The 144,179-nt window shown below is 38.4% G+C and overlaps 2 protein-coding genes across 6 annotated transcripts; one reads left to right on the top strand and one right to left on the bottom strand.

Moving 5' to 3' along the window:
• The first annotated feature begins 8,617 nt into the window (after nt 1-8,617).
• Nucleotides 8,618-114,573, top strand: HEATR4 (HEAT repeat containing 4). Of its 5 annotated transcripts, XM_056810696.1 has the most exons (19): nt 8,637-8,744; nt 10,643-10,677; nt 12,183-12,246; nt 16,999-17,978; nt 37,789-37,979; nt 38,838-38,975; nt 42,397-42,600; nt 46,084-46,230; nt 53,529-53,711; nt 55,322-55,482; nt 64,385-64,492; nt 68,903-69,021; nt 79,618-79,798; nt 83,755-83,824; nt 94,383-94,572; nt 96,163-96,241; nt 101,046-101,208; nt 102,868-102,929; nt 110,990-114,573. In XM_056810696.1, exons 4-19 carry the CDS (start codon nt 17,098-17,100, stop codon nt 111,149-111,151), a joined length of 3,039 nt encoding a protein of 1,012 aa, XP_056666674.1. In that variant the 5' UTR covers nt 8,637-8,744; nt 10,643-10,677; nt 12,183-12,246; nt 16,999-17,097; the 3' UTR covers nt 111,152-114,573. The 5 variants fall into 5 exon arrangements, with proteins under 5 accessions (XP_007472925.1, XP_056666674.1, XP_007472930.1 ...); XM_007472863.3 differs by lacking the exon at nt 12,183-12,246 and having other exon boundaries at nt 8,618-8,744; nt 10,643-10,883; XM_007472868.3 differs by lacking the exon at nt 12,183-12,246.
• On the bottom strand, nt 102,978-105,658 carry RIOX1 (ribosomal oxygenase 1). The gene has a single exon (XM_001375727.4). The coding sequence runs from the start codon at nt 105,558-105,560 to the stop codon at nt 103,035-103,037; it is 2,526 nt and encodes an 841-aa protein (XP_001375764.1). The 5' UTR covers nt 105,561-105,658; the 3' UTR covers nt 102,978-103,034.
• Nucleotides 114,574-144,179: the final 29,606 nt, after the last annotated feature.

The raw sequence follows: 144,179 nt of genomic DNA on the forward strand, positions 1-144,179 counted from the left end.
AAATTGTCTCCCTCCCTCCCTTCCCACCCTGGGAGAAGACAAGCAATTTGCTCTGGGTTATACATATCATGCAAAACATTTCCATATTGTTCATTGTTGTAAGATAAGTCTCATATAAAATTTTAAAAAAACCACTGAAGTGAAATATCATGTTTTGATCTGCATTCCAACTCCACCAGTTTTTTCTTTAGATATGGATAGCATTCTTTGTCATAAGTCCCTCAGAATTGTCCTGGATTATTGTTGTGCTGAGAGTAGCTAAGTCCCACAATATTGCAGTTACTGTGTGCAGTGTTCTCCTGGTTCTTCTTATTTCACTCTGCATCAGTTCACATAGGTCTTTCTAGCTCTTTCTGAAATCATCCTGTTCATCATTCCTTACAGCACAATAGTATTCCATCACCATTATATACCACAGTTTGTTCAGCCATTCCCCAATTGATGGACAGCCCCTCAATTAAGAAAAGGGTTCTTAATGGCCAAGTACTGATGACAGTCATTTACTTGGGAATCTCCTGCTCACCTTGAAGGTTTAGAAATGCTTTAATGGGGTGGAAGTGCTATAACAAGGACCATCTTCTTTATGGCTACTAGAGAATCATTGATCAATGTCAGTGTCACTATCCCTTTAGAGAAAGAATAGTTCTTACATAGCACTGGTCCCACCAAGTTCAAGGCCAGTGATGGCATCATTAAAATGGAAAAGTATAAAACAGAGGCCAAGAACTGAGACTCATTTCTTGGGGCCACATGGCCTCAGAGAGGAGAAGGCCCCAAGGCTCCCCCTTTTACAGCATGGGTGTTGAATCATTCCACCAGAAACAGAGCAGTTAAAATAATGGAGGCAAAAGAGATATTTTAAATACCCCAAAAGCCAATTAGAGAGCATCCCATTCACCATGCATTGAATCTCTCTTTCACTATGGTTGACTGACGAGACACAGTTATAGAATGTCTAGAATTGCTCCACAGTTTACTTTGCTTTGATTCCAGACTGAAACCAGTTATGAAATATCTGGTCATATTTGTCTCAGTTCCACAGGTTTTTAAAGGTAGTTCTTTTACATGTCATCATGATTCTGCAAGAAACAAGTCCCTCAGCTTCTCCGCATCAAATAGTTGAATCATCCTACTACTTTCTGTTCATGTGCCAGTCTGAAAAATTTAGGCTTCAGGAAATCCACAGGGGTTCTTTGAACACACTGTCCATATTCTCATTCTGAAACAGTTTTCTGGAGTCTATGGGGTCTTTAAACAAGTTGTTCTCCTTTCAGAACAGTCTTCTGGGATTGATGGGGAGGAGAGAAGGGAATAAACATTTATATAGTGCCTACTAGGTGCCAGGCATTGTGCTAAACTCCACAAATACTATTGTTGTGGGAGAAACACACCCAAGTTTGTAGTGGGGTCTCACCCAAGAATGGGACACTTAAATACTGTTCAATCCAGAAATAAGAAAAGAATTTTATTTAAAGAAGAACTTTATGGTGGTATATTAGCCCAATAGGTAGTAGAATAATCTGGGGGCTAATCAGGTTGTCCTAGGGCTGATCGAGGAGCCTCTCTGGAGCTGATAGAATAACAGCTCTCCATGTGGGGAGTAGCAGCTCTAAGTATGGAGTAGCAGTTCCATCTGTAGAGTGGCAGCTTCCACACTCTGTGGATCAGGATTGGCATATTTGTCAGGGTCTGGGGGCTAGTCATCTCCCATTCTTCACCTCTCCCCCAAACCCTGGGAAATGGGCATGGCCAAATTCAGGTGAAGATTATTGGGGGTTTGACATGTACATTGTAGTGAACAAAGAGAATGCACAAGTTTGGGCGATTCTTCTGAAATGTCGGAGTCTCCAGTGTACAAGCCCTTTGTTCCCTATTGTCCACCTTGTCATCATTTATCAGTGTGGGAGAAGTCTCACTGCCCTTCTGGAATGAGAATATGAGGAGTGGGTGCAGTATGAGAATATGGGGAAGGACCGTGATAGGTAATTATGTCTTATAGTTATGAACTAAAATAAAGAATAATATGAGTAATTAATAAAACAGCCATTAAAAAATGGGCACAAAGCTAATGCCCATTATAGAATATCACAGAATCAGTACACAGAATGGGTAACTGATCAATCTGCAAATCAAGCTTAACTAATACTAAAACTACAGGTTTTTCAGTTGATGTTTAACCAGTGCTAACTAGTGAGAAATACAGGATTTTAGAGTATGAAGGTCTTGTTCCTAATGCTACCCCTCACTACCTGCTGTCTGTCCCCATCATTATCTTGTTTGATTCTCACAACAATCTTTGTGAGTAATTGTTATTACTTCTCATTTTACAGATTAGGAAACCAAGGTAGGCAGAAGTTAAGGGATTTGTCCAGTGTCACATAGATAGTAAATATCTGAGGTAGGATTTGAATTCAGTTCTTCCTCCTTTTAAGCTGCCTTTTAAGGATAGTGATAGAAGTGTGAGCATCATACTTTTACTTGCTTCCCAGTGGCATAAGGAGAGAGTATCAATATGATCAGAGTGGTGCTCTTATACAAACTTCTTTTAAACTACATCAGTTCTGCATTTTTTTTTTACCAAATGAGTTTGAGTTATTTGGGGTATTTGCTAGGAAATAATTGAGATTGATCAGATTTCCCCATTCATATTACTTTCTGTGTTAGCAATATTTGCTCTCTAAATTAATGCTTTTGTGATTTTTAAAAATGGTCAGAGTCCAAATATGGAAATATATTTTGCATGATATATATAACCTATATTAAATTGCTTACTATCTCAGGGAGGAAGGAAAGGAGAGAATTTGAAACTCAAAATATTAGAAAAGAAATGTTTTGGGTTGTTTTTTTTTCCCTTGCTGAAAGGGAATGGTAGATCTAGGATGGTGGAGAAGGTACATGGACCCTCCATTTTGGGGTATTTGACATAATACCCCAAAATGAACTCTGGAGTGGCAGAATCCACAAAAATATATGGAATAAAACAGTTTTTGAGCCCCCCAAAAGTTAGAAGTTCTGCTCAAAAGATCTATCATACTGGGGTGGCACACTAACTAGCTGCCAAGGCAGGTTCCACCACAGCAAACCAGCTCAGACTTTTAGGTAGCTCAATCAATGGCACAGGACTCCAGAGTTCTTGACCATAGACAGTAAAAGGATCAGACAACCAGTCATAATAAGATTTAAGGGTCCCTTTGCTGGCTCTGGGATAGGACTCTGTCATAGAGTCCGTACTCAAATCCGGGTTGAAAAGGGCATAGTGCCAAGGCAAAGAAGAAAGCACAAGTACACATTAGAGTTTGTGACCACAGTGGAGCAGGAAACCTTGGTCACAGCTCCAGGGCAGAAAAGAGAGCTTGTTGTTGCTCAAAGATCAGAGCATAGGCAGAGAGAGTATTAAACACATTTCTCCTTAGATCATACCACCTTGAAGGGACTGAAAACTTATAGAAATGTTCAGAGCTAGCTCTAAAGGCAGCTGTACAAAGAACCTGAAACTCAGAACAGTGCCCCCATCACCACAGGAAAGGAGCCTACCTGTAACAGGTTTTTTAAAAAATAAAATTTTTTTAAGACAGGGGAAAAAACTGGAAAATGAGCAAATAACAAAACAAACAAAAAAAGAAACTCAATATATAAAGTTATTTTAGTAAAGGGAAATATCAAAACACAAATGCTAAAGAAGACAACAAAGTCAATATTGCTGCATCCACAGCCTTCAAGAAAAATATGAATTGCTTTCAAGCCCAAAAAGAATTATTAGAGGGGCTCAAAAATTTAATAATCAAATGAGAGAAGTAGAAGAAAAATTCAGAAAAGAAAGAAGAGCGATAGAGGAAAATCATGAAAAAAGGGTTGACAGGTTGTTAAAGGAGGTACAAAAAACACTAAAGAAGATAATACATTAAAAACCCAGAATAGAACAATTAGTAAAAGAAGCACAAAAATCTACTGAAGAGAAGAACTTTTTAAAAAGCAGAACTGGCCAAATGGAAAAAGATATGCAAAATTTACTGAAAAAGAACTTAAAGAGTTCTTCAAGGCTTTATAGGCAGAATTAGTTAAGAATTGATGGAGTTTTCATTGAAACCAAAGCATACTTTGCATCACTTTATTCATTTTTTGTGAGTTTTCTTTCACAAAAGAATTAATATGGGAAAATTTTTCACATGATTGCACATGTAACATCTATATCAGATTATGTACCATCTCAGTGAAGAGAGTGAAGAGGGAGATATGGGAGAAGAGAATTTGGGATTCAAATTTTTAAAAAATGTTTAAAATTGTTGTTATATGTAATTGGGGCGGGTGAACTATTAGCAGAAAAGGGAAAACATGTCAAAAATTATTTTACATGTAATTAAAAAATAAAATGTTACTGAATGAAAAAAAGATAGCTATAGTCAGAGAAGCTGCACACAATTTATATATCCTAATAAGGTTTATTAAGATATATTCTTTTCATCCATAAGAGGTCTCAGAAGGACTAGAGTCAAGATACAATCTCTGTGGTCCCTCTAGATCTTGAGTTGAGTATCTATTAGCATCTGGGCAGTACAGAGGCTGGAATCTCAGATTAGTTTATGGGGGTGAGGAAGTGGTAGGTAATCCTCAGATAATGCATGGGAGTTGCAGCACCAAAGAAGCAATAGCAGCACCCCATTTAGGGTATTAAAACTGAGGACAGGCCATCTGCTTTTCCTCTTTGTACAAAGATGTTTTGGAGGCCTAAATTTCACATTATAGCTATGTATAACTGTTTATATATATATTCTCTAGGAAACAAAATCATTTCATTCCAAAGGAAAGCATTTGCAATTTTGAAAATCCTAAATACTGATATAGTTTTATAGACATTACATAAATATAGGAACTGTGAACTAAACATCATGGAATCCCTTACAACAACCTTTGTTTAGCCAGGAAGGCAGTTAGGTGACTCAGTGGATACGGTGCTAGTTCTGAATTCAAATTTGGCCTCAGACATCTGCTTTGGGACTCTGGGCAAGTCACTTAACCTCTGCCTTAATCCACTGGAGAAGGAAATAGCAAATCACTCCAGGACTTTTTTCCATCTTTCCCATAGCCAGAATTGGCAAGCTATTGTCTACCAAATTGTGAAACATCTGGCCTGACTGAACAACAAACACATAGCTACAGTCTCCAGTTTGGCTTCCCATGGACTGCTTTTCTGATGACCTGTATCAATAGGGTGAGTGCTTTCCCTGGTATCCATTGTCTGGTTACTGACTTCTTTTTTAAAAAAATTAATTAATTTGTTAAAAGTTCATTTATTTAATTATTTACTTTGTAATATTTTTCCATGGTTACATGAATCATGTTCTTTCCCTCCCCTCCTTCCACCCCCTTCCCATAGCCAATAAGCAATTTCACTGGGTTTTACATGTGTCATTGATCAAGACCTATTTCTAGAGGGCATCTGGGTAGCTTAGTGGATTGAGAACCAAGCTTAGAAATGGGATGTCTTGGGTTCAAATCTGATCTCGGACACTTCCAAACTGCGTGTCCCTGGGCAAGTCACTTAACCCCCATTACCTAGCCCTTACCGCTCTTCTGCCTTGGAATCAATACACAATATTGATTTCAAGACAGAAGGTAAGGGTTTAAAAAAAAAAGAAAGACCTATTTCTATATTGTTAGTATTTACACTAGGGTGATTGTTCAGAGTCTACATCCCCAATCATGTCCCCATTGAACCATGTGATCAAACAGTTGTTTTTCTTCTGTATTTCTACTCCCACAGTTCTTCGCTGGATGTGGTGGTCACTGACTTATGATGATTTCTAACTTCACAGAGAAGGGTAAAATAGACTCTGCTGCAGCCTCCTTAAAGAGCAATTCTGTCATACTTTCCCCTCTTTCTTCTCCGAACTTGGCAACTCCCTTCTGCCCATGGTAAGAATGGTACCCTCACTTCCTAGAGACCCCTCAGCAATATTCCTTTATGTTCAAACAATAGGACAGGGGAGGAGCAGATAAGGAAAAATGGGTTACAAGGTCATGAGCACCCAGTCTAGAGTTGACTGTATACATGGGGAGGCAAGAACAGAATGAGGTGAGCATTCTGGAATATGGACATCCCAAAAGGCCATTGGAGGCATCTGATGATCTTTTCTCAGTCATCCTCTTTCTCAGCCTCTCTGTAGCATTTGACTTTACTTTAAGCTTCTCCTCGTTGCTCTCTCCTCTCTTGGTTCTCTTACCTAGGAGGCAAACTGTTAACTTAAATCACTTCACCTTTATCTACCTCACTTTCCTCAACTGAAAAATGCAGATAATAATAGCATCTGCCTTACAGAGTTGTTGCAAGGATCAAATGAGATATTATGTGAAAAAACAAACAAAAAGCATTTCACACATTGCCTGGCACATAGTAAGTGTTATCATTTAATAAATCATATTAGTATACATACATTCTATATGCATATTCTTTGATTGTGACCATTTTTCAAAAATCACAAAAGCCCTTATTTAGAGGGCAATTACTGCTAAACCCAGAAAGTTATATGGACAGGAGAATCCAATCAATTCCCTTTTTCAATTATTTCCTACAGAATACTCCAAATAATCCAAACTCATTTGGTAAAGAAATGTAGTGCAGACCCAGTGTAAAGGAAGGTTTTCATAAGATGGGGTCACACTGATGTTTTGATATCTTCTTCTGCCTGGAACTGCAAAGCACCTTTTCTTGCTCTGATGTAATGAACTCAGTCATTCTTGTATATTTTCTACTACACTCTAATCAATGTATCTTCTTCAATTTTTCCTTGTTTTCTGCTAGGATGAATGAGTTTAACCACTATTTGCCAATTTTGATGGTCTTCTGGGAAACTCACTACTTATATGAACCCAGCAAGTCATTCCCTTTATTATGAGTCTTTTTACTCATCAGTAAAATAAAGCATTTGGATTAGATGATCTCTCGGGTCCTTTACAATATTAAATATAAGATCTTAATATGTTAGAAGAAAGAATCAGTAAGGTAAAATAATCATAATAACAATAACTAGCATTTATATATCTCTTTAAAGTTTGCAAAACACTTAACTATTGTCTCATCTAATCTGCACAACAACCTGGAGATATTACCATCATTTCCATTTTACAGATGAGGAAACTGAGACAGACAAAGGTTAAGTTAAGTGACTTTGCCAGAGTCATACTAGTGTTTGAAGAAGGTTTTGAACTCAGGTCCAGCAAGCTGACTCTAGAATGGAGCAGAACTAACAATTTCAAATTGAAAGTAATAAATCTAAAGTCCCACATTTGGGGTAAAAACAAAAATGAAAATCTACAAGTACAGCGTGCAGAAGACTCCACTGTCAGAAAACTGAAATATTCCAGGACTGGGCACAAGTTCTATCTGGAAAGTTTCTTTCCAGAGCTATCATTCTTGTGGAGGTGAATAAAGAGAGAAAGATTCCTTAGGAACACTTAGGGGCATAGGGAGATAGGCAAGCTACTATTATTGGAGGTGGTAGAAGATAGGCTCATAGCTTTAGAGTTAGAAGGGATTCTTAAGGTCCGTTGGCTTTTCTCAGGGGCACATAGATAGAGAAGGGAAGAGGAAATGAGCATTTCATTAAGTGTATACTACATGCCAGGCTCTGTGCTAAGCTCTTTACAAATATCTCACTCAATCCTAGCTAGTCAGCACCTGAAGTAGGTTTTGAACCTGGTTTTCCTGGATCAGAGTGCAGCCTTCTGTCCACACTCCATGCTAGAATAAATCAAGCTCAAGGTGAGAGTCATTGGTTGTGGTGATTTATCATTGAAGTGATGAATGCATTAACCTAGTGCAAAAAGAGCCAAGAAAGTGGGAGGTGTTCTAACCTCTGCTTGGGTACATGTTGAGTGCTTAAGTTTGCTCACAGGCATTTTTTTTCTGTCAGGGTTTGTGACTTGGTTGGCAACATATAGTGGGGAGAACAATGGAGAGAGTTACAAGATCTAACCAAATTTGCCTCAGCTTTGTGGAAAGAGTTCCTTCTCAACTTTTGCTTCCAAACCCATTTACCTCTGTTTCTTTGCTTTCCCTGGAATGAATGCACTTCTTTTTCTCCCCAAACCCTTTGCAATACCAACTGTTCTATTCCTACTTCAACCCTTTAAGGCCTGGCCCAAATGGCACCTCCTCTGTGAAACCTACCCTATCCTCCCAGCTGGAAGGGTCCTCTTTCTATTTTTGCCAAGATAACTGGCTCATCTACATTCCTGTCCAGAGTAAACTACCCATTTCTTGGCTTCCTGGGTCTGCCAACCTCTAGAAATTGATTACTGAAACAATTCTAAGGAGAGTGAAAGGGGCCAGGAGCTTCCTTTCCCCTTCTATCCCATGGTAAATTAGAGCCTTAATCCCCTCTTGAACCAATGAACCAAATGAATCTTATCCATCCATGACAAAAGTGAAATCCATTTTATAGCAGAAGGCCTGGAAATAAATCAGTCCATGGCAAACAAGACACAAGTGCTTAGAGAAAGATAGAGGGGTTTTTTGTTTGTTGCTTGGTTTTTGTTTTGTTTTGAAAGAAGTTTTGCTTATAAAGCCAGATTTGTCCTTGGATTTAGTTCTTAGGCTCTGAGAATGATGATGGAACACAAAAGAACTTTCTGGTTGCTTAGTAACAACTCTAAACAGCTTTAGAACCAAGGAAGTTAAAAACGACCTTAAAATACAAACTCTTATTCATTCTTCCAGGACAGTGGGAGAAAGAGCCATTCAAAAGGTAAATCTAAAATGCTATGCTACTTCTCATTCCCATAAGATAAAGTAAAATTTTTCTTTTCCTTGTTAATTAAAACACACACACACCACACACTTTTTTCCCTCAGAAAAAGGGTTCTTAACATCAACTGATAGCAGTCAGTATTTCCTGTATATTACTTCTCTCAGGGTTGCAGACAATGGCAAAGTCTAGGAAGTACTCAGAATAAGGAACAGAAATTAAATAGTAAAAGAGAAAGAGGGAGAACTTGGAATCATATAGGTTTTTGAGCCTAAAGGAATCTTTTAGAAATTAGCTTGTCTAGAGGTGTACAACTCAGGGCTGTAAAACCCCTTAAGTGAAGAACCTGATTAAAATGTATTTTGGGAATGTTTTACAAATTAAATACAAATATTGTACAATACAGATAATGTTAATCTGTGGTATTCAAAGTCAATATGTGATCCATAAGGAGCTGTTTTCACTTGAGTTGGATGCCACTTATCTAGTCCAATATCTTCATTTTACAAATTAGTTCACTGTGTTTCTGAGAAGTAAAGTTTATACAGTTAATAAGAAAACCAAATAGACTATTTTATATCATTTCCCACATTTTGTATGACTGCTGGAGTTGTCTCATTTTCATAAGTTTAGTTTAGTTTTCCTATAAATCACATATTTGGGGGCAAGTAACTTATTATATTATCACAAACTGTTGTGCAAAATGCAGGTGGTTGAAACCAGAGTCCTCAAACTCTGGAAAGCCCCTAAATTTACAAATAGTAAACTGTACCTTATTATAAAAACTCTTGTAATTCTGTCTTCAGGGTCCTTGTGCCTACTGGACCTGATTTGTTTTCCAACTTCCTTCCTTGCTAATAAATTGAGTTGCTTGGACTTCATTTCCTCTGTTTACCTCAATTCAATCCATCTGATGATTGGCAATCATGAAAGGCTCTAGAAGAGCCCCTGGCTCCTGGGGCAGTCTCTTTGTGGAACTCCTTAGAACTTTCCAATTGATTTTCTCCCCTAAGGAATTCTTAGGACTTCCCCAAGATCTGACTCCCTCCCAGTCTCAACTCCTGAGCTAAGGTAAATTCCCATAATGTTGGAGGATATTTCCAGAAATATTCCTCTCAGAGAATGAGAGGACTTCAGTAATAGCAAATTGAAGGGCCAAGGCATTCCTCCATATTGCTGGGGAAGATTCCACATTTGAGAATAAAGGGTGCTGGTAATAGTATAACAAAGGATTTCCTAGAGAAACTTCTATTAGCTTAGGACCAGAAGAAGCTCCTTGTGGTACCAGGAATGACTAAGAATAAGTACCATTAGATTATGTGAGATTTGGTCTGAAACTGAAAGTTTTTGCTGATTATTTGTTTGACCTCAATTCAGTACCTTTGAAGTATTGTAAATTAAAGATGAAGAGAGACTGCCAACCTCAGCCAGTTAGCACTAATATGTGTCTGTCTTGTCATATCATCTGATTTTGTGTCTTTGTATATATAGTAGACTACTCTTTATCTGTGGCCTAATCAGTCAAAGGAAAAAGGGTGTAAAGAGTAAAAACTCTGTAGAACTTTCAAAACCTTCAAAAAGAAAGTCTCTCCTCTGCATTTCTCTTTCTTTCTTGAGGAGACAGAAAGAAAAAAAAAACAACCACTGATAAAAGGAAGGGAATCTTCTTTCCTGATCCGCAGAAATTTATGGCATGGTAAATTAGAGACTAAATTTGTGACTGAAATATAAGCTCTATGCTGTGAATTTCCAAATTGTGGTTTGAATGTTCACATGAATGCTAAAAAAAGCTTAGTGAGTTTTGGAGTACCACTTTATAATTTTATTTTAAGAAAAAATAAGAATAAAACTTTGTGAAATTGACATGAAAACAGCACTTTTTATCTCTCTTTTCCCAGGAAAGTGACAAAATTAATGTTTTTGAGCAAGGAAGGTAGGTTATTTCACTGACAAAATTAAAAAAGAGGGCTGGGGGAGCAGAAGCTAATTTTAAAATAGTCATTGAAATTCCAAAATGAAGAAAGAAGTGGGTTTGCATTTTGCAAGTTTGAATTTATCTGGCACTTAAGAACTTAAAACTCTTCTTTTGACCATGCAAAGAAAAAAAGCTTGTTTAAACCAGAGCAAGCAACTTGAGAAGTAAGTAAAATTTAACTTAAGAGCATGTTTTACATTATCATTGTATTTTCTTCTGTAAATGATTTAGTCATTATATGAGGAATACAACATTTTTCTAGACCCTTAAAAAAGGGAGTGGATAATACAAGACTTCCATTTAAAAATCATTAGGAGTTGACTAACTGAAAATAGTTGGCACTATAATTTGAAGTGCTACCAGTAAATGACCCTTAGGAAAAAGTTGAGGTTCAAAATATTTACTATTTAAAATTGTAAAATCAAATTTGATTTGGTTGAAATTTTGTTCTGAAACAAAATTATGTGATTTCATTTTAAAATTTTATTTATTTATTTATTAGAATATTTTTCCATGGTTACATGATTCATGTTCTCTCCCTCCCCTCTTCCCTCTAAGCTGACAAGCAATTCCACTGGTTTATACATGTCTTACTGCTCAAAACCTATTTCATATTATTCATATTTGTAATAGAGTACTCTTTTTAACACTACAACCTCAAATTATATATCCTATATATAACAAGTGATAAAGTATAAATTTTTCTTTTGTGTTTCTACTCCCATAGTTCATTCTCTAGATATGGATAGCATTCTTTTTCATAAATTCCACAATATTGTTCTTGTATGTGATTTCATTTAGAGAATGTGTTTTCCTATTAGGATAATTGAGAGGGGAAAGGGACACATGCCATAATTTTGCCAACATGGCACTATTAACATTCTCAGAGTGAGGAAAATTAAAAGTTTGCTTATAGTAAAGAGTGAGTTTTATCCAAGATTACTTGGCTACCATTTATGAAAATCATAAAATTGCATCTGTGAATAATTAATATGTAATGAAATTATATCTTTGAACCAATTTAGTAACATTGATTTGGATTCAGAGATCTTATTTTGGGGCTGACACCCATCACAATATGAATATCCAACAATAACCACACTTCTTTGTCCCACCCCATTCTCAAAAGTGGGGATTAAAATATAATCTGGTTACTCTCCAGAGTTATTCTCAATAATAGGGAGAACGTATATAATCTGGTAATCTGGTCACTCTGCTATTCTCAATAATAGGGAGTATGTATATAATCTGTCCCACACTAGAGGTCAAACTATAATATAATCCCACCCCACTCTGGAGTCTAAAATATAAAACAGAAAATATTAGTATGGGAGAATGGGCTCTCTCCCTCCTTACTTTACAAAAACCAGTCCAATCCATAAGCGAATATCCATGAGTTTGGAGTTTTTGGTGGCCTCTTCAGGCTATCAGTCTTTTAAAAGTAACAATTCAGTTTGTTGCAGTCAACTTCAAGGGCTGGTCAGTGGAAGTCTCAGCTGTCCCAGTAGTCAAGGGTTTGAGACCAAGGTAAGTGGATCTCCAGCATCAATTTGGTGAATATGGTCCCACCCCCAAAATATATCTGTTTCTCTCCACTATTCTTAATCTTTAAACATCCACTCTTTCCCCGCTCAAGACTTTTGCTTCAGGCAGGATTATATTCGTTATTCTCCTTCTAACACCTTCACATACCTACTTAAAATATTCCTACAGCATGGCTGCCTTCTGGCTCTCATAAAGAGACCCCATATTCTCTCATGCCTCCTACACATTATGTCTTTCATGTGCTTATTCTACACCTCTCTCACCTTCTACTACTTGCTTTTGCCATCACTCAACTTAACTTCCACCAGATACTCTGTCACCTGCTATTAATGGCTTAAAGAGCCCTGATAATCATTCTTCTTATCAGTTGCATCATCATTCACATACATAATTTACATATCATACATATCTTTACATTTTGTCTAACCAATTCACCTCAGACGTATTTTGGTGACAATTCATATATCCCAATTGCTTACAACAAATGTTTACAAATTCAGCAAATTTCCAGATTTAAAAATCTTCCCCAATGTTCATTACATTTTCACTTGTTGCTTAATTCAATAGCACATGTACTAGAATAACCTTTTTGCATTCTCATTTGTCTATCCAAAATTTAGGTCAGACAGAATCTTTTCCATATTACATCGCAACTTCTTCTAAGCTGGTACTAAATTCTTAAACACTTTACACTTATTTAATAAACCTTTATATTTATTAAGCATCCAGCACAACACTTGTCAGAAGTTTGCTTCTTTTCTACTTTTTTAAAGCAAAACTCCTTTCTGCATCAGGCTAGCTATTAATTACATTCAGTCAATTCTCAAATTCTGTTGAATCAAATAACAAACATTTTAGGTATGTCCAAACATTCAAAATCTCTAACCATTGTTCATTTCTCTTCTAATCTGACCTCTTTCTTCCTCAGTAAATAATTGCTTCAGAATTGTCATCATCTCTGGCCACTAATATAATTTTGGCCACAAAATGAATGATCTCCATGTTAGAAGTGTTGGCTCTAGTCTTTTCTCTTGCATCTGTCTGCTCTCTTGCTTGCAAGGATTTTTTAGAAGCATACAGGACTCAGATTTGCCAAAATGGGTGAACTGAGGCACTTCTATCATTCTAGAATCCCGAATGAGCCCCTATGTGTGTGGAGTGAAATTCGGAGGGGCTCGTACCCCCAAAATCACTTCAATGAGTAGACAGGAGACTTGATGTTGGCAGAGTTCACGTGGCTTTATTCAGGGGTGTTGGGGGAGGCATAGAGTAAGTTATATTGCCTGGGTTTAGACAGTGTCCTTAGAAGTGGGTTGGGGGCTAAGGGTGAGGGAATACTTAACTGGGCATAGCCAGTATTCCTCACAAGCAGTGGGGGTGGGGCCGAGAGAGAGACAGAGACAGACAGAGACAGAGACAGAGAGACAGAGAGACAGAGAGATATGGCTCAACAGTCTTAGGTCCCAGAAACAGTAGGCATCGATGCCTAGGTTTTCTAAGATTTTATAGGGATACAACCCAATGTTATTTCTACCTTCCCATCATCTGTATCTTATTTTGTCCTCCTTCTTCTATCCTCCTCAATCCTTTCTCAGCATTTCTGACCATTTTGAGCAGATGGGAATATTCCTTAGGTTTGCAGTTCTTAGTTGAGTCAGGGTTTTAGGCCTGTCCAAGGATTTTTCAGATTGCAACTGAAGAACTAAAAGAAAACTATCTAACTTTGATTTTTTTTTAACTTTATTTAAAGAAAAAACTACAGGAGTTCCCTAGGCTGAAAATAACTACCCCCAGCTAAACCCTGAATCTTCACAGATTCAAAGTTCCCTCCTTGGTACAGGAAGTAGGGTATGTGTGTGTGTGTGTGTGTGGTCCCTCCCTAGCACAGGAATGGTCCAATTCAAGACCAATCCAGACATGTAGTCAAGATTTATAATTTGAAAATTTTGAAATTTCTCTCATAGGAATTAGGCCACCTCTATAAACTTCTACCCACAGGAATAGAAGAAAAGGGGGGCAGTCTCTTAACCAATTTGAAAAAGAGCCTATATTTAAAAAATATATATGTATAAAGCTGCTTGGGGAGGGGATTTCTTCTACTCTTCAAAAGGAGAGATTGATATCTGCTAGTAGAGGGAACCTAATTTCACTATTTTTCTTATAGAAGTTGCTAATCTATAATTACTAATACTAATCAATGTATATTGGGTAATAATGCACAAATTTCATCCCACACATCATTGTGAACACAAAATGAATAATATCCTATCCATAAACTGTGATTAGTGATTTTTTTTAATTTGAGGTGAAATTTCATGGCATTGTAATTTGATGCTATTCTAAGTTTTGATTTCAGCTATGATTGTCTGACTTGTCATGAGACCAATAGAATATCATTTAAGGAAGATGCCATGTGTTGCCCAAAGGGGAGTGCAGTTTGAGGACTGCTATAAATGGTTGTTTGTCCCTGGGAAAAATTGACATACTCCAAGGTAGGACTCTTCTGACTCAGTTTCCAAATTGCGATATCTCCTTTTTGAAAAGGAAATGCTCCTACCTGGTTAATTCTGAGCCTGAGTTTTGATATCTTCTGAATAAATGTGGAACTATACTGCATCATTGACTGTTATGGCTTTTCCTAGAAAAACAGGGCTAAGGGAATTTTCCCCCATTGGAGGAAAGACTGGGGTCAAGGAGACTTTATTGACATGAGAAGGGCAGCAGCAGCTATGGGCATGACTATGGAAAGGGGGAAAAGGGTAAAACACAAAATTATCATCAATATTGCATGCTTTCTCTTGCTTAGCATTTTGTACCCTATTGTTTGCATAGTTCCTTTAATCCTCCATAAACTTATTCTCTTCCTACTCCAAAGTCATGACAAAAAGAACGGTGTAAACCTCCATCAATTTTTAAAAATTTAATATTTATTGATTGTGCTTTTTAATAATAGATTTTATTGATCATTTTTATTTTTATGTTGTTTCTGTATCCCTTCCCCTCCTTATTCCCAGAGAGCTAGCTCTTATAACAACAAATTTTTTTTTTTTAATTTTGACTGTTGTTTCTTAGGCTTAATGCACATTAGGAACAAACCATAGTTAAAGGGAGGAAGGCCATGAGACCAGAACTACCCCACCACCTTGTCACAGAGCACTGGAGCCCAGTGGTGACGCAGCTCTGAGAGCTGCAGGGAGAAGGGAGAAGGTGGGAAAAACAGAGCCTCTTACTCAGTCCTGCAGGTTTCCTGACCAACGTTGGTACCTCCCCTCCAATAGTCTCACCCTTTCCCAGGCATTTGCCCTTCCCCGAATCCCAACATCTTCCTTTTCCACCAGGATTTGAAGCTCACTGATGCAGGAGAAAGATAATAATTTGGGCCTTCAGAAACTGCCCCTAAAGTTGGTTGTGGAATGTTTATTTTTTTAAACCCTTACCTTCTGTCTTAGAATCCATACTTAGTATCAATTCCAAGGCAGAAGAGTGGTAAAGGCTAGGCAATTGGAGTTAAATGATGTGTCCCAGGTCCCACAGCTAGGAAGTGTCTGAGGCCATATTTGAACCCAAGACCTCCCAACTCCAGGCTTGGCTCTGTATCCATTATGCTACCTAGCTGCCCTTAACAAAGCATTTTTTTTTAAAGAGGAAAAAGAGAAAAACAATTCGGCCAAACAAAATCATATTAAAAAAACAACCACCACCCTGGTGTTACATGCAATGTTCCACACCTATGAATCCCTGGCTCTACAAAGGAGCTTATCAACAATAATATTAATAACTGCTAGCATTTACATAGCACCTAGTGTGTGCTAGGCACTGGGTGTGGAGTCAGGAAGATCTGAGTTTAAATCTGACCTCAGACTTATTAGCTGTGTAATGCTGGGCAAGTCATTAACCTCTATTTGCCTTAATCCACTGGAGAAGGAAATGGCAAACTACTCCAATATCTTTGCCAAGAAAACTCCTTGGACAATGTGGTTTACAGGGTTGTGAAGAGTCAGACATGATTGACTGACTGAACAAAAACAATACAATAAATCTACATATTGACCAAATCTGACAACTTATTCTCAGTTCTGTACCCGTTGTTTCCCATTTTTCTGCTGAGAGATATGTAAGTTTCCTGATATCATGATTATTTAATTAATTTAATTATTTTTTAAATTTAAATTTTATTAAGAAAACTTTTCCATGGTTACATGATTCATGTTCCCCCCCTCCCCCAACCCCTCTCAAAGCAATTCCACTGGGTTTTACATGTGTCATTGATCAAGACTTATTTCCATATTATTGATATTTGCACTAGGGTGATGGTTTAGAGTCTACATCCCCAATCATATCCCCATCAACCCATGTGATCCAGCAGTTGTTTTTCTTCTGTGTTTCTGCTCCCTTATTTTATTGTTTTAATTTTCTGTCTTTGAATCAATTAAGACAGAAAAGTGGTAAGGAATAGGCAATTGGGAATCCAATACATCCAGCAAGTGTCTAAGGCCAGATCCTCCAAATCCCAGGTGTGGCACTCTATCCATCGTGCTACCTTGGCTATACACATCCTCTTCCCCCCCTTTCTTTCCCCATTGGAAAGAAGGACATTGATTGGAGTTCTGGAGTCTTTCTATGTTGTTTTCTTTTGAGTTATAGTATAAATTGTTCTAGTTGTGTTCTTTGCTCTATCAGTGCCTACAAATATCCCCAAGGTGACCCGAGTTCTTCTCCTTACTTCCTAAATAGGTTCATTGGTGTCTCTGATCCAGCCTTGAACATTCACTCCTGAGCCAGTGCTTTATCCAGAAGCATTTGCCCTGGAATAGCATTCACAGGTTTTTGAGCATGGATCCTGCTGCCTCCCGATCGCTGCCAAAGCACTCCTTGACTCCACTAAGATGGAGTATGGCATTATGTTGTTTAAAGAAAGGGAGCAAGCTAAGGGGTGACTTCTCCTCAGCCATGCCACCAATTTCTCTCACCAGTCCCCAGAACCGTGCCCGCCTACAAAATCAATTCATCAAACAGACATCTGAGGAGCTATCATTCTCTCAAGAAGTGTTGCAGCAATGGGGGTTCCCTGGGGTGCCCTTTACCCAGTATAGCTTTGACCATATCTACAACACAAAAGAATTTACCACTGTAAAAGAATTCAAGGCTCAGAAAGCCCCCAAATACAAGACCTGGTTACCTTCCTCTATAATGGAGCTGCCATCTTTACCAGTCTTTCAACCAATATCATCCAAAAGTGCTAAGACCCCAAAGAAACGCAAGCCGAGAAGGCCTCCCAAGAAACCAGCCTCGACAAGCGATACCTTGGCTTTCTCTTCCTCCAGGATTGCTTCTGAGATTTTAGATTCCCAGTCCACGGTTCTGTCAAATGCTACTGAGCGGGGCCTGGAGCCAAGGGAAACATGGCTTCAACCATCCGAGAAGGAGGCCAGAGGCTGGGAGAATCTCATGCTCAAAAATTTGAACAAGCGCACAGCTCGATGGATCTTAAGCAAACGACCCCCACGGCCTGGGGTCCCCACCAGTAAGTGGCAGAGTTTCTTGAAGCATCAGTATGATTGGAGCCACATCAGAGATGAGCTTTCTTCTGCCAGTGACTTGGAACTGTTGGCCCAGCTCGAGGCTGAAGAGATGGCAGAGTATGAGGGTATCGATATCACCTCTATGGCTCAAGAAGAAAAGAAACCAGAGTTACTGCTCCCTGTTTACTTCAGGTAGTCTGGCTTGAACCAGAGACTATATTTGGTAGTTTTGAATCTCTCCTCTGTAAGGGTTGAGATGAAATCACTCTTGTCCTGACACCTTCACAAGTTGCTTTTTGCAACTTTTGAATAATGGGGCATAAGGTAGGAAATATATGTTCGATGTTCGGTTGTGTCTGACTCTTCTTCACTCTATTTGGAGCTTTCTTGGCAAAGATGCTGGAGTGGTTTGTAATTTTCTCCTATGGGCCATTTTCCAGTTGAGTTAAACAGGAGTAAGTGATTTGCCTAGGGTCACGTAGCAAGTAAGCAAGTATCTGAAGCTAAATTTGAATTCAGGTCTTCCAGATTCCAGGTTTGGTGCTCTATCCACTGTTCTAACTGCCCTTAGGAAAAATATACTAGGACAAAATTATGGATGGCTTTGAATGACAGGCTTTGATTAAATCAACAATCAGACCTGAGTGTAAACAGGAACTGTACAACTCCTTGAATCAGTCAGTCCCCTTGAGTAGAATGATTTTTATTCCAAAGCTTTCTCTGTAAGGTTGATACAGTGCTTTCCCCAAGGCTCATGCAATGGGTATATGATATTTATCAGCAAAAGAAACCAGTTTCTCTTGGGGATTATAAAGGTCTAATGCCAACAGTCTGTATTTACTGGCATGAGTCCTTGGCATTAGCATTAGGCCACAAGATCATCAGCGTAGAGCTAGATGATCTTAAAGATCATTAAGTCCAAGACTCTCATTTTATGCATGTGGAAACTAAAGCCCAGAGAGGTTAAATTACCTTTTTTTGGTATTCTATTTAAATTTTTTAAAATATTTTTCATTATTTTTCAATTTCCATGTAAGTTTTCAAAAGATATGTGATCCATATTGTCTCCATCCCTTCTTCCTTCCCCAATCCCAGAACTAATAAGCAATTCAATCTGGATTATTCATGTATTGTCATGCAAAACATTTCCATATTACTCATTTTTGTAAATGAATAATCTTATAGAAACAAACCCCCAAAATATATACCCAAATAAACAAGTGATAAATATGTTTTCATCTGCATTCCTACTCCAACATTTCTTTCTCTGGAGATGGATAGCATTCTTTGTCCCAAGTCCCTAAGAATTGTCCTGGATCATTGTATTGCTATTAGTAGCAAAGTCTATCACATTTGATCATTCCACATTATTTCAGTTACTGTGCATAATGTTCTCCTGGTTCTGCTTACTTCACTCTGAAGTAAGTCCATGAAGATCTTTCCAGCTCTTTCTAAAATCATCCTTTTCTTCATTCCTTATAGCAAAATAGTATTTTATCACACTATATACCATAATTTGTTCAGCCATTCCCCAATTCAGGGATATCTCTTTAGTTTCAGTTCTTTGCCAACATAAAGAGAGCAGCTATAAATACTTTTGTACAAACAGGTCCCATTAAAATCTCTTTAGGATATAGGTCTAGTAGTGATATTACTAGATCAAAGGGCAAGTATTGTTTTTATAGCCCTTTAGGCATTGTTCTAAAATGCTTTCAAGAATGGTTGGATCAATTCACAACTCCACCAGCAACACATTAATGTCCCAATTTTTCCACATTCCCTCCAATATTTATCACTTTTCTTTACTTTCATATTGGTCAAACTGATATGTATGAGGTAGCACCTCCGAATTGTTTTAATTTGCATTTCTTTAATCAAAAGTGATTTAGAACATTTTTTCATATGATTATTGATAGATTTGATTTCTTCATCTAAAAACTGCCTATTCATATCCTTTGAGCATTTATCAATTGGGGAATGACTTGGATTCTTATAAATTTGACTTAGTACTTTATATATTTGAGAAAAGAGACCTTTATCAGAGTGTAAAAAAAAACCCATGGAGGGGCAGGACTGGGACCAGGGTTCCCCAGGTAAGGGTGAGGGGAAAATGAGAGAATACAAAAGATTGGAGTCAGAAGGGTTTTGCCTAGCTGTTGGCAAGCAATACACTTTATTGCATGCTGCTAACAACTTTTAAAGGTACAGATCACAAAAAATGAAAGCATTCCTTTGAGAAGGGTCCTTGGGAAAGTTCTGAGACTCTGAGACAGTCCTTGGGACAGGGCAACAAGGATGATAGTTATGACACCTGGTACAGGATTAGGATTCCAGGAATTATGGTGAGATGATAGTTCCAAGAATTAGGGCAGGAGAATAGTTCCAAGAAATATAGATAGGCACCTGGGGGTAAGATTATGATTCAAGCATCATCCAAGGTTCATGGAACGGTCAGCAACAGCATGAAAGACATGTATTACTATGAGAGGCTTAAAGAAGGGGTTTAACTTGGACTCAGACTCTGAGTTTTCAACCTCTTGACAGAGAGAACTCAGATCTTTATCTTAGATCTTAGATGGGCTCCAAGTTATCAACCTCCGACATCAGAGAAACTGGTTATAAATGTTTTTCCCTTCTAATCTTAGTTACATTGGTTTTTTTCACAAAATCTTTTTAATTAATTATTTTTTATTTTTGCAATTTTCTTTTTTTTCTTTTTAAATATTTCCATGGTTACATGACTCATGTTTTCTCTCCTCATCTCTCCCCACTCCTAGGAGTGGAAATATTTAAATTTGATTGCCCCACAATGCTACAATTTCTGTGTATAATGTTCTCCTGGTTCTGATTATTTCATTGCACCTCAGTTCATGGAGGTCTTTCCAATTCTTAAGAAATCCATCAATTCAATATTACTTATAGCATGATAGTATTCCATCACCATCAGATACCAACTATAATTTGTTCAGCCCTTTCTCAATTGAGGGACACCCTCTCATTTTCTAATCTTTTGTCACCACAAAAAGTGCAGTTATAAATAATTTTGGACAAACATATTCTTGCCCATTTTTTTGTATCTCTTTGGGATACCCAGTAGTGGTATTGCTGGATCAAAGGGCATGCATTCTTTTAAAGCCCTTTGGGCATGATTCCAAAGTGCCCTCCAGAATGGTCAGATCAATTCACAATTCCACCAGCAATGTATTAGTGTCCTAACTTTGCCACATCCCCTCCAACATTTATCATTTTCCTCTACTGTCATATTGGCCAAATTTAGAGGTGTGAGGTGGTACTTTAGCACTGTTTTAATTTGCATTTTTAAAATCAAGAGTGATTTAGAAATTTTTTCATATGATTGATAGCTTTGATTTCTTCATCTGAAAACTGCCTATTTATATCCTTTGACCATTTATCAATTGGGGAATGACTTGAATTCTTATAAATTTTACTTAGTTCTTTATATATTTGCTAAATGAGACCTTTATCAGAGAAATTAATTATATTTTTCCCAGTTTGTTGGGAAACCTTCTAATCTTGGTTACATTGGTTTTGTTTGTACAAAACCTTTTAAATTTAATATAATTAAAACTATTCATTTTGTATTTTATAATGTTCTCTATCTCTTGTTTGGTCATAAATTCTTTCCTTCTCCATAGATCTGACAAATAAACTATTCTATGTTCCCTAATTTACTTATAATATCACTCTTTATGTTTAAATCATATGCCCATTTTTACTTTATCTTGTTGTCTTTTTGTTTCATGTGTGCCTCTTGTAAATAATATATTTGTTAAATTTTATTATGGTTGGACCTGAATATTTAGTCTCCAGGGATTTAATTTCTAAATCCCAAAATGAATTACTAATGTAAATGGAATTTATGTTAGTTTATTTTTATAATAGAGGGAAGATATTAAGGAAAAGAGAAAAGGGGAGAGAGAGCAGAACTCTGGCTTCCTCTGAGCCAAGTAGAAATTCTAAGCCTCAGCCAGGGGAAAGGAATCTTAAGACCATGGACCTTTCTCAGAGGTTCACACCTCCAGAAAGGGCAAGGAAACTAAGTCAGCCTTCACACTCACCATGGTGAATGTCTAAAAGGAAAACAGTCTGAGGTCTCCAGCACAAGCTCCTCCAGGGTGTCTTCACTCCAAGTATGAGCTTCTGTCTTCCAGTCTCTCCTCAAGTGTCTGTCTTCTAGTCCAATTCCAAGAGACTGATTGAAGTCTCTCCTTTGAGTGATGCTTCTTAACTCTTGATTCCCCTTGTGTGTCTCTGTTTCCTCTATTTAAAGGCCTTTTTCTCTTGTGTAACCTCCCCTAAATTTTTATGTCTACCAATCACAGCAGATGCTCCTCTCCAGGACTATCCACTCTTTCACACCTGGGTCACAGACCTCCCACTCAATGCATGAAATGGGTGTTCACACCTTTTTGTAGTTGGTTCACACCTTCTTGTGGTTAAAATGGGTAGATTTACTTTAAATATTGAGTTAACACTTTTGGGGATTAAAATCTAAAAATAGACCAGGGATTACAATTTAATCTTCCCAATAAAGGAAGAGCTAAGTATCTTCATTGTTACAATCAGGGGAGAGCTAAATCCAATATTCACATATTGTTGGATACTGATTTCTAATACATTTTACTGTCTGCTTCCATTTTATGGGTGAGCTTGTCCCAGTCACATTCACAGTTATGATTTACTGTATGTTTCCCTCTATCTCATTTTCTTTTGTTTCTGCCTCTCTCAAAAGCTATTTTTGCTTCTAACGATTGGTTCCTTTAATTCACCTTCCCTTTTATTATCTCCCTTTTCTCATCATGGGTTTTAGTTCTTCATTAACCATTTTTTGTTCTATTTGTTCCAGGCCAAAGATAATTTCCTTAACAGAAATAAGCCAAAACAAAATAAAAGTAGAAGAGTTCTATTTTTCTTGCAATTATACATTATAACCAGGAGTAGATCAGGTCTACTTAAACCATTCTAATCCTTAAATACTGTCTCCTAATTATGCATTTCCTGGAATTGCCCAAAGTGTGCCTAGCAGTCATCAGCAATCAACAAGAGATCAGTGGGGTTCAATGGAACAGCACTCCCAGTGGAAATGCCACCCTTCTTTGAGTATGGCCTAGACAGAATTGGTCAATTTAGATATCCACCAGTTTCTCTTGATTGACCAGTATTCCAAGGGGATGGTTATTGCCCATATGTTGGAGCTAAAGTGGCTAACAGGCAATCTGAAGAAATGAGCATAGAAGATGGTTTGTTGTTCTTTAGTCATTTTTCAGTGATATCCAACTCTTCATGACCCCACTTAGGGTTTTCTTTTTTTCTTTTAATTTTTAAATATTTTCCCATGTTTACATGATTCATTTTCTTTCCCTCCCCTATTCCTTCCCCCCTCCCAGAGCCAACAGCAATTCCACCACTTAGGGTTTTCTTGACAAAGATACTAAAATGGTCTTTCATTTCCTTCTCCAGCTCATTTTGCATATGAAGAAACTGAGGCAAACAGGGTTGAGTGATTTGTCAGATATCACACAGCTAGAGGGTATCTGAGGTCAGATTTGAATCCAGGAAGATGAATCTTACTGTCTCCTCATTCTATCTACAGTGCCACTTAGCTTCCAAAAAGGATAGCTTCCAAAAATGCTCCAAAAATGATAGGAGGTAATAAAAATTCATAACTCTAAATTCTAATTGTTTTATTTGTAGTGAGAAGCCTATGTGATACTAATCTAAAAGGTGTAAAAATTAAATTAATATACAATAATTTCAAATATTATATTTTTAAGATTTATTAATAATCACTAGAAACAAAGGAATAAAAAGTTAACAAAATAAAACCATATGCCCATGGCTAATATACCTGCTCAAACAACCTGCTCCACCCAGGAAGGAAAGAGATCTAGAAATGGAACTCCCCCCAATTTATCTTCTATCTATGTCAGTATGTAATGACAAGAAGACAGTGATGTAAACTTTTTTTTAATGGTTGCAAGTTACACAAAATATAGATAGAAAAACTTAAGTATTTAACTCACAAATCAGGTTCAAACTATTCAAAACTGTTTGGATACTTTTTAGATACTATTAAAAGTATCCTCAGTGATGAATGTGAACTTCCTCAATGTGAGGAAGTGTGAACTTCCCTTCAGGGTCAGGCACAAGGACACTATAAAGAGACCTTATTATAAAAATAATTTATTGAAGTATATAAGAATAAATAAAGGATTTCTAATTCTAGGGGATTCTAAATCCACCCAAATAAACTCCCTGGTTCTGCAAGGAACCACTTCTCCTGTGTTTCACAGGCTACACTAATCCTCCCTGATCTGACTAACCCAAATTTATACTATCTAAATAAAAACTAACACCATTATCCTTATAATTCTTAAATTAACTTTCAAATTATAAATTATCAAAGGCTAGCTGGTTGAGTCTCAACAAGAATCAAGTTAGGACTCTGATCCTTAACAGACTCAAGAGTCCAAACCAAAGACCAGGTTTTTCTTTGGTCTTCTCAGAGTTAAACAATCTATAAAACCACAATAGATATTCAATAGTGTTTCCCAAGTTGGGAAAGGAAAACACTGAGCTCCTTCAAATCTTTCACTCACACAGAGGCAAAGATGTTACCTCCTCCAGCAGAACCCAACTCCCAACTGCCAGAGAGAGTAATTGACATAGAAAAATGGTTATAACTGTCAGCAGTTGAAATTAACATGCTCTCTCAGCTCTGCTTCAAACTCCAGTTCTTTTCTCAAGCCAGCCACTTTACTTCTTATCCCTAAAATAATAAAACAATTCTTATTTTCTAATATCATCCTTGCAATTTCCTCCACTTTGAGCATAAGGTGAAATGAAAAATCTCTCCCGTATACTTGCTATTCTATGTAATTCTAAAGCTATATCTAACATTATTATTATATTTCCTAAAATAGTCTTAATCATATGCTTATCCTATTCTTATTGCTAAACTTTATGCTAACCTGTACTAGGGATATAAATGAAAGGAAATAAAATTTCAATGAAAACAAATAATTTGTACAAATGCAAGTGAAAAACATACAATTATAGAAATTCAAAATGGAAAATACAAAATGCAAACTTTTGAAACAATAAAATATAATTACAAACTAACTTATGTTTTACAAAAAACTAAAGTCTATCTAAAATAGTAACTCTGCAAAACTAATGCAAACTTCATTTTATAAATCCTATTTGAACAATTCAAACAAAACTTTTTACTATGCTAAGACCTTATCCTATCATTATTACAGAAAACCAAAACTAACTACATTAAAACTGAAAATCAACTTACTATACTAATAAAATCAACACTTTGTAACAATTTAACTATGTACACATCTATATATATGTACAGATTTGTATAATTTCTACATCTATATATATATGTATATATATATATATGTCATGTATAAACAATTTACATGTTACAGGAAGAAAATAAACTTCCCCCTTAAGATCGTCTAAGAAAAAACCTTAAAGATTTTCTTTAGAAAGTTATGTATGTTTTCTTGGTTTTATCTCCTAGGAACACATAAAGTCTTCCTGTGAGATAAGATCTTATTATTTTAGTGTGTACAATTATTATTTTCCCAAGGTGATTTATCTGTATTTATTTATTTCTGTGGATACTCATTACCTGGTTATGATGTTGCAGAGTTTGTGAGAAATGTGTCCTATATGTGTATGTTATTTTGTAGTGAATACTTACTAAATTTTTTAAGTCTCTTCCTCTTACTGTTTTCTGTCTTTGTGTTGTTACTATGTAGTGTTTGTTTGCAACTATAATAAAAGTGTGTAGTGTTAGAATGGCACAAAAATCTTACAGTTCATGTTCATAATCAGTCTGTGTTCCTATTCTCTGTGTTGATTTTTTCTGCAATGTCTTTGTTACAGTTCAATTGTCCTTTTTGCTGTCATCTATGTTTCTTCTATGTTGTCTTCTCCTTTGTCTTGATCTTGATCTCTGTCTTCATTTCATTCTTCTTCTTCTGATATCTTTTTGACTGCACTCCTGTTGTCTGATGTATCTGCTGCTGTTGCTTTATTTCACATGCGAGCAATGCAGCCACATTTCTTTAATACACTTATTACTTAAAGGGTTTTTTTTTTAACTGAATGCCCAGGTTTTATCATATAGAGGGCATAATCTAATAGACACCCATCATACCCACAACTCCTATGGGGATTTTTGCAAAACAGATTTGGCAGCACCTGTGTCTAAGAGACAATCATACATATGTGTTCCTATTTTTAGGGTTACAAGGGGTTCTGTGCTATTTTCTGGAGAATGGACAATATCACAAGAGCCAACACACTAGGATCAGGAAAACTTAACACTTGTTCCTGTTCCTCATTTTTTAATTCTTCATTGATTTCTCCTGCACTAATTTGCCATGTTTTTAAATTTTTCTTTATCATCTTCATTGATTTTTATTTCATTGCCCATACTTCCAAGTCCATTTTCTCCATATATTAGATTTTTAACTGAACAAGCCTAGGCACACCTTCATAATGAAGTTGCACCTTTTTGCATATCAAGTTTTTGGGAATTCTCACCAGCTATTTGGGAATATTTTGGATGAGCACCTGCTTTCATATATTCTTGCATGGTATTCAGGTCTGTGGCTTGTTGTGAATTATGGTAGCATCCAGTATCAAAATAATTTGGGTAGTTTGGTCTCCCATACTGGAATGCATTATTAAATATATTATTAAACCCATAATTTCTATATCCATTTTGTCTGAATCCATTAAAGCGATTCAATCTATTGCCTTGGTTTCCCCTGAAGCTTTGTCAAAAGAATTGTCTTCTAAATCTGCATTCTCTCAGGAGGTGACCAGGTCTGTTACAAAGAAAACATCTTGGGGTTTGTCTGTATTGTCTAGGGTTGTAATTATTTCTGGGTTGTCTATAAGTTCTTAGTGCAACTACTGTTTTTTCCTGCACTTCATTGGATTTCAGTTTTTGTTTAAGCTCTCTGATTTCTTTGGTTAAGTTACCAATTATCAATTAAGTTATCAATTATCAATTATATTGTTCTTCTCTTCTGATTGCCTATCTTTCTCTTCTTGGAAAACGTAGTTAGAAATTCACCGAATTTCATCAAGACCCATGTTAAGCCAATTGGGACAGTTACTCCGAAAATAATTTTGGATCAAAGGGCATGCATTTTTTACAAACTGCCTGAGAATATGATTTATGTTCTCATCTGTTAAGTATCCAATCCAATCCATTTTTTTTGCACAGTTAATAATCCTATTAAGGAAAGTGGAGGAGTCTCTCCCACTTCCTGCTTTAGGCATTCAAATTTAGACCAGGTTTCTGGGCATCTGGAATTTTGCCTTGTAGTTTCAATTATTGCCTCCCTGACTGTAGTTAAGTCTCTGTACCCCACAAAAGAGTTATATTCCCAACTAGGATCTGAGTTGGCCTATCGGCAATTTGGGGGTTATTATTAGTGTCCTGCATAATCTGCTGTTTCTCCCTTTTTGTTAATAATTCATACATAAGGATGTCAAAGTCCAAATAAGAAGGATTGTAAAGCTTAACTACATTCTTAAACTGCTTTACAACTGCCATGAGTTCTTCTTCATATGATGGAGTATTTTTCTTAAAACTGTCTATATCAGCTTGTGTAAACTTTTTGTGACCCATGAGATTTACTATACCATGCTCTGGGGACACTATAGGTACCTCTCTTAGAGGGAACATATGAGCTGGTTTGCTTTCTAATACTTCAGTTTCCATTTCTAATTTAGCTAGTTTATCTGAATCAGTTGCACCCTCTAGTTTAGTTGCGCCATGTCCTTTAGTTTCTGCCATTGTCCCTTTAGCCTTGAGCAATTGACTTTTTTTAAGTGACAATCATATTGACTTTTCATTCTATCTAATTCAGTCTCTTTTTTAAAACATTATTTTTATTTGGTCATTTTCAAACATTATTCATTGGATAGAAAAATCATTTTCTTTTCTTCCCACCCCTCCCGCCACTCATCCCATAGCTAACGCGCGATTCTACGGGGTATAACATGTGTCCTTGATCCTAATCATTTCCTTGTTGTTGGTATTTGTATTAGGATGTTCATTTAGAGTCTACATCCCCAATCATATCCCCTTGACCCCTGTAGTCAAGTAGTTGCCTTTCTTCGGTGTTTTTACTTCCACAGTTTGTCCCCTGAATGTGGATAGTGTTTTTTTCTCATAGATCCCTGCAGATTGTTCAGGGACATTGCATTGACACTAATGGAGAAGTCCATTATGCTCGATTGTTCCACAGTGTATCAGTCTCTGTGTACAATGTTCTCCTGGCTCTGCTCCTTTTGCTCTGCGTAACTTCCTGGAGGTTGTTCCAGTCTCCATGGAATTCCTCCACTTTATTATTCCTTTGAGCACAATAGTATTCCATCACCAACATATACCACAATTTGTTCAGCCATTCCCCAATTGAAGGGCATCCCCTCATTTTCCAATTTTTTTGCCACCACAAAGAGCACAGCTATGAATATTCTTGTACATGTCTTTTTCCTTATTATCTCTTTTGGGTACAAACCCAGCAGTGCTATGGCTGGGTCAAAAGGTAGGCAGTCTTTTAGTGCCCTTTGAGCATAGTTCCAAATTGCCCTCCAGAATGGTTGCATCAATTCACAACTTTACCAGCAATGCATTAATGTACCGACTTTGCTACATCCCTTCCATCATTCATTACTTTCCTCTACTGTCATGTTAGCCAATCTGCTGGGTGTGAAGTGATACCTCAGAGTTGTTTTGATTTGCATCTCTCTGATTGTCAGAGATTTAGAACACTTTTTCATGTGCTTATTAATAATTTTGATTTCTTTAACTGAAAACTGCCTATTCATGTCCCTTGCCTATTTATCAATTGGAAAATGGCTTGGTTTTTTGTACAATTGATTTAGCTCTTTGTAAATTTGAGTAATTAAACCTTTGTCAGAGGTTTTGGTTATGAAGATTGTTTCCCAGTTTGTTATTTCCCTTCTGATTTTACATTGGTTTTGTTTGTACAAAACCTTTTTAATTTGATGTAGTCAAAATTATTTATTTTACATTTTGTGACTCTTTCTAAGTCTTGCTTGGTTTTAAAATCTTTCTCTTCCCAAAGGTCTGACATGTATAATACTCTGTGTTCACCTAATTTACTTATAGTTTCCTTCTTTATATTCAGGTCATTCACCCTCTGAGTTTATCTTGGTATAGGGTGTGAGGTGTTGATCCAAACCTAATCTCTTCCACACTGTCTTCCAGTTTTTCCAGCAGTTTTTACCAAATAGTGGATTTTTGTTCCAAAAGCTGGGGTCTTTGGGTTTGTCATAGACTGTCTTGCTGAGGTCACTTACCCCAAGTCTATTCCACTGATCCTCCTTTCTGTCTCTTAGCCAGTAGCAAATTGTTTTGATGACCACTGCTTTATAATATAGTTTGAGATCTGGGACTGCTAGGACACCTTCCTTTGTATTTTTGTTTTGTTTTGTTTTGTTATTTCCCTGGATATCCTTGATCTTTTGTTCTTCCAAATGAACTTTGTTATGGTTTTTTCTAATTCAGCAAAAAAGTTTTTTGGAAGTTCAATGGGTATGGCATGAAATAGATAGATAAGTTTGGGTAGGATGGTCATTTTTGTTATATTAGCTCGTCCTGACCCATGAGCAGTTAATGTTTTTCCAATTGCTCAAGTCTAGTTTTAGTTGTGTGGAAAGTGTTTTGTAGTTGTGTTCATATAGTTCCTGTGTTTGTCTCTGGGGAGAGATTCCTAAGTATTTTATATTGTCTAAGTTGATTTTGAATGGAATTTCTCTTTTTAATTCCTGCTGCTGCGCTGTGTTGGAGATATATAGAAATTTTGATGACTTATGTGGGTTTATTTTATATCTTGCAACTTTGCTAAAGTTGTTGATTATTTCGACTAGCTTTTTAGTTGATTCTCTAGGATTCTTTAGGTAGACCATCATATCATCCGCAAAGAGTGATAGCTTGGTCTCCTCATTGTCAATTTTAATACCTTCAGTTTCTTTTTCTTCTCTAATTGCTACTGCTAGTGTTTCTAGTACAATGTTAAATAATAGAGGTGATAATGGGCATCCTTGTTTCACTTCTGATCTTATTGGGAATGCATCTAGTTTATCCCCATTGCAGATGATGTTTGCTGATAGTTTTAGATAGATACTGTTTATTATTTTTAGGAAAGACCCTTCTATTCCTATGCTTTCTAGTGTTTTCAATAGGAATGGATGTTGTATTTTATCAAAGGCTTTTTCTGCATCTATTGAGATAATCATGTGATTTTTGTTGATTTGCATGTTGATATGGTCAATTACGTGGATGGTTTTCCTAATATTGAACCATCCTTGCATTCCTGGTGTAAATCCTACCTGATCATAGTGAATAATCCTCCTGATCAGTTGCTGGAGTCTTTTTGCTAGTATCCTATTTAAGATTTTTGCATCTATGTTCATTAGGAAGATTGGTCTGTAGTTTTCTTTCTCCGTTTTTGACCTGCCTGGCTTTGGAACCAGTACCATATTTGTGTCATAAATGGAATTTGGTAGAACTCCCTCTTTGCTTATTATGTCAAATAGTTTGTATAATATTGGGATTAGCTATTCTTTGAAACTTTGAAAGAATTCACTAGTGAATCCATCAGGCCCTGGGGATTTTTTTCTTGGGGAGTTCTTTGATGGCCTGTTGGATTTCATTTTCTGATATGGGATTATTTAAGAATTCTATTTCTTCTGTTAGTCTAGGCAATTTATATTTTTGTAAATATTCATCCATATCACCTAGATTGGCATATTTATTGCCATATAATTGGTCAAAATAGTTTTTAATGATTGCCTTAATTTTCTCTTCATTGGAGGTGAGGTCCCCCTTTTCATCTATGATACTGTTGATTTAGTTTTCTTTCCTTTTTTTAATTAGACTTACTAGTACTTTGTCTATTTTGTTTGTTTTTTCAAAATACCAGCTTCTAGTCTTATTTATTAGTTCAATAGTCTTATCACTTTAGATTTTATTAATTTCTCCCTTAATTTTTAGGATCTCTAATTTGGTTTTCTTCTGGTGGTTTTTAATTTGTTCGCTTTCAAGTTTTTTGATTTGCATGTCCAATTCATTGATCTCTGCCCTCCCTAATTTGTTAATATATGCACTCAAGGATATAATTTTTTCTCTGAGTACTGCTTTGGCTGCATCCCATAAGGTTTGAAAGGATGTCTCACCTGTCATTTTCTTCAATGAAATTATTAATTGTTTCTATGATTTGTTCTCTAACCGATTTTGGAGAATCATATTTAATTTCCAATTGATTTTTGATTTAGCTCTCCATGGACCCTTACTGATCATTATTTTTATTGCTTTATGATCTGAAAAGGTTGCATTTATTATTTCTGCTTTTCTGCATTTGTATGCCATGTTTTTATGACCTAGTATATGGTCAATCTTTGTGAATGTGCCATGTGCTGCTGAAAAGAAGGTATATTCCTTTTTGTCCCTATTTATTTTTCTCCATATATGTAATTATCTCTAATTTTTCTAAGATTTCATGCACCTCTTTTACCTCTTATTTGTTTTTTGATTTGATTTATCTAAATTTGATAGTGGTATGTTCAGGTCTCCCACTAGTATAATTTTACTGTCTATTTCCTTCTTCAATTCTCCTAGTTTCTCCATTAGAAATTTGGGTGCTATATCATTTGGTGCATACATGTTGATTAGTGATATTTCCTTATTATCTATACTCCCTTTTATCAGGATGTATTTACCTTTCCTATCCCTTTTAATCAGGTCTATTTTTACTTTGGCTTTGTTGGATAGCATGATTGCAACTCCTGCTTTCTTTCTGTTAGTTGAGGCTGAATAGGTCTTGCTCCAACCTTTAATTCTGACTTTGTGAGTATCTACCTGCCTCATGTGTGTTTCTTGGAGACAACATATGGTAGGATTTTGGATTCTAATCCATTCTTCTATTCGTCTACACTTTATGGGTAAGTTCATCCTATTCACGTTCAAAGTTATGATTGTTACTTGTGAATTCCCTGGTATTTTGATATCCTCTCCTAGTTCTGACCTTTCTTCTTTTGATATATCCCCTTTACCAGTGGTTTACTTTTAATCAATCCCCCTAATCCCCCCCTTAATATGCTTCCCTTTTTGGCCCCTCTCTTTTTATTCCCTTCTTGTTTTTTAAGGGTCTGTTAGGTTCCGTTCCCCCTCTCCTTCCCTCCCTTTTTGTATTCCCTCCCCCCTACCTCCCTTAGTTTACCCTTGTCCCTTACTCTTTGGGTAAGATAGACTTCAAGATCCCAATGGATCTGAATGCTCTTCCTTCTCAGAGTTGATTTCACTGAGAGTAAGGTTTAAGTATTATTTATTAGCACTCTCTTCCTCTCCCTCTTATAACAGAATTCTTCCCCTCCCCTCCCGATGTGTATCTTTGTGTGATAAAGATTATTGTATTAGTTTTATTTTTTCCAAGTATCTCTTGGTGCCATCATCGATTCCCCCCTACCATCTTTCTTTTCTTTTCTTTTTTTGCATATTATCTCATAGCCCTTAATGCCCTAATCTTTTCCTATGAGTGATTCTTCTAATTATTATAATAGTGAATATAATTTTTGAGAGTTACAGATAACATTTCTCCATATATTAATACATATAATTTTATCTAATTGTAGCCCTTTAAGAGAGTTTGAATAAAATTAAGAAAAACATTTTTCTCCTTTTCCCTCTCTTTCATATTTACCTTTTCATGTTTCTCTTGATCTTTGTGTTTGGATATCAAACTTTCCACTTAGTTCTGGTCTTTTCCTTGCAAATAATTGGAAATCTTCTATTTTGTTTAATGCCCATACTTTCCTCTGGAAGTATATAGTCAGTTTTGATGGGTAGGTAATCCTTGGTTGAAGACCCAGTTCTCTTGCCTTTCTGAATACTGTGTTCCAGGCCTTGTGGTCCTTTAGTGTGGAAGCTGCCAGGTCCTGTGTCATCCTGATTGGTTCTCCTTGGTATCTAACTTGGCTCTTCTTGTAGAATTTTCTCCTTAGCTTAAGAGCTCTAGAATTTGTAATTACATTTCTGGGAGTTGTTTTGGGGGGGTTTAGTGTAGAGGGTGTTCTATGAACTCTTTCAATGTTTACTTTCCCTCCTTGTTCAAGGACTTCAGGGCAGTTTTCTTGGATGATCTCTTGTAGTATGGTGTCAAGATTTCTGTTTATTTCTGGATTTTCAGGTAGATCAATGATTCTCAAATTGTCTCTCCTTCCTCTGTTTTCCTGATCTGTCATCTTTTCAGTGAGATATTTTATGTCTTCTAATTTGTCAGTCTTTTGACTTTGCTTCATTAATTCTTGTTGTTTTGCAAGATCATTGGTTCCCAGTTGGTCAATTCTGGTCCTTAAGGCCTGGTTTTCTGTTATAATCTTTTGGTTTTCTGGTTTAACCTTTTGATATTCAGCTGTAATTTTTTGTTCTCTGATATAACTTGTTGATTTTCTTTTTGGACCACTTCCCACTTTTCTTTCCAGAAGGCTTCCATCTTTTGGATAAGCTCCAATTTAAATTCTTCCAGAGCTTGTGGGGAATTTCCATTTTTTTTGGAAGGTTTTGGCATTGTTTTAATTTCCTCCTCTTTTTCTTCTGTAGCCTGGGTTTTTCCTCCATAAAAATTTTTGAGGGTCAATGCCTTCTTTTTCATTTTTTTTTTGTGGTGGATGGAGGTTGTGGCTCCTGGGTGCAATTTTCCATCACTGTGGGGGTTTTCCTTCCATTTTTTGTCAGAGATCTGAGTGAGATGGACATGCTCTCTGTGTTTGGAGTCAAGGAGCACAGATTTTGCCTGAGGCAAGCTCTCGAATCTCAGTGACTTTTGATATTAGCTGCTCTTCTCTATGGTTCCTTGCTGAGAGCACTCACACTCAGCTCTCCCCGGCCGGCAGGGGTTTCCAGTGCAGCTTCTACAGCTTCCTGCTGAGAGTGCTCATGCTCTGTGCTCTCTAGCCAGTAGGGGTTTCTAGCATAGCTTCTGCAGCTTCTTGCTGAGAGCGGCCATGCACTGCACTCCCCAGCTGGAGTGGGTTTCCAGTGCAGCTTCTGCAGCTCCCTGTCAAGAGTGCTCATGCTCTGTGCTCCCTAGCCAGTAGGGATTTTCCATGCCACTTCTACTGTGCACTGCCCCTCTCTGTGCCTCCCCGCCTAGAGCCCCGGGGTTTCCTCTGTGGCTGCTCTCCGGGGTAGGTCCCTGGTATTTCCAGTCAGTTCCCAAGGATCTAGAGGTGCCCCTTGCTCTCTCGCTGGCTCCACAGGTGAGGTGGGGGAGGGTAGGTCAGCTTTCGTTTGGGTGGAAGCTTTTTCACTCCTTTATTGTGTGCAAATGCCCAAATCCCACGCACCTTCAGAGCTGTGCCCTACTGTAGAGTTCTTTCATTCTCATGAAGATGGTTCTTTGGTTCTTTTGAGATAGTCTATATCGATGGGTCTGAGTAGATGAAGCACACCATGTCTAGTTTGCGGCCATGCTTACCCAGAAGCCTCTAGTTCAGTCTCTAGATAGTTCACTTTTAACATTAGATCATTCTTTGCAGTAACTTGCTTGATGGTTGCTTTTAAATGTTTAAACACAACTACCAAAGATTTGATCATCATGTAAAAGCACATGATAAACAATAGTAGCACAGGGACATAAGAGATTAGTTGTAGGAGTGTTAATGAGAATACTGGTATTCGAAAGTCATAGGCAAGAACATTTTGTACATATTCTGGTACAACAGTGAAAATGAGAGAAGTCATATCTAATAGAGAAAATCCCATGGTGATTTTATGTAGCTAATTCACCAGGTTTTCTGAGAGTACAGATTCTTTGTATCAAGTTGACTGGGAGATGGATTTTGTATCCCCCTAGAGTTTAGTTCACTGTTACCACAGCTCACATTGAAAGCTCTAGATGCTTCCACAGACCCCTGCTGAGATAACAGTTCCAATTGCCCAAGTTGACAGTTAGACCCTTAAAATCAGATTGTTAGTTTCTTTGTCCTATTTAGCTCACCAAACTGTAAATAATAATGATAACAATAATAATAATAATAATAATAATAATGGCGAGCTACACAAAATGAATAGAAAAACTTCAATATAGACTCAAACCTGTTAAAAACTGGATATTTTTTGGATACTTTTGATAGACATAATCAAAAGTATCCTCAGTGATAAAGTGAAGCTCAAATGTGACCTTCCCTTCAGGGCCAGGCACAAGGACGCTATAAAGAGACTCTTCTTATAAAAATAAAGTATTTATTGAAATATATAAGGATAAATAAAGGATTTCTAATTCTAAGGGATTCTAAACCCTCCCAGATAAACTCCCTGGTTCTACAAGGAACCACTTCTCCTGTGTTTCACAGGCTACACTAATCCTCCCTGATCTGACTAACCCAAATTTATACTATCTAAATAAAAACTACCACTAATATCCTTATACTTCTTACCTTCACCTTCCAATTATAAAATAGCAAAGGCTAGCTGGTTGAGTCTCAACAAGAATCCAGTTAAGACTCTGAGTCTTAATAGACTCAGAGTCCAAACCAAACACCAGGTTTTTCTTAAACAATCTATAAAACCACAATAGATATTCAATAGTGTTTCCCAAGTTGGGAAAGGAAAGCACTGAACTCCTTCAGATCTTTCACTCAGTCAGAGAGAGAGGCAAAGATGTTACCTCCTCCAGTCCTGAGAGAGAGTCTCTGAGAGTGTGTCTCTGCCAACTACCAGAACCCAACTCCCAACTGCCAGAGAGAGTAATTGACATATAAAAATGGTTATAACTGTCAGCAGTTGAAATTAACATGCCCTCTCAGCTCTGCTTCAAACTCCAGTTCTTTTCTCAAGCAGCCACTTTACTTCTTATCCCTAAAATAATAAAACAATTCTTATTTTCTAGTATCATCCTTACACTGGACTCTTGGGAAATATAGTTCAAAGGCATAAGATTTCCAAATACACAATTACTAACTAATAAAAGGATATAAAACTAAAAAAAACAATCTGTCCATTAATGAAATTTGGAGAGCACTATGAGGAAAATATAGTACTAATATATTTTAGGCAATTCCCAAATATTAGTCACCTATTGTGATTAGAAGAGATGGCCTCTCTCAAATAATACAGGGAAAATCAAGAAAGTAAGTAAGATCAATCTATTAAATAAACATTTTTAAGTACCTACTAGGTGTCTGGTATTATGCTAAGTTCTGGAGACACACAAAAAAGGAGAAAAGATAGATCCTACCTTCAAGAAGCTTACAATCTTTTCCTTTAAAGAAAAAAAAATCCTTGGCAACTGTCTTAGAATGGATAGGAAGTATTGGTTCCAAGGCAGAAGAGCAGTAAGGGCTAGGTAGTAGGGGTTAAATAACTTGCCCAGGGTCACACAGCTAGGAATTGTTTGAGATCAGATTTGAACCCAGAATGTTCTATTTCTAAGCCTGACTATCTATTGAGCTACCAGGGCAACTAGGTGACCCAGTGGATAGAGGACTAGGCCTAGAGGTTTAATGATCTTTGAAAGGGAGAAATTGTTTGAGGTGAATTATTGGTAGACTTTGAACTAAAAGTTAGGATTTGGAATTTCCTTGCCTTGTGTTACTCTAGAAAGAACACTAGCTCTGGAATCAGAGGGTTACATTTTAAAATCTTCTTCCTTTATCAGAGGTGTTTTGGAATCAACTCAAAATGGAGTCATGCTGATTCAACAAACACCATGAATCAGGGCCTGATCTGTTGTTTTTTATTTTCTAGACTTAACAGCATGGGGAGGAGGGGAAGGAAACAAGGATTTATTAAGTACTATGTACCAGGCCTATGTACCATCTAAGTGGCCTAATGCGTAGAGCCTCGGGAGTCAGTTATGTGACCCTAGGTATTCACTTAACCTTCTTTGCCTCAGTTTCCTCATCTCTCAAACGAACTGGAGAAGGGAATTGCAAACCACTCCAGTATCTTTGCCAAGAAAACCCTAGATAGTCTCATGAAGAGTTGGACATGACTGAGACAACTGAACAACAACAAACATATCAGGTATTGTGCTAAGTGACAAATATAATAATGCAGATTAAATTTGAAAATGTTTTAGGTAATCAAAAAAATTTTCTTTTTGGAGAGTCAGTTTTCAGTTTTTAAACACATACCTGAAAGCCCACTGTCCTTATGCTTGGGTATCCTGTGTGACCTTGGAAAAGGCACTTGTCCTCTTTGGCATTAGATTCCTCAACTATAAAATTGAGGGTTTGGACTAGAGGTTGTTTAAGTTCCCTTCTAGCTCTAGGTCTACTATCTTATCTTTCCAAATGATCCTTTCTAGAAATATTGATACACCAGCCATTAAACAAGTGCAATCTTACTGGTGGTAAGACTTCCTAATGGTAAATGGTATAGGATTTACTTAGTAGGGAAAGTATAGGATTTACTTAGTAGGAAAAATGAAACACTATAATAATAATAATAATAATAATAATATCTGGAATTTATTTAGTACTTTAATTTTGTAAACTGTGTCCTTTATAAACATTGTTTTGTCTTTGCCCTGAGAGATGAATGCTATTTTTATCCCCATTTTACAGATGAGGGAACTGAAGCAGACAGAAGTTAGGTGAATTGCTCAGGGTCATAACAGTAAGTGTCTGAGGCTAGATTTGACTTTTAGGTCTACCACTCTATCTACTGAGCTATCTAACGAATTGGATGGAAAGGTCAACAGTACAACCCACTCCCTTCTAAGTGTCCACAGTTCTCATTTCATGTTTGCAAAGGGGGATGATCTTTTGTTATCCTGGGGAGATAAGAATTCCTATTTGTGTTCAATGGTGGCCTTCCTCTCCCTGTCCCATGCAGACAGGAAGCTTCTTTCTCTGTCCATTCTGTCCCTTTAACATCCCTCTTCCTCCTCCATTCCTTCCCTCTGCCAAGAATTCCTGCTTACTTACCACCTAAGAAGAGACCCGAGATCATGGCTGGCTACAATAAGACAGTTGACGATATAATGTCTGAGTGCAATTTGTTCCGGAGCCGACTTTCAGAACCGCCTCGACAGATGACACCCAGAGCTGGACAATATGCTTACTCCACAGACAATGCCTTTGAACAGGATATTTATTTTGGTAATAGAGCCAGGGCTCTTAGTGCTGGGATGAGGGAGACAATGGATAGAGGGATTTGGGGACCATGATCCAAGTAAAGGGTTCCTAGTTTGTCTCTGATATGACCCTGAGAATGATTCAGAGGCTGAGGAAGAATCATGGAAGGTTCTATCTTATATAGATGGAAATAGAAGTGATTGGATAGTAATTTTTTTGTTTATTATTTCTTCTTGCTCATTCTACTTTGTCTTATGGGGGATAACCCTGGATAAAACTACAGAACCAAAATATTTTGTCTTTGGTACTCCCCTTCTCTTTCTAGAGTTCTTGAGATACATCTGACTCCCACCTATCCAAAGTCTTCCTACTACTCTTTAATTGCCCTGGGACTACACTATGGTACCCTATTGAGATCTTTTTTCTCTTTGGCCATGCTATGAACTTCTCTTTTGCTCTCTGATATTCCTCCCCAACCCCCATCAAAATTTGCTTAGTTGTTCTTGAAAAGATACATCTTTAAAATATCTGGCAATCATGAGTCAGAAAGACTATCCATTAATCTTTCAATATAGATTTAGATATTAACCCAAAACTGTGCCCACTGGTAAAATAGGCCCTGTCCTTATATACTGATTCTCACTGGGAACTAGATCATCACATCCTTATGATTCTCATCGCCATTTCAGCCCCAATTTTCCCTATAGCTATATTACCCCCAACTATAGATGTCCTTAAGGGGTTTCCTCAAGTTCTTAGGGAAGGCAGAAATTAGGCATGATCACTGAGCCTAGAAAATTGGAGGAATAGAGAGAAGGTGGACTTGGGTGGGGGGAAATGAAAGTAGGTCCTACGATGACATTCATTTTTATACCCATTCAGACCTAGTTCGGATTGTCCATCAGAATGATGTGGAGAATGAGATCCTTTTGGAAAACCGCAATCGGTACTACAAACATTTTCCAAAGATCTTTCCAAAAGGTCCAGAAGAATGGAGTCAAGAGCATCAACCTCTAAAATGTAAGGAGGAAACCAATTAAGGGTGGTGATAATAAAAGCAATTTTTCTAGTGATGTGGGTGGTTCAATTTAAATTATTGGTTCATAAGCCAGGGCAAATAAGGGCAATTAACCTGATCTCTTCCCACAAATACTAAAGCATCATCTTCTTTAATATTCTACCTGTGGAAATTTTAAATCTCAGTAGTTATCATGTACCTAGTTAATATAAACCTGACATAATATCTATAAACTAGATAGCTCAAGACTAACCATAGAAGAAGACATAGGTCTCATCTTAGTAAAGATCTGGAAAATCTTAACTGCATGTTCTGATCTTCTCTTTTGGGCTAGTCCCCTTTCAGTCTTCCTTTTTGGGCCATACTACCCTTTGCTCTCAGTGATTGCCTCTGCTCCAAACCTGAAAGCATGCCTTCATTCTACAAGTTATATAAAGCTATCTAGGGAGCTTGCTAAGCGAGAAGTCAGGATAAGTGCTCGGTTCAAAAGAATTGCAACCAATTTGATAACAATGGTCTAGCTCTCAAAAGGACATTGTCCCTGACATACTTTATTTTGTAACCTAGTGCTCTAACCTCTAGGTTTACATCAACTCAGTCTAATACTGGGAATGGTATCACCTCTTTCTTCCCTAATCACTCTTTTTGGCTAGTTTTGATACTGCCCAGAGATCTCTTTGAAAAGTCTCTGAATATAGTAGTAACATCCTTTATGTCTAGATCTCCACAGATGTTTTACATCAAAGAATAATAACATGTTAGATAGAGTAAAGGAAGGCAAAGATCCAAAGTCAATAATATAGATGCTGACTACAACTTTGGAGTTAAAAGGCAAAAATAACATCATATCTATGTTATGGATTTAGAAACAAAAGGATCATGAAAACAAGGATGGAGTTAAGTTGAAGTTAATGGATGAAGTTAAATTGAAGATAAAATGCATATCTTATTTTTTTTTGGTATGTCTCTTGATGCAGCATCTCCTATTGGTCAAATAGTTCCCTTTCAAAACTGTTCTTGTTTGTCCTTGTTTAGAAAGAGGATCAAAAACTTGAGGAGGCAATGTCTTCATTTGCAAATGAGTTGAATCTAAATGAGGCAGAGTTGTATAAAGCCATTAGCCTCAGTCTCTCTTCCAGAGTCATCAGAGTCCAGAGGCGAGACAAAAGACAGAAAAGCTGGCCATGTCTTGGGATGCAGTACAAGGCTTTGGTGTCTTCAATGTCTGACCAAGCTCTAAGCGTCCTCAGAGCCTGTTTCAGTTGCCTTCATGGCCATTAGAATAAATTGTTCTCATCCACCCATTGTCTTCACATGCTTGGAGTAGATATCCCTCTAACTCACTGATGGATTTGAGTATGTCAGAGATTCTCAAGTCTCCTTTCAAAGCTTTGTGATTGATGGGAAGAGAATTCTTGCAGTGCTCATCTCCATAGGCAATTCCCAGCTCACAATCTTTTCTATTTTGGGACTCTAAATGAGAAAATGAGAGACTCTATCTCTCATTTTCCTGATTTATTGAAGTTGGGGGTGGGAGTGGGGGGTGGGGAGGAAAAAACAGACACACACGGACAGAAAGACGACACAGACAGACAGAGGGCTAAAGAGAGAGACATCCCCCAATCTTCTCTCTATGAATTTTATTCCACAATTATACTGAACATCCGAGAGTGTAATTAGTTTGCTTCCTCAGAGAATTGAATTGTTCCCTTTTTTGATTTAAGGAATGAACTGAAGTTGCGGGAAGGGGAAGAAGCTCCCCCGCTTAAAATGAGATCACAGATCCATCTAAAATAAAAGATTTTAAAAGTTTTCTTTCCATTCTTTCTCTTTCTTCCTTCCCTCCTTCCTTTTCCCTTCTCTCCTTTCTTTTTTCTTTCTTTCCTCCTTCCTTCCTTCCTTCCTTCCTTCCTTCCTCCCTTCCTTCCTTCCTTCCTTCCTTCCTTCCTTCCTTCCTTCCTTCCCCCACTTCTCTCTCTCTCTCTCTCTCTCTCTCTCTCTCTCTCTCTCTCTCTCTCTCTCTCTCTCTCTCTCTCTCTCTCTCTCTCTCTCCCCCTTCTTCCTTTACAAAAATATTTATAGCAGCTCTTTTGTGGTGGCAAAGAACTGGAAATCCAGGTCATAATTTGGGAATGGCTATACAAGTTGTGGTATATGATTGATAGAGTACTACTGTGCTATGAGAAATGACAAGGGGGGTGGTTTCAGAAGAAACATGGCAAGACTTTATGAACCAATGCAGAATGAAGTGAGAAGAACAGGAGATCGTTGTACACTGTAACAACAATATTGTAATAATGATCACCTGTGAAAGACTTGGCTGCTCTGATCAATACAATGCTCCAAGACAATTCCAAAGAATTCATGGTGAAATATGCTATCCACCTTCAGAGAGAGAGAACTGATGAACTTTGAATGCAAATTGAAGTACAATTTTATTGCTTTCTTAATTAAAAAAACTTTTTTGGCAGTATGGCTAATGTGGAAATATGTTTTGTATAATTGATATCATATTGCTTGTCTTCTCAGTGGATGGGGAAATGGAGGGAGGGAGGGAGAGAATTTAGAACTCATGATTTAAAAAGAAGAAAACATTAAAAATAAATTTCTTTTAAAATATATAACACACATTTGTATTAAAAAAGTAGAAAGAAAAAAACTTCCACCTTAATGTGAGGCAGAAAGCAGGGAAGGGCCTGAATAATGGTTCTCCCCAGAAAATTATAAGTCTAGTAATTTTACTTTTGACAGCTTCAAGTGAAATAGGATAAATGAAAGGAAATAGAGATTATAAACTGGAATTATCATTCACCTAGTGTTGTTAGCAAGGCAGAAACCTAGGACAAAATGGGAGAGGAATTTCCTCTATCTTTCTCTCCCTACTGATTGCTACTCATTGTGTTATTCTACCATAGTATTGCCATTATAGGTAAGTTGTCTATTTATTACATAGGGATACTTGTCATATAAAAGATTAAGTCTCATTGCTCTCTCTCTCTCTCTCACAAACACACAGACACACAGACACACACAGACACAGACACACACACAGACATAGACACACACACCCACACACCCACACACACAAAACAATTTAAAAAAAGAAAAATAACTCTCCAGCTCCTACACCCTAGCTCCTACAACCTAGAGGTTTCAAAATTCCTGTAATTTTTATATCTCTATTCAGGACTCTTGGTTTCTCCCACTGAGATCCATTATTAATATATATATTGTTCCTCATTCCTTGGGTGCCATGTAATCAAAAGAATATAATTTGTCTTGAGGTTTTGCCAGGGGGGTCTCTTGGCTGCCTCTAATCAGTATTGGTAACTGCCAGGTGGTATGATTGTATCTAAGGGGCAGGAAGGACAAAAATGTGGGGCCAGTTAGAATAAATAGTCACATTCTCTCTTATCGGGACAGTTCCCAGGCCCAAGAAGGGAGCCTTCCGTTGGACTTCCTTGCCCACCCCAGCCAAGGACCTCACGCTCATGTCCCAAGACATTATTTCTACCAAGACCAGAAGAGGAAAGAAAGATTTTATAACAAAAATGGAAGAGGATGTGCCCTGGGAGATGAAGGTCCTCAGGAACATTTTACAGGATTGGAAGAATGCCTGGATTATATGTGAGTGCCCCTAGGAGAATTCCATTCTGTATAAGATCTCCTCCATAGAGCAGTGCTGTGCCTGGAGAAGTTCCCATGAGGCAAAGGCCCAGGAGTTGAATACTGCGTCTACTTTCTCCTCTATCTTATAAAAATGTACAAAATTTCCCTAGGCCTTCAGGACAGGGATTGTATCAGAAAATAACTTGCTGATATCAAAGATATTTTTGGGAGGTGGGGAAGAGGGGGTAGGAGAAAAGGTAAGGGAGAGGTCCAAACTTCTGATTTCTCCAGATGTAGAAATTCCTTCTAAGGCAAACTAGCAACTTATCTCTAATTTATAGGCTTAGAAATTTACCTGGGGGAATCTAGATGATTCATTGGATAGAGAAACAGGCCTGGAGATGGGAAGTCCTGGGTTCAAATCCAGTCTCAGACATTTCTTAGCTATCTGACCCTGGGCAAGTCACAACCACAATTGCCTAGTCCTCATCACTCTTCTGCCTTAGAACCAATACTTATTGTTGATTTTAACACAGAATTTTAATTTTATTATTTTTATTTTTAATTTAATAATACTAATAATTTTAATGATTTTTATTTTTCTGTCTTTTTTCTTACCACTTGACTTTGATGACTTTGGAAGAGGCACTGAGGCTGATGGTTTTATACAACTCTGCCTCATATAAATCCAACTCATTTAATTTAAAATCAAAATTTATTTTTATTATTAATATTAATAAATATTAAATGTAATTTAAAGACAGAAAGTAGGAGTTCTAAAAAAGAAAGTTACCTGATATGTATACAGTGTATTCCAAAAGTCTTAGAATAGTTCAGATCACACTATGACTTTTGGTACAAGTTTGCAGAATGTTTTGCATATATTATCTCATGTGATCTCTGCAACAACCCAAGTAAGATAGATACTACAAGTGCTATAGAATTATTATTTCATTTTACAGATGGGAAAGGTGATTGAGATTGGGAAGCCAGGACACAAAAGAGACTTCCTTGTGACTCAATGGCTAAGTCACTCAGGTCTTTGAACTCAGATCTTCCCAATATTAATCCTAGCTAACAGTCCTAGCTACACCTAGCTACAAATTCTAAATAATAAGGTTCACAATAAATGATCACTAAGTGAATAAGAATCCTTAGTTGCCTTCCAAGAGAATGCCACGAGTGATTTATTTACTTTAAATTTAGATTTTAAATTTAAACTACTTTAAATTTAAATTTAGAAATTGGTAACAAAACACAAATCCTTTTCTTCAGGCTCTTTAAGAAATGAATCATGTGTAAGTACTCTCATTCCAACCTGCCTGGTCCCTGTTTTCCTACAGTTCCAGAAGCAATTTTTGCCCCGGTTCATCCCCTCCTTTATCCTCCTCTTCATCTTCCTCTGACCCCTACTTCTGATTCCCTTAGCAACAGGCCTGAGCCTTTTATCCAGCTGGTCAGAGGGTTTGGATAAATTCCAAGAGAAGGTAAAGGATCTCTCTGACATTCTAGCTGACAAAGCTAAGGCCAACAGTCACCCAACTAAAAGGGAAGTGAATTCTCTACCAAGACTAAGAACTGGTTCACAGAGAATTTCCAGAAACTGAGGGACAAAGTAGAGATGAGCTTATCCAAAGGATACTCAAGGTCTCTTCTTAGCTGGCCTCCACATATGTCAATGTCCTGCCATAGGAAGAAGCCTTAGGAAATGATTCCATTCCCTTCATCCTGCTATTCTGCCTGCTTGGGAACTCTCTGCTACCTTCAAGCTCCCTGATGTTCTTTTCCATCTTGTTTCTGGTAAGAGCACTCGCTCTAGAGTCAGAGGACCTCAGTGATCTAGGGCAAGTTATTTAAACTTCCTGGGCCTCAAATTTCTCTCTTATAAAAGAAGATTTGGATTTTTCCCCCCTTAGTGAAGTTTTAAGCTTTAAAAGGAGAGGCTCATTCCAAGGCCAGTCCTTTATCTATTATACCTTACTGCTTCTTCTAATGAGGAGTCTGCTCTACTAACAGTTTCTGAGAAAAGACACTGGCCCTGCAACTGTCAAAAGGACCAGGAGAACCATGAGAGAGGCTGAAAGCCTTGTTGGTGTTGGCAGAGGGCTGTCTACTTAGGAGGTTGGATGATATAGTGAAAAGCCCCTGGACTAGAGAATCAGGAAACCTAGGTTCAAGTCCTACCTCTAATCAGTTGATAATTGGATGACTTGGGACAAATCAATTCATCTTTGGCTCTCAAGTTATTCATGTGTACAGTTGGGGTGGGAGTGGACTGGATCATTTATAAGGTCTCTTTGAGTTTAGACATTTTGTGATTCTACTATTTTTATAACAGGGAGAATCAAGAACCAATGGAAGATTGTTTACAGCAGGGCTCAAAAAGTATGACAGAAGATGAATTGAGCCATTCAGCTCAAAGAAATCTTAAAAGGAAAACCTGTTTATTTTTTTAAAATTGTGGGGGTATGTGTGGTGAAATTCAGGAAGTAGATTAAGTATAAGGCTCCCTTAGCACTAAAGGATGACATGAAATTGAAGAATGAAAAGAGGAGTCAAACCAAAAGGATCTTACATCTTAGGATCAATGGGATGCCAGAGCAAAAGTGGGCCTATACTGGAATGAGGTTAGGAAAAATGGTTAAAAAAAAGTAATCCAAAGTGTCCTCAGTGGAAATCAAAGATGATTTCTTGGTAACCCGAGTATGGCACAGTGCCCAATCTTTTAATTTTCTCCAAGTTCTCCCCCTTTCTGAATTTTTTATTTTTTAAAAACCCATACCTTCCACCTTAGAGTCATTATTATATATTGGTTCCAAAGCAAAAGAGCAGTAAGGACTTGACAACTGGGGTTAAGGGACTTGCCCAAGGTTACATACCTAGAAGGTGTCTGAGGTCAGATTTGAACCCAAGTTCTGTTAACTCCAGGCCTGGCACTCTACCCACTATGCTACCCTAGCTTCCCATGAGAATTTTTTTTTTCATACATTGTACTAATTCTTATATCAGGACCCTGGAGTAGAAAGACCCCAGTTACTGTATGTTAGAGAGAATTACTTTTATCTGGGATCTGGATCAGAGATCCTATCCAGCCTACTGCTTTTTAGATTTTCTTTGTTCTTAGGAATCCTCAGGAATGTTTTCCCTTTTAAACAGAATTTGGTTAATAAATGAAGAGTACAAGAGTCCTTTTCCTGTGCATGATGTGGGGATGGGGAAGGATGGATAGGTTGATGGACCAACTATTAATGAACTGTTTACCAATTAGAGAAGTCTCAGTTTGGGAATGTTCAAGGGAAGGGCTGAATAATGAAACTAAAACTCTTTTTATGGAGCTGCCTGACCAAGAGTCAGGGTCTCTAGGCGTTGAGAGAGGGCCATTGACCTATGTCATTTCATTGGCTATGATGCTAGCCTAAGAAATGAAGTGATATAATAAAAAAAAAGCTAATATTTCTCAGGCTCTTAAAATCTATTTAATTGTAACATGCCTCATTTCAGCTCCCCAGTGGAAAGATGCTACAGTGGAGGGACTGGCACGGAACTTAAAGAGTGTACAGGTTGGGATCCGAACTGAAGCCATCATCACTTGTGCCACGGCAGCCTTGGAGCGACCCCGATTCCAGGAAGTTCTGGTGGATGATAACGGTGGGACCTGGAATTAGATGTTTCAGATAGTATCCAAGCATTTGCCAGGGACCTACAAGGAAAGTCTACATTTTCCCCAGTGAGAAAAAGGGTGGGAGGGAACAAAATAATAAGAGATAAGTAACTCCTAATGGCCAAACTACCTTTGCTCCTTAGTCTTAATTGTTTTTAGCTCTTAATTTTAATTCTATTATTGCTTCTTGCCTCTCTTCACTGAATTTTAATTTTAATTCTCTATTTAAAATTTATGATCTGTGCCTCCAAGAATAAAAATCTTTCTCTTCAGTAAAGGAAACAGAAGTGTATGATCATAGATTTTGAACTTGAAGGAAGCCTAAACACCACACAATCCAACCCCATTACCTGGCAACCGAGAGAAGGTGAACCTAGAGAATTTAAGTGATTTGCCTAAGGTTACATGGATAGTAAGTAACAGAGCTAGGATCCAAATACAGGTGCTCTGAATGGGTCTGAATTCTAGAACTCTTCCTACTCCGACGTCTGAGGGTTTCTGAAACCATGAAAATTTGCTCAGTCATTTGAGTGAAGGTTCAAATTCTTAGTCCATAGATTTCCAGGGGATTTCTTCAGTGAATGGTATGGGGCCACTCCTGATGACAAGAGTCAAGATCTCCAGACTCCTTTCTATGTGCTACTTGCTTGGTGAGAACTGACAAGATTTTTTTTTAAACCCTTACCTTCTGTTTTAGAATCAATACTAAGCATCAGTTCCAAGACAGAAGAGTGATAAAGGCTAGGCAGTTAGGGATAAGTGACTTGCCCAGGGTCACATAGCTAAGAAGTATCTGAAGTCACTTTTGAACGCAGGACACCCTTTCTCCAGGATTGGATCTCTCTTCAGTGAATCACCTAGCTGCCCCTTGACAAGGCTTTCAGAAACCGTAATGCATGCAGACCACTAGCACTGGGGAGATTTGTAATGTACCCTGGCACTGCCACTCTACCAGCTGGGCAGAGTGGACAGACTCATTATGTCAAGTACACTGCCCATGTGAGTCATAAGGGAGAAAGTAGGTGCTTAATTTCAGGATTTAGGATATTAAGGTTATATGCTATGTGTGTTGGTATCAAACCTATGTTTAAAAAAGAAAAATCCCAGGCGTCTAGAGATGTTGGCCCTTGGCATCAGCGCTGGTCCTATTCCATTTATTGAAGGAATCCTCAGAGGAAGGCCCTCACTGCATCAGGCCCAGACCTTTACATGTAATGAAACTAAGCTCACCTCCTTTTTGTTTTCCTAGAGGAAAATGGAGACTTCGTTTGACTTTGATAGTCCCTCCATTAACCAAAGTGTATACAGATTTCCAAACAAGTGTTGAGAGCAATGGATTCATTCATCTTACAAAGTACTCTTTAGAGAACAGCTAAAAGTGGCTCAGTGATGGAGAACCAGGCTTGGAATTGAGAGGTCTTGGATTCAGTTCTGGCCTCAGACACTTCTTAACTATGTGACCGTAGACAGGTCACTTAACTCCCATTGCCTAGCCCTTACCACTCTTGGGCCTTGGAGCCAATACTTAGTATCAATTCTAAGAAGATAAGGGTTTAAAAAATAAAGAATTCATGAGGTTGTTTTTTTTCTTTTTCACTCCCCAGAAATAAATTTAGCTCAGTATAAGCTGCGCGTCACTTGGGAGGACATGGTCTTCTACATCTTTATGTCCTGAAGACTAGAATTCAACCCAGGGACAATCTACAAATATTTGAAAATTGCCATTTTAGGTGGGATATTGACAAGTATGTGAGTACCCAGAGGTAGTTTGCCAGGGCTAGAGATAGGACTTGAAATCATCAGATGTATGATGACTGAAAGAACTATAGATGTTTAATATGTAGGTCTCGTCTAATGGCAGTTTCCTAGGTATGGCCTCACTAGAGCAGAATATAGGCTGACTGCAAATTCCCTAGTTCTGGATATTATAGTTCTATTTTTAAAATTTTTTATTTAATTAATTAATTTTGAATATTTTCCCATGGTTATAAGATTCATATCTTTCCCTCCCCTTCCTCCAACCCCCTCCCTTAGCCAACAAGCAATTCTACTGGGTTTTACATGTGTCATTGATCAAGATCTATTTCCATATTATTAATATTTGCACTAGGGTGATCATTTAGAGTCTACATCCCCAATCATATCCCCATTGACACATGTGATCAAGCAGTTGTTTTTCTTCTGTGTTTCTACTCCCACAGTTCTTTCTAGGGATGTGGATAGTGTTCTTTCTCATAAGTTCCTCAGAATTGCCCTGGATCTACTAGCATTACTGCTAGTAGAGAAGTCCATTACATTCGATTGTACCACAGTGTATCCATCTCTGGGTACAATGTTCTCCTGGTTCTGCTCCTCTCACTCTGCATCCATTCCTGGAGGTTGTTCCAGTTCACATGGAATTCCTCCAGTTCATTATTCCTTTTAGCACAATAGTATTCCATCACCAACATACACAGTTTGTTCAGCTATTCTCCAATTGAAGGGCATCCCCTCATTTTCCAATTTTTGGCCACCACAAAGAGGGCAGCTATGAATATTCTTGTACAAATATTTTTCCTTATTATCTCTTTGGGGTATAAACCCAGCAGTGGTATGGCTGGATCAAAAGGCAGACAGTTCCTCAAAGCCCTTTGGGCATAATTCCAGATTGCCCTCCAGAATGTTTGGATCAATTCAAAACTCCACCAGCAATGCATTAATGTCCCAACTTTGTCACATCCCCTCCAACATTTATTACTTCCCCTTGCTGTCATTCTAGCCAGTCTGCTAGGTGTGAGGTGGTACTTCAGAGTTGTTAGGATACATTCTTCATAGCTGTTGGAAACTCAGGAAATGGAAGAGGCTACAAATCTCCAAGTCTTCATTCAAGGCAATTGTGGGCATGAGCAGTATCTCTAAATCTAGATTCCCAGCTTTCTCTTTCTGTACAGGAAAGGCCCATGACATGTTAGTCAATTTTCCTTACTTCCTAGAGGTCTTAGGACAATGATTGTATAGTTAGCAAGTTGCTCTCTATTGCCCATTTCCTCAGATCTGTGTTTTTGGGATATTTGAGCATCATAATGAGTTAGGCAGCAAGATGGTGCAGTGGATAGAGCACTGAGGCTTGGTGTCAGGAAGATCTGAGTTCAAATACGGTCTCAGACACTCACTAGCTGTGTGACCCTGGGCAAATCACTTAACCCCCATTTGTTTCAGTTTTTCATTTGTAAAATGGGACATACTGAAGAAGGAAATGGCAAACCACTCCAGGATCTTTCCTGAGAAAATCTGATGGACAAATCCATGGAGTCATGAAGAGTTGGACAAAACCGAATAATTAAATATCAACAATGGGGTTAAATGAGATGAAAAGTATAGAAATGGAATGTTCATTTCCTCTATCTCTTAATAAAGGGAAATGGAAGTTTGTTATCTGTGATTCCAGATGTTGTGAGGCTATTCAGATCAATACAGACAGTTATTTATGGATAATTTTGAAGACAGGGAGAGACCTTTTCAGCTTGTTTAGGGAAATGAGGCTAGATATAACAGAAAACAAAACTACATAATTGTAACAGGGATCAGGGAACCCCCTAAGTTTTTGTGCTAGAGGCATTTAACAGCAAGACTCACCTTCAAACTGTGAGGTACCCTAGTCCAACAAATCAGGGAATTCTCCTGGCCATCTTTGTTACAAAGGTAATCAGAATAATAAATAACCTGTGCAGGAATTATCTCTATCTCTAAACTTCTTGGCCATGTGTTACCTTATTACAGACACATGGCACAACAAGGAACTAAGGTGCCATAAATTGTTTATGCTGAGATTTTTTCTTTAAATCAATTCTCTAGAGCCAATCTCCAGAGTCTATAAATATGCTGTTGGCCCTTCAAATTGGTTAATAGGTAGTCAAAGAGTTCCTTATGCAACCCCATTTTTGTCCTTAAATAGCACTTCTGTTGCCTGAGCTTTCTATCTCTTTTGAGCTGTCTTCCCTCACAGAATTTTAGGACTTGAGATCCTGGCTATTCTTTCTTTGAATTTTGTGAAATCTATTCTCCCAAAAGTCTAGAGAATATGTGAGGCTATGTTTGTTATTCTCTGCCAGACTCTAAGATAATGTTCCCCTTTATTCCCAAGGTTTCTAGTCATTTTGATTGTAGGTACCAATTTTTCCTTATTTACCAGAACAACAATCTCTGCATCTACAACATTTTGGAGGGTGAAAGATCTTCAGCAGATATATAGATAGTTGCATACAATGTTCTCTGCCTAATACCTATAATCTCCCAGTGGCATTCCTTATCTATTTTCCTTCTGACCTCTGTAGGTTTATAATAAGCATTTACCAAAATATCACTCTTGTTTATCCCTTCTTTGATAGTCACCCATGTATTTCACTATGCTTCCTCTTTTCATTCCTGGGTTTCCACACAGAAATACATACTTTTGAAATACAGCACTACTTCACCAATCCTTCTATCTAAGTTGTTCCTTTTGAGGCAGGGCATATACCTTTCCACTGTTGTATTCTACTTATGAGTTGTGTCTTATCAAATTTCAATTATATTAATTTGAGGTTGAATTGACTTCCTAATGTTAACTACTAATATTCTACGCACTCATGTATGGACATCTGAGATCAAAAATATTTTGACTGCCCTTCTTCCTGAATACTGTCTTCTGAGGATTCCTGAGTAACCCCACCCCTTATTATTTTTCTTTTTGTTGTTCTCTGGCATCTGTTTCTTCCTGTGATAGATGGCTTAGTAGTCATAAGGGAGATGCTTTCCCCTTCTACCTCAATTTTCAGTATAAATCCCTCTTGATCAGATTTTGAACTCTTTAGAATTAATGTATTCTTCCAGGTTCTTGTTAGGTGTACTCCATACCTATACTCTCTAGCCAGAAACCAAAATTATTGTCTCTTAAATCCTGCTTTAGATATTAAAATCATCTTTTGTGAAACAACTTCTTCAGCCAGTTATTTCTTTCCCATATTCTCTTTTCTCTTCTAAGTTCATGCCTTCAATTGGTAGCAGTGATAAAAATACCACATATGTCCTTTAAGATTTTACTTCTGCTCAGTTCTTCATAATTCCTAGAGAATTGTTGAGGTTATAATTTGTCTCCATGGTTGGTCTTGGTGGTCATATTTGACAGGTCTCAGTGGGTTTTCCATCAAACCATTTTAAAATCAAATATTGAAAACTGAACTCATCATCTTTTCCCCAAAACCTTTCCTTCTTCCTAACATCTCTACTATTGTTGACAGCAGCACAATTCTAGTCTCTCAGATTATAACCTATGTGTTATCCTTGACTCCCTACTCTCTCTCACCCCACCTCCCTCTCATATCTAATCTGTTTGTAAGACCTGTTGATACTAACTTCCCAACGTCTCTGGTCTACACCTCCTTCTCTCTTCTGATATTGTCATAACCTTGATGCAAGCCCATATCTCCTCAAAACTGGATTATTGCAATGGTCTTGTCTGTTCCCCTCCCCACACCAGACCATCCTCAACTCTGAAATTGATCTTCCTAAAGGATAGGTCTGACCATGTCACCTCTTCCCTATTCATCAACTCCAGTTTACTTAAAAAACTCTTTCCCCCAGGATCAAATATAACATTCTCTTTTTGGCTTTAAAATCCTTCAAAACCTTTTTCTTTACTAATTTTCTAGACTTCTTACACCTTACTCTCCTCCATGTACTCTGCAATGCAGTGAAATAATAATACTAACCTGACCCCCATCAGGGTTATTGTAAGAATAAAATGAGATGATACTTATGAAGTACTCTGCAAACTGTGAAGCATTCTATAAATGCTCATTATGATGCTGCATGGTTTTTCTTCCCCTCATTCTGAATTTCCCTCTGTACCTTCAGCATTTTTTTCTCCTCCCTTTGTTTTTATCTTAAAACATTAATTCATTTTGTGCAGCTGGGTTATTCCCCCCCCAAAAAACAACAACAACAACCACAGCCCCAAACCACATATTAATTGAACAAGCCTGTGATGGACACAAAGACAAAAAAGGAGCAGTATCTGCTCTCAAGGAGCTTATATTCTACTGAGGAGGAGGAGGAGAATACAATATGCACATAAGTAAATACAAAGTGCATAAAATAACTTCTAGAGGGAGAAAAATGCTCATTTTTCCTGAGACCTTCAAATTCCTCTAGTCCTCCTTCCTCCTCCTAAAGCATTTTTAACATAGGTACATAGCTGTCAATTGTCTTGGGAAACAACACATAGTACAATCTATGAAATCCCTAATTATATTTTCCCATCTTCACAGCCTGACCAAAACTGAAATTCTCAGTTCCTTGTAGCATTTCCTATTAACTTTTTCTATAAAATGCAGCCTGGGGGTTCTGTTCCCATAGCTCTTGATGCTGACCTTTTGATAGAAGACTTTCCCATCTTTTCTTGTATTTTCCTGCCTTTTCTTGTGTCGGAAATAACTTAGGTAATTGATCAACAAGAGTACTAACAATAGTTCTATAGCAACACATTAAACAATTTTCCACTAGAGGGTCTTTGACTTGGAGCCCTTTCTCATTTGGTCCTTTCTCTAGTCTCATGACTATCTAGAGATATCTTCACTATTCACACTATGTAAACAGGTGCCTAAAATATTTGTTGAATAAGTGAACATAAAATACCTGCCCTGGACCACAGGAAAAGATGGAAGTGACTTGGAGGTCATCATGCTCTAAGCTTTTATTTTACAGATAAGAAATCAAAGCCCCAGAAAGATAAAGGTGACTTGCCCAAAGTCCAGGGTGTGTGCTAGAGCCAGGTTAAACCAACTTTTAAAAGCTGATTGCTAAATTTTCAGAGTGAACATTCATACTTTGTCAATATGCAAGCTACCAGTCAAGGCTTGACTTACTGTTTTGTTGATTGTTTAGACTTATAGTTATGGAATAAATGTTAATAATGCAGTTTAAATTTAAAACTGTGCTTTACTGCTTTCAGAGAACTAGTTGTTAAGTATTTTTTGACCCACAACTGCCCCAATCATACTTCAGAATCAACATATTCTTTAAAGTGGTGTCAAACTCAAATAGAAATATTCCCTATGAAAATATTCCCTATGGGGTGTATGTTGACTTAGAAAATCACAAATGAACACATTATCAATGTGGTATTATCTTTTTTATGTATTTTGTTAGATTTTCCCAATTACATTTTAATTTGGTCCACCCTAGGAGGAAACTTTTCAATTTACCTCTAATATGGGATGAGGGTGTGAGAAGGAAGGATTCTGACTTTCCTCTGTTGTGTTGGCAGAGGATGAAAATTTTGTAGAAGAGCCACCTGTTGAGGAGCTACCAAAGGAACTACAGCCTCTCCTCAAGAAAGCATTAACGGATAAGAAATTCAGTGTACGCGTAGCAGCCGCTCTGTTTTACTACTCCATCCAAGCACATGACCAGCAAGCCCAAGAAATCATGCAGGATGCCCTGAAGCAGGGTGAGGGACTTACAAGCTATCCCTGTTCTTCCTAACCTGGGGATATTGAAGGGCGATTATTTTCCAACAGCCTTCTCTAATATTTTATTCTCCATCATTCCCCTCCGGAAAATTCACTATCACTCTAGAGGTTTGGGTTTATAAAGAGCACACCAGGAGTCATCGTTTCTTCCTACCTATCATGCCTACAATTCTGGTACACTGGGACAATTATCTCATGGTCCAAATAGTCAGGCTTCTTGCTGGCAAGAATGATTAAATAGGGATCCATTTTCATTCTTTTTTTTTTTAATTTATTTTTTAAATTTTTTTAAAACCCTTACCTTCCGTCTTGGAGTCAGTACTATGTATTGGCACCAAGGCAGAAGAGTGGTAAGGGCTAGGCAATGGGGGTTAAGTGACTTGCCCAGGGTCACACAGCTAGGAAGTGTCCAAGGCCAGATTTGAACCTAGGACCTCCCATCTCTAGGCCTTGCTCTCAATCCACTGAGCTACCCAGCTGCCCCCCATTTTCATTCTTAAAAGAAAAAAAATTATAATTAAGCAGATGGTGACAAGGTTATTAAGCAGAGATGTAAGGCACTTTCTTCATCCCCCTAAAAGTCAAGCAACATTATCTGTCAGAAGGTAGGGCTCAGTTGAGTAAGAGAGGTTAAGTATCTTCAGACCATCAGGAAATGAAGCTATTCTAGGTCCTGGCATAGGAGGAGAAGTCTGAAAATCAGACCTCTTCAAGGAACTTTGTCAAAGCAGGTACCCTCACTCGTAGGGCGTCATCAGAGAGCTTTTCTCTGTTCTGGAGGATCATGATTGCAGAAAGACTGATGGGCAATCACCAAAGTAGACAAGTGGGCTGTAGCTGGGATTGTCTCAGGAAACCATTTTTTCCCTTTTTTTTTTTTTTTGCAGATATCTATCCTACCATCAATATCTCCTATACTCTTTCCCCCAATAACTTTTGGCCTTTAGGGAAAATTCCTATCAAATCAATCACTCACTAAGACCTTTATTGAGGCCTTCTATATGACAGACATTAAGTACTATCCTAGGGTTTGCTGGATTTTGCTCAAAATATTTGGGGTGGGAGGAAGGCAGCGAGTAAGAGTGTGAACTCTCTTTGAAAACCCTCGATTATTGCGGCTTATTTAAGCTGCACAAATGCTTTAAGGAGAACTTATTCCTTCTTATCCTCACCTAAGTCACCTGGGTCTCCTGTCTAAAATGAGACCCCACAAAGGCATGGTTTGTGGGGTTCAGAGAGTTGAAGGGCAAGGCTTAGGCTGTCACTATCCAAGAGGGATCACTCTCAGGCTGTTGTCCCTAGAGGCAATCTAGAAATTAGTTCTAATTACTTTTTTTTTTTTAAAACTCTTACCTCCATCTTAGAACCAATGCTATGTATTGGTTCCAAGACAGAAGAGTAGTAAGGGTTAGGTAATGGGAGTTAAGTGACTTGCTTAGGGTCACATAGTTAGGAAGTATCTGAGACCAGATTTGAACCCAGGACCTCCCATCTCTAGGCCTGGCTCTCAACCACTGAGCTACCCAGCTGTTTCTGGTTCTAATTACTTTTTACTGCTTCTACTTTCCCTGCAACTCCATCCTGATAGGTAATGATGCTGACAGCTGGGCAGCAGCCCAATGCCTGGCTCTGGATGGAATTGCTTCTTTTCCTGTAGTGAAGAGGATTCTCCGCCAACTATTCCACAAAAAGGATAAAGAAACTCAAGAACAAGCCTGTATCCTACTAAGCCATCTCTGTGATAAGACGGTAGGTGCTTATTCTATTAAAAATCTTTTTTCTTTATTTTATTCCAGTAATAAATTTACACATAAGTTTTCCATGGTTACATGATTCACTTCCACCCTCCCAAAGTTGACAAGCAATTATTACATGTACTATCACTCACAACCTATTTACATCTTATTCATTTTTGTAAATGAATAATTTTATAAAACTAAAACCCCAAAACATATACCCAAATAAACAAGCGATAAATACTATATTTTCACCTGCATTTCTACAACAGCAGTTTTTGTGGATATGTGGATAGCATTCTTTTTGTAAGTCCCTCAGAATTGTCCTGGATCATTGTTTTGCAGCTTGTAGCAAAGTCTATTTGACATTTGATTATCCCACAGTATTTCAGTTGCTGTGTACAATGTTCTCCTGGTTCTGCTTATTTTGCTCTGCATCAGTTCATGGAGGTCTTTCCAGCTCTTTCTGAAATCATCCAGTTCATTATTCCTTTCAGCACAATAGTATTCCATCACCAACAGATACCACAATTTATTCAGCCATTCCCCAATCGAGGGACACCCCCTCATTTTCCAATTTTTTGCTACCACAAAAAGCGCAGCTATAAATATTTTTATACAAACATCCATTCCAATTTTTAGGTGCTTATTCTAAAGGGATACAGAGTCATGCCAAAACAGAAACTGAATCTACTCATAACCAAATTATCATTGAGCTTGCTCCTTTTCCTATTGAGCTACCTTCTTGGGGCGAAATCCACAGTCTATCTATATCAATACTTCACCACTGAAAAAGGCTATTCATAGCCTTCCAAAAACATCAGGATTTATCCCATGCCTAATTGTTCATGGCACCTTTATGAGCTGATACTATCACACCAAAGTTTGGACAGTAGCTAGGTTGGAATTTGGGAAAGTTAATGGTGATTACACTCAAGGCAGGGAAGCTGAGAATGATGGAGCCTTCAGTTTCCAGAAGTCAAGACAAATCAGAATTTGGGGACACTAGAAATTCAAGCAAAAGATCAAAGAGTCTGTAGGTAACCATAGTCGGATTCTGAAGAGTTCACAGAAATCATGGAATCTCAGCATTAGAAGGCTCAAAGTTCTATCTAGTCCAAAGCAATTCCTGAATGAGGATCTCTTCAACACCATGTTCAGAGAGTAGTCATCGAATCTTTACTTGAAGAGCTCTAAGGAGGGGGAACCCAGTTGCTGCAGAGACAGCCCATTGTACTTTTGAATGGCTCTAATTGTTAGGAAGTTTTTCTTTTTTTTTTAAACCCTAAACTTCCATCTTAGATTCAATAATGTGTTTTGATTATAAGGCAGAAAAATGAATGGGAAGAGCTAGGCAATGGGGGTTAAGTGCCTTGGCCAGGGTCACACAGCTAGGAAGTGTCTGTGGTCAGATTTGAGTCCAGGACCTTCTATCTCTAGGGCTGGCTCTCTATCCACTGAGTCATCCGGCTGCCGTCCCCACCCCCATCATGTTTTTCTTTAAATGTGGTGTTCTCAAGTGAACATGATACTCCAGAACAGACTATAGCAGGATTGTCATTGCTTTGTCCCTTATTATTATGCCTCTCTTAAGGCTGATTAATATTGTATTTGCTTTCTTCACTGCTATAACACATTGACTCATACTTACTTTATAGATACTAACACCCCCAGGTCTTTATTTCAGATGAATCTAGTTACGCTTCCCTTATCATCAATGAAGTTGATTTTTTTAACCTAAGTATAAAGTTTTGTTCTTATAATTTCTATATTCACTCCTATTAAATTTCATCTTATATGCATTTAGGCTATTTCTTTTGAGATCCGTCCAGCGGTCTCTCTGAGGATTTGGGCTTACTCTGTCTAGGTATGACGATTTCAGTTTAATAATGGAATGAAAAGCACTATGTGTTCAGCCCCACATGCGTAGGTGTCACATAGTGTTTTGCCATGGCATGGAGGTTCATTTATTATATAGGTTAGTAAGTACATAGTTCTTTGGCACACAATCAATTTTTTACATACATGATCTACATTTAATTGGATATGTCACACATTAACAAATCATTTAATCAACAATCTTATGGTGTTACTACAACAAAGGATTCTGTGAGCATTTACCATGTTGCTACAACAGAAACTTTGTGATGGAAATGAATGACATGGATAGGGTAGTTTGGAAGTTAGTACCCCTGATCTTCTGGAGGGATCATTATGCTTTTGATCAGCTTTCACAATAAATCACAATTACTTAGGAGATGAATAACAAAACATTTCATATCTAAGTACAGGGTTAAAAGGTAACATAAAGCAGACCAGATTTGGGGTTTTCTTCAATTTACAAGTTCTGTTTTTCTTGTGTTATTTTAAAGTGTCTGGCAATGTTGCCTGGTTTCTGTCCACCAACAAATTCATTGGAGTATGTTAACTGTAGAGAAAGACTTATTATAGTGCTCAAGCATTTGTCCAGTGTTGATTGTGGGGCCCTGAAGTATATCTCTGCTTGAGAGAGAAAGGAGGGGTAATGGGTAATGATCTTTAGGCTTTAATTCTGTGAACATAATCTTTTTAGGGTAATAATCTAGAGGGATTAAAGTGGGATATATATGTGTTAATCCTCTGAGTATTTGCTCTCATATTATTTCTCCTGTATTGGGGAAGAAACAATAAGCGTAACAAGTCCATTAGTAAGGGAAGTTGGAGAGAGAGAAAAGTCACAGCGGGAGATCAGTGGGGGCCTCATTTTCAGGGGGCTGCCTTGCAGCCTCCATCTCCCACACTGTGACTTTGTCAGCCAGTGGGTATTTGTTGACTTCCTGTATATTTCCTGTCAAGATCTTAAAGTATCCTTCCTAACTTTGTACCATCTGGAAGTTTGATAAATATCCTGTCTATGCATTTATTCAAAGTATCAATTTTTTTAAATCATTAATTTGGGGGCAGGTAGGTAGCTCAGTAGATAGAGAGCCAGGCCCAGAGATGGGAGCTCCTGGGTTCAAATTAAGCCTCAGACACTTCCTAGCTGTGTGACCTTGGGCAAATCACTTAACCCCCATTGCCTAGCTCTTACCACTCTTCTGCCTTAGAATAAATACACAATATTGATTCTAGGGCAGATGGTAAGGGTTTTTTTTTTATCATTAAATTGTTATAGCCAGAAAATATTTACTTTGAGTTCTAGCCTAGGCTTGGGGAGCTGCTTTACAGAGATGGAAGGAGCCTGGTAGAGCAATACCTTATCAATCAGATATGAGAAGGAAATTGCCCCTCTCTCACTCCCCTGGTGGGTCTTGGTGAACTCTCATTTGTCATGGAGAAGAAATAATATGATAGGATAAAAGGATGCTATCTATACATTGTTACTTTCTCTTTTCACTCTCTTTCTTCTTCACTCTGACCTTGCCAATCTTGTAGTCAAGTTTGAGATAGGTAGTACACACCTTCCTTCCTACAATATCTTTTCAGAATCTTCACATATGTGTGGTTGGGATCCAATCCTTTTGCACCAAAAGATCAGGAGGCATCCAGAAAGAAAGCTAGGAGTGGCTGGAGATAAATATCTCTCTAGAGGAACATTTGGTCTAGTAGTTATCTTTTTACTTTTTTTCTTCATACAATCAACTATTGTATCACAAAATGTTGTCTCGATCAAGTAGGATTTATATCAGGGATGCAGGGCTGGTTCAACATTAGGAAAACTATCCACATAATTGACCACATCAACAAGCAAACCAACAAGAACTACATGATTATCTCAATAGATGCAGAAAAAGCCTTTGATAAAATACAACACCCATTCCTACTAAAAACACTAGAAAGCATAGGAATAGAAGGGTCGTTCCTAAAAATAATAAACAGTATATATCTAAAACCATCAACTAATATCATCTGCAATGGGGATAAACTAAATCCATTCCCATTAAGATCAGGAGTGAAACAAGGATGCCCATTATCACCTCTATTATTTGACATTGTATTAGAAACACTAGCAGTAGCAATTAGAGAAGAAAAAGAAATTGAAGGCATTAAAATAGGCAAGGAGGAGACCAAATTATCGCTCTTTGCAGATGACATGATGGTCTACTTAAAGAATCCTAGAGATTCAACCAAAAAGCTAATTGAAATAATCAACAACGTTAGCAAAGTTGCAGTATACAAAATAAACCCACATAAGTCATCAGCATTTCTATATAATTCCAACACAGCTCAGCAGCAAGAACTAGAAAGAGAAATCCCATTCAAAATTACCTTAGACAAAATAAAATACTTAGGAATCTATCTCCCGAGACAAACACAGGATCTATATGAACCCAACTACAAAACACTTTCCACACAACTAAAACTAGACTTGAACAATTGGAAGAACATTAACTGCTCATGGGTAGGACGAGCCAATATAATAAAAATGACCATCCTACCCAAACTCATCTATCTATTTAGTGCCATACCCATGGAACTTCCAAAAAATTTTTTTACTGATTTAGAAAAAACCATAACAAAGTTCATTTGGAAGAACAAAAGATCAAGGATATCCAGGGAAATAATGAAAAAAATACAAAGGAAGGAGGTGGCTTGCAGTCCCAGATCTCAGACTATATTATAAAGCAGCGGTCATCAAAACAAGTTGGTACTGGCTAAGAGACAGAAAAGAGGATCAGTGGAATAGACTGGGGGCAAGCCACCTCAGCAAGACAGTATATGACAAACCCAAAGATCCCAACTTTGGGGACAAAAATCCACTATTTCATAAAAACTGCTGGGAAAATTGGAGGACAGTGTGGGAAAGATTAGGTTTAGATCAACACCTCACACCTTACACCAAGATAAATTCAAAATGGGTGAATGACTTGTACATAAAGAAGGAAACTATAAGAAAATTAGGCGAACACAGAATAGTATACATGTCAGACCTTTGGGAAGGGAAAAGACTTCAAAACCAAGCAAGAATTAGAAAGAGTTACAAAATACAAAATAAATAATCTGGATTACATCAAATTAAAAAGTTTTTGTACAAACAAAACCAATGTAACCAAAATCAGAAGGGTAGCAACAAATTGGGAAACAATCTTCATAAAAACCTCTGACAAAGGTTTAATTACTCAAATTTATAAAGATCTAAATCAATTGTACAAAAAATCAAGCCATTCTCCAATTGACAAATGGGCAAGGGACATGAACAGGCAGTTCGCAGCCAAAGAAATCAAAACTATTAATAAGCACATGAAAAAGTGCTCTACATCTCTTATAATCAGAGAGATGCAAATCAAAACAACTCTGAGGTATCACCTCACACCTAGCAGATTGGCTAACATAACAGCTATGGAAAGTAATGAATGCTGGAGGGGATGTGGCAAAGTGGGGACATTAATTCATTGCTGGTGGAGTTGTGAATTGATCCAACCATTCTGGAAGGCAATTTGGAACTATGCCCAAAGGGCGATAAAAGACTGTCTGCCCTTTGATCCAGCTATAGCACTGCTGGGTTTGTACCCCAAAGAGATAATAAGGAAAAAGACTTGTACAAGAATATTCATAGCTGTACTCTTTGTAGTGGCCAAAAATTGGAAAACGAGGGGATGTCCGTCAATTGGGGAATGGCTGAACAAATTGTGGTATATGTTGGTGATGGAATACTATTGTGCTAAAAGGAATAATAAAGTGGAGGAATTCCATGGAGACTGGAACAACCTCCAGGAAGTGATGCAGAGCGAAAGGAGCAGAACCAAAAAAACATTGTACACAGAGACTGATACATTGTGGTACAATCGTAGGTGATGGACTTCTCCATTAGTGTCAATGCAATGTCCCTGAACAATCTGCAGGGATCTAAAAAATACTACCCACAAGCAGAGGATAAACTGTGGGAGTAAAAACACCGATGAAAAGCAACTGCTTGACTACAGGGTTGGAGGGGATAAGACTGAGGAGAGACTCTAAATGAACACTATAATGCAAATTCCAACAACAGGGAAATGCGTTCGAGTCAAGAACACATGTGATAACCAGTGGAATCATGCGTCGGCTATGGGAGAGGGAAAGGCGGGGGGGGGGGGGGGGGGGGAGGAAAAGAAAATGATCTATGTTTCCAGTGAATAATGTATGGAAACGACGAAATAAAATAATGTTTAAAAATTTAAAAAAAATGTTGTCTCGAAGTCTATTAATGCAGTTAGAAGTGAATTGAAAGAGTAGAATCTACAGATGGAATGGGGGTTCCAAACTAGGTATATAGATTGCAAGTTTCATACTTGGAACATTTTAAGCAATATTCTATTTCATTTCTTAAATGAAATTCAGACCAAGCCATGAAGCAGCTAATCAAAACTGCTTTAGTTTACTGCTGCCTCATAGGTTAGGCAATAGGCAACCTGATTAGAAAGCTGAGTTCCCACAGGTTACCAACAGGGATACAACAGTCTTAGAAAAGGAGTAACTAGTAAAGTTTGAGTTGGTTGGCAGTCCAGATATTGCACCCATTTTATGAAATTCTCTTCCTGGATAACAAACTCAGTGATAAGCTGCATTTCTATAGGCTTAAAGAAGACGATAGTAAAGCCACATATCCCAAGGGGCTCAGTTGGGTGCTAAAATCACATGGCAGAAAGTCAATTATTGATCCCTAAGGCACTCTATGGGTGATATTCTTCTAAGCTGAATTGAACCATTAATAATATATTTAGAGATCAAAAATTCAAACCACTCTGAAGCCACATAACTGTGCTGCCATTCATCCTACTGATCCCCATATTTTCCATAAAAATAATTAGCCAAAGGCCATGTACTGTGATGGAAAGGATATTGAACTAGAATTTGGGAAACCTTGGATACAATTCTGGTTTTTGTGGACTTTGTGCTGTTAGTATTTTCATTAAATAAACTCAGCAAAGGTAAATGATACCATAAACAACTGCCACTCAAAGGAAGCAGGAAATAGGATCAAAGTTAATGTATGCCCTGGAGAATAGACTTCATATTCCATGAGATGCAGGGAGTTGTGTGTGAGAATATAGCAAAGCAAGAGCCAAGTGAGGTTTATGTGGTTGCATATCTGGCAATCAAGGTCTCTGGATATGACTCTCCTCTGTGTTTATGGGCTTCTCTGATTGCTCACTCACAGAGAACAGACCAGACAGTGACTTTGATGGTATCCCTAAAATTGTTTTCTATTCAGAGGTGAATTTTTACACTTCAGAAAACTCAAATTTGATTTTGTTGATTGTACAACCTCAAGGAAATGTTGATAATACAGATTAACATATTGCTTGCCTTCTCAATGGGTCAGGGAGAGACTGCAGGGAGAGAATATGGAACTTAAAAATGTTTTTAAATGCTAAAAATCAGTAACAAAAATTTAAAAGTATATAAATTAAATAAAACATTATTAAATATATTTTAATTATTAAATAAAATAATACAGTTTATTAAAAGAATGGGTCTGTGTGTATATGTGTGGGTTAGCCTGGGAGCTCTGTTGTTAAACATTTGCCAGCACACTTCTGTATTGCTCTGTAAATGTTGTTTGAACTCCATAGGAGTACATTAAGAGGTTCAAGGAATAAGGTCATCATTATACTTGAAATCTGGTGACTGTAGGCTAATAATAATAATTGGCACTTACATAATGCATTAAAGTTTGCAAACCTTCCTATCTATTATCTTATTTGAGCCTCACAACACTCTGGTGTATTTACTTCTGTACTTTTGCTACCTATGCCTAGAGAGAAAGACCACCATGAAAAGATCCTCTGCCCTTAGCAATACTTTTTCTAGGGGCAACTAAATAGCACAGTGGACAGAGTGCCAGGCATATAATTGAGAGCATATGGGTCCAAAGTTGGCCTCAGATACTTCCTAACTATATGGCTATGGGCAAGTTGTTACTCTCCATTACCTAGCCCTTGCTGCTCATCTGTCTTAGAATTGATACTAAGACAGAAGGTAAGAGTTTAAAAAAAAAAAGGAAGATATTTTCTCTAAGTAATTTCTCCACCATAATATCACTTGGGGCTCTGGACTTTTTGTAGTTTGTATAGACAAGGAATTTACATCTGACTTAGAATATATATCACTGACTTGGGCATATAAGCAATGGTGACTTAGAAAATATGAATAACCCTAAAATAGCAAAAGAAAGAGAGAGAGAGAAAACCTGGTGCTAGGAAAATATCTCAACAAGAGATAATTAAAATACAAGCTTAGAAGAATATTGCAATTCAAAAAATGAAAATGTATGAAGCCTCAAAGAAAAATATGAAAGAATTGAGTTCCCCCAAAGGATAGAAAAATAAATAATAAGAAACTTAGATGAAAAATTAAAAAAAGGAAAAATAGGAAAAATCAACAGTGTAGAACAAAAGCTTACTAAAGAAAACAGTTCTCTAAAAGAAGGAAAAACAATGCCTCAAATAGGAAAAGAACTCCCTAAGAAAGGGAAGACAAAGCCTCAAAGAAAATAACTCCTTAAAAATTAGAACCAGACAAATGGAAGTTAATGAATTCATAAGACATCAGGAAATTATAAAATATTCAAAAGAATGAAAATATAGAAGAAAATTTCAAATCTCTCATTGTAAAATATGAAAGACATCACAATGTGATTGAAACATATGTAATATGTATTAATCAATATAGAAAGAAAAAGAAGGGGAAAATGAGTTCATGTTTAAGGTCAAAAAGCAGCCTAGGAGTTTTCTGTTAAAATTGGATAGAACTAGGCTCCTCTCCAGATTTAATGGAACCCAAGTTGGCTAATTATGATGGAGAAGTAGAAATCTTACCTTTCCCCTGCTGGGAGAAAGACACCCTACATTTTGTGATCCAGATGCTGAATGCACATTATGGTGGATCTTCTAAGGTTCTATTCCATTGCACAAAGGTGCAAAGAAACCACTAAACTATGTCTTACATCTCCTCAGAGCCTGATACATACCCTCCTTGCTGTTGAGCTGAACAGCTGCCAGTGGGAAGTCCGAATTGTGGCCTGCAAAGCTCTCTCCCGGATCACTGGGAGGAGGGTCAACCAGGTAAATTCTTTCTGCTGCTGTTAAATTCCCCACTCCTACTCTATCATACTTTCCAAATAGACCTCTCTCTCCTAGTACCACTGATTCCTGCTTAAGGTTGCCAAAATCAAAACCAAAAGAGAAATGGTCATCTCTCAAGGAAAGAGAAGCAGTTAGTTTCTAGGACAAATTCCCTGCCAAACTGATCAGAAAACAACCAAATGCCATTCCCTAGTCACAACTCATGGATGTACATCAGGCATAAGCCAGGTATAGAGAGACTCAAAGCACAATTATGTCCAACCCCCAATCAAAATTGTGTTCAAATGCCTCTATGGGCTTCTATGACTTTGACTACTGATTCTGCTACCTGATTTTGAATTCCTTTAAATATATATATATATGTATATATATATATATATGTATGTATGTATTGCATGCCTAATCAATTAACTGGACAGTGATTAATTTTAGAAGGGTTTGGCATGGTCCTTCTAGTATAAAGAAGTATAGGAGATGCTTCCTTGGGTTGAGAAAGGTGATTCCTATGCTTCATATCAAAGCTTTATTTTAGCAAAAAATATACCCCCCTTTTTTAAATTTAAATTTAATTCATTAATTAATTTAGAATATTTTCCCATGATTCCATGATTCATACTCTTTCCCTCCCCTTCTCCCTCTCCTCTATTATAACCAATGAGCAATTCCACTGGGTTTTACATGTATCATTGATCAAGACCTATTTCCATATTATTAATATTTGCAATCGAGCATCATTAATATTTGCGATAGAGTACACCCCTTTCTGAGACAAGAAAGAATGCCCTTTTGCTATAGCCCCTAGAAATCAACCATGATTAATGTGGATATTTGTTTTCCAGGATGATACATATTGGCAATTAGTTTTATTTTTCTTGCCTTCTCAATGAGTGGGGAAGAGGGAGAGGAAGAAGGGAAGAAGCTAATGTAGAACTAAATTAAAAAACAAAAGAACAGGGGCAACTAGGTGGCTAAGTGGACAGAGAGCCAGGCCCAGAAGTCTTGGGTTCATATTTGGCCTCAGATATTTCCTAGTTGTCTGACTTTGGGGAAGTCACTTAACCCCCCTTTCCTAGTCCTTACTGCTCTTCTGCCTTAGAATCAATTAATTCTAAGACAAAAGATAAGGGTTTGAAGCAACAACAACCAAAAGGATGCTATGGTTGAAATAAAGAAATTCCTGAGCCATAATTTTGAACTGAAGATCCAAACTTTAATTGTGCTATCATACCCAATTTGTGATAAGTATGTTTTGTAGGGTTTTTTTTTTTACTACTAATTAGCTTAAGTCATTAACACAGCAGAACATACAGAGGATGTTAAGAAACATGCAATGGTGTTTGATTACAAGGGTTTGGAACATTTGCTGTGAAGTCCTAAAAGTTCAGTATAAGGTTAACCTTCATAATGTTTAGGGTCATAGTTACCTTTCTTGGCCACAATACTCTGGGGAGCCTATAGTAGCATAAATCTTTAAAGGATGAAGCAATACCTGGGAAAAAACAAGATTGTTTTCATATCATGTTATCATGCCAGCCGTACACTCTCTACTCCCAATGAACCCAGTTCCTTCTGCATGGATTTCAGCTTCTATAAGATAACTACACAGATCAAAAGTTTTTATTCCTCCAAAAGAAGCTCTTAATATATTTGGTTGCTATAATATTCTAATATGCCAAACTGTATCCTTTCTAATACTATGGTTACTATTCTATTATTATAATTGATATCTTATATACAGTGTAATAACTAGGTCTTTCTAAAAATTATAATTGTAGTTACTTATTTAGAGGATTATATGTGATCCTTGGTTCATAATCAAAATAATAAAACATTGAGTAAAAAAATACAATAAAAAATAAAACATTTTTCCTTTCAGCTCTAATTCCTCCACTCCTGAAGAGCATAGTCTAATTAATGAGATGACACTTAGTAAACAGAAGCTAAGCTACATAGTACTTAATTTAAGTATAATTGGAATTTAGAAAAGAGAGATTTCTTAGGACCCAACATGGTCCTATGGAACATTGGAGTCCAGTTACTTTCCTGCTTGAAAAAACTTCCATTGGCTCAGTTTGCAGTATTTACAGGGAAGGCCTCATGGAAGAGTTGGGTCTTAAACCATGCTAAATCTGTCTGTGTTACTTCAGCTGTGTCTGACTCTTTGTGACTCCATTTGGGTCATAGATACTGGAGTGTTTTCTCATTTCCTTGATGAAGAACTGAAGCAAATACACAGCTAATCAGTGTCTGAGGCCAGATTTGGACTTAGGAAGATGAGTCTTCTTGACTCTAGATCCAACATTCCATCCACTGTACCACCTAGCTCCCCTAGATAGATTCTAGCTGAATCGAGATAATATATAAAGGGCATGCCAAACATGGCAGGCAGCAAGACTGATCTCTAACCACCATTCCTATCTGTCCTAGATAAATCTTCCTAGTATCATGAAATGGCCCTTTCTTTCTTAGGTTTCCTTTTCCCCCAAGTGTATTTCATCCACATGTCATTACCTATGGAATATCTTCAGCTTTCTAAATAGATTTGCCATAATATGCCCAATCAAATCAGTTTATTCTCACCTATTTTGAATACCAAGATGATCCTGAAATTATACCTGTCATTTCCATGGCCCTGAACACCTGACTATTCCTTCAGCCTGTTTTCAAACTCCACTGTCTAGAGGTGTGGGCACAAATATAGTTGAATAACCAGGATGCAGAAGTTCAGGAACTGACCAGAGCATCATGGAATCTAAGAGTTGCAAGAGATCATAGAGGTCTTCTGTTCCAACCCATAGCCAAGCAAGAACACCTTCTATCATATCCTCATTAAGTGGTCCACCAGTGTCTGCTTGAAGATCTCCAGGGAGAAAAGACCTTCTACTTCTCAAGACAACCCTTTCTGCTTGTCTATAGCTCTTTGACCTAAAGATTGTAGTAGGTGTGTGACACCAGGACCAGGTAGGATTTAGATGAATTAAGAGCCTTCTCTGTAACTCTGAGGTATGGGAACTAGAAAAGAAAATTGAGGCATCTCTTCATTCACATTTTCACCTATTGTATACTTCTTACTGGTATGTAAATGAATATGATTGATTATCTACAAATATGTCATTGCTTGAGTGTGAAATAAAATAGTAAACTGACTGAAACTACTACTGATTGAAATAGAAAAAGGTAAACTGAGGGGAACCAGTTTCTTCAGCAATGACTGTTGTTCTCTGGCTGGCTGTGACTAGAGAGAACTGCTGAGGGAACCTGAACCTGCTTATTTGTGATGGAGGGATGCCATACACAGGGATGCTGGTACACTGAGGACTGCTTTAGGGTTTATTCTGGGGTTTGCCCTGGGGTTTGCTCTGGGGTTTGCCTATTGATTCCTGCTGATTGCTGATGGATCAATCTATTTCCTAATCCCCTTCTTCCCTCACTCCCTCCTTTAACCAACCTCTCCCTTTTGCCTCCCTCACCTCCCAGATCTTCTTGAAGCCTTTGGCTCCTTCCCTCCCTCCAGAGTTGAACTATAATGATACTCTAGTTGCTTTCTCAGTCAAGGGGTTTATTAGGATAACAGGATGGGAAACTGAGGTAAGGGGGATGAGGAATTTCCCTAATCTAAATGAGGGTTTGGGGAGTCATGAGTGTGACTCTTAGACAGTTAGAAAGATGGAGGACAATAGCAGTTCAAAATCTTCTTTCTTCTTCTTCACAAATCAGCCACGTCTCTCAACTTAACCCCAGAAAGAAACAAAGTTCAAAGTCTCTCCTTTTCTCCTGGCCAGCTCAACTCTCTTATAGATCACCAACTCAAAAGCTTCTCCCCTGATCAGCTTCCACTGCTCAGAGCCAGACACAGAGATCAAGTCGCCAAAAGCTAAGTTTCTCTTCTCAGTGTCAACTTCAACTGCTCAGAGTCAGAGAAAACAAACAAAAAAAATCAAGTCAGCCTCACAAAAGTCTTTCAGCCAGCTTCAAACCTCCAGGGAGAGAGTGTGTGTCTCCCAGTCAGAGACAAAGTTCAAAAGCCCTTCTCTCCCCCACCCCCACCCCCCGCCAGCTCAAACTGCCAACAACTGGGGACATTCCTTTGGAATCTTCTCTTGACAGACACCTAGAGATAGATCTCCAGATCTGCATCTTGGTCCACAAGTCCTGCAAAATCTCTCTCTCTCATGTCTCTATCACAAGTGGCAAGGATTGAAAAACAGATGCGAAAAAGAAAAGTACTCATTGTTGTAGAATTGGGAAGAAGACAAGTGATAGTTTGCCATAATAATATCCCTTCCCTTATTTAGAATAAAATCTAATCACCTGTCACTCCCCATTAGCACTGTGTCTTGGGTACCCAAGGAGGTTGCATTGATTCTGGGAGATATTTTGCCTTTGCAGGATTTGAAACATAAGTTGGTCCAACTGATGTGGAATGATTGGAACTTGGAAGTACGCCAGGCAGCGGCCCAAGCCCTAGGGCAGATGAAGCTGGGGAAGGAGGTGCATGACAAGATCTGGTAGGACATGTCTTTATGATGATCAGAGAGAAGTTGTGGGATAAACAGGGGTAAAATTTTTAATAACTGGCTACATGGGTGGGAACCCAGAATGTATATGGACACACTTTTAAGTTCAATTTGCATTATTAATATTTTCTCTTTCACTTAAGTCTAGACAACCAAAAAAATCCCAATAAATTAAATCCTGTTTTATAGCCTTTGCTAATTTTCAAGGTGTAAATTCTCACACTGAAAAATGTAACCCTTGCTTTCCCAGGCACCACTGAGTATAAAACTTCTTCAGTATTGACAGTACTTGAATAATCAGTAATAAATTTATTCATAAAGCTTTATTAAACAACTATAGTATGTTTAACAATGTTATAGGTCTTATGAAGAAAGGAAGGAGGGGCAGCTAGGTGGCTCAATGGACAGGGAGCCAGACCTAGAGAAGGGAGGTCTTGGGTTCAAATCTTCCTAGCTATGTGACTCTGGGGCAAGTCACTTGACTTCAATTGCCTAACCCTTACCATTCTTCCACCTTGGAACCAATACTTAGTGTTTATTTTAAGACAGAAAGTATGAGTTTTAAAAAAGAAAAAGAAAGGAAAGAAAAGAAAAAGAAATATGTATTTATTAAGAAGCTACTATGTTCTAGGCACTGTGCTGAACACCTTGCAAATATTATCTCATTTGATCTTCATAATGTCCCACTGGAGATAGGTGTTTTTATTATCTTCATTTTACAGATGAGGATATTGAGGTTTCCAGCAATAGAGTGGCTTGTCCAGGATCATACAGTAAGTTTTGAAGGCCAGATTTTAACTCAAGTCTTCCTAATTCCAAGTCCAGGGCTTTATCTATCTATTGACCATACCATTTGGCTGGCTGCATCTTATGAATGATATGGGGAGGGGGGGGGCGGATACCACAGTTCCTGATCTTAAAAAGCTTAAAATACAGTTAGGAGAGAGAGGTATTTATAAATATTTACTACCCACTGTGTTGTGTAACAATTAAAATTGATATCCAATAGACTTGAGGTGGTACACTTCACAAATGGGTTCAAACACCTAGAATTTCAATTATTGGAACCATAAATTATTAATAAAAGAGAGAAATAAAGAATATACCAGCTGGGACAGAATTCCATAATGGAAGACTGCATCAGACTGACATTACAGGATAGCTTATATATGTTACAGAGTTATACAGGTTCTTATCTGACAATAAAACAAACTTTAACACAGAAATGTGGGGTCGGAAATGAGGAGACAATCCTTAGATTTACTGAGGTTGTTATCTAAGGGATGTTTATCTTCACTTAGCCAAATGTTAGTTCACAGACATGATATTGTGGAGCCACAGACATGATAGCACAAGATTTAACTTCAACATTAAAGACTAGAGGACCTGGAATATGATATTCCAGAGGACCAAGAGTTTGGATTATGTACAAGAATCATCTACCCATCAAAATGGAGTATAATCAATCCTTCAGGGGTAAAAAATGGATAGTCAATGAAACAGAAGACTTTCAAGCATTTCTGATGAAAAGACTAGAGTTGAATAGAAAAATCTAACTTTCAAACCCAAGACTTGAGAGGCACAAAAAGGTAAACAAAAAGAAAAGTCATAAGTGATTCAACATGTTATACTGTTTACATTCCTACATTGGAAAATGATATTTTTTAAACATTATTTTATTTGGTCATTTTCATACATTATTCATTGGAAACACAGATCATTTTCTTTTCCTCCTCCCCCCTCCTCCTGCCACCCTTCCCCTAGCCAACACGCGATTCCACTGGGTATCACATGTGTCCTTGCTCCGAACCCATTTCCTTGTTGTTGGTATTTGCATTAGGGTGCTCATTTAGCTTCTCTCCTCAATAATATCCCCTCCATCCCTGTAGTTAAACAGTTGCTTTTCCTCGGTGTTTTTACTCCCATAGTTTGTCCTCCACTTGAGGATAGTTTTTTTTTTTTTCCCTCATAGATCCCTGCAGATTGTTCAGGGACATTGTAAAGCCTTTAATGGAGAAATCCTTTACATTCGATTGAACCACAGTGTATCAGTCTCTGTGTACAGTGTTCTCCTGGTTCTGCTCCTTTCACTCTGCATCACTTCCTGGAGATTGTTCCAGTCTCCATGGAATTCCTCTACTTTATTATTCCTTTTAGCACAATAGTATTCCATCACCAACATATACCATAGTTTGTTCAGCCATTTCCCAATTGAGGGGCATCCCTTCATTTTCCAATTTTTTGCCACCACAAAGAGCACAGCTATGAATATTCTTGTACAAGACTTTTTCCTTATTATCTCTTTGAGGTACAAGCCCAGCAGTGCTATGGCTGGATCAAAGGGCAGACAGTCTTTTAGTGCCCTTTGGGCATAGTTCCAAATTGCCCTCCAGAATGGTTGGATCAATTCACAGCTCCAACAGCAATGAATTAATGTCCCAACTTTGCCACATCTCCTCCAGCATTCATTACTTTCTTTTGCTGTCATGTTGGCCAATCTGCTAGGTGTGAGGTGATACCTCAGAGTTGTTTTGATTTCCATCTCTCTGATTATAAGAGATTTAGAACATATTTTCATGTGCTTATTAATAGTTTTGATTTCTTTAAATGAAAACTGCCTATTCATGTCCCTTACCCATTTTTCAATTGGAGAATGGCTTGATGTTTTGTACAATTGGTTTAACTCTTTATAAGTTTGAGTAATTAGAACTTTGTCAGAGGTTTTTGTTATGAAGATTATTTCCCAATTTGTTGCTTCCCCTCTAATTTTAGATACATTGGTTTTGTTTGTACAAAAACTTTTTAATTTGATGTAGGCAAAATTATTTATTTTACATTTTGTGACTCTAAGTCTTGCTTGGTTTTAAAATCTTTCCCTTCCCAAAGGTCTGACATGTATACTATTCTGTGTTCACCTAATTTACTTATAGTTTGCTTCTTTATGTTCAGGTCATTCACCCATTTTGAATTTATCTTGGTGTAGGGTGTGAGGTGTTGATCTAAACCTAATCTTTCCCACACTGTCCTCCAATTTTCCCAGCAGTTTTTTTTATCAAATACTGGATTTTTGTCCCAAAAGCTGGGGTCTTTGGGTTTGTCATAGACTGTTTTGCTGAGGTCATTTACACCAAGTCTATTCCACTGATCCTCCTTTCTGTCTCTTAGCCAGTACCAAATTGTTTTGATAACCACTGCTTTATAGTATAGTTTGAGATCTGGGTCTGCAAGGCCACCATCCTTTGCATTGTTTTTCATTGTTTCCCTGGATATCCTTGATCCTTTGTTCTTCCAAATGAACTTTGTTATGGTTTTCTCTAATTCAGTAAAGAAGTTTTTTGGAAGTTCAATGGGTATAGCACTAAATAAGTAAATTAATTTGGGCAGGATTGTAATTTTTATTATGTTAGCTCGTCCTACCCATGAACAATCAATGTTTTTAGAATTGTTTAGATCTAGTTTTAATTTTGTGGAGAGTGTTTTGTAGTTGTGTTCATATAGTTCCTGTGTTTGTCTTGGCAGATAAATTTCTAAGTATTTTATATTGTCTCGGGTGACTTTAAATAGAATTTCTCTTTCTAATGCTTGCTGCTGAACTGGGTTGGAGATACATAGAAATGCTGATGACTTATGCGGGTTTATTTTGTATCCTGCAACTTTGCTAAAGTTGTTGATTATTTCAACTAGCTTTTTGGTTGAATCTCTAGGATTCTTTAGGTATATTATCATATCATCCACAAAGAGTGATAGCTTGGTCTCCTCATTGCCAATTTTAATACCTTCAATTTCCTTTTCTTCTCTAATTCCTACTGCTAGTGTTTCTAGTACAATATTAAATAGTAAAGGTGCTAACGGGCATCCTTGTTTTACTCCTGATCTTATTGGGAAGGCTTTGGGTTTATCCCCATTGCAGATGATGTTTGCTGATGGTTTTAGATAGATACTGTTTATTATTTTTAGGAAAGGCCCTTCTATTCCTATACTTTCTGGTGTTTTCAATAGGAATGGGTGTTTTATTTTATCAAAGGCTTTTTCTGCATCTATTGAGATAATCATGTGATTTTTGTCAGTTTGCTTATTAATATGGTCAATTATGTGGATGGTTTTCCTAATATTGAACCATCCTTGCATTCCTGGTATGAACCCTACCTGATCATAGTGGATGACCCTTGTGATGACTTGCTGGAGTCTTTTTGCTAGTATCCTATTTAAGATTTTTGCATCTATATTCATTAGGTAGATTGGCCTATAGTTTTCTTTCTCTGTTTTTAATCTGCCTGGCTTTGGGATCAGTACCATGTTTCTGTCATAAAAAGAATTTGTTAGAACCCCTTCTTGGCTTATTCTGTCGAATAGTTTGTATAATATTGGGATTAGTTGTTTTTTCAGTGTTTGATAGAATTCATTTATGAATCCATCTGGACCTGGGGATTTTTTCTTAGGGAGTTCTTTGATGGCTTGTTCAATTTCTTTTTCTGATATGGAGTTGTTTAGGTAATTTATTTCTTCCTCTTTTAGTCTAGGCAATTTATATTTTTGTAAGCATTCATCCATATCATCTAGATTGCCATATTTGTTGCCATATAATTGGGCATAGTAATTTTTAATGATTGCCTTAATTTCCTCTTCATTAGAGGTGAGGTCTCCCTTTTCATCTTGGATACTGTCAATTTGGTTTTTTTCTTTCCTTTTTTTAATTAGACTGACTAGTATTTTGTCTATTTTATTTGTTTTTTTTTTGAAAGTACCAGCTTCTAGTCTTATTTATTAAATCAATAGTTCTTTGACTTTCAATTTTATTGATTTCTCCTTTGATTTTTAGGATCTCTAATTTATTCTTCATCTGAGGATTTTTAATTTGTTCACTTTCTAGTTTTTTAATTTGCATGCCCAATTCATTGACCTCTGCCCTTCTTAATTTGTTTATATATGAACTCAAGGATATAAATTTCCCCCTGAGTACTGCTTTGGCTGCATCCCATAGGTTTTGAAAGGATGTCTCACCATTGTCATTTTCTTCAATGAAGTTATTGATTGTTTCTAAGATTTGAACTAACTGGTTTTGGAGAGTCATGTTGTTTAATTTCCAATTAATTTTTGATTTATCTCTCCATGTGCCCTTAATAATTATATTATTTTCATTGCATTGTGGTCTGAGAAGGTTGCATTTATTATTTCTGCCCTTTTGCACTTGTTTGCAATGTTTTTGTGCCCTAACACATGGTCAATTTTTGTGAATGTACCATGTGCTGCTGAAAAGAAGGTGTATTCCTTTTTGTCCCTATTTATTTTTCTATGCATGTCTACTAACTCTAATTTTTCTAAGACTTCATTCACTTCTCTCACCTCTTATTTATTTTTTGGTTTGATTTATCTAGTTCAGATAGAGGAAGGTTCAGGTCTCCTATTAGTATAGTTTTTCTATCTATTTCATCCTTGAGCTCCTGTAGTTTCTCCTTTAGAAATTTGGATGGTATGCCATTTGATGCATACATATTGAATACATATAGTTCCTCATTGTCTATACTGCCTTTCATCAGGATATAATTACCTTCCCTATCTCTTTTAACTAGATTTATTTTTACTTTGGCTTTGTCAGATATCATGATTGCGACTCCTGCCTTCTTTTTATCAGTTGATGCCCAGTAGATTTGGCTCCATCCTCTTACTTTCACCCTATGCGTATCTACCTTCCTCATGTGTGTTTCCTGCAGATAGCATACGGTAGGGTTTTGGATTCTAATCCACTCTGCTATTCGCTTGCATTTTATGGGTGAGTTCATTCCATTCACATTCAGAGTTATGATTACTAGCTGTGTATTTTCCAGCATTTTGATTTCTACTCCTGGTCCTGCCTTTTCTTCTTCCACTATTTCCTTCTACACCAGTGTTTGTTTATAATCAGTCCCCCTAGTTCCCCCCCTTATTTTACTTCCCTTTCTACCCCCCTCCCTTCTTATTCCCCCCCTTATTTTCCCCTGTAGTCTTTTTAAAATTCTACCCCCCTCTCCCTCCCTTGTACTGCTTCCCTCCCCACCAGTCCATTTTTTACCCTTCTACTCCCCTATAGGGCGCAAATATATTCTCTGCCCCAATGGATTGGATTGTTCTTCCCTCTTTGGGTTGGTTTCAAAGCACGTAAGGGTTGAGTATTTCCTTTCTCCAACCTCTTTACCCTTCCAATGTATCAATGTTCTCCCCCCTCCCATCATGAGCTACTTTGTGACATATGAATTTACCCCCATTTGTTTCTTTTCCCATTTCTTTTAGTATTAGCCTCTTTTCTTTACACATACACACACACATGTATAAGTATTTATGCATGCATGTATCTATATACCTATTTATGTCTTGTCCTTTCATCCTATACAGTTTGTCACTGTTCCCTCTAAGTTTAATTTTTCTAGCTGCCCAGGTGATAGCAACAGTTTTTAAGCATTACCAATGACCTATTTTCTTACAGGGATACATATTTTAACTTATTGAGTCTCTTAAAAAAATTTTTTGTTGTTGTTTTGATTTGTTTTTCTTTTCCCCCTCTTTTTTAATTACCTTTTGATGATTCTCTTGGGTTCTGTGCTTAGACATCAAATTTTCTGTTCAGGTCTGGTCTTTTCTTTATGAATGCTTGGAATTCTTCTATCGTGTTGAATGACCATACATTCCCCTGTAAGAATATAGTCAGTTTTGATGGGTATTTTATTCTTGGTTGTAGACCTACAGACTTGTGGGATAGAAATTACTGTAAATTGGACCTTTACAAGGGACCATTATGAAGTTATTCTTGTTTACTCTTGCAAGATTTTAGTATTTTGATTCTGATTTTGAATTTTTTTCTTCCTTTTCTCCCAAGTTTAACTTTCTTCCATATTTTTCCCTTTATATATTTTTGTTTTGTTTTTATTGTTTTTGAATTCTTTTAATAACTGACTCATATACCCCCATAACTCAACAATGCATCCTGAGCTGAACTGGATTTTTAAATACCCACTTCAGGGTGGATTGTATTTTAATAAAAATCCAAGATTTTGAAAAGCTTTTTTCTGTTTTTTTGAGAAAGATCTTCAAGGAAGAAACTTGCTAACTCCTAAATCCAGAGAATGAACTGTTGCAAAAAGATGCCAGAAAACCTACATTCCATCAAGATCAAGAATGAACCTTGGGGTGTGGTTGCTTGAACTGAAGGTTGATTGAATTTATTTTGAATGTACACTCTTCTGCCAAAGGGGACTGCCCTCTAATTGGCTTTTGTCAATGTGCCCAGCAAAACAATTGTTTTGCTGTCTCTCTCTATCTCTCCTATTTTTCCCTTATCTCTAACCATTGTAATTTCATAGCTGGTATGTTTACAAGACCCATTGGAGAGACTAGTCTTCCTTGGTTTCCTTTGCTTTCCAGAATAGCATATTCCATGCCTTTCGGTCCTTCAGTGTGGATGCAGCCAGATCCTGAGTTATCCTCACTGTGGTTCCTTGGTATCTGAATGGCTTCTTCTTGGCAGCTTGTAATATCTTTTCTTTGGTTTGATAGTTCTTGAATTTGGCTATAACATTCCTGGGTGTTGTCAGTTGGGGATTAAATACAGGAGGTGATCTGTGGAGTCTTTCAATCTCCACTTTCCCCTCTTGTTCTAGGATATTGGAGCAGTTTTCCTGAATAATTTCCTGTAGTATTGTGTCCAGGCTTTTTCTTTTGTCATGGTCTTCTGGTAGACCTATGATGCTTAAATTGTCTCTTCTCGAATGATTTTCTAAATCGTCTGTTTTATGAATGAGATGCTTCATATTTTCCTCAATTTTTTCATTCTTTTCATTTTATTTTATAGTGTTCTGCTGCCTTGTGAGGTCACTTAATTCCAGTTGTTGTATTCTGGTTCTTAAAGACTGGATTTCATCCCTGACATTTTGGTCATCCCTCTCCTTCTGGTCTGATTTTCTTTGGAGGTCATCTTTCGTCTTCTTCACCTCATCTTTCATCTCCTTTGCCTCATTTTCCAGCTGGTTGATTTTGGCTTTCAAGACTCTATTTCCTCATTTTAGTTCAAGTGCCTCTGTTTCCAGATGACTTATCTTAATTTTTAAGTTCTTTTCCCAATTGTCTTCAGCCTCCCTTAATTGTGTTTTGAGTTCTTACAAGCCTGTATCCAATTCGCTGGGATTTCTGATTTATCGTTTGCTGATCTCTCCCCCTCAGTTCCATTTGCTGAGTAGAAGCTGTCTATTGTAGTTTCTTTCTTCTTTTTCTGTTGTTTGCTCAAATTCACCCCTTCTTTACTCCCCGTATTTGTCTGTGCTCTTGCTCCTCTCATTTTTTTTTTGGTTTGGAGGCTTCTGTCAGTCTCCCCTCTTGGAGCCTTAACAGGAGATCTCTTGGTATAGTCTCTGGTGGAGGGTTGTTGGGGTTTGAGCTTCCCTGTCCTCTGGAGGATTTTGATTGGAGTAAATTCTAGCAGTCAATGAGGATGGGTGTGGAGCCTGGACTTCCCTGAGTTCTAAAGACTTTTGATGGGATTAAGTTCAGCTGGGTTGGGCTGGGTATGCTCTGAGTTCAAAACCTCCTAGAAGACTGGAGCAAATATGGAGGATCTCCACAGCTCTGGCCAGGCTGCCAGCTCTATGCTCCCTCTCTAGCTCCTTCCCGGCCATCTGTGTTGGAGACTCTAAACTTATCAGAACCCTGGTTGCAATGTATTCCCTCCAGAACAGCACCTTTGCCCGCCCAGAAGTTCCCACTGCAGCTGGGGCCTGGGAGTCTCAGCGCTCTGGATGGGAGGGGGAATGAGTCCTGGGACCTTCCTTCTGTCTTCTCCTTAAACCCAAGTGTTCTCGGATTCTGGCTTTTTGGGGGGCATACCTTTTAAATTAAGTCTAGCAGGAGGGTTCCTTGGCTCTGTCTTGTTGTTAAGCTTGTTTTTCAGTTCTCTGGGAGCATTCAGTTTATGATTGGTTAGGAAGGGTATTCAGAGGTCTGAGCTTCTGCTCCTTCTAGGCTGCCATCTTGACTCTGTCTCAGAAGATGATATTTCTGACTCCTAAGAACTTCATCATTATTAGTACAGTTAAAAGGAATATGCATAGACAAAGGGTAAGGGTGTGAGTTGAATAGGATGGTAAAATAACTAAAAAAATAAAACTAAAGAGTGAGAAAAAAAATGCCCTGGGAAAAGGGTTAAGGAAGAGATAGAATTGGGTAAATTATCTTACACAAAAGAGGTGCAAAAGAGCTTTTACAATAGAGGGAGAGATGAGATGAGAGAAGTGGGGAGGAAAGTGTTTGAACTTTACTCTCATTAGAATTGGCTCAAAGAAAGAATATACACACTCAGCTGGTTATAGAAATCTATCTTACACTACAGGACAATAAGGGGTGAAGGAGAGAAGAGAAGGGTGTAGGAGGATATGATAGAAGGAAGGGCAAATTGGAGGAGGAAGTGGTCAGAAAAAAAATTTTTTGAGGATGAACAGAGTGAAAGGGGAGAGAAAAATAAATGGAGAAAATAGGATGGAAAATAATACATAATAATAACAGTGAAAAATGTATGTTTCACTAATAAAAGCTTAATTTTTCAAATAGAGAAATGAGTCAAATGTATAAGTATACAAGTCATTCCTCAATTGATAAATGATCAAATTATATTATCAAAATTATCTTTAGTTACATGAAAAAATGTTCTAAATCATGATTAATTAGAAAAATGCAAATTGAAACAACTCTGAGGTCCCACTTCACACCTATCAGATTGGCCATTATGACAGAAAAGAAAAATAACAAAAGTTGGAGAGCATATTGGAAAATTAGGACACTAATGCACTGTTGGGGGGACTGGTGAACTGATTTAACAATTATGGAGAACAATTTTGAACTATATCCAAAATCCTCTAAAACCATGCTTACTCTTTGACCTAGCAATACCAAAAAAACAAAAGGGAAAAGGACCTATATATACAAAAATATAGCAGTCCCTTTTGTGGTGGCAAGGAAATGGAAAGTGAGGGGATGTCCTTCAGTTGAGGACTAGCTAAGTGAATTGCCACATGATTGGAATACTATTGTATTCTAAGAAATGATAAGCAGGATGATCCCAGAAAAGCCTAGAAGTAAGTGAACTGATGCTGCCTCCATGGGATTGCACTGGCCATCCTCTCCTTCCTCCTCACTTCACCTGGAATCCCCAGTTTCCTTCAAAACTCAATTCAAGTACCACCTTTGGCAGGTTGCCTCTCTTGATCCCTTCCAGTAGCTCATTTAGAGGTTCTTTAACTGCGATCTGTGAACTTTTTTCTGAAGAATAGGAAAAATCTTGAATGAAACGTGAATAGAATTGTGGGTTCCATTAAGCATTTGCAGAGCTTCTCTGTCTGATTCTAGCTTATCATATCTAATAACTCTTTTGGAGGATGATAAAATCCCTGACTGCTTCCATTTGGTCAGCGGAAGGGCACTTTGGGAATGATGAAATAATCAACATATTGGCCATTAAAGGGCAAATATTTAAATTAGAATTAGCCAGGGAAGCCCTGACAGTGTTGCAAATAGATCCACTGGAAGTTTTTTCAAGCAGGGGAGTAACCAGACTCTTATGTTCCACAGGGCTATGCTGGGTCAAGGAAATTCCCAAGATCGGGTCGAAGCCCTCTCCTTAATTGGCTGTTTGAAGCTTATGACTCCCAAGTTGCTTCCTGGCTTCCTTAACTGCTTCTCTGATGATTTCATGGCTGTGAGGAGGGCAGCCTGCCTTGCAGCTGCTTCACTCAAGATAAAAGATCGCATGGTAAGTTGGACTTCAAGGGGCTTCTGGACAATTCACTACACAATTAAAGGTTTATTTGTTTATAATTTACCTATATTTATATGTTCTTATATGTTATGTATTTCATTAACAAATTTTAATAATATTATTTTTATATTGTTTATAAATTTTTTTCTTTCTTTAAAAATTTTTAGGTGGGGGAGCACTGTGTAAAAGGTCAATGGAGGGGTGTCAGTTAGGTGGATCAGCTGATATGCCAGCCAGCCCTGGAGTCAGAAGGCCCTGTGTTCAAATTTGAGTTTAGACACTTCCTAGCTAACTAACCCTGGACAGATCACTTAACCTGTTTGCTTGGCCTTTGCTCTTCTGTCTTAGAATTATTACTAAGACAGAAAATGTTCTAAAAAACAAACACTTTATAAATATTTTGTGTCTCATGTATAGCTCTTATCAAATTGTTTGCTTTTCAATGAAAAGGGAAAGGAAGGAAGTTGAGAGAGAATTTAGAACTCAAAATTATGCTTTTTTTTCTTAACCCTTACCTTCTGCCTTAGGCAGAAGAGCAGGAAGGGCTAGGCAGTGGGGGTTAAATGACTTGCCCAGGGTCACACAGCTAGGAAGTATCTAAGGTCAGATTTGAACCTAGGACCTCCTGTCTCTAGGCCTGGCTCTCAATCCACTGAGTTACCCAGCTGCCCCCAAAATTATACATTTTTTAAAAAATGTTAAAAGTTGTTCTTATATGTAATTGGAAAAATAAAAGATTAAAAGAAAAAAACACACAAAAAAACCTTAAACCCTTACCTTTTGTCTTAGCATCAATTCTAAGAATTGTTTCCAAGGCAATAAGGAATTCCAAGGCAATAAGGGGGTTAAGTGACTTGCTCAAGGTCATACAGCTTTGAAGTTTCTGAGGCCAGATTTGAAACTAGGATCTCCAACTCCAGGCCTTTCTTTGTATATTCATCACTGAGCACAATGTCTAATATAAAATAGGCCCTAAATAAATGTATGTTGTAGCACAGCTAAGTGCCACAGCAAATAGAGTTCCAGGCCTTGCCATTTCCTTCTCCAGTGGGAACCTATTTTATAGACAAGAAATGGAGACAAACAGGATTAAGCAACTTGCCCAGAGTCACACAGATATTAAATGTCTGAAGTCAAATTTGAATTTAGGAAAATGAGTCTTCTCCTGGCCTGATTCTCTATCCATGATGCCACCTAGCTGCAACCTACCCTCCCACCCCCAATTGCCATTTCCTTCTCCAGCTCCTTTTATAGATGAGTAAACGGAGGCAGAACTAAGCGACTTTTCTCAGGTCCCACAGCTAGAAAGTGTCTGAAGTCATATTTGAACCCAGGTCCTCCCAATTCCTGACCTGGCACTCTATCCACTGTGTCACTTAGCTGCCCCACTAGATTATTACAATTCAAAGGTTCCTTAGAGACCTTCTTAATCATCTTACCCAAGAAAGAGAGTGCCCAAGTTACACAAACCAGAGAACCTAGACCTCACATTCCTCAGCTCATCCCTCTCATATTCCAGTTTCTGGAATGTTTCCTCCTTCCTGAGCAACAGATCCTGGTTTCTATGATCTAGGACAGTGATGGTGAACCTCTGGCATGGGTGCCAAAGAGGGCACACAGAGCACTCTCTGTAGGCATATAACCCCCACCCCACCCCCAGTTCATTACTAGAAAGACAGAGGGCCTTGGATGGAGTTGTTCCCCTTCCCCTCAGCCCAATGGGAGCTCATAGCGAGGGGGTAAGGTGGGTGGTTCACAGGTGACAGAACTAGAGGGTAGCAGAGCACTTGGGACACTCCCCTCCCACTCTCCACACTCACTGAGGGCATTCCTCATTTCACTTACCCTTTCTTCCAGCAGTCCAGTGGTAGTGCTTCCTCCCTCCCCTTTGTGTGTGTGAGGGGCATAGCACTCAGTGTGGGGGAGGGGCATGTCACATGGTCTGGGGGGTGGGGCCCAGCACTCTGTCTCTAATAGGTTCGCCATCACTGATCTAGGACAAGCCTCTGGGAAGGAAGAAAATAGGACCTTTACACTTTCTAGTAACATCCTGGGCCCTGGGCTCACCTGGCCCCTGTCTCTGGGTGTGCAGAACAATTTTAGGAACCCAGGACATCAAGATTTAGAGGTAAATAAAGGTATTCTCTCTATGAAGGTACCCTAATTGCTTATTCCCATACCTGCTCCCCTCTACCATATAATACAGAGTATGCAGCTGATAACTCCCAGGTCTGAGAATTTTCTCCTCCCCAAGGCAGGCCACCAAACTTTCAATCCAGGGGATCCTGGCTACAGGAACATTTGACTAGCTCTCTTAACCTGTCCTGAAGGCCAACAGAGGCATGTTGGAAAATGTTGAACAACCTGCTCTCTAGAGGGGAAAAAAGTGCATGACATTTTAAAGTTTAATCTGCTTTATTAACATTTTCCCCATCATTTTCTTAAGTTTAGACAGTCAACAAAACAATAAACCAAGCCCTGACTTGTGGTGTTTGGTGATGTGTAAATGCTTACTCTGAAAATTTAATAACTAGCTCTTGTGAGCCACTTAGAGCTCATTCCAGGATAACTTCTGGAATCCCTTTTTGCTCTTTCTCCACCTCCTCATAGTCTCATTTCCATTTAGAGGAGGGTGTGGAGGGAGAGAGTAGAGAGGGAGAGACAATACTCTGAAACTTCTATTGCTAGCCCCCAATTGTGCTGCTCCCATTCTTCTGCCAGTTTCTGGTGACCTTTAAGTTCTCCTGCTGTTGGCACTGAAGGACTGGTTTTTTGGGGCCAGAATTGGGCCTCCATCACCAGTACTGCCGCCCTACCCTCACCAGGCTGCTCTCTTTCCTCCTTAAGAGAACTAGATTCTTCCAGAAATCCTTTAAATGTTCTACCCTTTGGCAAAACCTTATTCACTTTGATCAACACCTGGTGCTAAAGAGCAAAATGAGTGGGAAGAGGGGTTATTGAGGCGGCCAGGCCTCGAGGCTAGACATCCTGAGTTCAGATTTGGCCTCAGATGAGCTGTATGACTTTGGGAAAGCCATTTAACCCCAATTGCCTAGCTCTTAATGCTCTTCTGCCTTAGAACCAGTACTTAATGTCAATTCTAAGACAGAAGGTAAGGGTTAAAAAAATGAGAGTGATTTGATGCATTTCTAGTTTGGGAGGGGGGAGTGGTTTTTGTTTTGTTTTGTTTTTTTCAGAGGGGCAACAAGCTTGGAAAAATTCCATTTATGGCCAGGTTGAGCAAAGTTGCTTTGCTATGGGAAGAATCAACCCACAGTGCTCAAAGAACCAAGTTTATTCTAGGAAAAGGACATGCTGTTCCAGTGGGCTTTCATCTAGAAGTCAAGAGAAGGACTTTCTTTAGTCAAAGGTCATGGCCCCTTCAGAGGGAGCACAGTAGAAGGAGTAAAAGGTTGGCCTTGGAGACAGAAAGAGCATGTGTTCAGTCCTGCCTCTAATACCCACTAGCTGGGTGGCTACAGATCTCTTTATCTCTCAATGTTCCAGACAACTCTTATAGACAATGTTTCAGAGAAACTACTGACCTGCATCCGTAATAAAGATCCCTACCATACTGGGCAGCTAGGTTTACAGTGCTAGACCCAGAGTCAAAAAGACTCATCTTCCCAAGTTCAAATCTGATCTCAGACGTTTACTAGCTGAGTGACCCTGGGCAAGTCACTTAATCCAGCTTGCCTCAGTTTCCTCATCTATAAAATGAGCTGGAGAAGGAAATGGCAAACCACTCCAATACCTTTGCTAAGAAAATCCCAAATAGGGTCAAGAAGAGTTGGACATGAATGAAACAATTAAACAATAACTATACTTGGAGTTCTCTATACGAATAAAATTCACTTTGCTGGTTTCACCTAATGGCCCATTCTAAGAAGTGAGTTTCTTCAATCTGTTCAAGCTTTGACAGCTCATCATTTTTCCTTTTTTCACTCCAGGTTTTTGACTGCCTCATAAAGTTGGTACAGGGTGATCCGTACTGGAAAATCAAAGCTTTTGCCATTAAAGGTATTACAGAGATAACTCCCCCTATTCCTGCTTCTCGAAAGACCTTCTCATAGGTGGGAAAATAGAGGAGAAGCCTCCCAGAGGGCTTTGTTTCACTGTTCCACAAGAAGTCACAGACTAAGCCAGTCCCACACTCACTCCAGCAGTCAGAGAATGAATTGTAGGGAAGTCCCCCATTATTGAGGAGTCCCAAAAAATGGTTGGCTTCCATCGCTTGCTTGGCCTCTCTCTGGCTGGGCCTACCAATTCATTACCTTTGGGAACAGGGCAAGTGCAGAACATTTCTGTGGCTCCACCTCTTGGAAACCACCTCCTAGTCCTTCCCAGGACTCATTATGTATCATGAAATCCTTGTCAATTGGCTTTGGTGAGATAGAGGCAATTCCTCCCAGGAATGAACAGGAATGCTTCAATACTGTAGACATTGTTTTGCTCTTTGCATAGATCCAACCAAAGCAATAAAATGAGAAATAATAAGACATCTATCATCTGGATACTCACTCTTGGTATCTTAGATCCAAACCCAGGAGGTCAAGGAAAAGCAGGATTTTTTTTTTTGCATAGTCATCTCCCTCCTCATACCCACCCCTCCTGCAAGACAGTAAAAGCGTGTAGAAAATAAAACACCCTCCCAACAATTTAATTCATGCCATTGAGTCAGGTAAGTCTTTAGATGAAGATTCAGGAACCCTGGAGCTGGGTCGCCACATGAACTCGGGCCCCAGTGGGAACTAAAGCTTGTTACAACCAGTAATTTTGCTATTGCATCTCATTGCAATGAGCTCATCAAGTGTGGAGGACAGCAGCTAGATGGCCCAATTAATATAATAGGGATTTGGGAGTCTGAAGACTCAAGTTCAAATCTGACCTCAGATACTTACTAAGTATGTGACCCTGGGCAAGCCACTTAACTTTTGTCCACCTCAGTTTCCTCAACTGTAAAATGGGGAAACCAACAGCACTTACCTCACAGGGTGGTTTTAAGGATCAAATGAGATGTTTTGTAGGCAATATATAAATGCTTATTCTCTTCCCAGCCCCATAGGCACAAGAACGTGAACTTGGTAGCCAGCTCTAGAAAAGAGAATCTTGCTACTAGAATTAAAAAAAAAAAACAAAACAAAGAAATCAAACCTTACCTAATGCAGATGGAAGCATATGATTTATGATGTTTATTTGGGTATATATTTTAGAATTTTGTTTTTATAAGATTATTTACTTATAAAAGTACTCATAAATATGGAAATATTTTGTGTGATAATGCATGTATAAGATTGAATTGCTTGCCAGCTCTGGGAGGTGGGAAGGAAGAAGGAAGGAAGACAATTTGGCTTATATAACTTTGGAAAATTCATATGGAAATTTGTTATTAATATTAAAAAGAGAAAAATAAATAAATAAAATTTAAAAACCCTTATCCTGCAAATACTAACAACATGGCAATGGGTTCGAATCAAGAACACATGTGATACCCAGTAGAATCACACGTCGGCTACGGGGGGTGGGAGGGAGGAAAAGAAAATGATCTTTGTCTTTAATGAATAATGCATGGAAATGATCAAATAAAATACTATAAAATAAAAAAATTAAAAAAAAGAATTAACCAATAAATGGCAGCACCTAAAAAAATCAAATTAAAAAAAAAAAAAAACCTTATCCTTTGTCCTAGAAGCAAGACTATGTATTGGGTCCAAGGCAGAAGGGTAATAAGGGCTAGGCAATGGGCATTAAGTGACTTGCCCAGGGTCACACAGCTAGGATGTGTCTAAGGTCATATTTGAACCCAGAACCTCCTATCCTAGTCCTGGCTCTCACTCCACTGAGCTACCTAGCTACAATCTCTTATTACTGGTATTTTAATCCATCTTTGTCCTTGACTTCTTCAGTTCAAGTTTCTAGTAGCTGACAGATATATTATTTAGATAATACTTTATCTAAATTTTATAACTTCTCTAGCACAGTGCTTGGAACATAATAGGTAGATTAAGAAATGTTTACATTTTATTATTATCATATCATTATTCTCATATTTTTGACACTATTCTTTTTTTATATTTAATGTTCTATGGAAAGAGTTCCTAATTGGGGTTTGGAGATTCCCCCAAGGATCCATGGATAGATTTCAGAGGGTCTCTGAACTTGGATTGAAGGGAGTGCATTTTTTAATGACCTCTAGCTGAAGTTTATAATTCCTTCAATTATTTTTAAAAATTATTCTGAGAAGGCACATAGATTCACCAGATTGCCAAAGGGATCCATGACACAAAGATGGTTAAGAAATTCTGTTCTTTGGGTTATTGTATAAATGCATAAAATTAACTGCTTTTTGTAGTTCAATAAAAGTATTAGGACATAAACACATGTTCGATAGGCATATGGATTCCATTATTAATACAACTCAGCAGACACGACACCAAGATGATGTCCACGTCACCCAGTTCCCATATATAATCTTTATCTCTTCTGTTGGGTCTCTATATTTTAAAAGCTGCTGTAGACAAAAAAAAAATATATATATATACATATATATATACACATTGTAAGCACAAGTCTGCCAGAAACAATTTTTTATTAACTTATTATTATCTAAATCTAAGCACTTTTCTATTTGAAGGGAGAAATGCCCAAACTGGTCAAGTCCTATCATACCTGCACAAAACCCTTCCCAACACAAGATTTTTTTTAATTTTATTTAGACAATTTAGAGCATTATTCCTTGGTTACAAGAATCATATTCTTTCCCTTCCTCCCCTCTCCCCACCCTTCCCGTAGCCAATGCTCAATTCCAATGGATATTACATGTGTCCTTGATCAAGACCTTTTTCCATCCAACAAAAGATATTTTAAGATAATATTTTTAGGATTCCTGAATGAGAAAAAATTTACAAGATATTCACACAAGTCAGGGTAAAGTAAAAGTTAATGTTTTGCTTCATCATTCCAGAATGAGTCATTTAATATGAGAGGATCAGTTCCTACATTCCTAAATTTCAGTTTCCTTTTCCTCTTGAGAGCTCTTCCCTAAACCAACTCCCCATTCTCCCAGGAGATCTCTTCTTTCTTTTAGGTAGGCCATTTGCCTAATCCCTTCTGGAAACAGGAGAGGCAAAGATTTTAACTAGAAGTACAGAATATCCTAAATCTGGTTGCTAACCAGATGAATAAGGCCTTTAGATTTCAATCTTGACTTTCCTATTGGAGAATGACCCTTGTTTTTATCCATTTATATCAATTGTTTGTATGTCTTGGATATTAGACCTTCATCAGAGAAACTTGTTGAAAAAATATTTTTTCCAGTTAACTTTCCCTTCTAATTCTAACTCCATTAACATTTGTGCAGAAATTTTTCTATTTATGTAATCCTCACGCCTAATTTGGTCAAGAATTCTTCCTATAAGGGCAGCTAGGTGGCACAATGCATAGATAGAATGGCAGGCCTGGAGTCAGGAGAACCTGATTTCAAATCTGGCGTCAGACATTTCCTAGCTGTGTGATCTTGGGTAAGTCACTTATCCCCAATTGCTTAGCCCTCATTGTCCTTCTGCCTTGAAATTGATGCTTAGTATTGATTCAAAGACAGAATGTAAGAGTTAAAAAAAAATGTTTTAAAAGATCCTGATCTGTTAGAACATTGGAATAAGTCTAAGAAGATGAAATTCGGTATGGATAAATGTCCAATGTCTTAGACTTGGGTTCGAAAAGTGATCTTCACTTTTTGTTTAGTATAGGATGTGGGAAGATGAAAGGGAAAGTAGTTTGCCTGAAAATATATATCTACCATTTAGCAAGCTATGGTTCAATAGGCAAAAAAACAATGAGCAACAGACACTTCCTGTAATAAAGTAGTGTCTGTTCCTCTTGCTCTCTATATAATCAGATCATATCTGGAGAGCAATATTCTGGCACAATTTAAGGCCAGCAACAAGCTGGAGAGCATTCAGAGGAAAGGCAACAAGGACTGTGAAGGGTCTGGAGTCCAGGTCCCATGAAGTCAAGTTCAGGGAACTGAGGATGTTTAGTCTAGAATTTAGGGATTGGCAAGCTGCAGTGTGAGGGCCATATCTTGACCAGTTTGTTTTTTCTAGAGTTTTACTGAATTCATTTGAGTTTTACTGAATGTCTACATAAGAGAGGGCTCTGGAGACATGATAGATGTGCTCGAGTTTTTTGTGGTCTTTTAAGCACAAGAGGACTGTTTGTCTGGCTTCAGAAATGAGCAATAGTTGGAAGTCAATGAAATAGATTTAGCCTTGATGTAAAGAAAAAGTTCCTAACAATGAGAACTATCAAAAAGTGGTATGGAACACTTGCTCAAGCAGTGGGTTCTTCTTCAATTGGAGGTCTTTAAGCAGAGCCTAGACTATTGCTCGCCAGTGTTGTTTCTCCATATATGGGTTGGAGTATATGAATATCAAAGGAGTCTATGGACATCGAGGTCTCTTTTCTGCTTTTGAATTCTATGATTCTGAATTTTCATGCCCAGCTGTGTGAGCCCTGCCCCACTCTCCTCTTTCCCTCTAAACTGACAGCAATGGACAAGTGCCTCTACCTTGGTTAATCCAAGGGAAAATGGTGATTCTAAATAATGGAAAACAGAGCTATGTCCTGCTTGGATTAAACACCCTCTCTGCCACAAAGTCCTCTGAGTATCTACAGGTCCTCCACTGAAAATGACCAAGAGAAAAAGACCCAGGGATCCAGGACCTCTTTCCAGGTGGTCTTTAGACTGCTTTGAAAGGCAACAAAAGGTAGAAATGAGGAGGTAGTGCATTTCAGACTCGGAGAAAAGCCAGTACAAAGTTACAGAGGTGGAAAAATGGGATCTTGTGTCTCAGGGCAAAAGAGGAACTAGTATTCTTAAAAAAATTTTTTATCTAGAATATTTTTCCATGGTTACATGATTCATAATTCCCCTTCCCCTGCTCTTTCCTCCCCCTCCCAAAGCCAACAAGCAGTTCCATTGGATTATACATGTGTCATTGTTCAAAACATATTTCTATGTTATTCGTATTTGCAGTAGAGTGATCCTTTAACATCAAAACCCTAATCACATCCCTATCTCACTACATGATAGAGCATATATTTTTTTCTAAAGCATTTCTGGTTCCATAGTTCTTTCTCTGGATACGGATAGCATTCTTTCTCAAAAGTTCCTCTGGATTGTCCTGGGTCGTTGCATTGCTGCTAGAAAAGTCCATTACATTCTATTGTACCACAGTGTATCAGTTTCTGTGTACAATGTTCTCCTACAGTGTTTTCCTGGTTCTGTTCCTTTCGCTCTGCATCACTTCCTGGAGGTTGTTCCAGTTTACACGGAATTCCTCCAGTTCATCATTCCTTTCAGCATAATAATATTCCATCACCAACAGATACCACAAGTTGTTCAGCCATTCCCCAATCGAAGGGCATCCCCTCATTTTCCAATTTTCCCAGCAGTTTTTGTCAAATAGTGAGTACTTGTCCCAAAAGCTGGAGTCTTTGGGTTTATTGAACACTAGCTTGCTGAGGTCACTTACCCCTAGTCTATTCCATTGATCCACCCTTTTGTCTCTTAGGCAGTACCATATTGTTTTGATGACCATTGCTTTTTAGTACAGTTTAAAATCTGGTACTTCTAGGCCCCCATCCTTCACATTTTTTTCATTATTTCTTCCAGATGAACTTTGTTATAATTTTTTCTAAGTCTATAAATAAGTTTTTTGGTAGTTTGATAATTATGACACTGAATAAGTAATTTGGGTAGGATTGTCATTTTTATGATACCCATGAGAAGTTAATGTTTGTCCAACTGTTTAGATCTAGTTTTAGTTGTGTGAAAACTTTTGTAGTTGTGTTCATATAATTCCTGTGTTTGTCTTGGCAGATAGATTCCTAAATATTTTATATTGTCTAGAGTGATTTTAAATAGTTTCATTTTTTTTAACTTTTTTAACTTTCATTTTTTTTTGTTACAATACTCACTTTATTTCCCTCCCTCCCCTCCACCCATCCTTCCTGCAGTCGATGAGCAATTTCATTGGGTATTACTTGTATCCTTGATCAGAACCTATTTCCATGTTGTTGTTTGCATTAGGATGTTCATTTAGAGTCTACATCCCCAACCATATCCCTTCGACCCATGTATTCAAGCAGTTGTTTTTCTTCGGTGTTTTTACTCCCACAGTGTTTCCTCTGAATGTGGATAGTGTTCTTTCTCGTAGATTCCTCCAAGTTGTTCAGGATCATTGCATTGCCACTAATGGTGAAGTCCTTTACGTTCAAATGTACCACAGTGTATCAGTCTCTGTGTATAAGGTTCCCCTGGTTCTGCTCCTCTCACTCTGCATCAATTCCTCCATCACCAACATATACCACAATTTGTTCAGCCATTCCCCAATTGAAGGGCATCCCCTCATTTTCCAATTTTTTGCCACCACAAAGAGCACAGCTATGAATATTCTTGTACATGTCTTTTTCCTTATTATCTCTTCGGGGTACAAACTCTTGCCCATTTATCAATTGGACAATGGCTTGATTTTTTTGTACAATTGTTTTAGTTCTTTATAAATTTGAGTAATTAGACATTTGTCAGAGGTTTTTGTAATGAAGATTGTTTCCCAATTTGTTGCTTCCCTTCTAATTTTCGATGCATTAGTTTTGTATGTACAAAAACTTTTTAATTTGATGTAATCAAAATTATTGATTTTACATTTTGTGATTTTTTTTCTAGCTCTTGCTTGGCTTTAAAGTCTTTCCTTTCCCAAAGATCTGACAAGTATACTATTCTGTGTTTGCCTAATCTGCTTATAGTTTCCTTCTTTATCTTCAGGTCATTCACCCATTCTGAGTTTATCTTGGTGTAGGGTGTGAGGTGTTGATCCAAACCTAATCTCTTCCACACTGTCTTCCAATTTTCCCAGTAGATTTTACCAAATAGTGGGTTTTGGTCCCAAAAACTGGAATCTTTGGGTTTATCATAAACTGCCTTGCTGAGGTCATTTACCCCAAGTCTATATTCCACTGATCCTCCTTTCTGTCTCTTAGCCAAATTGTTTGGATGACCACTGCTTTATAGTATAATTTGAGATCTGGGATTGCAAGTCCTCCTTCCTTTGCATTTTTTTTTCATGATTTCCCTGGATATCCTTGCTCTTTTGTTCTTCCAAATGAACTTTGTTATGGTTTTTTTCTAATTCAGTAAAAAAGTTTTGGTAGTTCAATGGATATGGCTAAATAGAGTTTCTTTTTCTAACTCCTGTTGCTGAGTTTTGTTGGAAATATAAAGAAATGCTTATGATTTTTGGGGGTTTGGAACAAGTATTTTTTAAATGTCTACAATGTGCCCGGCTCTGTGTTAAGCACTTCATAAATGTTATGTCATTTGATATTCACAATAACCCTGGAAGGTAGATGCTACTACTATCCCCATTTTATAGTTGAGGAAGTTGAAGCAGACAGAGGTTTAAGTGACTTACCCAAGGTCAGCCAACAAGGCTATTTATATCTTCAATCAAATCCATTCTTCTCTCCTATAAGAGCTTGCCCCATCTGTCATTCAATTTTCATCTTCTATATTTCCCTATTTACTGATTCAATCCTTACACCTTACAAAAAGGGCTAGATATCCCATCATTTAAAAAAAAAACTCATTTAACTTGACATTGTCATATCTTCCTCTCTTTCCTACCTCTCATTGCCAAACTCTTTGAAAGAACTTCATCACTCATTTATTTCTCAACTCTTGCAATCTAGTTTCAGACTCTTAACATCCCAATGAAACTGTCCTAAAATTGCCAGCAATTTCTTAACTGCTAAATCTGAATTCCTTTTCTTAGATCTCAACCTCCTCCTTTGAAGCCTTTGATAGCATTGACCATCCCTTCCACATGGATAGTGTCTCCTCCCTTGTCTTTTCTGATACAACTTTTTCCTAGTTTTTCTGTTTTTATTGCTTCCTGGTCCCTTCCCCCCCACTAGGACTCATCCACTTTAGAGCCCCTCAATCCTGAGTTGTTCCTCAGTGTTCTGCCCATGTCTCTCTTCTTCCTCTGTCCCCTACCCACAGTGAGTTCATCAGTGCCTGTAAGTTCCATTATCCTATTTATGAAAATGAATCCTAGATATTTAATTGGCCCATCAGGGGCACTACTGTCCACTGGCCCAATCCTAGTGAATAAGATAGATTGTCAATGAACATTTGTTAAATACTATGTGCCAAGCACTTTACAAATATTATCTCATTTAATCCTTTCAACAGCCCTAAGAAGCCGGTACTATTATTATCCTTATTTTAGGGGAAACTGAGGCAGATAGAAGTTATATGATCTGTGCAGGATCAAAGAAGTGTATGTGGCTAGTTTTGGACTCAGATTTTCTTGGGAAAACCCAGTGGCTGCCTCAAAGGAACACAAAGACTTTTAGACTACTTGAAGCTTTAGGCTTATCTAACATGATGTAGTGGATGGACAGCTGATCTCAGAGCCTGGGGTGAATCCAGACCCACATCTGATTTATGACACCTCTGGGCATGTTAATTGACTTTTTGGTATTCTAGACCAGTGGTGTCAAACTCAAATAGAAACCACTAATCCTTGCATAACTGAGTCATATTGCCTTAGTTTTAAGATGTATTATTATCTATGTTTTACTGTTTTACTTATTAATTTGTTTTAAATTTCCCAATTAATAATCCTGAAAGATTTATGACAGGGAATACTATCCACCTCCAGAGAAAGAACTGTTGGAGTCGTTTTTCACATCTGTGTATCTTGGTTTTAGTTTGGGGCTTTGGTTATGTATGACTTTGCTCTTAAAATAATGACCAATACGGAAGTGTGTTTTGCATGATAATAAAAAATGGAAATAAAATAAAATTTCCCAGTTAACATTTTAATCTGGGTCATGCCCTACTCTGGAGTGTTAAGGGCAGTATACAGTCCATGGGTCATGTGTTTGATACTCTCCTCTGAACAAGTCTTTAAGACTAAGTTTTGCTGTTTTTTAAAAACATTTTTAAGGAGCTTACCATGTGCCAAGCACTGTGCTAAGCATTTTACAAATGCTATTTCATTTGATCCTCACAGCCTTGAACCAGTAATAGAAATAGAAGATAAAAAATCGAAGTAGATGCTATTATACCCCCATGTTACAGGTGAAGAAATTGAGGCACAGAGATTAAGTGACTTGCCCAGGATTACCCAGCTAGCTACTAAGTGTCTGAGACAGGATCTAAACTCAAGTCTTCTTGACTCAGTGGATGGAGAGTCAGGCCTGGAAATGGAAGGTCCTGGGTTCAAATCTGACCTCAGACACTTCCTAGCTATGTGACCTTGGGCAAATCGCTTACCCTGTTTGCCTTAATCACTGAAGAAAGAAGTGGCAAACCATTTCCAGTGTCTTTGCCAAGAAAATGTCCTGGTGTGATAGATATAGCCAGCAGGGTCACAAAGTCTCAGACACACCTGAACAACCACAATGTATCAGGCACTCTCCTAAGAGCTGGGGATACAAAAAAAGAGGCCAAAAAAAAAATTCCTGCCCTCAAAAAAGTCTAATGAGGGAGCTAACATCCAAAGAAATATATACAAGCTATTTACAGGATAAGTAGGGAATAATTAAGAGGGAAAGCCCTGGAATTAAGGAGGGCTGAGGAAGGAGACTGACTTCTTCTTTGATGTGGATTCCCTAAAGGCTCAACTCTAAGCAAGTGAAACAGGCAAGAGGTACCAGAGATATATATTCTCCATGAAGAATTCCCTCCCAGCAAAACCCTGTACCAGCAGCCTGGGCTGTTGGGAAATGTACTTTTTACTTGCCAGAAAGAGATGATGAGGAATTATAAATTTCTATCCCACTCCACCCCCCCCAAAACTAATTTATATAATCTCATCCCCTCAAGGAATCAAAACAAGCAAATCTGATCAACTATCCTACCTCATCTGTTAATGGGAAGCTGGAATTCAAGAAACAACATTCTCTCTGCCTTCCCTCTATCCCACTCCAAAATTAAGAATTCTAAGAGTAATAAATATGAATTCACAGAGAAAAATATTTTTGCCCTTGAAATCATACCAAACAGGCACTCACTCACCTGCCTACTTTACCTAGTCTTTTTTTATTTTTTAAAACTTTTTACTTTTGTAATACCCAATGAAATTGAGTGTTGGCTGTGGGAAGAGTGGGTGGAGGGGAAGGAGGGAAATAATGTGATTATTGTAACCAAGGAATAATGTTCTAAATTGACTAAATAAACTTATTCAAATGAGGGGAAAATGAGGCAAAAACAAAAAACAAAAAAAAACTTTTTACTTTTACTTTTGCTTAGTAACAACTCTAAAATAGAAGGGCAAGGACTAGGCAAACAGGGTTAAGTGCCTTGCCCAGGGTCACCCAGCTAGGAAATAAGTATCTGAGGGCAGATTTGAACCCAGGTCCTCCTGACTCCAGGCCTGGCCATCCATCCATCATGTTACCTAGTTGCCCCCCTACTTCTTTTATTCTTAATGCTCCCTGATTCCTGGTTCTGAGAATGAGGCTCTAGTCTAGGTGATAAAGAATAATTGTTGTCTATTCTTGGCAGCTTTGGGAAATATTGGGTATGTAAATCCCCAGTTAACAGACATCTTGCTTTGGGCTATCCATTATGAGGAAGAGCCAGGTGTGAGACTGGAAGCCTGTCGGAGCATCACTGCCCTTAAAATTAAAGAAGACAAAGTCCGAGACACCTTCCTAGATGTGCTACTCCTGGAAAGTCACGAAGCTGTTCTTACGTAAGTCCTAGAGCTGGATGAGGAGGGGAAGAGAAGCAGTCATGTAGCACCCACTCTGTGCCTGGCACTATGCTAAGCACTTTGCAAATGTTCCCTCATCTGATCCACATGACAACCCTGGTAAGAAGGTACCATTATCATTCCCAATTTACAGATCAGGAAACTGAGTCAAATAGAGATTATGATTTACCCAGGATCACATAGCTAATAAGTAACTGAGATAAAATTGGAACCCAGGTCTTCCTGACACTCCTTACCCAGCACTCTACCCATTGATATGTAGGATTTAAATTAATGTGAAATACTTCGAGTATTATTTTTTAAGTTTATTATCTGGCAAAATAGAACCATGTGATTAAGTTTTTCTAACTGCTCAACAATCCCCCACTCTACCAAAGTTGAGACAGGAAGGAGAGTGAGAGATGGAACTCCACCCAATTTATATCCTGCCTACGTCTACACATAATGACAGGAAGGGAGTAGGGTGCTGAGGATCATAGTTTTGCTGAGGATCGTAATTTTTAGGCTAACAGATTCTGGCAATTGATTGAACTGTGGGGGGTTGAACACATTTATTTTGTATGTATACTCTTGTGCAAAAGGGAACTGCCCCCTAATTGGCTTTTTGTCAATGCTCCTAGCAATCATTGGTTTTGTTTTCTTTCCTTTTTATCCCCAAATTATTGTAATTTACAAGTTGGTTATGTTTACATGATCCATTGGGGAGACTAGTCTCCCAAAGGATCCTAGGGGGATTATGTAATTAGAATCTGTTACCCCAAAAACCATGATCCTCAGCAAAACCACGATTCTAAACACCCTACTCACTTCCTGTCATTACGTACTGACATAGACAGGATATAAATAGGGTGGAATTCCATCTCGCACTCTCCTTCCTGTCTCAGCTTTGGTGGAGCAGAGATTTTTGAGCAGGTAGAAAAACTTAATCACATGGTTCTATTTTGTCAGATAATAAACTTAAAAAAATAATACTTGAAGTATTGCACATTAATTTAAATCCTACATATACCACCTACCTGCCCCCAAAACCATCTAAACCAACTCCCTTGTTTTAAGCGGGGGAAACTGAGGACCAAGAAGGTTAAGAGACCAAGGTCATAAAGGTGTCAGAAGTGGGATTTGAACCATGGGCCTCTGACTAGGGTGAGTGCTCCTTCTACCATACGATGCTGATTGCTGTAACCCTCAGAGCCTACCCACTGCTTCATATTGTGTGTGTGCCCTCCAACTCTCCTGAATCCTTGTTCAAGATATCCAAGAGCCTCATCTGGGGAATGTTCCTTTCCTTCCTTCCCATGCTGCTTCATTAAGGTCCTTCCCATAGAAGATCACTGACTCCACCAAATAGCCCCAAGCAGGAAGCACTTCCCAAGGACCCCAGTGACTGCTACTTTCCCTGCCAGGCAGGGAGGCAGGTCCTCTTCCTCTGTTCGACATCATCTCTCTTACCTAGGCACAAACCCATGGTACCATGAACTGAGATGAAGGCATACCATATACCGTTCCTGAACCTTTCATTTTTTTTTCCCCCTGCAGTCACAAGTCTCTTTCCTATTGTCTTCTCTTTAGGGAACTGAGTGAAACAATGAAGAATCTTGACTTTCAAGATGAAGGAAACCAAGACATGCTTCAAAAGATCAAGAAAAGGGTAGACCTGTGGGGGCTGTGCTCAGGGTTGGAAACTGGGTTTCAAAGGTCCCACAGATCCTCTTTGGGAGATGTGTACACATGCTTCTCCCCACTTATACGTGGACATATAGTACATGCATTTCCCACACGGCTTATGGGTGCCCCTTCTTCCAATCTCGCTGAATTCTCGTGCTTTCTTCCTATGAGTTACATCCAGTTTATCCCCTATACAGCTGTTTGCATGTTGCATCCCCCATTAGTCTATGAGCTCTTGGAAAGTAGGGATTGTCTTTTGTTGTTTTTGTCTCCCCAGCACTATAGTAGCAAGGTAAACTTAATGTTTACCAATTTATGCACAAGCATACAGTAAATACATATGCATACATGTGCATGTGTGTGCATATCTTTATAAAAATACATTATGTGCACTCTTCTCCCCTTACATAGAGGCGTAACAAATATTTCAGATTTCAAAAAAAATTGTCCAACACTAGGAGAAATTTTATTCCAAGAAAGCAATCCTGACATCTAGATTTTGATTAGCTATCTAAAGATGGCATCCTTTTTTTTTTAAACCCTTACCTTCTGTTTACAATCAATACTGTGTATTGGTTCTAAGGCAGAAGAATGGTAAGGGCTAGGCTTACCATGGGGGTTAAGTGACTTACCCAGGGTCATACAGAAAGTGTCTGAGGCCAGACTTGAATCTAGGACCTCTTGTCTCTCGATCTGGCTGTCTATCCACTGAGCCACCTATCTACACCCAGAAGTCATAAATTCTTGACAAGGGTATTTAAATTTTACCTTGTAGGGAAGAGAGAACCAATGGAGATTTCTGAGCAGAAAGACATCATCAAACCTTTGCATGAGATTCTTCTGGCAATGAAATAAAAGATGAATTGGGGGGCAGACCGATGGTTCAATGGATAGAGCGCCGGGCTTGGAGCTGGAAGGTCCTGGGTTCTAATCTGGCCCCAGAAACTTCCTACCAGGGTGACCCTGGGCAAGTCATTTAACCCCAATTGGCTAGCTCCTATTTGCTCTTCTGCCTTGGAACTGATACTTGGTATCGATGTTAAGAAAGAAGATAAGGGTTAAAAAAAAAAAAGATGGATTAGAAGAGGGGGCAGGTTGTGGAGTCTTTTAAGAAGTTTATGGTGATAGTCTAGGTCAACAGTTCTCAAAAGTGGTCTGGGGACCCCTGGAAATCCACAAGATCCTTTTATGAAGTCTGGATGGTCAATACTTTCATAATAGTCTAAATTCCTAATATGGATAAATCATCAATAGATCTAACCACCATAAATTCTATCAGGGCCTTGTAAACCATAAAATTCCTTAGACTTACAAATGTTGGAAATTTCACCATTGGGAAATTTTATACTTGGAAAATTTCTTACTGATAGTCTATTGGAATGTGAACCCCATTGGCATGGGAGGTTCCTCCTCCTCCCTTCTTAAGATTACTTTAGGACAGAAACCTTTTGCTGAACAATGGAAAGGACTTTGACCTATGCTTAAGCATAGAACAGGAATTTCTTTGAGTCATGATTGATTTTAGAATTGATACAATGGAGATACTTGGAATCAATCTCCACCCTACTCAGTCCTAACAGGATTGAGGAAGGGCTGCAGCATAGATCAAAATTTAATTATTCCAATCTCTACCCTACTCAGGTTAACAGGATTTAGGAAGGGCTGTAGCAAAGGATCAAAGATTTAATTATTTGAAAATATGACCTTCAACAGACATGTGCAAAGCCAGAGACCTCTGGGTGGTCCTGGGTTAAGCTAGAGCCTCCATTGGCACAGGGAAATTGATGGACAGTGATTGGTAGATGTGAGAACTGAGGGGAGGGAACTTGGATGGTTTCCTTAAAGATAGGGGGGTCTGAAGACTCAGGGTGGTGGTTGAGGAGTTTGTCTGAGTGGTTGTGGTGTGCTCTGAGAAGCTTGCTCTGAAGGAAGCTGAAGGTGGGGGCCTCTGAGACTGTTTCTCCATTTTGGTCACGTGAGTAATAGGGACTGATCTCTTTTCTTTGCCCCAGCTATCTAAGGGCTTGGGCCTTTTGGCCCAGCCTAAACAGAAGGGGTATTTAAGCCCTATTCCCTTCTCTCCCCTTTCTCTCTCCCTCTCTCTCTCTCTCTCTAATTCCTTTCTTCCTCCTGTTTGTAATTAAACTCCATAAAAGGTTGACTGCTGACTTGAGTTTTCATTTAGGAATTACATAGCTGAATTCCTTGGCGACCTTAAATTAATATATATCAGTCTTTTAAAGTGATTTCCTTGTCACAGCCTGAAACAAAAAAGTTTGAGAAGTCCTGATCCAGGTTGGTGATGGTCCAGTGATACTGGCAACTTCCAAGTTCTTCCCCATGACATTTTTTCTGCTGAGGACATTTTTATCCCCTTTCCCTGCTCCTCTCTGCTTACTAGCTTCCTTCAAGTCTCAGCTTGTCTCTCCATCTGCTAGAAACCTTTCCCATTCTTTCTAAATCTTAGCACCTTCTCTCTGACTGAAATCCAAGATTGGAGGGTAAGGGGGTATTTGTGTAGCACCTACTAGTGCCAAGCACTTTACAAATATTATCTTATGTGATCTTCACAACAACCCTGCAAGGTAGGTACTATTATCCCCTTTTTACAGTTGAGAAAAGTAAGGAAAACAGGTTAAATGACTCCCCCAGGGTTCCTCAGCTAGTAGTGTCCGAGGTCAAATTTGAACTCAACTCTTCCTATCTCCAGGTCCTGTATTTAGCTTGATTGTAAATTGTTCCCCCCATGTTGTCTCCACCATTAGACTTTGAGCTCCTTAACAGTAGGGACTATTGTTTGTTTTGTTTTGGTTTTTTTTTGAGGGGGGGTGTCTTTCTTTGTGGACTATTTAACTTGCCCAAGGACATACAAGTAGGTTACTAAGCCTAGTGTTCAAATTCAAGTCCTTTGACTTCAAATGGTACATTTCCCATGGTGTCTCTCCTGTTGTCATTACTTAGCTTTCAGAGTTATTGCTGAAATAAACCAAAACTGAAGATATAAAAGCAATCTGAAAAGTAAAAATGACTTATCACAATGCCTTACAGAGAAAGCACTGGATAAATTGAATTTGAACTTTAAAAAGCTTTACAAATGCAATTTTTAAATTATTTTACATAATTCCCAGGAATTAGGAATATCTTCAACCTATCATTTATTTCAGACAATTCATTCTCACTTGACATCCTTGAATAAGCTCTCTATAAAGCCAAAATTAATTTTTTAAATAAGCCTGAAAAATATCTAACCAACTTAAGAAAGTTCATCAAATTGGGGCAGCTAGGTAGCTTAGTGGATAGAAAGCTAGGCCTAGAGATAGGAAATCCTGGGTTAAAGACTTGCCTTACACACTTCAAAGCTGTATGATCCTGGGCAAGTCACTTAACTCCATTTGCCTAGCCCTTACTGCTCTTCTGCCTTGGAATTGATAATATAGATTCTAAGACATAAGGTAAAGGTTTAAAAAAAATAGTTTGTCAAATTTCTTTAGACTGGATATATTTAGTAACCACTCTGACCTAACTTCCCTCCAAATCAATAACAGTTGCAGGAACTAAACTGATTTGGTACCTATAGACTCATTGGTGACTATATCACAGAATAGGTTAGCCATCATTTCAATAAGGCAGCTAAGTGGTACAGTAGATAGACCTCTGGGTCTCAAGTCAGGAAGACCGGAGTTCAAAACTGACCTCAAATACTTACTAATTCTGTAACCCTATCTCCTAGAATTTCTGTGAGGATCAAATAAGATAACAGTAATAAAGCCCTTATTTACAGTGCCTGACACATAGTAGGCACAAAGTGCTTGTTTCCTTCTCCTTAATACCAAGCAGCTTTCTTCCTTCCTTAGCAAACCACTCTCCCCAACTATATTTTAAATCTTTAATGTGCTATCTAATGAGAAGGGCATAGATTTACAAATAATGGTTAGCTTAAAAGGAAACCCAATTTAGCCTACCTATCTTTAATTGTGAAGAGGAAGGGAAAAGCAATGAGAAAGATTTGGTGGCTTGAGGTATGGAAGGGAGTTGGAGAAGTGGGAGATTAAAAAAGAAAGGATAATTCCAAGGATCCAAAGGATGCTGCCTCATGCTTTCTCTGTCTAAACAACTCATTTTATTATGATTAAGGACTAGGATTTCTAAGCCTTCACACATTTTCTTCCAGTGTATGTTCTCAACAGGGGACATTTTTTCTCCCTGGGCTTAGAGCAAAGCTAGTTTGCACTCGATACCTCCCAGGCAATTACTGAAATTGTCCACGCTGCCATATGCATGTGATTTGTAATGTAGTAGACACACTAATTCCTAACTCTTCAACTGAACCTAAAACCCTCATGCATGGGAATTTTGGGATTATTTTTCTGGTCTGTAGATGACATGCTCCTCTTGTTTCAGGACAACAGATCACCTCTGATCTAGTCCAAGTGCCAAAACATTTATGAATCTCTTTCTTGAGATAGTGGATCAAAAACTCCCAATATAACAATCTTTGAGGATGGTGGGTTCAAGTAGTTGTTATACTTGAAAAATCTGTTTTCTTCTACCCCTACAGATAGATGGTACTTGATCTGAATGTATTATGTTGTTCATTCTACACAAAGAATTCCCATACTTCTTATACCATCTTCCTTAAGTTTTTTCAAAATTGTCCCCAGACCTAAAACTCACTTAAATAGTCCAATCAGGTACTGGGTTGAGGCATTTTTGCAGCTGTCTCCCTCCCTTTTCGTCTGGCATAGGTATTTTAGCATCATTCTTTTTTTTATCCTTTTTTCCCCTAGATTTCTCAACTAAGTCAGAAAAACTTGATTAGCAGCCAAATCATGAAGATAGAGGAGATTGCTAACAATCTTCGTCAAGAAGCAAAATATATCTTTCTCTCCCATCCCAGAAAAGACAAACCTTCAGAGGAACTTCTGGATTTTTTCAAAGATGCTTTTAAGGGTAAGATTCCTAGAGAAAATATTTACTAGTTTATAAGCTCCTGAATGGCGCTGGGTCTTTTCAATATTAGTCTTGCAGATTACATTCCCTTTCTCCCCTTACCACCATTCTCCAATTTAAGGTCTTCTTATTGTTTACTGTGTTTCCCATAGTCTACCTAGTCCTTAAGATTGTAAAATTAGAGATCATGTAGCCCAACTTCTTCCCTGCCATTTTAATTCCATTACTTAGATGAGAAAACTAAAGCTCAGAGAACAAATGATGTGGTCATGGTGACTAAGAAGAATAAGCAGCAGGGTTGAAAATTAAAGCTAGGTTTTCTCTGACTTCAAATCCAATATGCCAACTATACTGTGGAACTGAAATAATTGGTTGCTTCCTTTACTTGGTAGTTCCCAGGAATAGTAGAAAGCAGGGTCTTTGTAATGTAGTATTTATAAAAGAAGGATATATGTTGTTGTTTTAAAAAAAATGCATTTGCCAGATATGTTATCTGGGGTTGATGAGGCTGGGCTTCATTTGGAGAGCTGCCTAACAATTCATATTTTATGGTCTAAGTCCTAAACGAAATTATTTGTAGTATAATCACCAATCATAAGAATTCTCCCTGAAAAATACAGCAGCATTACTTAACTTTCATAACATTTAAAGGAAAATCAGAAAATAAACTCCAATATCTAATTTTAATATCCTAATTAAGTGAAAGATAGGCACCTGACAAATTTGGGTACTTTTTTTTTCTTTTAAATTCCAGTAAGGATTATTGAAATAAGTTGATTATCAACCTTCTCTCCTCATAATCCCATGGGGCATTTTGATGTCCCTACAAGTGAGCTGGCATAGGATAGTGATAGTAGAACCCATCAACATGTTTCTTAAATTTCAGTCATAGTCAGAGTGCTTTGGCACAGTGAGTATTCCTATTTTTTGCCTTCTTGGTGAGTGAGGAAGAGGGTGGAAAGATGGAAAATTTTCAAACTTTTAAATAAAACTTTTTTTAAAATAACCAAAACTATGGAAGTGAGATTATTTGGAACTGAAAATTTTTAAATTTTAAAAACAACAAAAAGAAAAGACTGGTGGACAAACAAAAAGACAATAATGATGCCTGGAGTTCAAGCCTGTAAATATGGAATAGTAGACGTTCATGGGAGCTTAGGTTACCAACTATTTGAATAACAAATGTATAATTGCTCCTTCACCCTGAAATTATTTTTCTAATTTAAAGAACTGAGACAACCAGTCTTACCACCTCCCTCCACAATAGATATTTCCCTAGTAGCATGCTACTTTAGACTTGTCTTTCCCACCCCATTCATTATCTTGATTGGAAAAGTTCCTAGGCATTTTAATTAATTCTGAATCTTTCATACATGATCCTTATCTTCAAACAAAATCCTATCCTTAACTTTGTGAAATGGAACTCAAATATGTTCTTGGAAGCCAAGGATTAAGTCATATTCAAATTTTGACTTTTTCCCTAGCCAAGAAAAGAGTTCTTCATAAGAGTTGTACTAAAACATTTAATGAATGAAAATAAAGTGTATTCAGATTCTAAGTTGAACTGATCCTACAAATTTGTATTATTAAACAGGTGTCCCAAATGCAGGGAGATGGGCAAAGTCTGCTTTTACATATGGGTTTCTTTTCTTTATCTAGATGCTGATGCCCCTCTCCCTATGACCCCTTCTGTTACTGATGCCTTTAAAAAAGCCTTAAAGGTGGGTATGAGCATAGTCCAAAAGGATTAACAAGGTAAGACATTCCAATAAAGGGGTAAAAACAAAAACACACATTTATTTTAACTCTTGCTCAACAAGACATTCCTATGGGGTCAGAGGTTTCTTGGTGATCAGTAGTCCCTTTTCAAACAACATGGTCACTAAGGAAATCTGGTCCTTTCTATTATCACAAGGCAAGTCACCCACCTGCACAAACCCTGGGTATGAACTAAACAAGTACTCAATGCCATCAGTGTACCGGGAGTCAATTTCCAAGTACTTGGGCTCCCCCTGATGATAGACTCGAGAATTTTCCACTGTGTAGTACAAGAAGACACTGTCATCCTCACTCACTAACCGAGTCAAACCATGGCGAAGTAGGCGGACTTGGGTCTCAGTGGTAATTTTTGCCCCCACATCCCTAGCCTCCTCAGCCTCCCATCGAGCAGGCAGCCCATGCACACTCAGTGCCCTCTCCTTCTCTGACAGCACTGGAGGCAGGCAGTCATGGAGGAAGCCCTTGGCCCTCTGGTCAGCCACAGCATCCACAGGGGCATACTGTGCCAAGCGGACAAGCAATCCCTGCAATTTCTCCAGGAAGGGACCACGACGAGGGTCCCCAGATTCTGAATGCTGAACCCCCATGTAATCTAGGTAGTCCCTAGGAAGACCCCTTCGGAATTCCACATCTTCCTCCATGGCAGCTTGCAAAGCTGCTGGCAGCAGGGGTTCTAGCAAATCCCCCCAAGAATTGCGTTGAAAGGTGGATATAGTAAGGTGCAGAGAGTGCACTCCAGGCTCACACTCGGCCTGGTGGATAAAGCCCCTTGGAAAATAGAGCAGATCTCCAGGCTCTAGCACCTCTTGAAGCACAGGTTTCCCCAAGCCCTCAGGTCCAAAGTTAGGGCTAGAGAACTGGGGTAGTTCTTCCACCTGCTCCCGGGGTTTGTAAACACGCCAGAGTTTCTTCCCCTCAAGCTGCAGAACAAAGGCTTCAATGTCATCGTAGTGAGGGGCAAAGCCCTGGGAGCCTGGAGGGGTGAGGTAGGCATTAGCGCCCACCATGCTGCCAAAATGCTCCTGGAGAACAGACAGCACCTGCCACATGACGGCAGAGAAGGCCTGTGGACACAAGAGACGCAAGGAGCAGCCATCCCGGTACAGAGACCATGCTGTGGCTGGGAGAGCCCTCCCAGGAGGGTTCAGCGTCTCTCGCTGGCCATTCCGGTAACGAGCAGCATCCAGGTGCAGCCCAAACTGTATGTCTTCCCTGCGCAGCACTGAGTCAAGTTCAGCGGTGGAGAACAGCCCCTGGTAGTAGTCTGGGTTGTACCGCCGTACCAGCACTGCATCCTTCTCCCACAGCCAGCTGAAGAAATGCTCTGTGGACAGAGGGGCAATCAGCCATCCAAAGAGACGTGCGGCCCGACGTTTGCTGTGTGGAATCTGCCCCAACTCCTTGAGAACCTGCTGTAGGGAGGGCGTTCCGGTCCTTGCTCCACAGCTATTTTGTCCCTCCACTAGCTCTATTTTGGCCCCTTTTTCCACCTCACTCTCTTCTCCCACAACTCTTTCATGCTCTGCCTTCTCCCTCTTGATTTTCTTACACTTTGGGCCCTGGCTCGATTTTTCCACTGAAACAGTCAGAGGTAGGGTGGGAGGCAGAGCCCTTAAGGGTTCTGCGGATTGTCTCTTAATTCTCTGCTTCCTTGCACCCAGGCTCAGTTTTTCTGCTGCCCCAGAAAACGAGAGTTCCACCTCCCTCTCCTCTCCCTGCGCCTTCGGGGTTAGGACCTGTTCAGGCTCTGCAGTTTCTCTCTTTTTTTTCTTTTTCCTTGCACCGCGACTCAGTTTTTCTGCTGCCCCCGAAGACGCTTCCACCTCCTCGCCTCTATGTGTGGCCAGGGCTAGAACCCGTTCAGGCTCCACAGTCTCTCCTCTCTTGACTTTCTGCTTCCTTGTACCCACGCTCAGTTTTTCTGCTGCCTCAGAACACGACGGTTCTGCCTCCCTCTCCTCTGCACTCCAAGCCGTCCGAGGCGGGACTCTTTTGGACTTTGTTCTTTCTCTCTTGACTTTCTGCTTCCTTGGGACCCCGCTCTGTTTTTCTACTACAGGAGACAGTACTGCCTCTCTCTCCTCTCCCACCGCTACCATCGGGGGATTCCTTGGGGACCCGTTCAGTTTCTCTGCTACCTTAGCAGCAGGAGACGCGGGCTCCACCTCCCTCTCCTCTCCTGAACAAGCCGCCGGAGGCAGGGCTCTTTCGGGCTCCACAGTCACATTCTGGACTCTCTGCTTTCTTAAGTCCCGACTCTGTTTCTTTACTGCAACTGCGGGCGGAGAGGTCAGCGGAGCTCTAGCCTCGGGCTCCCCGTCCAGTTTCAAGTCATTTTGCTTTTTTGGTAGCGATTCGGGCACCCCTAGCCCTTCCTGGGAGTATCCCTGAGTCAGGCGGCTCACCTTTTTCTTCCCCTTCTGCTTTTGCTGCTTCTTCTTGCTGTCTTGGGACAGGGACAAGGGGTGTCTTTTTCTCGACTCCTGTAGTCTTCGGGGTTTCTCTTTCTGGATGATACCGGCGGCCTCTTGCAAGCGGTAGATGGCTAAAGCAGACACACGTGTGCCGTCCATGTTGCGGACTATTTAGAAAAAAAGAAAAGAAAAAAATTGGACTCCTCCTCTTCCGGCTGGGCTTCCTGCCAAGATCCTGAGAGGGCAGTGCCGGAAGTGCTACAGTGACGTAGAACGGAGGGCTGGGGCGGGACCTCGCGCGGAGGTTGGCCCCGCCCAGTCGGCCCCGCCCAGTCACCCCCTTCCCCCATCTCGCCTGGGCGGTCCCTAGGGTTCCTGGGGCGCGCGGAGGCAGTTTTTTCTTGCTGGGGCGGTCCTCCTCTTCTGTCTTGTCTCAGGAAGACTGTTATAAGTCCTTTAAACCAATGGTTCTCCCTGTATATTCTTAGGACACATGAGGTCAAAACTATTTTCATAATAATATTAAGACACTATTTGTCTATTTCCAACTATAAACCTGGAAGAGGCTGGATTTTCACTTTACATTGGCTGCAGAAGCAGAGATCCATTAAGCCCGAAATAAAGATATTTGCAAAACTATAGAACGGTGCCACTCATTTTTTTGTTATGAAAAATAGTTCTTTTCATTCAACATTTATATTAACATATAATGAAGTTATTTAGTTACTTTAGAGTAAATTAATTTTTTTAATTATCTATTTTAATTTCTAATACGGTAAATATCTATTGATACAGCCCACATAAACAAAAGCTGTCGAGTGACCTCTTTAATTTTTAAGGCTGTAAAGGGGTCCTGATATGAAAAAAAAAATGAGAACCATTGATTTAAACTAATGAATATAACTAGATCTCTTTAGTGGCCAACACCTGCACTTTCCTTGGACTCTGGAAGAAAAGGTTGTGATTTTCTCTTCTTCCCTTCCCCTTCCCCTTCCTATTTTCTCTCTCCCCCCCCTCCTTTTCCCCTTAACTCTCCTCCTTTCTTCCTCTACTTCCCCATTCCTCTTTTTCAACTCCTATAAAATACTCTTGTTCTGATTCCCTAACTAGCTTGCCCACAGTGACAGGAAGTATACCTTCAAATATTGTTTTCAGCAGAAATGTGGGAGTGGGAGGTGGGAGTGAAGCCTAGCAAGAAGGTTCTTCCCTAAGCTTTTCATATCTTGGGGCAGAGGGGGGAAAATAACTTGGTGGTATTTTTTTTTTTAATCCTTACTTTGGAAGATGACCAATGACATCACAGGATAATAGCTTGACTATCAAATGAATTGGATTTAAATGAAGCAAAGTTGCACAAAGAAACAGCCTCACTCTCTTCCAGAATCATCCAAGTCCACTGGGAAGACAAAAGTCAGGACAACTGGCAGTGGATGACCTTGGCATCTTTGATGTTAGACCAAACTCAAGGCTCTGCAGATGCCTTTATGGCCATTAGAACAAACATTGGAACAAACTGTTCTCATCGCCCACTCTACTGGGGAAAGTCTTCACATGGTAGATAGCCCTCTAAGTCACTGAAGTGTTTGTTTCCTATCAAGTACTCTCTACCTATTAGCCTGTCTACCAAGGTTTTATGAGGTGTGTTGTTGCACCTGCTACAGCTTCTTGGAGCTGTAGTAAGAGTTGGGTGAAAGGTGGACACTAGAGGTGGATGAGCATCCCTGAAAGGGATTTGGCAAGCCCTCACATGGGAGGCGCTAGGCTTCTCAGAACACCCCATACAGTATTTATTAAGCATATGTCAGACACTCCAAGTTAGAACTATTACCCTCCTAAAATCATTGCCCTCAAGAAGCTTACATTCTTTTTACATTTTTATTTTTTTCAATTAAAAAAAATCATTTTTTTCTCCCTCTTGTCCTGTCCAATTGGAAAAACGAAATCTTTGTAATGAGAAAACAAATTCTGTACTATGTCCAAAAATTAAGTCTTGTTCTGTTCCCTGAGCCTATCACTACTGTCAAGAGGCAGATATCATGCTTCATGATTGGGCCCCTGAAATAAGAATTGGCCTTTAAATTAGAGTTCTTATGGGTAAAAAGCTTAAATTCTAGAGGCAGCTAGGTGGCTTGGTAGATAAAGGACCAGGCTTGGAAATGTGAGATTCTGAATTCAAATGTGACCTCAGATACTTCGTAGTTATATGACCCTGCTCAAGTCACTTAACCCCAATTGCCTAGCCCTCACTGCTCTTTTGCCTTGTGACTAATATTTTTGTATTTATTTTAAGAAAGTAAGGGTTAAAAAAGAAGCAGCTTACATTCAAACAAGCATTGTATTAAGCATAGTGGAAATTCCTAAAGAAGTCAAGGTCAAACTTCTAATTGGGGTAAAAAACAAGAAACATGAAGAATAAAAGGAAATATGAGAAGATAAATGTATTAATAAAAAGTTACACAAAATCAAAAGATAAATAGATTAAAAGATTTACACATATAAAGGTAAGGCAAGGAATTAAGAGCAGAGCCTGGAATTAGAGAGAGTTGAGTTCAAAACCTGCCTCAGTTTTGTATTAGCTGTGGGATTCTGGTGAAGTAACTTGACCTCTGTCTACCAGTGTTTTCTCAACTATTAAATGAGGATAATAATAGCCTCAGGATTGTTGCAAGGATCAAATGAAATAACATTTACAAAGAGCTTAGCCAGTGCCTGGTATATGGTAGATGCTTAATAAATACTTGTTTCTTCCCAATATGCTCAATGAAAATTGAAATGGAAAATAGAGTAACAACAAAAAAGATAATTATAATGACCAAATTTGTCCCCAAAGAAGAGATGAAAAAAAAAAAGCACTATACTGTCAGACTTGGTTGATGTGTTTAGTTTTGTCTGACTCCTTTGTTTTTCCTCTTTCTTTTTTATCCTTTTTTATAAAGTGTGGTTCTCCCAGTAGGGAAGTGGGGAAAGATATTTTCAGAAATGAAAGTCATTGTAAAAACAAAAGATACTTTTAAAAATTTAATAGCAGGCAAGCAGTCCTTTTCCTTTGTAAGTTTTCAAGAATTGCTTTCTATATTCATATGCAAGTATCACAGAGAAACAGGACCTGACACATGCTTTTTTGGACTGATAAGTTTCAGAACACTCAGTGAGTTTGTTCTTTTCACATCCTCTACAGACATCTCCTCCCAATCTTTCCTGTGACCTCATCCTTTCCACATATCTTTGTCTTAGAATTTCCCTTGTGTTGGGGAGGGGCTTTTTGAAGCCAGACAATCTGTAGTTTCATCTCTTTTCCTCTGACAGCTCTAAATTCCACAAAAGCAAAGAGCTCCATTGTTCATAACTACTGAGTTCCTTTCACACTGTTCAGTTGGAACTTTTAATCAGAATTTACTTACTGATCCCTTTAGAGATGATGACATCAATCAAAGCCAAAAGAGGAGCATTTTAAAAGTTATGAATTAGGAACAAATAAGAAGGAGCATCTAGGTAGCTTAGTGGATAAAGACTGAAGCCTAAAGAAGAGTAGTCTTGGATTCAAATTTGACCTTAGATACTTCCTAGCTATGTGAACTTGGGCCACTCACTTAACCCCAATTGCCTGGCCCTTCCTGCTCTTCTGCCTTGGAACCAATATTTAGTATTGACTCTAAGACAGAAAGTAAAGGTTTAAAAATCAAAATCAAATGAGATATGTACAAGCAAAAGGATAGTTAAGTGGGTTATGAATATAATGAATTCTTCTAGGCAAAAGCTACCATGGAAGAGATGTTAAACAAAACAAACATTATGCATTGACCTTGATATGATTTTAGTAATGCCATAAAAGCTTCCTGCACTGCAAAAAATATCTCCAGCCTGCCTATTTTTGTTGTTTAATAGTTTTCAGCCATATTCACCTCTTTGTGATCCCATTTGGGATTTTCTTGGCAAAAAAAACTTAAGTAGTTTGCCATTTCCTTCTCCAGCTCATGCCAATGAGGAACTGAGGCAAACAGGGTTAAGCGACTTGCCCAGGGTCACACAGCTAGTAAGTGTCAGAGGTCAGATTTGAACTCAGCACAATGAGTCTTCCTGATTCCAGGCCCAGCTCTATCTACTACTCCACTTAGCTGTCCCATGCAAAGTATCACTATTAATCAAAGTAAAAATACCTTAAACTTCAATTCACCTGAAAAATTAGTATTGGAAAATTTAAATGATGACTCACATGAAACCTATGAACATCACATCTTTCATCCAAGGGGTTTTATGCTTTTTACAAACATGCCCACTTTATAGGCCAAGAAACTCAGGCAGGAATAGATTAGTTGATTTACCAGTCCTCATCCATTAAGGCTATTTGTATATAAAGAAAAACTCAGAATATAAAATGATTGGTCATGTTTTTTTTATCCATCTTAACAAATAAATTGAAATGACTGCTTAGCTGACACAAAAGTTGTCCCTGAGAAAGTTATTCTCTATATCCAAAGAGGTTTACTCTCTCAAAAAGAAAAAAAAAACTGACCAAAAAATCAATTGATTTCATGGTTGCATCTCTATGATCTAGTTTGAGCTACCACTTAAGACGGGCTTAGGAGGAAATACATACAACACACACACACACATATACGCACATACATTTATACCTTGATTGTTCCAAAGACTGTCCAGTTGGAATTCAGAACTACCCCCAATTCCCTAATTCTCCAACATTAGAGTGAACTGTCCTATGGCCATTAGTATGTCACCCTACAAACTTGCAAGGAAAAATATGTCCCCAGACAGTTGCCTCAATGAATTTTTTTTTTGCCTGTCTATTCTTTTATCTTTTCTCCTGCTTCTTTACTCTTTTTTTATACTAAGTCTTCTTCACCAAGGGAAGGGGGTGGAGTGGTGGCAAGAGCCCTTCCTCTGGAGAAAAAAGAAGCTAGATTCAACTATTTCTGTCACTATGTGTGCTCTTATCCAAGTCAATGACCTTTTCTGAATTTTTCTCATCTCTAAAACGAGACCCCTAAAATCCTATGACAAAATCCATAAATAAGCAAAAGTTAAGGTGTCAGTGACAATTTTCCAAAGGATATTTGTCTTTCTAATAAAGAAGGCAATATTCAACTAAAAAATGAATCTCTAATGGAAGAATTTCAGTCAATATTAACTGGATGGGGAGATTTGGAAAAGACAGGTTAATTATCTTGGCTTCTTTCAAATCCCACCATGTTGACTTATGTCTAAGTTGATGTACTACCAGTTAGGCTTGATAAAACCCCAAGATATAAAACCTTTAGACAGAATTTTCAGAGATTCATTTTTCTCCCCTCAATTCTAAAATAGCATAAAGCATAGTTTGTTCAAAAGGTCTCTAGGCAAATGTCTAATTGTTTCCTAAGGCGGGCTGGTCTCTATATTTGTTTTCTGCCCCTGGTAAAAGCAGAACCAACCCCCAAGTATCCTGACCCTCCCTCCCAGTGGAGTGTTATCACAAACGTTTTGACAAGGAGTAGGCACATACATAAAACTTTCTTTTGGATTTTACACAGAAGTCATCTTATTGTCTTAATTTTTCTCAGTGTTTGTATTCATGTGTCTTTCTGTTGTAGGCTGTGACAGTGCCTAAATCAAATCCCTACACTAAGAGTTTTATCTTTGATCAGAAGATCCCTGGAAGACTGACACTCAACAAACGGCTAAAAACCATCAGGGAAAAAAGAGTTGCTAAGGGGCCATTTGCTCATTCTGGAAACATTTCTAAAACTGAATGAAGACCAAGAAAAAAAAAAGACCTTTCTAACATCTCCTAAATGGAGAAAAAAAAATTCCTTCATCCAGGCCAGCTTCATCTTTTCAAGAACATGTATTGCTACACACAGACCACTACTAGGTGACTTTGGCATCATAGTAGAGTCTATCTTTTCATTTTGTATTATGTTTAATCAGTAAGTCTATAAACTGTTGAACAGGAACTGGATTCATTTCTTAATGGGAAACATTTTAAACCACTGAAGCTAGAGAAGGATGAATGAAGTAATTTACTTGTTTCAACTTACTCTCTTCCCCACCAGAATTCTTTAGTTAGGTCACTAGAATTAAAAATAACTAAAGCTTTAGTAAGTTTTACACAATGCACAGGAAATCTTTTGAGGCATGGTCTAGACTAGAGCTCCTTTCCCCAGACTAAGAATCAGCTCTGATGAGTATTTTTTTTTTTTACTTTACCTTCTGTCTCAGAATTGATACTAAGTATAGATCCCAAGGCAGAAGAATGGTAAGGACTAGGCTATTGGGTGACTTGCCCAGGATAATCTAGCTAGAAAGTATCCGAGGCCAGATTTGATCTGATGAATTTTTTTCCATAGATTTGGGACAAGATAAGTTTTGTAGCTTCTACCTGATGAGCAAAGCAGGAGGCTACGTTCCCAAAATTCCCCATTAACCCTAAGCAACTAAATCATGTTCTCTCCTTTGGTGGTGTGAGGGATAGACCTCAAATGTGATGCAAAGCTTGGCAATATTTTTCTTGACATCGAAGCCTTAATGACCTCTAAAGATTTAGGTCTGAACAAGCTTATAGCCATATTGACACAATATGTTGTTCAACATGTTCAGCTGTTCAATGGACATTTATTAAATTCCTTCTGTGTATAAGAGGATGGGAATATATACAAACAAAATGACTTCTGTCCCCAGGGAACTCTTAGAGGAGCTATCAAAAGGGTACAGCTGGAGGGAAAGGGCAGGTAGCTGATGGCTCAGTAGACTGAGAGATCTAGAAATTGGAGGTCCTGAGTTCAAAGCTTGATTCTAAGAAGGTAAGGGTTTTTACAAAAAGGTTTTCAATCATTCAGTATTCAAAATAGTGGTAGTTTTAAATTCTACTTCTCATCTTTCCTTTTGACACTTCCTCTCATTCTTATTCATTGGTATTACTGATATTGTGCTTACAGAATAGGAATATAAAGAAACAGTCTCCTCCCCAACCCAAAAAAGTCAGTGACTAGTATTTCCAAAAGAATTCAAAGAAACTGTGGTATCTGCCCTCTGCATATCAGAAGAAAAAAGAAGTTAAAGAGTTTCTAGTACAACTTTCAGGAAAAACTAGGCAATTTTAATGAATTCTTAGTCCTTGTTACTAGTCCTAATATAGGTGATTATAGGTAAAATCCCATTGTGGGAACTAATTTGAGTGTGCAGAGGTTTTATATAATAAAACTGCTTCCATTGCTCAATAGCTGGCCTTTGGGGAAAAGTGATCTATCTACAAGAGACTCCATACAACAAATAACATATGAGTACTCTCCTTGACTCCTATCTCAGTAATAGCCACTGAGCAATGAAAACATTTGATTGTGAGTCATCTGTATTCTAGGGAGAATGGTTGGGGCAGCCTGAAAAACCTCTGGTTTGAATGGACCTTTTTGAGTCTCCCTCTACTCTAGATAGACATCTCTCCTTCTCCTTGGCCTTCTCTGTACCCCTTTTCTAGTACCCTTTATACCCAGAAATGTCCATCCTGGAAACTCCTAGCTCCATCCTGTATTTAACCAAGTCTTGCTAACTAATCTCTGACCCTTTCTAATTTTGGTCCTTCCCAATTGGTCCTTCCCAACCAATCAGGCACAACTGAGCAAGACCTCACACCACCTAACAATACTAGCAACTGAAATGTATATAGGCTTTAATGTTCACAAGCTGAAGTTTGCCCCAGTTCCCTCATCTGTAAAATAAGCTGGAGAAGGAAATGGCAAACCACTCTAGTATCTTTGCCAAGAAAACCCCAAATGGGGTCACAGAGAATAGAAAGGAATATACATAAAACTCTACATAACTTTTCAGTGCCCTTTCCTTCCTAAGAGATGGATGAAGAACCTGAATATAGAAGTTGAATGAGTTGCTCATCAGAATCAGGATTTGAATCCAGGTCTTCCTGTCTGCAAATCTTGTACTCATCCAATATACCCCATATAAAATCCTGCTCACGAAGGTTGTAATTTAAAAATAATTTCTGTAAAAAATGGACCCAAGGGTTGTCATAATAAATGGTCTTGTTTACTGGATGAGATGGTATGCCAGTAAAATATTGAGTGGAATATGAGCAGGAACTGAGTGTGAGAGAAAGCCTATGTGAGAAAAGAAATGGTAGTTCCTTCTCTCTCACTCAAATGATAACGGGCTGACAGTTATCACTTGATGCCTCTTGGGGAAATGGCTGAAGAGATTAAATGTGTCTCTCCCCAGTCAGCCCCCTTGTAGATGTCTTCAATGCCTTTCTCTCAGAAAGGTTTGGAGGTGGCCCCAATATGAGATCTGACCCAAACCCAAGGAGTGTCTCCCTATAACTTGAATTGAGAGACTTGACCAGGATCTGACTGCTACAGATAGTTTATTATTATGGAACTGGTAAGCAGGGAGAAGGAAGATGGAGAGAGGGTTTAGGTAGCTCTACCAGAAACCTACATAGTCCTTAATCTGCTGGGCTTGTAGCAGTGCCCACAAACATCTTCATCCCTTCCCAGCTAAATAGCCCCTTCTACTGACTTGATACTAACATTTCCTAAAGAAATAAATAAGAAACAATTCAGGGAGGATGGGAGATGGGGAACTGTGCTGTGCTTTGAGTCCATTCAGCCCCTCTCAGGGGTCTGAGATGGTTTGCTGCAGGTGGAGGGAAGAAATAGTTGTGTATCTGGTGAGAGAACAACAAAATTGGAGAAAAAGGCAGGGTCTTCTAAGGTGGCTTCAGTGATCTTTCAGCCTTCCAAAAACTGGACTTACCAACTTCAGGGCCCGAGGCAGAAGACCAAGAGGTTCTTCAGAATCCCTTCAGCCAACCGTTTTTCTCCCAGAAGTCTCTCCTCAACTGTCATTCAACTTTTTTTTTTAGTGCCCATCCCCAAATTCCAAATCTCCCTGCCTCCATCCTAACATTTCCTTAACTAGTAGGATTAGGTTTGACAAGAGTTTTTGCATATGCATAATCTGGGTGTACCCCGCTCAGAGGGAAGACTCTTAAAAGATCATTAATGGCTTTCTTCAGTGGCCCAAAGAACCACCCAGAACCTAGCAATCCCCACCTGAAAACTGAGAATCCAAAAGTATCCTGTATCACATGTATTTCCAAGTTAGATCTATGCCCTTTTTTGTGTGTGGGTTAAACTATACCAATAATAAAAGTGTGTTGCTTTCACATCATTGCTTTATCTGCTTCTTTTGTGAATGCCTTCAAGTCCCAAATCTGAGAACAACAGAAGAAACAGGCCTATCTCTTTAATCAACAATTGGTGAGTATATAACTGCTTTGTATGTCCTCAAAGCTATGCAAGGTGGGGTGGGGTGAGGGGGGTTATGGTACAAGTGTAAGCCATGACTTCTATCTTATTCTTAAGGATCTTCCAGAGTATTGGGAGCTAGGTTAGGGAGGAGGCAAAGAAGAAAAAATGAAACAAAAGACAAAGAAATGTGATCATGTCATCAAATGCTTATTCTGAGGCACATCGTAAATGACATAAGAGTCTAGAAAAGAAGATGTGAAGGCTGAAGTAATTTATGAAGGAGATAGTTGAGTAGGATCTTGAAAGAATGCTAAAGTTTAGGGAAGGACGAGGACATTCCAGGCAGAGAGAATACTATGAACAGATGCCCTCTGATTTGGGGATCAGCATCATAAGGGCGTATGACATTTCTTTTGCTTTTTGTTCAAATGGATCTTTGATCTCTTAAGATTTTTGAATTCCAACCAATAATTCAGATCAAAACCTACCCATGACTTCCATCTTATGGAAACCAACCAGGGCACAATAACTTCACCTGCCACAAGGCCCAACAGTTGAGAGCATTCTAAAACCTAGAAGGCCAGCTGATAATCCCTATCAATTAATATTCTCCCTAGATTCAGTCTCCAGTGGTTAGCATATTCCCACTCCCAGTTATTCTCCCTTTCCCACAGATACTGAACCCCTCACTGCTGAAAAGCAAACTGCACTCCACAACCACAACTATCCCCTCCCTTATTCCCATTTATCTTTTTTTTTTAATTTTTATTTTTTTTTAAAACCCTTACCTTCCATCTTGGAGTCAATACTATGTATCAGCTCCAAGGCAGAAGAGTAGTAAGGGCTAGGCAATGGGAGTCAAGTGACTTGCCCAGGGTCACACAGCTGGGAAGTTTCTGAGGCCAGATTTGAACCTAGGACCTCCCATCTCTAGGCCTGGCTCTCAATCCACTGAGCTACCCAGCTTCCCCCCCTTCCCCCATTTATCTTAACTCTGCCTTCCTCCTTGTCTCCCACTATAGATCCATTCACCCTTTCCATAATGCCCTTTGGAACTCTTGTTCCATATAATAAGATTCCTTTTATTAAAACCTTTTCCTTCCATTTTCTGGCAATCATTGACCATACAAATGATGCTGTATTCCTGGCCATTATTTCTAGTAGTGACTGTACTTCCTCAACTCCTGACTACTCATTTTACTGGGAGAAATAAAAGCTCTCCATTGTCACTTCCAAAATCTCTCCCTCCCCTCTTGTCTCTCTCTCCTTCTTCTCTGCTGTTACTCAGTTGAACCTCCTTTGAGTTTCATGCTGTCCAATTTATCACCCAATACAGATCCTAGGAGATGCCATCAACAAACCTCACTCCTCCCTAACATGACATTCTTCCTCCTTTTTTTAAACCCTTACCTTCCATCTTGGAATCAATACTGTGTATTGGTTCCAAGTCAAAAGAGTGGCAAGGGTAGGCAATGGGGGTTAAGTGACTTGCCCAGGGTCACACAGCTGGGAAGAGTCTGAGGCCAGATTTGAGCCTAGGACCTCCCATCTCTAGGCCTGGCTCTCAATCCACTGAGCGACCCAGCTGCCCCCCCTCTTCCTCCTTTTTTAATGAGTTCAGTGTTTGACTTCCAGACTGACTCCTCATCTACCCCAGCTCTTCAAATTACATATTAATGTTTCCTCAAATACACTAACTTGCCAGTTATTGATTCTAATCAGATCCCAGGACCTACTCCTAAATTCTTCCTCAGCAACACATAGGGACTTTCAAACTCTTGAGTTGCCATTACCCGCACATGTTCCCCTTCCATGTTCAAGAACTCTGAAATTCCTTTATCTGGGGAAAAAAACAAACACTTTTAACATTTCATCTTTATGTTACTTCTCTTAATCTTATTCTTTATCTTGACCACAACCTCCAATTCCTCCATCCCTCAGTATCAAGCTATTATTATTTGTTCTAGACCAGGACTGACTCAGTCACTCCGGTGGTTCTGTTTCCAAATCACAACAAAATGAGACACTTAAAAGCTATCTAACAATTTAGAAATGGAAGCTTATTTAGCAGTAGGATGAAAAGGATATTCAGGTAAAATATAATAGTGATTCACTTAAGCACAGACTTTCTGCCTCCAGATCTGCCACAGTGCCAGACAAGGCTTGACATCAGAGACACTGAAACCTCTATTGGCACTGAATCTTAGGTGTTGCCACCTGCCAAAATGACACCATCTGCTCATTAGGTGAACAGGAAACCATATCAGTGGTTCAAGACTTAGTCCTCTAGTTCAATTAAGTTTCAAGAATAGTTTCAATACCCCTTTTTTGGTATAATCTTTAATAAAATTATATATTATTTTGATAATTTGGTCTTTGAATCATAAATTCTTTAGGATTTAGTTTAGCTTCAACTTAATTTTCCATCCTTTCTTCAATGGTTCTATGAGCTTTTTGAAAACAAGGACAATTTTTTTGCCTTTCTTTGAATCTGCAGCACTTACCACAGTTCCTGGCACATAGATGCTTAATAAATGCTTATTGATTGAATAACTGACTAAAAGAATATGCTTTTCTGCACTTACTTATAAGGCTTTTATGCCCTAATGGTCAATTTTCAAAAAGTTGTTATGAACAGTTTTACATATATATATATATATGTATATATATATATATATATATACTCCTTTCTATTCTCATATTCTCATTCAATAATCAACAGAGGTCTATCATAACTAACTTCTCTAGAGTTCTACTTGGATCTTGGATCTTTAACTTTGTTATTGTTAGATTTGTCTAGATATGAGAAAAGTGCATTGAGATCTTCCACTATTATAATTTTATGATATCCACTTCTCACTCTAGCTTAGCTTTCTTTTAAGTATTTAGGTCATTTGTTATCTGGTACAAGTGTTTATATTATTTTATTAACTATAGTACCTATTGGTACCATATGTGCATATTTGTAGTATTTCTCTTCATCTCTTTTAGTCAAGTCTATTTTTACTGTTGGTTTGTCTGAGATCATGTCTCACTGTTACTCCTACTTTTTTTTTAAGTTCAACTGAAACATAATAGATTTTGCTCCAGTCTTTTATTTGAATTCTGCATGAGTTCTTATATTTGAAATCTTTTTCTTATAAAAATAATGTTGTATTCTGCTCTCTAATCCATTCTGTTATCTTCTTCCATTTTATGGACAAGTTCATCCCATTTATATTCATAGTTATGATCATTAATTGTGTATTTTCTTCTATCCAATTCTCTTACATTTTCCCCTTTTTTCACTCCTCACCTCTTTGCAAATAGGAAGATAGTAATAAGGAAGAAGTGTACTTAGTGCCAGTAAGCTTAATGCCATTAGCTTCTACTCTCTTGCCTCTCTTCTCACTGTACTTGTCCAGACTCTACCCACAAATTCTCTTTTTCTTCCTTCCTTCCAAATATCTGTTTAGTATCCATACTCTGACATTAGAGTTTGTTCTGCTTATGACTAATCCTTCCCTGTATCTATCCTCTCATTTTCCCCATTCTCTCTCTTCCTGCTCTCTGAAAGTATTTCTACACCAAACTCTGCGTGTGTGTGTGTGTGTGTGTGTGTGTGTGTGTGTGTGTGTTCTCTCCATTCCTTTGACTGGTTCAGATGAAAGTGATGTTTAAATAATGTTTATTCCCCAATGCCTTCTTCCTTAGTTATTTTGTCTTTTACTTTTGCACAATAATTATATGACATTATAAGTTATCCCATCCTTCCCCTTTCTTTGATGACAGTGAAATTTTTGTTCTCTGACCTGTAAGTTTTGTATTTTGACCCTGAGTTTTCTGAAAGTTTTAATTATAGAGGGGTTTTTTTTTTGAGGTGACTAGTGTATACATTCTATTTTTACTTTTCTTTTTTTCCTAAAAAATCTGGACAATTTTTTTTTCATGATTTCTTGAAATGTGATATCTACATTCTGTTTTTGGTCATGGCTCTCAGAGAGTCCAGGGAGTCTTAAATCATCTCTCCTTGATCTATTTTGTAGGCCAATTGTTTTTGATATGAGACATCTTATATTTTCTCCTATTTTTTCAGTCTTTTGACTTTGCTTAATATTTCTTATCTTATGGAATCACTAATTTCTATTTCATCCCTTCTAATTTTCAAGTTGGACTTGGTTGGGTAAAGTTTTTATTTTTTATACCAAGCTGTTAACTCTTCCAAATCTTTCTTCTGAAACTGTCACTTCTTTTCCAGTTTTCCACCTAGTACTCTTATTTAATTTATGTATTTTTAAAACTTCTGTCTCATTCGTTCTAGGCATTTTTGTTGGGTTTGTAGCCAAACTATGTTTTTCTTCAAGGCTTTGTTTGTAGATATTCTAGAATTATTATCTTCATCTGGATTTGTGTCCTGAGCATCACTGACCCAAAAATAGCTTTGTATCATGGGCATCTTTTTTGTTTATTCTTTTATCCTTCTCAAATGGAAACTTTGTGTTAGAACAAAACTATGCATTTCTGGAGGGAATAGTTGGGGTTTGTTTTGTTCTTATATGTATTCTCTTTGGTACTGAGTGTTGTGTTCTTCAAGAATCTCAAGGCAGCTCAGACCTGAAAAATTTCAGGGCAACCAAAGTAATCCAATCTAATAGTGAAGTCTGATCACTGACCTCCTGGTCAGAGCTTTGCAATCCCAGTTTGAGTTTAGGTACAAAATTATAGGTTTGCCCCTAGTTGGAGTTCCATTAGACCACTACTGGCTGCAGACCCTACAAACTACTTCAGGTGCCAAAGGAGAAAACTGTTGACTCCCTCTCAGTTTGAATTTCCTGTTCTGGCCTTTCAGCTTATGGCTTTAGATAGGGTTGGGGGCTAAATCTATGACCATGGCTAAAACTCTGGCATCAGTGCCACACAACTGCTGCTCACTACTGTTTCTGCCCCTTGCCTAAGATACAGACTCAGATCAAGTCTGAGCTGGATCTGCTGACATTCCTTGTCCTAATATACACCATTGGTCTGTTCTGCTTCTAGCCGCAGGTCCCCTCCTTAGCAAATACTGGACTGCAAGCCAATTCTAGGGTCAGAGAACATAGAGAATATAGCCATATTGGCTGACTCTCTGTTTGGTTCACAGGGTCAGACCCAGCTGGATCCATAACTACTTATTGTTCTGGAATACAGTCACAGATTAGTTGACACTCCTTTATTATCAATATTTTTTATTTTATTTAATTTATATATTTATTTTAATCCTTTACCTTCTGTCTTAGAATCCATTCTTTCTAAGACAGAAGAGTGGCTAGGGCTAAGCAATTGGAACTAAATGACTTGCTCAGGGTCACTCAGCTAGGAAGTGTCTAAGGCCAAATTTGAACCCAGCTCCTCTAAACTCCAGGTCTGGACTATACCACTGCACTACCTTGCTGCCCTTTAGCAATACCTTCCCACCCCCTTTTAAAAAACTAGCTCTTTCTCTTTGGGTTTTTGTGACACTCCTCCCTTGTTTCTCCTCCTACCTCTATGACCACTCTTCAGTCTCCTTTTTTTTTAAACTTTACCTTCCATCTTAGAATCACTACTGTGTATTAGTTCCATTGCAAAAGAGCAGCAAGGGCTAGGCAATGGGGATTAAGGGACTTGCCCAGAGTTACACAGCTAGAAAGTGTCTGAGGTCAAATTTGAACCCAGGACCTCCCATATCTAGACTTGGCTCTCAATCCACTAAATCACCCAGCTGCAACTTTAATCTTCTTTTGATGAATCCATGTTCTATCCACTAACTGTGAGTGTCCCCTAAGGCTTTGTCCTATATTTTTCTCTCTCCCTTGGTGATCTCATTATCTCAAATAAATTGTTATAATCTCTCTGCAGATAATTCCCAGATTTTTGGATTCAGCTCTACCCTCTATCCCGAGCTTCAGTTTTTCATCACCTATTATTGAACAATTCAAACAGGGTGTCCTATAAACATCCCAAACTTAACACATCCAAAATTAAATGTTTCTTTTTGAATCCACTCCTTTTCTGAATTTCCTTTTCACTATAAAAGGTACTACTATCCTTCTAGTCCCTCAAACTTGTAATTCCTCTGTTGTCCTCAGCTCCTCACTTGCATTCATCCCATACATCCAATCACTTGCCAAATCTTGTTATTTCTACCTCTACATCTTTTGTATATGTCCTTTTTCTCCACACACATGGGCACCACTCAAGTTCAAGCCTTTATTACTTCTCACTTGGACTATTGCAATAGCCTCTTAATTGACTTCCCTGTCTCAAGTCTCTCAACTCCAAATCATCCTCCACATAGTTGCCTAAGTGATTTTCCAAAAGCAGAGATGGACCACATTCTTTTTAATAAAATGCTTTAGGATTATGGTACTGGAGAAGATTTTTGAGAGCCTTGGCCAGTAAGGAGATCAAATCTGTCAGTATTTAAAGAAATTAATTCAGACTCTTCACTGGAAGGTCCAATACTACAACTGAGGCTTAAATACTTTGGCCACAGAATGAGAAAACCTTGATATTAGAAAAGATTGAAGACAAAAGGAGAAGGGGATGTTGGAGGAGGAGGTGAACAGGTAGTATCATGGAAACAACAATGTGAATTTGGACAGACTTTGAGGGATAGTGGAAGACAGAAGGGCCTGGTGTGTTTTGGTCCATGAGGTCATTAAGAGTCAGATATGACTGACCAACAAAATATAAGTAATACTGACACAATGCCTGTCCTATGCTATTTAATAAGTTCCAGTGGCTTTCACAGTATTTAAAGTTTTTCACAAATCTACTCGCCAAGACAAATTCAGGAATTATATGAATATAACTACAAAACACTCTTCACACAAATAAAATGATCTAAACAATTGGAAAAACATCAATTGCTCATGGGTAGGATAAGCTAATATAACAAAAATTACAATCCTACCTACATTAATTTACTTATTCAGTGCCATACCTATCAAACTACCAAAACATTTTTTATAGAATTAGAAAAAATTATAAAGTTGATTTGGAGGAACAAAAGATCAAGAATATCAAGGGAACTAATAAAAAAATGTGAAGGATGGAAGCCTACTATTACCAGATCTCAAACCATACTATAAAGCAGTGGTCATTAAAACAATATGGTACTGGCTTAGAGATAGAAGGCTGGATCAAAGGAATAGACTTGGGGATAAATGAAAGTAGAAAGACAGCATTCTATAAACCCAAAGACCTCAGCTTTTGGGACAAGAATCCACTATTTGACAAAAACTGCTGGGAGAACTGGAAAGCAGTATAGGGGAGATTAGGTTTGGATCAACATCTTACACCCTCTACCAAGATTAACTCAGCATGGGTAAATGACTTAAATATAAAGAGAAATCATAATAACAAATTAGGTGAACATAGAATAGTATACCTGTCAGATCTATGGGAAAGAAAGGAACTTAAGACCAAGCAAGAGATAGAGAATATTTCAAAATGTAAAATGAATAATTTTGATTATATTAAATTTAAAAGTTTCTGTACAAATAAAATTTTTCATAGACTGATTCTTCTCTGTCCCATTTCACTTCTTTCATTCTTCAAACCAGACATATTAGTCTACTTCCTCTTCCTCACCCATAACTCTGGGGACATATTAACCAGATAGGGAAATTAGTTTATACATTTGGCCATTAAGTGCCACTAACCCAGTGATTATATCAAGAATAGATAGCATGTATAGGCTGATTTTGACAAAGGACCCAGCGAACTCCCAACTCACCATTGGGTACTCAGAGTTCAAATCCAGTCTCAGACACTAGCTATCTGTTGACCCTTAATCTTTGTTTACCTCAGTTTCCTCATCTATAAAATGACCTCCCAGGGCTGCTTTGAGGATCAAATAAGATAATAATTATAAAGTACTTAGAATAATGCCAGGCACATGGTTGATGCCATATAAATGTTAGAGGTATTCTTCCTCCTCCTCCTCCCAAATTCTCTAGGACTCATGGGGCAGTGCTGCAGGCTTCTGGTCTTATGACGTTCTAGGTTTATGCCCGAAAATATGGCATACAATTATTAAAATAGCAAGATCTTTCATCTTTGTTTGGGCCCCTGCCCTGAATTTCTGAGAAACCTCCTCCTCTTGACTAACTAATCCCATTCATAAGGGTTTGTTGGTTTGTTTGTTTTTTGACTCATTAGTGGTCATAAGATACATTAAAAGAGTGTAACTATAAACTTGGAGGTAAAGTAATGAAAATAACTGTAAGGAAACTTTTGAAGAGTAAAACTATGTTTAAAAATGGCTTGGCTGGATCCGTCCTTCTTATCACATCTCCTTCCAGCTAATACACTGGTGGAAAGAATAGGGGAAAAGATTATGGGTTTGGAGTTCACCGAGATCAACCCAACAAGTATTCCGAAAAAGAAAAAAGAAAAAAGAAAAAAATCCAGAGGAAGAACATGTCACAGCCCGTCTCTCTGGGGCTGTAGTTACAAGGCAGCTGTTTCTGGTCTGACCCTCCCCCCCTCCTCCTCCACCCCAACCCCGGTCAATCCAAGCTGGTCTTCACTGGAATATCTGGTCCTGCCCTGCTCCAGGTCTCCACAAAACCTCCCTCGTTCTGCCCTAGTTTCACATTGGCTCTGGCTGCCCAGTTCTGGCTAGAGTCCGTGAGGTCCCAGCCGGGAAAGGGGTTGGGAAGTTGAGAGGGATGAGGGGAATGGGTGGGGATGAGTGAAAACAGGCTTTGGGCTGCTTAGCCCACTGCGAGATCCCACTCTCTCAGAAGTCTCTGCTTTTGGTCCTATGGAATGACTGGCCTGGAATCATGGGTTGGAAGCCTCTTTCATGGCAAAAAGAGAAAACTGGAGATTTCCTAGCTTTCTTATGGCTTCACTAATCTATTTCTCCCAGTTGAATTCTCAAGAGTATCTCATATATATTTATACTTTAAAAAATATTTTATTTTTTTGTTAGATATTTCTCAATTAGATGTAAAATTTTTCTAGCATTAATTTTTTTTTAATTTGGGGTACCAAATTCTCTATACCTTTACCCCTCCTCTTCCCCTTGAGAAGGCAAATAATATACTGATTATAAGTCATGCGAAATGTATTTCCGTGTTAGCCATGTTTTAAAAGAAAACACATACACCCAATCCAAGAAAAAAGTTTTTTAAATGCTTTGTATTTTTTAAAGTCTTTACCCTACTGTCTTAGAATTGATACTGGGCTTAAGTGACTTGCCTTAGAATCATGTAGCTAGAAAGTGTCTGAGACCAGATTTGATCCCAGGTCCTGAGCCAGGACTGACTCTGTCTGTTGAGCTACTCCGGTACTCGGGTACTCCTAAAACATACACACACACAGACACACAGACACACAGACACACATGTTTTCTCCATTACAGTGAAAAGGATTACTTTTTATAAATTCTTCATGTTCCCAGTGCCTTGAATATTAATAAATGTTTGTTGAATGATAGTATTCAATAAATGGAATATTCTACAGGGTTCTTTATCACAAATTCCACACAATGATAAAAGTCAGGCTATAAACTAGCAATGGAGCCCTGAGGGCATTACTAGAAATACTCCAGTCTTTCCTTTCAGGGGCACTTTTCTTTTCTCCTTTTTATTTTCTTCTCCTAGGCCTTTAGAGAATGTATAGAATGTATAGCTAGATTAAGACTTCTGGGACACCCCTCTGGATATCCATGAGACTATTTCAGGATGCTTTTGGTCCATAGACCATAGGAACAAAAGCAGGACTACCATGGCTATTTCATCACTTTCTAGGGAACAAGATGATCTTTAAGGTCCCTTACAACTTAAAATGTAATGATCTCCTGTGAACTCAGGGCTGAAGAATTGACTGATTCTTGATCCCTGCCCCAAAAGATTTTTCCTTTTGGCTCTATACTATTCTGATTACTCTACTCTGGAACACCCTGGCTTATCAATTTCTTTGTTAAAATGTGATACCCATAGGCAGCTAAGTGGCTCAGTGGATAGAGAATCATGTCTTACTGATCACTTACCCTAAGTTGTCATGCTCTTTTTTTTTTAAACCCTTACCTTCCATCTTGGAATCAATACTATGTATGGGTTCCAAGGCAGAAGAGTAGTGAGGGCTAGGCAATGGGGCTTAAATGACTTACCCAGAGTCACACAGCTAGAAGTGTCTGAGGTCATATTTGAACCTAGGACCTCCTGCCTCTAGGCCTGGCTCTCAAACCACTGAGTCAACCAGATGTCCTCTGCCTAGCTCTTGCCACTTTTCTGCCTTGGAACCAATACTTGGTATCAATTTTAAGACAGAAAGTAAGGGTTTTGAAAAAAATAAATGTATTACCCAGAACTGGACATAATACTCTAGGTGGTATAAAAATTAAATTTAGTCTCTAGTAATAGAAATATTGTATTTTATGAGGTTTATTAAGGATTATTAGAAATCAAGGAATAAAGAAATACAAAATAAGAAAACCACATGCCTAGGGCTGATTAGCCCATTCAAACCCCCCCCCCCCCCCCCAGCTTAGCTTACCCACTACATCACTTCAATGGAAGAGAGAGCATCTGAGGCAGAGAGCCAGTTAAATACTCATTGTGATCTCACCCAGGTGGAGACTCAGGTGAGATTATAGGGAATTCTGGGAAATACCAAGGACTTCTGGGGATGGAAGTCTAGGGTTCAAATCTCCATTTTATATCCCCCCCCCTCCCCCCGAGGCCCGAGGAAGACTAGTCTCTCCGCTGGGTCTTGTAAATATACCAACTTTGAAATTACAATAATTTGAGGATAAGAGGAAAAGAGAACAAAACCAATAATTGCTAGACGCATTGACAAAAAGCCAGTTAGGGGGCAGTTCCCTTTGGCATGAAAGTATACATACAAATAAATGTTCAATCAACTACACCCAAAGTTCATTCTTGATCTTCTCCTGCACAGCTTGTGGTCTGTGGAGGCATCTTCATGGTGTCTTCTCCAAACAGTTCAGTTTCTGAATTTGGAGAGGTAACATGTTTCTTAACCTAAAATTACTTTCTAAAGGAATTTAAACTTTGCAATTTAAAATAATAATAATTTTACATTCCCCCCTGAAGAGGATGATTGAAAAACACAGGGATCACTTAGGGATGCATGGCTGAGTTATGAGGTATATGAATCAATTGGTAAGAGAAATAAACATAAAAAAATCCAAATAAAAAAAGATAATTTCTGGATGTAATAGACTATCAAAGTCTTATGTGTAAAAATTCTAAGTAAAGGAAAAATAAATCTATAACAGGCTCTTGAATCAGGGACAAATTAAAGTGATTTAAGCATTGATGCATTTACCCAATCAGTAGCCAGGACTACAGAAAGTTTGTCACACTATGAAAGACAGAATAGGGACTAGATTATAGGAGCCAGGTAGGAGCCAAATTTTGAGATACTTGTCTGTAAGTATTTTCACGAAGAGTGTGGATACAAGGAAGGCCTACATCTTAACGTATGTCAAACGTCACAACCTCAAGTCTCACACTAGGTTCAAGTCCTTTGTATTGGCTTAGAAGTGCATCAATCCTACCTAGATTGGTTTCTTCTTTTTTGACCTGTGTGATCTTTTGGCACAATTCAGGTTTAGCTTTGTGCTTCTTTGGCCCTGTGCAATGGCTCTTTTGTATATCTTGTCCTGGAATCAGACAGAATCATTAAGCAAAATCCCATAATTTTTATCTTTTTAAATAATGAATGGCATTTTTATAGTCTCAGGCTTTTGGGGCATGTATTGGCATTATAGCAAATATATTTTAAACTTATATTACTGCAAAATCAAAAAAGTTAAAGAAAATCTTAATACTGGTGACATGTGCTTCAAATATAAAAAGGAAAGAAAAAATAAAAGACTGAAATAGTATATTGCACATGCAAGAAAAATATAATAATAAAAGTTTAGAAAATAAAAATATAGCTTATAATCATTGACACATTGTGTCAGCTAAGGAAATATAGAATATAAGACTTTCTCATCAAAAATGAGATCCATTTCCTCTTCATGCCTGGCCATGATCCACTGTGAGTACAAGCAAATGACTTTCACAAAGTAACAGTTTTTTATAAAGAACAGTAGTTCAAAATCCCCAAAATTCTCAATAGCCCAATTAATTACAATAGCAAACAAAAACCACTATCATTTTTTACATGAGTCTGCTGTATGACATTTAAAGAAAATGGATACTTGTCACAAGTTTTTCAGGTGTAGCAATGTTTCAACCTTAGCAAACATATTTTTAAACAAAGTAAAACTTTTTTGGGTCTAGAACATCATCAAAAAATCTAAATTGTTCTGCTGGAAGTAAATTAAAATGAAGAGTTTTGCAGGAGCTCTTTTTCTCCAGCTTCCTGATACACATAAATACCTTGGTAGGAACATTTTTTTGTTTCTCTACTTTTAATACAACATTCTTTATAATATATGTAAATATAACCACTAGTTATATAAAATTATTCAGAAACCACTAGTTATGTAAAATTATTTCTGAAGACCCCTTAAAATTACAATTAAATTCTTAGCTTATTAAATTCTCTAAAGGTTGTATATATATAATTTAACCACTTTTGTTGAAATCCATCCATCATCATCTATGTAACAATTAACAAAGACAGAATAGAAAAAAAAGCTGTTTTTTTAAAATATGGGTTTATTCAATATTTGTTCAGTATAGTTATAGGGGAAAAGCAACAGAATATAATAGTAGTTAAAACCCAGTACATTAAAATGATTCAGTGTAACAGAATAGTATTGAATACAGTAATATATGAACTTAAAACCAACAAAATTAAATCTTAAACAAAACAATCAGAAAAATGCAATAAAATACAGGGGTTTTTATAAAACATTGGAGTCTGAAATGCCTTAAAAATCTAACCTCCAGTATCTTTAAAGTTCATTTTTTTTTATCCATTTAGATGCCTATTATCAGAAGGCAAAAGATTGGTAAGGGCTAGGCAATGGGGTTCAAGTGACTTGCCCAGAGTCACACAAGCAGGAAGTGTCTGAGGCCAGATTAGAACCCAGGGCTTTCTGGCTCTAGGCCTGGCTCTCAAGCCACTGAGCCACTCCTATATCATGAGGGTGGGTTTTAGGAATCTCAAATTGGGCCAAATTGTTGCAGGGAGATGAAATTCTCTCCTGAATCTCAGATGAGATAAATAAAAGGACCAGTGCACTCAAAAGATACCCTTTGAAATAAGCTATGTTTGTAACTTCCTGTTTGGAAAAGTCTCTTCCTTCTCTTCGTTGTCCCCACCTGTGGTCCCTTGCCACATGGAGGCTAATTGTAGTCTAAGGAAGAACACCAGCTGGTTTGTGAGTCCTGAAGAAACTGGGGCAGCTACCAGCAGCCTGGGTCCTGGGGCTGGGCTGGGGCGATCTGGCTCGGAGGCTGGAGATCAGCTGGGGCTGGGCTGGGGTAGGCCAGGACCAGGAGAGCAATCTGGGTCAAGCAGGTCAGGAGTGGATAAATGGAGGTAGGAACAGGCAGCAAGAGCCAGGTGGGCAGGGCTAGGACCAGGTGAGCGATCTTGGTTAAGAAGGTCTGGATGACTGGAGTGCAGAAGCAGGCAGCAGGAGCGAGTTGAATCAAGAGGCTTTGCCAAAAAGCCTTGGAGAAACGTGGCTTAGAAAACATTATCTAAGCTATCTTAAAAAAAAAATTGAGAAGTTCTCATCCAAATCTTGTGGTTGCCATAACTGTAAAAATTAAATTTAGTCTCTAGTAATAGAAATATTATATTTTATTAGGTTTATTAAGGATTATTAGAAATCAAGGAATAATAAACTGTGGGAGTAAAAACACCAATGAAAAGCAACTGCTTGACTACGGGGGTGGAGGGGATATGACTGAGGAGAGACTCTAAATGAACACTCTAATGCAAATACCAACAACATGGAAATGGGTTTGAATCAAGAACACATGTGATACCCAGTGGAATCGTGCAAAAGTCAGCTATGGGAGAGGTGGGGGAGGGGGGGAGGGAAGAAAAGAAAATGATCTTTGTTTCCAATGAATAATATTTGGAAATGACCAAATAAAATAATGTTTAAAAAAAAGAAATCAAGGAATAAAAAAATACAAAATAAGAAAACCATGTACCTAGGGCTGATTAGCCCATTCAAAACCCCCTGAGCTTAGCTTACCCACTACATCACTTCAATGGAAGAGAGAGCATCTGAGGCAGAGAGCCAGTTAAATACTCATTGTGATCTCACCCAGGTGGAGTCTCAGGTGAAATTATAGGGAATTCTGGGAAATACCAAGGACTTCTGGGGATGGAAGTGTAGGGTTCAAATCTCCATTTTACAGTGGTATATGACTAGGGCAGTGATGGTGAACCTATGGCATGGGTGCCAAAGATGGGGCACACAGATGCTCCTTCCACCCTACAGTTCATTACAAGAAAGGCAGAGGGACTCAGGTAGAGCTGCTCCCCTCCCCCTCTCTATTGTCCTCCCCTCCCCCACCTCTCTGCCCAGGAAGTACACAGGGAGGGTAAGATGGGCTGATCACAGGTGGCAGAGCTGGAGGGGAGCAGAGTGCTCAGGCCACTCCCCTCCCCCTCTCAACCCCCTCTCAATACTTATTCACTGAGGACATCCCTCACTTCCCCCGTCCCTCTGCCCAGTAGCCCAATAGGAGGGCTTCCTCCTTCCCCTGTATGGGATAAAGATATGGCAGGGCACGCCCAGCACTCAGTGTGGGGAAGGGCATGGCACTCAGTCTGGGGGATGGGGCAGGGGAGAGGCCTAGTACTCTGTCTCTAAAAGGTTTGCCATCACTGGACTAGGGCATCATACAGGTAGAATATCACTTGTTCTGCTCTGAACAGCATGCTTCTATTAATTAATGTAGGCTTAAGAGAGATGGAGGGCTATAGTTGAAATCAAGAATATATAGGTTTAAGTCCTGTCTCTGATGCATATTAACTTTTTTCTTTTTTTAATATTTTTTTCTCAATTACATGTAATAATGATTTTCAACATACATTTTATGAACTCATAAGATCCAAATTGTCTGCTTCCTTCCCTTCCCTACCCCCTCCTGGAGGTGGTAAGCAATTTGATCTGGGTTATACATGTATTTTCATCTGATTTATATTATATTAACTTTGATCTTAGGCAAGTTATAAAACCTCTTTGGGTGACTCTCTAGGACAATATAATTGCTTATCCACATGGTGAGAAGGAGTTTCCAAGCTAGGAAATCAATACATAGATGAAATTACAAGTCCAGACCAAAAAAAAAAAAAGATTGCATCAGCTATTGGTTGCCACATCACATTGCTGACTCATAATGAATTATCAGTTCAGTAGGCGTTTTCTACTTTTTTTCCATGTAAATTGCTTTTGAGCTCGCTATCACCAGAAGAGAAGGCTGAGACACAGAGTGGTTGAGATTCTGGAGGTCAGAACTAGGGTAGAGATCAAGATCAGGAAAGGTACAGAAAAAGGAGAGGTAAAGATAAGAAGGTTATAGTTTGAAATATTAGAGGTGACAACTCTGTAGGATTTTTTTAGACCCTTACCTTCCATCTTAGAATCAATACTGTGAATTGATTCCAAGACAGGAGAGTGGTAAGGACTAGGCAATGGTGGTTAAGTGACTTGCCCAGGGTCCCACAGCTAGGAAGTGTCTGAGGTCAGATTTGAACCTAGGACCTCCCATCTGTAGGCCTGGCTCTCAATCCACTGAGTCACCCAATTGCCCCCTCTAAATGATTCACGAAATCCAAAGTATGGCCATAGGAGGCAAGAGATACAAGTCATTCAAGATGGGAAAGTTGCAGAGCTGTAGAACAGAGATGAGGCCTTTCTGAAGATCTATTCAAGGAACACTTCCTAGATGTGTCACCCTGGGCAAATCACTTTACCCCAATTGCCCAGTCTTTGCCACTGTTCTATTTTAGAAATGACTAAGACAAAAGGTAAGGTTTAAAAAAAAAGTCATAGGCAAAATTCACACTTAGAGTTCATAACACCAGTATTCTCTGGTGCAGCTGGTCTAACCTCTGCCTAGTTCAGCAGCCTGTGTTTTATTTATACAGCAATTAGAGGTCTCCCAAAAATAATATTAGATGGTCAGTTTCTAGAACACTACCCATTCATGCCAAGCATCAGCACCATTAGCCTGTTCCCCATATGCTTCACAGGGCCAGCAAGTAAAATGTTCCCCATAAAATTCAGCAAAATCATCCTATCAAGTAATCAGGCCAAAAAATGACCTGGATCCCATCCATCATTTAAAGAAACTATCACCTTTCTCACTGCTCTGCAGAGAACATTTTCCTTTTCTATGCTTGAACTGAGAGAGCTCTTCTTATCAAATTTGTTTGGGAAAGATGTCTATTTTATCAAACTCTCAGGACCTTGGAATCCTGATTTATCTCCAGACTTTGGAATGTGCTTGTGTTATTTTCCTTTACCTTATCGAGACAGGTAGTACAGTGGATAGAGTACCTAATCTATAATCAGAAATAACTGAGTTCAAATTCAGCTTCAAATGCTAGCTATGTGATTCTGGACATGTTCCTTAACTTCTGTTTCCTCAAAAGGGAGCTGTTGACAGCACCTACTTCCCTGGGTTATTGTGATGATCAAATGGAAAGGATTTAGCACAGTGTATGGCACATAGCTGGGGCTATATAATTGCTTATCGTGTCTCTTCCCCTTGGTCAACCAAAGAAGTTGATATTAGTTTGGATCAAATAGTTGAATAACTAATGCCTCTGTGGGACAGTTAAAAGGATAATCATTGCCTCTTAAAAAAATGCTTTGTCAAAGGAAAGTAATAAATGTTGGAGGGGATGTGGCAAAATTGGGACATTAATGCATTGCTGGTGGAGTTGTGAATTGATCCAACCATTCTGGATGGCAATTTGGAACTATGCCCAAAGGGCTTTAAAAGACACTCTGCCCTTTGATCCAACCATAGCACTGCTGGGTTTATAATACCCCAAAGAGATCATAAGGAAAAAGACTTGTACAAAAATATTTATAGCCGCACTCTTTGTGGTGGCAAAAAATTGGAAAATGAGGGGATGCCCTTCAATTGGGAAATGGCTGAACAAATTGTGGTATCTGTTGGTGATGGAAAAGTATTGTGTTCAAAGGAATAATGAACTGGAGGAATTCCATGTAAACTGGAACGATCTCCAGGAACTAATATAGAGTGAAATGAGCAGAACCAGGAAACATTGTACCCAGAGACTGACACACTGTGGTACAATCAAATGTAATACACTTCTCTACTAGCAGCAATGCAATAATCCAGGACAATTCTGAGGGACTTGTGAGAAAGAACACTATCCACATCCAGAGGAAGAACTGTGGGAGTAGAAACACAGAAGAAAAACAGCTGTTTGATCACATGGGTCGATGGGGATATGATTGGGGATATACACTCTAAATGATCACCCTAGTGCAATTATCAATAATATGGAAATAGGTATTGATCAACGACACAAATAAAACCCAGTGGAATTGTGCATTGGCTATGGGGGCAGGGTGAATAGGGGAGGGAAAGAACATGAATCATATAACCATGGAAAAATATTCTAAATCAATTAATTAAATAAATTTTTTTCAATTAAAAAAATGCTTCACAGTACAGGTGGTAGCATCTATTTGATGACAGTTGTTGCTTGTCTGCCCAATAAGAACCACCACACAATTGATAAATGGGCAAAAGATGTGAAGAGTTTTTGAATGAAGAAGTCAAAGTCATCTATATATATGAAAAAATGCTCAAAATCACTAGTGATTAGGGAAATGTGCACCAAAACAATTCAGAGGTATCATTCATCTCACACCTATCAGATTAACTAAAATGACAAAAGGACAAAATGATAAATGTTGGAGGGAATGTGGAAAAGTGGGACACTGATACACTATTGGTGGAACTGTGAACTGATCCAACCATTTTGGATAGCAATTTGGAATTACACCCAGAGAACTATAAAACTGTATATACCCTTAGACCCTGCAATATTGTTGGGCTTATTTTCCAAGGAAATCAGGAGAAAAGGGGGGAAACCTTCATATTCCAAAATAGTTATAGCATACAGAGAACTGGTAATTGAGGGGATGACCACTAATCAGGGAATAACTAAATTAAATTGTGGTGTATGATTGTGATGGAATACTACTGAGCCATAAGAAAAAATGAGCAAATTGATTTTTTTTAACTTGGAAAGAACTACATGTGATAATGAAGAGTTTAATGAGTAGAACAAAGAGAACAGCTACAGATTTAATATTTGAAGAATAACTTGTGAATGTTCATTTTGTGGAAACATAAAAGACATCATCTATATATACATATCTGTTGGCTGGATGATGACTTCTATGGTGTGGAGAGGGGTTGAGATAACTGAAAATAAATTCTGTGAATGAAAGGAGAGATGGAGAGAGAGACAGAGACAGAGACAGAGAGAGAGAGACAGAAAGAGACAGAGACAGAGACAGAGACAGAGAGAGACAGAGAGACAGACAGAGACAGACAGAGAGAGACAGACAGAGACAGAGACAGAGACAGAGAGAGACAGAGAGACAGAGACAGAGACAGAGAAAGAGAGAGAGAGAGAGAGAGAGAGAGAGAGAGAGAGAGAGAGAGAGAGAGAAGACCTGATGTGCAGACCTATCCATGGGATCATTCCCAATACCCCTCCTCTTGCCCTCAGAAAACATGGAAGGTTCTAAAACTGACAACCAGAAGAGCCTTTAGAGGAAGGGTCATTAGGAATGCTCCCCCAGAGTATGACAGGATACTCAGTCCAAATTAGAGTTGGAAGAAACTTGAAGGTCATGAAACTCAACTCCTTTGTTTTATAGATGAGGAAATTGAGGCTGAGAAAAATTAAGTGACTTGCCTGTCATTACAGAATTAGAATCTGGGACAGGATTCCAATTAGTCTTCCTGTCTGGAGTACAGTCCTCTGGCCATACTAAGATTCAAAAGAAAGAGAATGTAGAGAAAGAACTCAGGAAATAGTAGTCAGTTTTATCTCTTCCCATCACCTTCAATGCACCATCAAACTTCAAACAGCTATTTGGACATCTATAACTCTAATCAGAACTCTAACCACCCACTCTAGTGTGGAATGCATGAACACCACAACATACAACAAAGGCCCCCTCAAATTAATCTTTGAAGACGAATTCAATTGCAGGTGTGGGGTTATGGGGAACATTCATATCTCAGGACAAGAAGTCTTGTTGAGAGACAAACCCAAAGACATCACTCCATGATAAAAAGGGAGATGCAGTTCCTGGAATACAACAAACCTCTCATTGGGGAAGGTATTTCATGGAGAAGAAACAAGGCAGGGTTAGGAAAAAAAAAAAAGATTTCCTGGAGTGCAAGAGTCCTATAAATTTTTTTATCTTTTGTTTTTATTTTAAACTCTTACCTCCTATCTTAGAAAAAATATGGGTTTCCAGAGCAGAAGAATGGTAAGGGCTAGACAATTGGAGTTAAGTAACCTACCCAGTGTTACACAGCTAGGAAATGTCTGAGGCCAGATTCAAAACCTGGACCTCACTTCTCCAGTCCTGACTCTCTATCCACTGAGCCACCTAGCTGTTGCCCCACACCTCCCCCCCCCCACTTTTTATTCTAACTAAATATTCTTTCTAACTACATGCTAAATTCAGTTATTTATACCTGCTGAAAAAGTACAAAGTATTGTTAGCTTCTCCTAAAACACTCCACTTCAGCTATCACTTACTCTGGTCTCCATGACTCCCATGACTCAATTTGAAAAATACTATCATAAGCAAAGAGTATCATGTCTATAATGAACTGATAACACAGGAGAGAATTAGAGGTGCTTCTGGTCCCCCCCCCCCCCCCGCCCCGGTTTACTTCCCATCTCACTAATAGTCCATTGGGACACTAGGACCTGCCCAGTGAGAACATCTTGCCCTTCACAGGGCAGCCCTGCCAGTGTATCACTCCATCCCATTTCCATATCTTGCCCTTCATATGGGAATGACAATTGGATCAATTTTACCATTGCTTCTAAGATGTGACAATCTACTTACCACCTTTTGCTTCTACTTACAATCCCTGTGATCGCCTCAACTAACTTCTCCTCTCCTCTCCTCTCCTCTCCTCTCCTCTCCTCTCCTCTCCTCTCCTCTCCTCTCCTCTCCTCTCCTCTCCTCTCCTGTCCTCTCCTCTCCTCTCCTGTCCTCTCCTCTCCTCTCCTCTCCTCTCCTCTCCTCTCCTCTCCTCTCTCTCCTCTCCTCTCCTCTCCTCTTCTGTCCTCTCCTCTCCTCTCCTCTCCTCTCTTCTCTCCTCTCTTCTTCTCTTCTCTTCTTTTGTCTTGTCTTGTCCTCTATTCTCTTCTCTCCATAGTTCATCCTCACATTAAATCTCAAGTTTTCAAGAAAGGGAAAATCTTACTTTTATATTTGCATTCCTTGGGCTCAGCATAATGTCTGGCTGTAGTTATAGTTTAATAAATGTTTGTTAATATTTGATTCCTAACCCTACCCCAATCGATTTCCATTTCCCCCTGATTTTGAAATATTTATTCCTCCATTAGAGCCTTTGTTTATGTTCAAACTTACACTGAGAGATCCTTGTAGGGATTAAATGACATCTCCCTTAGCTATCTTTTATTTCTTTAAGCCCTTATTGGCTCAGGGTCAATTCTACGTATTAGTTCCAAGGCAGAAGAGGGTAAGGGGTAGGCAATGGGAATTAAGTGACTTGCCCAGGGCCACACAGCTAGGAAATATCCAAGGGTCAAATTGAATCCAGGTCTTTCCACCACCCAGCTGGCTCTCTGTGTTAGTTACCTTTTAAACCAAATACAAGATGTTCCAAGTCACAGAGAATTTTTCTCGTGTATTTCTGACCTTCAGCAGCAACCATTGTGGAGATAATGGAATAAAGCAGGGAAAAGTGGCAAAGGCAGATTAAAATCCATGGTTGGTCTTCCTCCCATTGATTCCTCAAAACTAATTTGTAGTCAGTCCCTTGAGCTGTATCCCAAAAGATTGCCTTTTGATGATTCTTCCAGGATCTCACCACTAGATGTCAGATTGACCACAAGCTTAACTCCCGCTAACTGCGCATTTTCAGAGCTGTTTATAAACACATACACAGACAGTAAATATTTATGAAGCCCTGTTGGGCAGATTGCTGGGTTGAGAAGACACTTAGATTAGATAAACTGTGGTCCCTGGCCTCAAGGTCAGTGTTGTTTAGAAGTAAGACAACATCAGAGAGAATCGAATGTCCCATTAAAGGCCAATTAATCAGCATTCATTAAGCCCCTGCTAAGGCTGCAGGGTGCTGGGTTGACCAAAAGACAGTCCCTGCCTTCAAGAGCTCACAATCTAATGGGGGAGATAATAAAACAAATAATGTACAAACAAGCTACATACAGGCTAAATAGGAAATAATCCACAGAGCCCAAGTCACTAGACTTAAAAGGATTTGAGGGGCAGCTGGGTGGCTCAGTGGATAGAGAGCCAGGCCTGGAGAAGAGAGATCCTGGGTTCAAATGTGACCTCAGACACTGTGACTCTGGGCAAGTCACTTTACCCCCGCTGCCTAGCCCTTACTGCTCTTCTTCTGCCTTGGAACCAATGCATGCTATTGATTCTAAGATGGAAGGTAAAGATTAAAAAAAGGAAAAAAAAAAGAACTGATACAGAGGGAAGCTGGGTGGTTTAGTGGATGGAGAACCAGACCTAGAGATGGTGAGTCCTGGGTTCATATCTGACCTCAGACACTTCCTAGCTAGATGACCTTAGGTAAGTCACGGATTCCCAGTTGCCTAGCCCTTACAGCCCTTCTACCTTGAAACGGATTCTTTGTATTGAGTCTACAATGGAAGGTAAGGGGTTTTGTTGTTTCTTCTTTTTAAGGCTTTGGAAAAGGCTTCCTGAAGAAGGTGCCATTTTAGCTGGGGAAGCCAGAGAAGCCAGGAGGCTTCTCAGAGATAAGGAGGAAGAATATTCCAGGTATGAGGAACAGATAGAGAAAATGACCAGCACAGAAAGAGGGCATCTTGTTCGTGGAGCAGCCAGGTCAGTTTACTTGATCAAGGAGCATGTATGAAGTGTAAGAAGACTGGAAAAGTGGGGAAAGGGCTAGATTATCAAGGCCTTCCAACACCAAATAAAATATTTTGGTTTTGATCCTGGTTTGAACCACTTGAATTTTTTGTATGGGGGCTGACATGGTGGGACCATTTTTTTGTTTGTTTTTTAATTTTAATTTAATTTTTAAAAGTTTTTCTTTATTTTATTCCAGTAACAAATTTCCACATGTTTTCCAAGGTAACATGATCCTTGTTGTCTCTCTTTCCTCTTCTCTCCCCCCTCCCAGAGTTGACGAGCAATTCCACTGGGTTATACATTTATTATCACTCAAAAACTATTTCCATATTGTTCATGTTTGTAATAAAGTAATCTTCTCCAACCCAAACCCCAAATTATATACTCAAATAAACAAGTAATAAATCATACTTTTCTTCTGCATTTCCACTCCAATAGTTCTTTCTCTAGCTATGGAGAGCATTCTCTTCATAAGTCCCTCAGAATTGGAACCCACAGCTTAGAAAAGTCACTTTGGGGACTAAATGAGGAGTGGAGAGAAACTTTCAGACAAGCTGAATAATCAGTGTCATATTGTAGTAGTCCAGGTATGTACGAGGGGATGAGCACCTGTTACCAAAGGATTAGGGACACACCTAAAAGAGGAGATCTGATCAATTAAGATAGGGAATCCCAAGAGGCTTTCTAGAGAAAATATAATTTAGGATGACCTTTCATCAATTCCATCTTTTAACAGATTTCCACATAAGTTTTTGGAAGTTATATGATCCAAATTCTCTCCCTCCCTCCTTCCCTCTCTCCTCCCAGAGCTGGCAAGCAATTCAATCTGGGTGATATATCTATTATTACACAGAACATATTTCCACATTGTTCTTTTTTGTGAGCAACTAATCTTATAAAACCAAATCCCCAAAACATATACCCAAATAACGAAGTGAAAAATCATGTGCTTTCATCTACATTAGGATGATCTTTAAAAGATGGTTAGGGATTCAATGGACAAAGAAAGGAAGGAAGGACATGGTAAATACAAGAATGAACAGAGATGCAGAGATATGAAACAAGAGTTTGAGGGGGTTAGAGAAAGAATAATTCCATTTTGCGAGACAATGGAAAACGTGTAGGGAAGCATCTGTTTTTGCTGGATTTATATGTTGAGTTTTGTGAGAAAAATGAGGCAATGTCACCATGTGGACAGAATATTGGCATACAAACTAGGAAGTCCTGAATTCAAGTCCTGCCTCTTCTTCACAGGCAACATGACCCTGAATAAATCACTAAACCCTTAGTGTTTTTGGCTACTCTCTAATGCTCTAAGTTACAGATAAGTGGGTGGCCAGCACTGAGAGATAGAGTCCATCTAAGACTTCCTGACACCAGTGAAATCATAGTCTCTATACCATATGAAAACAAAATGAGTAAATTGCTTCATTCCTTTTTCAGTTTGTTTTCTGACTCTAAGTAGCTTGTCTTTGGAAGTACTCACATGTCATCATACACTGATTTCACATTTTTCTCTGTATCCATTTATAGAAGTCTAGCCAAACTGACCTACTTGCCATCTTCCCCTTCTCCCCACTTTGCAGAGGCCATCCCCTATACCTGTCTGGAACACTCTCCCACATCACTCCCTGGAACCCCAGCTCTTTTTTTTTAATGCTTACTTTCTGTCTTACTAACAACTCTAAGATAGAAGGGCAAGAGCTAGGCAATGGTGGTTAGGTGTCTTGCCCAAGATCACACAGCTAGCAAATATCTGAGGCCAGATTTAGTCCCATCTTCTCCTGACTCCATACTGTGCTACCTAGATGCCCCTACATGACAGATACTTGATAAATATCTACCATATTGGGTTTAATTAAAATTGAGAAATTGAAGGGCCCTTAGAGATCTTTTGCTTCAACCCCTCATTTCCCAGGTAAGGAAATTGAGGCCCACAAGGAAAAAAAAGTGACTTGTCCAAGGTTACACAACTAATTATAGATGGGGCTAAGATTAGAGCTCAAGTCTTTTAATGCCTAATTCAGATGCCTGAGTATTGCCTGCTCCTTGTTGCAGCTCTAGCAGAGTTAGGAAAAAATTCCACAAGGCAGATATTATAGAATTTTCATGGATAGCCACTGCTGCTCTTTCTCTCCATTCAAACTTCTATTTCTATTATTCAGTTATGAATTATACATATGATTCTTTTTATACATTTATACATATGATTCTATTATACATATGATTCTTTGTGACCTCATCTGGGGTTTTCTTGGCAAAGATCCTGGAATGATTTGCTATTTCCTTCTCCAGCTCATTTTACAAATGAGGAAACTGAGGCAAAAAGGATTAAGTGATTTGTCTGGGGTCACAGAGCTAGTTAAGTTTTTGAAGCCAGATTTGAACTTAAGAGAATGAGTCCTATTAACTTTAGATCTGGCACTCTATCCACTGCTTTGCCTAGCTATCTCTACTTCCAAATAAATTAAAAAATATTCATCAAGAACTGGACTCAAAGTCAAGAAGATCTGGGTTTAAATTCAACCTCTGATACATACAGTTTCTATGATCCTGGGCAAATGACTTAATCTCTCAATGTCTAGACAATTCTCCAACATTATCTGTTTCAGAGAAGGTACTAATATGCATTGGTTGAGGGAGTTTCCTGATCCAAGAATTCTCTATACCACTGAAATCCTAGGTCCAGTCCTTATCCTTATCCCTATATATTTGGGCACTAGGTTAATAGTGCAAGCAGGATCGCATGGGCTGCTCAGAAAACAGTGACCTGAGTCAGCTGAAGTTTGAATGGGCCTGGCCACAGGTACCAACCAGTTCTAGTTACTCTGAACAGTTGATTTTTTCAGACTCTTATGATAACTCCAGTAAGACAAACTCTCAATATCCCCCTAAAACTATATGACTGAGACAATAGCCAGGAGGCTAAGTATCGGTTGTGAAAAGTTGAGTATACCATAGGCAGAGCATCCCCATTTTACAACGTAAGAACTTTAGTTTTGGTCTATCTCTGAATTATTGTTTGCCAACTCTCTGGTCAAATAATTGGGAGTATAGACATAGCCATACTGGGTTATTACTATACTCTATCTAGTATTTTGTTGTTCTTGTTGTTTTAAATTTATTATATATATATTTTTTTCAATTAATAAACACCTCCTTCCACTGCATAGAAAAACAATATCCCTGCAATAAACATCCATATTCATGCAAAACAAATTCCCACTTTGGCCATGTCTAAAAAAGTATGTCTCATCTGTACCTTGACTCAGATAGCATTTTGCATCATTGGTTTTCAGGAGACCTGTTTAATCATTGCATTAGTTGAAAATTCTTAAATCTTTGCAAGTTTGTTTTTTATGATGTGATCGTATAAATTATTCTCCTGGTACTGCTCACTTTACTCTGCATCTGTTTTTAGCAGTCTTCCCAGTTTTCTCTGAAAGCACAATAGTTTTCTATTACATTCAACTGTTCCCAATTAATAGATACCCCTCCCCCATCTTAGTTTACAGATCTTTGCTACTGCAAAAATGTGCTGCTATGAATATTTGTGTATATATTGGCCCCTTTCGTCTTTCTTTGATTCAATTGGGGTATAGACCTCTTTTGCTATCAACAAAAACAAATGACTCCATAGCAAGTATTTTGCTATCAACAAAACCTTCAAGGTCATGCCATGAGAGGGCAAAAGGTCATAACATATTCCAGCTTCTTCCAGTAGCCATTCATCTTTCTTTCCTTCATTTATGTAGTCACACCCTTTATGAATCAGTTTTATGTATATCTGTACCATCTCTTGTAATGAATCCCATCAGCAGATTGCCTTCTGTTTGAAGAAATACTTCTATTTACTTATCCAATATTTTCCTTCCTCCTTCCCTTTCTTCCCTTCTTCCTTCTATTTCTTCCTTCCTTCCTTCCTTTCTTTATTCCCTCATTCCTTCTATTTCTTCCTTCCTTCCTTCCTTCCTTCCTTCCTTCCTTCCTTCCTTCCTTCCTTCCTTCCTTCCTTCCTTTCTTTCTTTCTTTCTTTCTTTCTTTCTTTCTTTCTTTCTTTCTTTCTTTCTTTCTTTCTTTCTTTCTTTCTTTCTTTCTTTCTTTCTTTCTTTCTTTCTTTCTTTCTTTCTTTCTTTCTTTCTTTTCTTTCTTTCTTTCTTTCTTTCTTTCTTTCTTTCTTTCTTTCTTTTTCTTCATTCCTTCCGTTCTCTCCCTCCCTCCCTCTCTCTCTCTCTCTCTCTCTCTCTCTCTCTCTCTCTCTCTCTCTCTCTCTCTCTCTCATTAGAGGAGTGAAGGGGTTTGGCAGTCAGGTGCTCCTTGTTGAGTCATCAGTTCAAAATGGCCTTACTCACAGATATGGGTAAATTAAAGAGAAAATTTTTATCAGGTCCTATCTTGTACTTGCCTTCAGGCAAACCAAGCTAGGACAGGATTAGTCCCTACAATACACTTGTTAGAGCTTGGTGAGGAAGTTTCCAATATTTCTAGGGATGTGGTTTCTGCCTGAATCCCTTGGGCATATTGCCAATGACCTTGATTCTGACTGAGAGAAAACTAAAAAAGTCTCCTAGGAAGGACCTACCCTGAAGATGGAAAAATTCTGCCCTTGACTCTGATACAACAGCTCACAGAAAAGTCTCAAGGACCAGTCTGACCAGGTGTCTGAACTGCACTCCTAATGCCACCTTTCATCTATATCTCAAAGCACTTTAGAAGCAGCATTATTGTTCAAAATTTTTAGAAAACAAATGTTAAAAATTATTTGTTCATGTAATTGGGAAAAAGATTGTATTAAAACCATAAAACACTATAGCAAAGGTTATATTTTTAAAGAAACAGCATCCTTCCACTCCCTGGAATGGTTACTTTAGGTAGTATCTCTCATATTTGCCTTTGGACTTGGGTCCTCTCTGCCATGACTCAGTGGTTGTACCAGAAAGAGACTTTAGAATTAGTAATTCAAGATCTCAGTATATACTTAATGATGCTTTCCTTTACAACTCAGGCCTAAAATACCCTGTGATGTTGCTTTTGGGGGAGGAGCTTATCCACTTAGGCCCTGTGTATCAGATCTTGCTGCCAGCTCTGTTGTCATCACCAGCTTCAATCTTCATTTCTGGCTCCTCAGTGTCCCAGTAATTGTATTCCTTTTTTTTTTTTTTGGCTAGCCTTGGCATGGAAAGTGATGAAAGGTCCCTGTTGGCCAGGGTTTCTCAACCTAAGATCTAAGAATTTAAAAAAAATTTTCATCTCACTATATTGCAATATAATTAGTTTTCTTTGTGATTCTATAATTTTTCTTTTATGCAGTTAAAAATATTATTCTGAAAAGGAGTTCATAGGCTTCACCAGATTGTCAAAGGGTTCCATGACTCAAACATGATTAAGAACTCCTGCCCTAGGCCTCATGATAATCTCTTGACATCCTTTTCCTCAATTCCCAATTTTCCCCAATTAGGTGGTCCAGTGGATTGAGTCAAGAAGACCTGAATTCAAATTCCATCTGGGATACTTACTCCTCAAATTACTTACTGGATGACTTGGGGCAAGTCACTTAACTTTGTTCTGCCTCACTTTCTCTAATATTAGCACTTACCTTGCTGTAACCAAATGAAAATATTTGTAAAGTGTCAGGGTCACTCTTTGCAGTTTTCAATTGTATCTGCCTCTTTTTTTTGCAAAGACATCGGAGTGGTTTACAATTTCCATTTCTAGCTCATTTGACAGGTGAGGAGACTAAGTCAAACCAGGTAAAGTGATTTGCCCAGGGACACACAGCTAGTATCTGAAGCCAGATTTAAACTCACCACCCAGGCAGAAGGTTTTTAATAAATGTTTGTTCTCATCCTTCCTTCTCTATTCTTCTATGTGGTGAAATAGAGAGAGAACTGATCTCAGGGTCTGGGAGACTTCAGGTCATATTTGATTTTATATACTTTCTAGCTGTGTTGCCCTGGACCAAATCATTTTAATCTCTGACAGACTCACTTTCCTTTTCTGTAAAAAATGGGTAATGCTAATAGCCCCTACCTCACAGTTCTGTTGTGAGGGTTAAATGAGATAAAATATGAAAAATGCTTTGCAAACATTAGAGTTTGCAATCTCTAGCTGCTATTATTATTATTATTATTATTATTATTATTATTATTATTATCTCTAATCCTTCCCTCCTCTCAGGAAAAGAAAGAAAAAGCCCCACAAAAATAGAATTTGAAGGCTGGATAGGAATAGGAAAGGAAGGGTGATTTTCTGCCACTCAGAGTATTATTTATGCTCTCAGGGAAGCAGGCCAGTGAGCCTTGGTCAGATGGGGGGAGGAGAAGGTAGTAGGGTGAGCCCTTACTTCCTGATACTTTGTTTTCATAGCAGAAGGGTTGACTCAGAGGAGGACCCTGGAGATGGTGAAATCAAACCTAGCATCTAAAAGGGAAGCAGCTTGTGCCAGATAGGGGCAGGGAGCTCAATTTGGGCTAGAAGGCTCCCCAAAAGCTTATTTGGGGACATGAGCAGTTTTCCTGAAGAACCAGGTACTACTACTCCCAGGAGCAGAACCAGAGGAAACAATTACCTCTCAGCTTCTAGCTTCCAGCTGGAGAACCAGAGGAAGAATCAAAATTTCTAAAGAGTTTCTCTGTTCCCCAAATTTGTCTTCATGTTGATTTGGAAGAGCCCTTTGTAAAGAGATTAGAAGAGAATAGAATATCCAAGAATGTTTCCCTGGAGGAGCAGCAGAAAAGCTGTTCTCTCCTAGAACACCAAGGGCTTCCCAAAGGGAAAAAACAAAACAAAACATGGGAATGATTTTACTTATAATCTCTGCTCAGAAAAGAATCTAGGTATAGATGTAGAATAGATCCATCCCACACCTTACATGGGTCAAACTTCTGGGACCAGCTCCTTCTCTGAAATTCAATATCGCTATTCATTAATCATAATTTTGATCTTACATTTGGACAGCATTTTAAACTAAGCCTAACTATTGACACATAAACGTGTTGCCCAGAAACAGAGTTGGTTGTTCTATCTCTATCTTGGATTACATTGATGCCTACTTTAGAAAGATAATATTATTAGTTTAGATGTGACTTCTGGAGGGAATATAAGAAAATCATATTTTTATTTGAATAATAAATAAATATTTTTAAGTCCCTACTATGTCTGTGGCAGATAGACAGTTACGTTCAGTGTATAGAATGCTACACATAGAGTCAGGAAGATCTGAGTTCAGACCCAACCTCAGACACTTAAGAGCTGAGTGACCCTAGGCAAGTCATTTAACCTTGTTTGCCTCAGTTTCATCAATTGTCAAATGGGTAGGAGGAGGAAATAAAATCTTCCTGATTGCAAGGTTGGTCCACTATCCACTGGGTTATGCTATAAGGTATAGAGGCTAACAGATTTAGTCAGCCAGTGAACAAGTAAACCCCAAATGGGGACATG

Source organism: Monodelphis domestica, chromosome 1 (assembly GCF_027887165.1).
Source record: "Monodelphis domestica isolate mMonDom1 chromosome 1, mMonDom1.pri, whole genome shotgun sequence".
Taxonomy (NCBI): Eukaryota; Metazoa; Chordata; class Mammalia; order Didelphimorphia; family Didelphidae; genus Monodelphis; species Monodelphis domestica.

Coding starts and splice junctions, on each gene's coding strand:
- RIOX1 (XM_001375727.4), bottom strand. CDS start 105,560: ATGGACGGCACACGTGTGTCTGCTTTAGCCATCTACCGCTTGCAAGAG.
- HEATR4 (XM_007472863.3), top strand. CDS start 17,098: ATGGATCCTGCTGCCTCCCGATCGCTGCCAAAGCACTCCTTGACTCCA. Junction 42,601..46,083: donor GAAGAATGCCTGGATTATAT/GTGAGTGCCCCT, acceptor GCCTCATTTCAG/CTCCCCAGTGGAAAGATGCT. Junction 79,799..83,754: donor TCAAGATAAAAGATCGCATG/GTAAGTTGGACT, acceptor TTTTCACTCCAG/GTTTTTGACTGCCTCATAAA.